This window comes from Mustela putorius, unplaced genomic scaffold (assembly GCF_011764305.1).
Source record: "Mustela putorius furo isolate JIRA1106 unplaced genomic scaffold, ASM1176430v1.1 tig00003983_pilon_pilon_pilon, whole genome shotgun sequence".
In the NCBI taxonomy this organism is placed as follows: Eukaryota; Metazoa; Chordata; class Mammalia; order Carnivora; family Mustelidae; genus Mustela; species Mustela putorius.
Window position 1 is genome coordinate 10743152 of NW_025422123.1, and position 138247 is coordinate 10881398.

General features: G+C 51.5%; 5 protein-coding genes and 2 long non-coding RNA genes across 24 annotated transcripts; 5 read left to right on the forward strand and 2 right to left on the reverse strand.

The window, feature by feature from the left end:
- Positions 1 to 23323: 23323 nt before the first annotated feature.
- Positions 23324 to 37665, reverse strand: MRPL14 (mitochondrial ribosomal protein L14). Of its 3 annotated transcripts, none has more exons than XM_004739807.3 (3): positions 37509 to 37665; positions 26589 to 26667; positions 23324 to 23804 (listed from the first exon to the last, which is right to left on the reverse strand). In XM_004739807.3, the coding sequence occupies exons 2-3, from the start codon at positions 26657 to 26659 to the stop codon at positions 23438 to 23440; spliced, it is 438 nt and encodes a 145-aa protein (XP_004739864.1). In that variant the 5' UTR covers positions 26660 to 26667; positions 37509 to 37665; the 3' UTR covers positions 23324 to 23437. The 3 variants fall into 3 exon arrangements, with proteins under 3 accessions (XP_004739864.1, XP_044926949.1, XP_044926948.1); XM_045071014.1 differs by lacking the exon at positions 37509 to 37665 and adding an exon at positions 30596 to 30619; XM_045071013.1 differs by lacking the exon at positions 37509 to 37665 and adding an exon at positions 29038 to 29119.
- A 62-nt stretch (positions 37666 to 37727) lies between these two features.
- TMEM63B (transmembrane protein 63B) lies at positions 37728 to 59971 on the forward strand. 2 transcript variants are annotated; one of them, XM_004739808.3, is made up of 24 exons: positions 37728 to 37850; positions 43961 to 44143; positions 44426 to 44505; positions 44742 to 44783; positions 45740 to 45830; positions 47292 to 47329; positions 48258 to 48400; positions 48506 to 48557; positions 49049 to 49157; positions 49761 to 49831; positions 51692 to 51772; positions 52146 to 52269; positions 52874 to 53007; positions 53121 to 53258; positions 53376 to 53529; positions 54534 to 54640; positions 54884 to 54970; positions 55179 to 55244; positions 56458 to 56620; positions 57222 to 57327; positions 58315 to 58482; positions 58761 to 58876; positions 59056 to 59136; positions 59424 to 59971. In XM_004739808.3, exons 2-24 carry the CDS (start codon positions 43985 to 43987, stop codon positions 59607 to 59609), a joined length of 2496 nt encoding a protein of 831 aa, XP_004739865.1. In that variant the 5' UTR covers positions 37728 to 37850; positions 43961 to 43984; the 3' UTR covers positions 59610 to 59971. The 2 variants fall into 2 exon arrangements, with proteins under 2 accessions (XP_004739865.1, XP_012917343.1); XM_013061889.2 differs by lacking the exon at positions 44742 to 44783.
- Positions 59972 to 65052: 5081 nt separating this feature from the next.
- On the forward strand, positions 65053 to 83378 carry CAPN11 (calpain 11). Of its 4 annotated transcripts, XM_004739806.3 has the most exons (22): positions 65053 to 65126; positions 71356 to 71606; positions 71963 to 72032; positions 73789 to 73907; positions 74824 to 74957; positions 75143 to 75311; positions 77624 to 77707; positions 77805 to 77890; positions 78097 to 78171; positions 78331 to 78491; positions 78616 to 78791; positions 79747 to 79758; positions 80064 to 80275; positions 80574 to 80613; positions 80712 to 80780; positions 80863 to 80920; positions 81057 to 81121; positions 81386 to 81454; positions 82058 to 82136; positions 82231 to 82347; positions 82794 to 82852; positions 82954 to 83100. In XM_004739806.3, exons 1-22 carry the CDS (start codon positions 65111 to 65113, stop codon positions 82978 to 82980), a joined length of 2148 nt encoding a protein of 715 aa, XP_004739863.1. In that variant the 5' UTR covers positions 65053 to 65110; the 3' UTR covers positions 82981 to 83100. The 4 variants fall into 4 exon arrangements, with proteins under 4 accessions (XP_004739863.1, XP_004739860.1, XP_004739862.1 ...); XM_004739803.3 differs by having other exon boundaries at positions 82794 to 83378; XM_004739805.3 differs by having other exon boundaries at positions 80574 to 80601; positions 82794 to 83378.
- A 1484-nt stretch (positions 83379 to 84862) lies between these two features.
- On the reverse strand, positions 84863 to 103285 carry LOC101687923. 5 transcript variants are annotated; one of them, XR_006604102.1, is made up of 5 exons: positions 102871 to 103285; positions 96123 to 96224; positions 87290 to 87365; positions 85882 to 87006; positions 84863 to 85126 (listed from the first exon to the last, which is right to left on the reverse strand). It is a non-coding gene; the product is annotated as an uncharacterized LOC101687923 (long non-coding RNA). The 5 variants fall into 5 exon arrangements; XR_001181241.2 differs by lacking the exon at positions 84863 to 85126 and having other exon boundaries at positions 85801 to 86011; positions 86838 to 87006; positions 102871 to 103275; XR_001181243.2 differs by lacking the exon at positions 84863 to 85126 and having other exon boundaries at positions 85801 to 86011; positions 86881 to 87006; positions 102871 to 103274.
- LOC123389512 lies at positions 90416 to 96208 on the forward strand. Its single transcript, XR_006604103.1, has 2 exons — positions 90416 to 90457; positions 95375 to 96208. It is a non-coding gene; the product is annotated as an uncharacterized LOC123389512 (long non-coding RNA).
- An 8671-nt stretch (positions 103286 to 111956) lies between the features above and the next one.
- On the forward strand, positions 111957 to 114941 carry MYMX (myomixer, myoblast fusion factor). Its single transcript, XM_045071038.1, has 2 exons — positions 111957 to 113642; positions 114166 to 114941. Exon 2 carries the CDS (start codon positions 114180 to 114182, stop codon positions 114432 to 114434), a length of 255 nt encoding a protein of 84 aa, XP_044926973.1. The 5' UTR covers positions 111957 to 113642; positions 114166 to 114179; the 3' UTR covers positions 114435 to 114941.
- A 212-nt stretch (positions 114942 to 115153) lies between these two features.
- Positions 115154 to 129289, forward strand: SLC29A1 (solute carrier family 29 member 1 (Augustine blood group)). 8 transcript variants are annotated; one of them, XM_013061841.2, is made up of 14 exons: positions 115154 to 115220; positions 121579 to 121688; positions 122817 to 122962; positions 124897 to 124978; positions 125087 to 125289; positions 125380 to 125519; positions 125820 to 125954; positions 126060 to 126157; positions 126309 to 126387; positions 126866 to 126963; positions 127184 to 127292; positions 127524 to 127609; positions 127996 to 128195; positions 128561 to 129289. In XM_013061841.2, the coding sequence occupies exons 1-14, from the start codon at positions 115160 to 115162 to the stop codon at positions 128670 to 128672; spliced, it is 1659 nt and encodes a 552-aa protein (XP_012917295.1). In that variant the 5' UTR covers positions 115154 to 115159; the 3' UTR covers positions 128673 to 129289. The 8 variants fall into 8 exon arrangements, with proteins under 8 accessions (XP_012917295.1, XP_012917291.1, XP_012917300.1 ...); XM_013061837.2 differs by lacking the exon at positions 115154 to 115220 and adding an exon at positions 116047 to 116069; XM_013061846.2 differs by lacking the exon at positions 115154 to 115220 and adding an exon at positions 119025 to 119128.
- The last annotated feature ends 8958 nt before the right edge of the window (positions 129290 to 138247 follow it).

The window sequence follows — 138247 nt, forward strand, 5'->3', positions numbered from 1 at the left end:
AGCCTGCTTCTCTTCCTCTCTCCCTGCTTGCCTCTCTGCCTTCTTGTGATCTCTGTCAAATAAATAAATAAAAATCTTAAAAAAAAAAAAAAAAGAGTCAGATGCTTAACCAGCCAAGCCACCCAGGCACCCCAACAGGGTTTGCATGAAGGAAGGTATGTGCAGCAGTCAGCCTGGGGTCTGGCACACAGTAGGTGCACCATGTGGGCCGTTAGCATTATGACTCCTCAGGGGAAGGAACCACATCTCATTTATCACTGTCTATCTGAGCATTTTGATGAATGCTGTCTACCTCAGCATTCCAGGGCTTGGAACACAGTAGGTGCTCCAGGTTTTAGGTCAAGGTCCCCAGAAGCAGCTCCTGAGATGGGGATTCCCAGCTCAGTGTTTTCCTAAGGCTGTGCTCCCAGGGGACACTGAAGAGGGACTGGGGGGAAGCAGGGTGGGCCAGCCAGGGTGCAGAGGTTGGCTTCAGCCTGTCTCGCAGGAGACTCTGGGGTACACATTACACCTCAAGGTTCTCCCCATGCCAGGCAAGGGAGCTGAGCCCTCTGTTGCCTGCATCTCCATTGTTGGTTAAGGGCCACTTTGTGGGGGAGCGTGCAAACTTCCAGACACTTCCAGTATGGTCTAGCAGCTGAGTGCAGTCTGGAGAGAGAGCCCACAGAAGGGAAAATACAGGCCAGGGACAGGGCACAGAAATGGAAAAAGGGCCTCAGGGGATCTGCTACACTCCAGAAATATCTGCTTGGTTCACTGGAAACCAGTCCTAGCCCAGTCTCTGAAGGATCACGGACCCCTGAGGAGAGCAGAATGGTGGAGGCAGAGAGGGGCAGATGGCCAGGCAGAGGGCAACAGCTCAAAGCACCCTGCAGAGTCCCAGCCAGGAGGGTTCCCCGGGGCAGCAGCCCCTCCATCACCTGAGCCAGGGTGGGACTGGGGCGGCCTGACAGCTCTCTGGAGAGTCCTTGCCGCATGTCTGGCACAGGTACTAAGTTCTTCACATGAGTCACTCATTTCACCCTTACAGCAAACCTAGGTGGTATCCTGCTTTAGACACAAAGAAACTGAGGCACGCAGAGGGGCAAGGGGCCTGCTGGAGGCCTCCCAAAGAGTTAAAGGCAAAGATGATTCATGTCATTAGTCGTTAAGAAAACGCGATCAAAAACCACAATGAGATACCATTTCACACCCACTAAGATGACTATAAAAAGGAAAATAACCAGAGTTGGCAAGGAGGTGGGGAAATTGGAACCCTCACCCGCTGCTGCTGAGAGCAGAGAACGATGCAGCTGCTGTGGAAACCGTCTGGCGGTCCCTCAGTAAGCTAAACATAGCCTCGCCATACGATCCCCACGGTTCCACTCCTCGTGCATACCAAAAGCTGTGAGAACAGGTGTTCAGACGACACTTGCACAAGAACGGCATAGCGGCACAATTCACAATGGCTAAAAGGTGCAAACCACCTCAACGTCCATCCACCGACAGAGGAACAGAATGTGGTATATCCACGCGGCAGAATACTATTCAGCCATAAACAGGAGCAACGTGCTGATGCGTGCAGACAAACCTAGCAAACACCACTCTGAGCCAAAGCAGCCAGGCACGGAAGGCCACATGCTGTAGATGCCATTTTGCATGAAATGTGCACAACAGGCAAATTCGTAGAGACAGAGTAAAGGGGCACTCGTTGGCAGTTGGGGCAGGAGGAACAGGTTGGTTTAAGGGCAGGGCCTGGCCAGACCAGTAATTGACCCTTCCCTCCAAAGTCCGTTGGCGGGGGGGGGGGGGGGGGTGTCCCGAGTTAGCCGCAGTGTCTCAGGACAGAAAGAACAAATAAAACACACACCTGTCAGACGCTATGTTGACAAATTTGGGACTCGAGTTGATTTTAAACATTTCTTCCCTCAACCCTCTGGAGAAATAAAGGCTCTGGTCTTGATTTCAAGCAACCTTGGATATAAATACTGACTCCACCATGGCCTGTGATCTTGGATGTCCACGATGCCTTCCCAGGCCTCAGTTTCCTCATCTGGAAAATGGAAATATGAACAAGCAGTTCTCAGGGCACCCAGGTGGCTCAGGAGGTGGAGTGGCCAGCTTCTGGTTTGAGCTCAGGTCACTATCTCAGGGTCATGGGATCGAGCCCCACATCAGGCTCCACGCTGAGCATGGAGTCTGCCTGGGATTCTCTCTCCCTCTGCTCCCTACCCCTGCCCTCTCTCTTTCTCTAAAATAAATACATAAATCTTTTAAAAAAAAAAAAAACCTTAAAAAATAATGACAATAGGGACGCCTGGGTGGCTCAGCTGGTTAAGCGGCTGCCTCCAGCTCAGGTCATGATCCCAGCATCCTGGGATCGAGTCCCGCATCGGGCTCCTTGGTCAGCAGGGAGCCTGCTTCTCCCTCTGCCTCTGCCTGCCACTCTGTCTGCTTGTGCTCACTCTCGCTCCTCTCTCTCTCTGACAAATAAATAAATAAAATCTTTAAAAATGATAATAATAATGACAATAAATTTTTTTTTTAAAGCAGCAGCAGCTCTGCATGTTGCTGGGTAGAATTCAGTGAGTTCGCACAGGGGGAAAAGCCCCAAATATCGTACGTGACACACAGCGAGAGCTCAGGAAAGGTGGCTCCCTCTCCTCCCTCTCCTTTTTCACCCACACAGCCCTCGACGTGGATCCCGGCCAGATTTCTTTTTTTTTTTTTTTAAGATTTTATTTATTTTATTTGACAGAGAGAGAGATCACAAGTAGGCAGAGAGGCAGGCAGAGACAGAGGGGGAAGCAGGCTCCCCGCTGAGCAGAGGGCCCGATGCGGGGCTCAATCCCAGGACACTGAGATCATGACCTGAGCCGAAGGCAGCGGCTCAATCCACTGAGCCACCCAGGCGCCCCGACCCGGCCAGATTTCATCTGGACAAGCACCTTCCCAGAGGTTGCACACACACACACTCATGGCCACACTTGTCCAGGGTTTCTTTGTTCCCTGCCAAATCCTGCCCCAGGGATATTTACAAATACCCAATAGAAAACTAGTGAATCTACAGAAAGTGGATATGGGGAAGTAAAGAATTTCTGGATTCATCCAAGAAACATTTGGGATGCGGGAGGACTCCCTTTTCCCTCCAAACACACCACTTGGGCAGTCACCTGTTTCCAGAACATTTTCCTACACACACACACACACACACAAATACCTAAGACAACAATTCCCAAGAGCTGGTCCCTAACCATGGTTTCAGCTGTTCACAGCCCAAAATGTCAGTGTAAGAATGCCTATAAACCTTTCCACAGAAAGATAATTATTTCTTTGTATTAAAATTTTCATTTTTTTTAAAGACTTGTATTTATTCATTTGAAAGAGTGAAAGAAAGAAGGAGGAGCAGAGGGAGAGGGACAAGCAGACTCCAATACTGAGCCATCCAAGTGCCTCAGTGCTCATTTTTTAGGATGTAGTCATAAGAAATTAAATTTTTAAATTATCCCATGTCCTTATTTGACAAGATAAGATGCTAACAACCCTTACATCAGTTCCCAAAATGACTTTTTTGAAATTCTATTGGTAAATCCTCAAATCTGAGGAGATGGCCCTGCCTCACCTGTCCCTCAGGTCTCCCTCTTTTGGCAGAGAGGGAATCCTGCCTCACTTGCTCTGTGGGTGGGAGGACAGTGGGGCTCTTGGGGTCCATCCCTGCCCAGGGGGGACTCTCTCCAGCCCCTGGTCCCCACAGCGGCAGACTGATCCCAGGCTGATTGCCACATCCTCACGGACCAGCCTCTGCTTACCAAGACACCGCTCCCTGCATCCCGGCACCAGAGTCCTATCCTCCAATGGTGAAGAGGGAGCCATGACACCTCCCATTCACCAGACCTTTAGTTTGGCTTAAGGGACAAGCCCGTGGGGGCGCCTGGGTGGCTCAGTGGGTTAAAGCCTCTGCCTTCCTCAGGTCATGATCTCAGGGTCCTGGGATCGGGCCCGCATGGGGCTCTCTGCTCAGTGGGGAGCCTGCTTCCCTCCTCTCTCTGCCTACTTGTGATTTCTCTCTGTCAAATAAATAAATAAATAAATTCTTTAAAAAAAAAAAAAAAAAGCCTCTGCCTTCGGCTCAGGTCATGATCCCAGAGTCCTGGGATCGAGCCCCGCATCGGGCTCTCTGCTCCGCAGGGAGCCTGTTTCCTCCTCTCTCTCTGCCTGCTTCTCTGCCTGCTTGTGATCTCCATCTGTCAAATAAATAAATAAAATCTTAAAAAAAAAAAAAAAACTTTGAATAAAAAAAAAAAAGGAAGGGACAAGCCATATTCAGGAACCAAGTTTCCTGTGAACCAAGTGAAGCTTCATTAGATTATACGGAACCCACTCATCCTGAGCAATTCACAGCCTAAATTCTCCCACCTGGAAGGGTCCCAGAGTCATCACTGGGACCTCTTAGCCCACTTCAAGCCTCTCAGGTTAGACCAGACGATTCTAGGTCACTGTCCTACCACCTGGAGTGATCCCAAGGGCATAGCCAAGGCCTCCAATGCTACAGGCAGAGTGTACTCCGAACTCTTCACTGCATATCTTGATTTGGGCTTAGAAGCAACATAAGAAGGCCACCTGGGAGACATTCCTGCTCTGGAAGCCTCCAAGCTCCAGGAAGCTCAGCCCAGCATGCACTAGAAGCCATCAGGAGACCATGAGGAGTTGTGAAGAGAAAAGAAGGGAGAACAAGGATGGGCAGACAGACAGCAAATGTGGACTAAGGGCTGACTCTGGGCCATCCCTGGTGCTCTGTGCTAAGAAGACAATCATGACAGAAACACACACCCTGCCCTGAGGAGCTCCCCCGGGAGCCAGTGGAACAGGTGCAGCCAGAGCTAATGGCTCAAGTCTGGTCATTGTCCATAATCCCAGAGACAAAATCTTCATCCTCAAGAGCTCAAGAACTGACAATCAAGTCAACAAGTAGGAAAATTCTTTAAACAATTTCTTTTTTGTTTATTTGTTTAAAAGATTTTATTTATCTATTTGTCAGAGAGAGTGAGCACAGGCAGACAGAGTGGCAGGCAGAGGCAGAGGGAGAAGCAGGCTCCCCACCGAGCAAGGAGCCCGATGTGGGACTCGATCCCAGGAAGCTGGGATCAATACCTGAGCCTAAGGCAGCTGCTCAACCAACTGAGCCACCCAGGCATCCCTCTTTAAACAATTTCTTAATGATTTTATTTATTTGAGAGAGACAGACAGACAGAAATAGCAAGAGAGAATAAGAGCAGCACAGGGGAGTAGGGGGTGGGGAGGAAGAAGCAGGAGCCCGGCATGACTCTGGGATCATGACCTGAGCAGAAGGCAAATGCTTAAGGGACTAAGACACCCAGGTGCCCCCAAAAGGTAGGAAAGTTCTAAATTGGGGGAAATACACAGAAAGTGGGATGGCATAGAGCCGGTGGTTTAAGGGGTGATTGCTGAGGTGAAACTGGAAATGAGGTAGTGGAGAAGGAAAAGCATCCCAGGTAGGGAACAGCAAGTATGGAGGCTAGGAGGCAAGAAAGGACTTAGTACATTTGAGAATGAAGAGTGGGGCAGTGGGGGAGAGACTGTGTGCCTGGAGCATGGTGAGCCACCAGACAGGGGTCGGAGACAGGTCGGGCAAGGCCTTGCAGACTGAGGTGAGGAATCTGGGCTGTGTAATGAGAGCTTCACCTGCCTTTAGCCAATAAGAATACTAAGGCTCAGGGACACCTGGATGGCTCAGTCGGTTAAGCCACCGCCTTCGGCTCAGGTCATGATCCCAGCGTCCTGGGATGGAGTCCCACATTGGGCTCCCTATCCAGCAGGGAGCCTGCTTCTCTCTCTCTTTGCCTGCCACTCTGCCTGCTTGTGCTTTCTCTCTCTCTCTGACAAATTTTTAAAAATCTTAAAAAAATATATATATATACTAAGGTTCAGAGAGGTGAATTAACTTGCCCATGGTCACACAGCTAGTGAGTGGGGGCCAAGCGAGATTCCTCCATGCAGTCTGTGGTCAGAATGCACACTTCTTTCCCCTCCCTGCCGGACAGGAACAGAGCTGACTATTTCAAAATGCAGTCACTGGAAAGGAATTAATGACAGCTGATTTAATGACAGGGGCTGGAGGGTGGCCAATTCACCAGGAAGGTCTCTGCGGAGGCGCCAACAGATGGACTGGGTCTCTAAGGATGAGGAGGACTTCACAAGGCAGAGAAGTGGGAGGCTGGAGGCTGGGAGCACAGGTCTATTTGGGGGTTGAGAAGTAATGCAGCTGCAGAGCATGGAAGACAAGTGTGAGGAGGCAGGTTGGGCCAGATTATGAGGGACTGGAGTGCCTAGCAAGGATGTCCAAATTGACTCCCAAGCCATGAGAAGCCAAGCTTCTCTCTTCTTAGGAAGAGAGCTCTGGTGCAGAGGCAGGAGAGCCTGGGGATGGGGGGAATGGGTGGCTAACATAGAGGAGGGGACAGAGTCTGATGGAAGAAGGAGGGGTGGTAAGTAGTGAATTGCAGAGGGAGGTAGAGCAGGGTAGGGCCCCTCAAACCCTAGAGACCCCTGGCACTGCTGGTAGCCACCCCTCTCCCTACTTCCCTGGCTGGGGCAGACTTAACCTGATCACACATGACCTCTGCAACCTATCTGCTGGGTATTTGGGAGAACAGAGGAGCCCAAGCAGTAGGTAAAGAAGGATTTTTGTAGGGCCTCACCCAATACCCCACTTCATTCACCCCCTCCCCACCTCCTGCCTGGCCTGGGTCCATTGGTCCATTCCTAGCCAACAGCCCCAGACCCTGCTGCCAGTGACCCCATGCACCCAGAGCTTTCTGTCCATGTCCACAGACTGCAGGCCCATCTTCTTCCCTCTTCACCTTCTTGAAGACCCCGCCAGATGATTCCTGCCAGGACTGAGGTAGGCATTCAGGGATTTGGCTTCTGGGCCTTCCTGTGCCCCTGCCTGCCACAGTGGGTGGTGAGGAGCTCAGCCTGTCTGAAGCTTCCCTCACCCCTGCATCAGTGGAAAGCCCGCCCCCCACCCCTGGACCTGCCCATAGCAAACCTCAGCCAGCCTGTCCCTGCCCTTCTGCTGAGGGGCCCCTCCAAGCAACCTCCCCCTAGCCCCCTACACCCCCACCCCACACCCCCCTCTACCCCTATACCTCCACCCCTCCCCTCACCCCACCCCCTGCTGGGCTGTCCTGGGATATATTCACAGCGCAGGCTCTGGGATCAGAGAGCTGGGAGCCCTTGTGCCCACTAGATGTCATGATGCGCATAGAAATGGTTTGACCTGCCTCCCTCCTCGCCTACCCGTCTACCCCCGGGGGGGAACTGAATTCACCGCTCACTCTTTGTCTTCCTCTTGCTCTTATGCCCACTCATCTCCACCTGCCCCACTTGAATGTGTTCTTGCAAAACAGGTGCATATATTTTTCAAAACTGGTGCTTAGTACCTCATGTAATTCTTACTTTATTCCTTCAGCACCATGTTTTTAAAACCCATCCGTGTGGCCAGTCCCTGGTGGGTACCATTTACACATCCCCGTTCTCAGGGTGCCGGGCATCCGGGTTCCCTCCAACTCCTCCCCTTCACAATCCTGCCATGAGTGCTCGGGCACATGAGCCTTTGGCCCTGCCTGAAGATTCAGGGAATAGAACTGCCAGGTTACAGGGTGACCAAGTCTGATGCAATCGCACAGCCAGCTCTCACCCGATTCATGGATGCTTCCTGGGATAAGACCCCAGGCCTCCACCTCCGGGACTGCCAGGGGACTGGGAAGTGCCCAGCTCCCTGTGGGATACGGTCCCAGTCCTTTTTCTGGGCATTCAATACACATTTTCCACATGTGCAGAAATAAGTGATATTTTGCATGCTTTTATTTTACATAAATGATGTATGCGTATATCAACCTTCAACATGCTTTTTCCCACTCAACAATATGTCTTGGAGAGCTACACCTCTTCACACCTATGCCATCCTTCCTCGGAACCATTGTGCCTGGATGGGCTTTACTGATCAAATCCCCCCACCTCCACCCCATGGCTGTTCAAATTATTCCCAGGTTTCATTATCAAAAACGGGGCCGAAAGGAACACACCTGTGCACTGTGGCAGGAGACCTGTATGGGGCAGGGACACACCATCTTCTTGTCAGTCACCCAGCTCACGAACACACCTGAGGGGAGTTCTCAGCCTGGAGGGGGCTGGAGGCCTTGAGGGCCTCGAACCCCTGAAGTCATACCCCAACTTACCTATGCGTGCCTGTGTGTACGGACGATTCTAGGGAGAGGGGACACAACCCTCACAGGTTTTCTGGTTTTCAGAGGGCCTCAAAAAAGCTAAAAGACACCCACAGGCGTGAACTGTGCGCCTTTACAGATCATCGTGTTACGTGTTCAAGAGGGCAAGGTGGGCAACATAAAGCCTCTTCCGCCCAGAGGTTTTGCCAACAAGGGTCCCACCTACTGCTGAGACAACCTTTGCAGCCAGACCTGGCCCAGATCCTGGCGCCTCCCCTCACCATGGGCTCCTGCTTAACACGAGCCTCAGTTTCCACTTTACACAGTGAAGTCACACCTGCCTCGTAGGATTGCTGTGGAGAGAATGAAGCAGCAGTAGGTGCTGCTCCGTGTCCCTGCCTTTGGCCTCCTTACTTCTGGCCAAGATCCTTAGACAACTGGGACCCTCTCACGGGCAGGGACCAAGGCCCACCCAGAGCCTGCTACCCCCTTGGGCTGGGATCCTAAATCTGCTGAGGACAAATGAGAAACACTGTGAGCAGAGTCCCAGCCCTGCCTCTGTGAGCCACAGCAGAGCGACGCCACCGGACAGACCCTGCCCTCGGACCGAAGTAGTGTACATGTGTGTGCGTGCATGGGAGTGTGAGTGCATGTGTGTTAGTGTGTCCACGTGTGCTGGAGAGGCGGAGACCACAGTGGGGAGCCAGGGTTTCCTCAGAGGCAGGAGCCCCGGCCCCTTCCCTGGAGGATCTTCCAGGCTGAAGGAACAAAGACACCATCACCAGACACTGCTTCCCTCTTTGAGGAGCTCGCAAGGGACAAATGCAGGACAGATGGGTTCAAGCAGTGTTGAACTGTGGCAGCACTGTCCCTACCCCTGCAGTCAGACTCATAATTCCATAGGCACGGCCCCATGCATGGTACTCAGGAACAGAAGTGTGTTCAAGACCCAGAGTGGAAGTGGGGAAGTCAACTTTTTCCTGGGGCCACAAACCCAGTGGGAGAGAGGGGGCCCTGCAGACCCTGACCCAGGATGTCCACGGCCACCTTCTCCCCCTGCCCTGACCCTGACCCCGTCACATGCCTACAGAGCCATGCTGGGCAACCCCTCTAGTGCATAAGCAGGAAACCACAGGGGCCCAGCGCCCTAGTACACTGACAACCCTTTCTCCATCCTCAGGCCTCTCCCTCCTTCTGGACAGCTCATCCCCACCTTTCCCACTCCCAGGTCTCTGGGGGCAGCCTCCCCCTCCCAAGGCCTTCAAGAGTGAACCCTGCAAGGTGCTGCAGGCCCACTCCTACACGCAGACTGACCTCCCCGAACACCCAGCCTGCCACCTGTTCCCCTCTGTTGGGGCCTCCCCCCACCAGCAGCAACCACAGTGGCAGAGCACCCCAGCTCCACCAGTTCCTGGCCCTGGAACCTGAGACAGTCACTCTCCCACATCCAAGTTTCAGGCTTCACCTGTGCAGCAGGGGCCACAGCCCAGGAAGACTGACAGATCATATACCTCCCGAGGCTTTGGGAAGACAAGATAGTATCAGCATACCAAATGCTTGGAAGAGGGCTGGCAGGCAAGAAGGGTTTGTTTGCTCAATGTGACCGCAATGGCCTTAAGCCTCAGGCAACACCCACATGACCCAAGGCCACAAAGGCACCCTCCTACATTCACAATGCACTCAGGCACCAACAGCTGGTCACTTGTCCCATCACGTTAAGGTCTGGTCTAAGTTAGAGGGATGGATCCCCAAACCCACCCCTCCTGGGGCCTCAGTGCCCCTCCGCCCAGGGCCCTGGCTCTCCCTCTGGCAGCTTTGTTCAACTTTCCTCCGGGGAGGTCCACTTCCTCAGGCCTGGGTGCCATCAGAGGGCCTTCAGGGTGAAACGCATGCCGTGCTAATAATGAATGGGTCTTCCTGTGCTGATGACAGGACTCCCTAGTCCTTACCAGGTAGCAAAAGTTCCACAATCACAGAAGTAAAACCAGTGAATCACCTAAGCAGTAGTAATACAAGTTCATTGTGCACACACCAAAAAGCCAGTCTGCAAAGCCACACTCTGCACTCAAACCTAAACATGGAATGGGGCTCCAGTATATTGTTTTAAAGCAGTTTATATGGTGAGGAAGCTGACTGTCTATTCTGCGCAGTGATTGGTTATACTTAAATGACAGGGAATTAGTCAGTGTTACCTCATATCAACCTCGGGGAAAGTTTCAGTTTTGCTTGTGATTTCCAGAGGCATAGGCAAGATATGACCCAGGTCAAGTTGGTCATGCAAAAGAAGCTAAATTAAGCTTGGCTCGTGTGACTAACCTGGTTTTGTCTGCTCAGGGAATTTTTGAGGTTGGCCTCCGCTTGCTAGTGATTTTTACATATGCTAGCATCTTCTTACCAAAGAGCCACTCCCAGCAAGAAGGAGAACCCCCAGGTGTACAAACTGCTCCGATCTCTCCCAGCCTTTTAAAGCATTCCTCTTGCTGCCCTCTCTCGGTCCTCTCCCATCAGACAAGCTTCTTGAAGAAGTCCTCCGCGCTCTTCATAACTGTCTGCTTGCCCTCATCCATCCTGGCCCCACCACAGGCTGCTTCTGCCCTCACTCTCCACCAGGGACAGCCAGCCACCCACGCCACCCATCCCTCTGCAGACCTCACTTCTAGGGGCCCCTGCCCCCTGGGATGGGAGTGACAGCTTCCTCCTCACACCGCACCTTTGCACCGCCAGGACTCCACTCCCCCACCCTCCTCCCTCCCTCCCACTTCTACTTGATCTCCTGCCCAGCCCCCTCTTAAACACTAGAGCTCTCCAGGGCTGTGCCCTGGCAGCCAGCGCCTCTCTCCCCTTCCTCTCTCCCTGGGGGACCACGTGCATCCTGATGCCTCTGCAACCTTCCACTCTGTTCTCTCCCCAACCTTGTGTTTAGTGTCCCCCACACACTTGCAACTTACCAGCCAGAAAAGAGCTCCCTCCCCACCCTCCTCTCCTCTCCAAGGGTCCCATCAGTTCCTCCAAAGCTTGCAAACCTGGAAGGCACCCTCACCTCCTTCCACTTTCAAATGCTCACCAGATCCTGCCCATTCCACCCTTGTGCTAGTTCCACAGTCACGTGGCCCAGCAGGTTTAAGACACAAGGTTCAGGATCATGGATGTACTTTATTTTGGGAAAGTGACTCGGAGGGCAGCTTCTAGCCTCACATCCCCAGCCACAGGCAGTTAGACCTGGCCCTCCCACAGGCCCCCGCCGTATCAGGGATGAAGCAGGCACCTTCCCCTCCCTGCCTTGGCTCAGGCCACTGCCAGTCCCTCGGAGCTGGCTATGCTCCCCTCCATAAGCACAGCCTGAAGCCTGCCCCATGCTCAACTCCTCCCCTCCCTGCCCCCACCCTCCTTCACTCTTTCCCACCACACACTTCCTCTGGAGGCAAAGCTCAGCCCTTGATAACCTATCCCCATACAGCCCGGTTGTGCTATCTTAAGTTTCTGGACGCCGGCCCTATCTCCCAACATGACTCCCCTATGCCAAACTGTCTCAAACTGCTAACGACCGATTTCCCCCCAAGAATGTCCTGACTCCCATCCTTCATCCCTGCCTTGCCCTACCCTAGTGCTCTTACCATCTCTTGAACTTAGAGATTTCCCTGCCACCTGCCTGGTCCTCCCACCAGCCGTTAGAGGGGTCCTCGGCACGGCAGCCTTGCCCATCTTGACAAATGCGATCTGGGATGAATAGCCTTGAAGTATTTAAACTCAGGCAGTGAGAAGGTCGGGTGTAGCCCCGCCAGCCTCTAGGACCCCCAAACTGTTGGCAGGTCGAGATCCACCTGACTCAAGCGTCACATCTGTGCCTTTGGCTGGGATGAAAGGCACGCCCACTTCAGAATGTCACTTAACTGACTAATCTGGCTTCCAGGAATCTCCTCGGCAAGTGTTTTTGGGTCTCCCAGGCTGGCAGCTGCTGAGGCAGACACTTCCGGATACCTTCCCACAGAATGAACTGACCCCATCACCTCCCAGGAGCTTCACCAGGGCAGAAGATCTCATTTGCCATCTCGGTTCACACGGTCCATGTCCGTTTCCAGCAGGGTCCTAGCAGAGCGCAGGTGGACCACTCCAGCAAGTTCATCTGAAGAGGGTTTAACAAAGGTGTAGGCAGGGATGCCTGGATGGCTCAGGTGGTTAAGTGTCTGCCGTCAGCTCAGGTCATGATCTCAGGGTCATGGGATTGAGCCCTGCGTCAGTGCTCCCTGCTCAGTGGGGAGCCTTCTTCTCCCTCTCCCCTGCTTGTGCTCTCTTACTCTATCTCAAATAAATAAAATCTTTTAAAAAGTGTAGGCAACACAGTGGGCTCCACAGCACCCCAGGGGACAGCTCTAGGAAGGAGTGTGGCAGAGCTGCAGCAAGAGGGCACTGAGCGATGGGGATGGGGACAGCATAGTTTCCCGTATGCTCTCTTTCCTCCTGTCCTGTGAACTGCTGCTGGGGCTTCCCCCTGGCCAAACCCATCTGGAAGTCAGAGGACATGGGAGCCCCCAACAGAGTCCCTATACGTTAGCCTCCAGGACAGAACTAGGCAGAAAGGGACAAGAGGGACCCTGAGAGGCAAATTAAGACGTCTGGTCCAGGGCTCAATAATGTCAGTGATCAGAATTTAATGGATGAGCTGTTTGAGCAGGGCTCCGTAAGATGACTGATCGCATCTCTAGGAGAAAAGGACATTCGAAGCCGAACATGTGCAAAGGCACAACTGTGGGCCCACCCGGCTTCCCTGGGCATACAGGCAGCAGATGGGCGGGAGGGGCTGGGGAAGCAGAACCTGCTGATTGGGGCTGTTTAGCCGGCCTCTACAAGACTCCCTTGGCCTGGCTTTCCCAGGTGGGAATGGGTTAGGAGGGGCAGAAGCTGCCTTTCATGGGGGCAGGAAAAGACCTGCATTTCTAGTTTGGAAAACCATTCGGCAAACACTGAGAACCCACTTGGTACTGGGTGCTGAGAACTGCACGGTGAGCAAGACCAGACGCCATTCTCAGGGAGCCCACGCTCAGCTGGGCGCAGAGTGCAGGGGGAGGCCCACTTCCTTGGCTGGAGTTGAAGCTCAAGTTGCGAGGCACAGGAAACAGTGGCAATAAATTAGGCAGGGAGCAGGCCTCCAGCGGGAAGCGCTGCCCTTGGCTGGCTGGAAGGAACTGACCTCAGAGAAAACTGGAAGCAACCGTAGGTGTCCACAGTGGCCATCCAGCTGATGCTTCCGCAATACTTTTAACAGCTGAGGTACACGGTACCTAGAAAGATTTCCACCCTGGGTCAGTGCAGCAGGAAGAGGAGCTATGAGGTCAGGCAGACCTGACTTCCAATCCCGGCCCGCCACCAGCCTGGGTTTGCTCACTTGCATATCAGGCACAATGGCCACATGGTGTCATTGCAATGACTACTTGGGACAGAATGTGTAAAGTACCTGGCACAAAATCAGCTTTCAGACACCAGGCTGATGTCTATACTGATGTGATGTTTATACCGAGAGCTGAGTCTGGTGGGCAGCTGGACTGTCAGAAAACCTGGCAGCAGGCAGCAGCGTGGTGGCACTGTGCTGGGCCCCAGGCTGGAAGAAGGGTGCCACTCTATAGCAGGAGAATGGACAGCACTCTGTGAAAACTACGAACGGACATGGGATGCAGGGCAAACCCAAAGGGAGTCCAAGGTTGTGAGATATGTAAGCTAACAAGGCCGTGAGTACCACCACTAAGATGGTCGTGGAGAATTGGGGGGGGGGGCAGGGGCAGAAGCCAAAGCTCTGAGGAAAGTGACTGGCCTCCATGACCCAACCCAGGAGCAATGGCTGAGCCCAACCCACAGCCTTGCTCATAAACCCATCCCACAGCCCTCATGGGGTCTGTGACCCTCTGTCCACAGTCCGCAAGCCCGGTACCTAGTCCTCTAATGGCCCTGACTCTGTTGGCTATTTTTCAACCCTTTGGGAAGCTGCAGCCTTCCTAAATTCCCCATTAGCTGCTACTCTACCTTTAGGGCTCAAGCCAGGGCAAAAGGGCAAATAAACAGCGGTCAATACAGAGTTTCATGGATTTCAGTGTTAGAGTTATTATTTGTTAGAGTGTTATTTCAACACCATTATTTAGGGACCGATGATTGACTCTGACTCCCAGATGTCCTCTGTCCCCTTACACACACAGTTCATCTTCCCTCTGGGCTTCCTATCCTGGGCACTGTGGACATGAGGGGCCGGATGCTCTGTGTTGTGCGTGCTGCCCTGTACATCGTGGCAGGTCTAGCCCTGACCCTGGGCTCTACTCGCTTGATGCCACCCCCAGCTGTGACAATCACCAAAACCTCCAGATAGCAACAAATGTCCCTAAGCACCACTGCCTTATCCCTTGCACAATTTTCTTTTCTCCTAAACACGGTGAAAATTTAGAAATTCACCTTTAGTAAGAAGCGTGTTTATTCAGCATCTTTCCGGGTGGGGACAGTGGAGGAATCAGATGGAGGAAGGGGGAAGAGCTCTGTCGATAAGAAGCAAACAACAGCCCTGGCACTTAATGCTGAAGCCAACTTAGAGTGGCACACCGTCACTGTCACATGTGTCTCTTCCTCTTTCTTTTCCACTCTCTGTGCCCTGCCTGAGCCTGGTGACTGCTGACTGCTTCCAAGGACATCATTTGAACCCGATGGACTTGTGGCAAGGGTTAAGCCATTTACCTTCATCTCACTCCTTCCATCCGTCCAGTCTGAAGGGACTGCTGCCCACTGAGCCCCTGTACACCCGACTGCCTCATAAGCCACCTTGTAACTCTCTTTTATGTTGTTGCCTAAACATTTGAAGGGACTAAAATTTTTGTATGAATGAAACCAAGTTTAGGAAGAGGAAGAGTATTTTATTATTTGGAAAAGAAAGCAAGTTAGTTCCAGTAAAGGGCTCCATTTTTTCTCTCTCTCTCTCTTTAAGGACTCCTTTTTTATCCCGGTTGATCCTGGCAAAAGATATTAAAGGTATGGCCAAAAGCCACACTCATCATGGGTTCTCTCCAAGAAAGCACATACTGACACTTTGGACACGAACGTGAACTCTGGTTTCACAGGGTTATGGGTCTAGATTCAGCACGGGCAGACGTCCCATGAGCAGGAACACTGGGTATCTGACCTGTGCGGGTTAAGTCCATGGGTAAGGATCTGCACAGAGATATGCAACCCAGTCTAGCACTGGTCCTTAGAAATACTCTGTAAATGTCTTAATTTTGCCCACTCCTATGCTAAACATCTAAACACAGACTCCTAAATTAAGAATCCAAATTTGGGGCCACCTGGGTGGCTCCGTCAGCTAAGAGTCCAACTCTTGATTTCAGTTCAGGTCGTGATCTCAGGGTCTTGGGACTGAGCCCCACATCAGGCTCCCTGCTCAGTACCAAGTCTCCTTTAGATTCTCTCCCTCTGCCCCTTCTGCCCCACTCGCTCTCCCTCTTCTTAAAATTAAGAAAAAAATTCAAACTTCTATCTTGGAGCTGCCAATATTTTTTGTGTACCTACTGAGCACCAGGGAGACCACAGGGAACAGAAAGACCCTCCTGAGGGCAAGGGGCCTGCCCGCTTACAAAGTGGTGTGAGAATTGCCATGCTAAGGGCACACGAAACACAGCAGGGGCCCCATGGAGCAGAAAAAGAACACTGGGCCCAATTCCACCATGTGCTCACTCAGTTTTACTATCTATGAAATAAAGACATCAGCCTGACCTATTACCCAATGTTGTCACCAAGGCAGGAAGACACCTGAGCAGTAGGCAAGGGCTAAGGCCACAAAGGTGAGAGCACTCTGCAAAGTCAAAGTATTCCGCAGAGGCAGAGGTCTGCCAGCGGTGGTGTCCACAACTCAGGCGGGCCCCCGGGAGGAAGCGGCCTGCTGCTCAGACGAAGGAGGAGAAGGCAGCGTGGTGGGCTCTGAAGCCCTGGGGCCTGGGCGGGAGGAGGGGGACGGGATGCAGGGTCCAGAGGGGAGGTTTCAGCCCACAGCAGCACAAGCACCCAGTCCTCCCCAACCAGCCCCAGGGCACCCCAAACCCCACCGGGCCCAGCGTAGTCACATTCTGTGACTTTCTGCCCTGGCAGACGGGGTAGGTGTGGCCCCTTCCCAAAGTGGTTTTCAGAAAATTCACACTATTTCTAAGTTCAGGGGTAAAAGGAGGTGCTCAGTGATGCTGAGATACAAGGAAGAGAACTAGACTGGGAACCAACAAATCTGATTCTCATCCTGAATCTGCTTCTTTCATCTGTAAAATCTGGAGAGCTCCTCAGCCCCCATGTCCAACCATATCAGTTTTGTTTTGAAATAAACTCAGGCCATAGGTGGGTTACATATGACATGCCCTGTGAGAAAGGCACCCTATGCTCCCAGCTGTATGTCACAGAAGGGAAAACTCAAAGCACCCACCAAACAAACAGCAGTTACTTAGGAAGCACAAAGTTCTCCTTTCCTTTAAACACTCACCACGACACAGACCTGTACCCCTGCAAATAATATATTATAGCAGCAAATAATATATGTTAATAAAAAATTTAATTAAAAAAAACACTCATGGGGTGCCTGGATGGTTCAGTGGGTTAAAAGCCTCTGCCTTCGGCTCAGGTCATGATCCCAGGGTCCTGGGATCGAGCCCTGCATCGGGCTCTCTGCTCAGCAGGGAGCCTGCTTACCTTCCTCTCTCTCTCTGGCTGCCTCTCTGCCTACTTATGACCTCTGTCAAATAAATAAATAAAATCTTCAAAAAAAAAAAACAACTCACCACGAGATTAAATTAATTAATTGAATACTCACTGCATATCTACTATGTGCCAAATGATAGTATAGAGCTAGAAACACTACCACCACATTCCTGGAGAAAGGAAAGAAAACAAACCAAGCCCAGGCCATGGGGCAGGGGAAGTGCAGTGAGAAAGGCCCATCCAAAAGCCGGAGGGTGGGCAACAGCGAGTGGACCGAACAGGTCCAGCTCCTGCTGTCTGAACTGTCTGGTCCCCATCAGCCAGCACCAAGTCACAGGCGCAGGGGCCCAGGCTGGGTGCAGACCAGTGGGAGCATGGGAGCACGTTTCCAACACAGGTCTGATCATCAGAATTTAAAAAAAAAAAAAAGAAAGAAAGAAAAGAAAAAAAAGGCAATAATTCCCTTTTATTTCTTCTATCCCTATCATTATTTTGAAAACATCAACCCTAAAATAAACTAAAAGAGGGGCACATGGGTGACTCAGTTGGTTAAGCCTCTGCCTTCAGCTCAGGTCATGATCTTGGGGTCCTGGGATCAAGTCCTGTATCAGGCTCTCTGCTCAGCGGGGAGTCTGCTTCTCCCTCTCTGTCTGCTCTCTCGGTCTCTCTCAAATAAATAAGATCTTCAAAAAAAAAAAAAAAGTATGATTGCCGTATACTCATTTAGATTCATCAATTAATCTTTTGCAAATATCAAGACACTTTAGTCCTAAATACTTTGGCATCAGGCTTTTTAAAAACATAAACACACGATCTTATAAATAAAGGGAGTAGTCAGACTAAAATTAACTTTTACATGGAACAAAAGGCAGAAAAGACAGGTACATAAAGACTGTCTCTGCAAGTTACCTACCAAAACCCAACTTAATTAAGTACAAAGGGAAGCCTGTGGGACAGAACATCTGTGGCAAAGTCTGAGGACTGAGTAACTAATTCTCAATTGTTTTCATATTTGGGGGACGAGCCTGGAGACACAAAATCCCCAGACAACCCCAAAACCTCATTTCAAGCAAGGTTTTCATTCTCCTTCACCAGTAAACCTTTAAGCAGAGCTGGCAGCAAACCAGGGCATTACCGAAGCTATGAACGGGGCCAATGGGGGACAGGAAGGGCACTGCACTGGCCTGTGGATATGGGCTGGCACAGGCCTGGAGCAGTGTCCCTGGAAAAGGCCAGCATGGGGGAGAGGTCTCTGTCTCTCCTGTTCTTGTGCTAGCACTGAGGCCCTCCTGCCTTTGGGAGTGCTACAAATCTCCAGGGAGCCCAGAGCAGGAGTGGGAAGCAGGGAGGACGGCTCTGATCCCACACTGGATCATCAGTCCCAGTTGGCCTAGAGTTGCTTCTATTTGACAGGTAAACATGTGTCCTAAAACCAATTGCCAATCACGGTTTCATAATATCCAAGGGTATCCCGATTATTTAAGAGTTCTTGTGAAATTCCCAAAATGTTTAAGGTCACTTTCATTTAAAAAAAAGGGCGGGGGGACACCTAGGTGGTTCACTGGGTTAAGCCTCTGCCTTCGGCTCAGGTCACATCTCAGGGTCCTGGGATTGAGCCCCGCATCAGGTTCTCTGCTCAGCAGGGAGCCTGCTTTCCCCCTCTCTCTCTGCCTGCCTCTCTGCCTACTTGTGCTCTCTCTCTCTCTCTCTGTCAAATAAATAAATAAAATCTTAAAAAAAAAAAAAAAGCTTGTGGTCTGTCTTATGAGATAGCCTGTCGTAGTATCAAGCAAATGACAATAGGTATCACTATTCCTGAATCTGGCTGGAAACGACTGCCTTTAAAAAATCATAAAGACAAAAAAAGAAAACATCATAAAGACATTCGCTTGATGCTGAAAACTGAGAAGCAAATTCAGGACCACTGTGAACCCGGAAAGTCCAAATAATTTGGAACATGACTAACATCTGGGAAGACACTTGGGCGAGTGTCCAAAATGCTGAGGGGAACTGAACTGTGATCTATACCCATCCTCCAGGTAGGAGAGAATAAAACAGAGTCCCAAAACTTGCTGTTAAAAACTGAATTACAAAATCAGAGGAAAGAAAGACGTAACAGCTGCCAGGACAGATTGGAATTTAAGCTCATCATTTGATTCCAGTATCCTGCAATTTTCTTCAAAACCAAGAACTCTCAGCTGTGGAGAAAGAATGTGAGAGCACAAGAAGAGGCCAAGGAAGGCAATGAGGGGACGGAGCAGGGAAGCCAAGGAGCCTGTGCCCAGGCAAGGCCTGAGTCCATGGGCCCCACCAGGAGGTACACCCTCAGGCTCCTCCCTGCCCCTCAGACACAAGAGGCAGGCCTCAGATGAATTCTGCCTCCTGATGTACTGACTCTCACTGCCCGCCCTTGCTCGAGCCAGGCTGGGCTGGGGTCTCAGGAGGGACCTGCCTCTCAGCTAGGAAGAGGCCACCCTGCACAGGGGCTCAGCCTGTCTTCCAAGAATGTTGGTGGTAACAGAATGATCTCTGCACATTCTTTGGCCAAGCCCCACCTGCAGCCAAGGGCACATCCTTCAAAGCGGCTGGGGCAAGGGCTGCAGACAGAAGCATGCCTGGACTACTCCAGAGCAAACCCCCCTGCAGCACCAGCTGGGTCCCCTGAGCACCGAGCCCCCGTGCAACTCCACTGAGGCTGTGGCTTGCCCAACACAACTAGGCAGCAGCACATGCCCACCAGGCACTCAGGCCTCCCAGCTACAACCATGGACCTACTAACCCCTCCACCACATTTCTGTGGCACTGCCAAAGCAGAGAGAGCAAAGCTACAGGTAGAGCCGGACACCACAGGAGACATGGCGATGAAGTCTACAAACCAAGAGACACATGGCACTCTGACCTGTCAGGGGCAGCTTCTTAAGGGTGCGGAAGGGAAAAAACAAAAGCCAGCTTAGACTCATAAGGAAACATAATCTGTGATTATAAATATTTCATGAGCAAAGAAAGTGGTACTGGTTGTGACACTGGGGTGGGGAGGGTGGACAGCAAATTAGATCCCAGTTTGCAAAGTGATAGGGCAGCTGGAAAAGCAGCAAAGCTGAGGCTATTCTGGGCTGTGCGCTGGGAAGGCCTGCGTCATAGACGGAGAGCAGGCTCCAGCCACTCGGCTTTGTGGAAACCACAGCCTTCCAGTGGTCAGCAGAGAACACCTTGGGAGGGGTGTTTAACCCCACGGAAGCAGAGGGGGGACAGTGAGGACAGTCATTTGAAAGACGTGGGTAAGCCTCAGTGGCATGGGTGGCTCAGAAAATGCGGCAGAGAGGCATGACCCCACACGCTCCTGAAAGGATCCGCACGCTGTATGCTAACTCAAGGCACAGGAAGGAGTGAGCCTGACCCCAGAAGGCAAGTGACCCAAGATGCAAGGGGCAGGTCAGGAAAGAGCAAAGGCCCAGCCCTTGAGCAGGTGGTGCCTGGCTGAGAATCACAATTGTGCCTTCCTTTCCAGGACAAGGGTCTCTTCCCCCCTGAACCTTCGGGAAGCAGCCTGGAAAGCTGAGAAACGAGGAGCTTGCTAAGTACCAGCCACTGCAGCCGGAGAGACACTCACCACTGACAAAGGAGATCCTGGTATGGATGGGAGTCCTCCTCCTCAGCCACAGTCAGCTGCTGCAGCAGAGTGGGCCAGCCACAGACTCTAGCAGCCCTTCCAGAGGGCCAGATGGAGAAGGACTTTAGCTCCTGAAGCACCCAGGTTCTCTTGACTCAAGCTTAGGCAGATGAACCTGGAGTGGGGGGAGCAGCACCCGCCTCAACCGGGAAGAAAGAAAACTACTAGCCCTCGCTTCCTTGCAGCCAGGACTTAGCAGGCAACAGGCCCTGGGAGGGTACCCACCGACTTCAGGAAACTCAAATTCTCTTCTACAATCACAGCTAGACAATCAATTCAAGGTGGAGAGGACTCATCAACCTCGAAAGACAGACCCCATAATGTTGTGGGAAGAACCCTTGGTTTTAAGTCCCAGGATCTGACTTCAAGGCCAGCTTTACCACCTATTAGTTTTAAGACCCCATGAAATTCTATTACCTTGGAAACTCACGTCCTCATCTAAAACGCGGACCAGTGCCTACCAAATCTAAGGGCTAGGAGGGACCCAAAAAGAGACAGATACATAAATACTTTCAAAACAGATACTAAATGCTACTCCAATTATGAGATCATTTGCAGCCAGCTACCTACTTGATACCTCTTGGAAGTCTCAAAGGCACCCCCATCCAGAGGCTCTCAACTGCTCCCTGCCCCACCCAGACCTCTCCTAGGGCCCTACCCCCTCGATGCCTGGTAGGACCAACCATCCATGCACGGAAGCCAGAAACTTGGGACCCATTCCTGGCCTTCCCCACCATCTAAATGCACCACGAAGCCCAGGGAACTGCGCCTCCTAAAGGCTTCTACTCCCCTCCCTCACCACCACCCCCATCCAACTCGTCCTCATCTTCACAGGGTCTGCTGCAAAGCCTATGCTACCCATTCTGGCCTCCCTTGGCCTCTGTCCACAGAGCAAATCTAAACAGATGTCCTCTCCCACCACCTCTACCCCACATGCCAAATACCCGACAATAGCATGTCAATGCCCTCAAGACTAGGAAAGCTGCCTGGGGCTTACAAGACCCTGCACAGCCTGGCCCTGCTTCTCTCCTCCCCTCATCCCACACCATGCTCCAGCTCACTCACCCTGCTCCAGCCACACTGGCTTCTTCAAGTCCCTGGGATATATCCCATTCACTGCTGCCACAGGGTTTTTGCACATGCCCTTCCCTCTGCCTGGAATATTTTGCCCTCCTCTCTTGCCTAACTAATGCCTATCCATTTATTTTTGCTAAGGTATAAGGTACACAGAGAGCACTCAGGTGTACAGCTCAATAATTCTTTACAGATTTAATACTCCCATAACTCCCGCCTAGATCTAGATTGAGAACATTTCCAACACCCTTACATTTTCCCTCTTCTGCTTTCCGGTCTATACTCCTCCCCAGCCCCAGGTCACCAGTATGCTCTGTCACTTCTATTCATTCCTCAGAAAGCAGCCAATGCAACCCTTTCTGGAAGAAGCTGCCTCCAATCCCTCAGGAAAAAAGTCTAATCCTGCTATCACAGGCACTTTCCCACTTGAAGACATGCATCTGAGTACTTGGGCAATCTGAGTTGATTTTCCCTGGGAACACTATAAGCTCCAAGAGGACAAGGACCTTATATACTTGCATTCTCCACTATTGTTCGGGGCTGGCGCATGCAGAGTAGTAACAGAAATTAGCTAATACCTCCTGAGTGCTTATTACTGCCAGGTGCTGAGAGATACTAAGCTTCATTCCTACCAAGTAGTGTCATTATTATATCCCCATTTTACAGAGGAGGAACCAGAGGGACAGAGAAGTTAAAAAACTTGCCCAAAGTCAGTAAGTGGTAAGTGGTGGGAATCAGGATTCAAACCCAGGCAGTCTGACTACAGAGCCTATGTTCATTATGCTACTCTGCCTCTCAGAGGCCACTGGAACATACACAGGATATTCTGAATGAATAAAAGATTTTTTTTAAAAAGATTATTTATTTATTTATTTGACAAAGAGAGAGATCACAAGTAGGCAGAGAGGCAGGCAGAGAGAGGGGGGGAAGCAGGCTCCCTGCTGAGCAGAGCGCCTGATGTGGGGCTTGATCCTAGGACCCTAAGAACTGACCTGAGCCAAACACAGAGGCTTAACCCACTGAGCCACCCAGGCACCCCAATGAATAAAGGATTTATAAATGAGTTGATGTGATCTCATTAAAGGAACTACGGGAGCCCCCAGGTCTCCCCCAGATCGACAAATAAATGGACTCACCTGCACAGGCCCAAGATCAGGTCATCTGCAAAAGAGAAAGGCTAACCCATTCCCCCAGCAGTCCAGGGAAGCAGCTTTCCACTGCTGAACACACAGGAGTGTTCTGGTCCCTATGAGAGAGTACTTCACAGCAGAGAAAGGATCACTGCCTGGGCTCCAGAGGAGCCGGAAGGCAATGTTCCGCCAAATGAAATGAATCCCTCTGCCCTTGTTCATGCTAACCTGTAATCTTCATACCCATTTAATATCTCAATCCCTCTGACACAGAAAGAGGATACTCTGAATGGCAAGTAATTAAAATAAAAAATAAAAAAGCTCGCATGGTTAGAAAGTGACAGAGTCCAACATCACATTTATGAACTGGCATTTGGTTTGTACCTCCATTTTCCAGAGCTTGATAATCCTGGATGAGCTCACAGGCTACCTCATGCCATTGATATGACCAGACAAGAGTCGGCTGCCTTTTAATTGCTTCAGTGCCATCTACCTCATGATCACATCCCAAAAAGTTCAGGAGGAAACATACATGAAAGGGTTTATTTTTTCATCGGACACTATTCCCCAGCCACAGGCCCCAGGTTCCCTCCCATGATTCCTACCGCAGCCAAGGGCCTGAGCCCTGCTCACACAAAGGTCTGAGCAATGGCCAGCACCTTGGAATATTCACCTTCCCTTTGGCGTAGGCTGCTGGGGATGGGTGTCTTAATTCGGGTCCCCACAGGGTTCCCATTATCCTCGATGAGGACCACATTATTGGAGTCAAACCTAGGGGTCATCGGGGGACCGGGCATGCGATGCCCCACAATGAGGGCCTTTTTCTTCTGTCCCTTGATGGCCAGTAGTATCCGGTCGCCCACCTTGCCCACCCCATTCTTGTTATAGACATGGATGCAACGAGGAGGGCGATGGTATGGTGTATTCCCCAGGGCACTGTTGTCCACCACACGGACCCGCGTCATCTTCTGAATTGCACTGAGGCTCCCGGTGGTGCTGAGGAAAGAGAAAAAAAGTCTGAGGTCTGCATCTCTCCTGGTCAGGGTGCAGAGGCTTCTGAGGGCAAGGCCTGGGAGAGATCACACGTTAGCAACAAAGCACTGAACAGAGCAAAACCCAAGGCCCTGACAGAAAGTTGGGTGCTTGTGAAGACTTCTCTGTGCCCAAGACAGTTTCCTCCCAGTCAAAAGTTCCTGCTGCTGAGTCAACATCTCGATTTGAAGGGTTTTGTTTTATTTTTGTTTTAAAGACTTTAATTATTTATTTGACAGAGAGATCACAAGTAGGCAGAGAGGCAGGCAGAGAGAGAAGGAGAAGCAGGCTCCCCACTGAGCAGAGAGCCCTATGTGGGGCTTGATCTCAGGACCCTAAGGCACCCATGGTGGGGTTTTAAATGGAACCCAATTTTCTGTTAGAAGGAACTTCATGGCAGCCTAACTGAAAGCCTCTGGTATCCAAAAGAACTCTGAGCATTAAGGGACTATTTTATGGGCTAGGCCTCATCCATTGCCTAGCCTGTAAAACCTGCTCCCCCAGAATATACTGATTCCCAAATTTCCCATCAATGTGTTGCTGGGAACCAGACAATATGAATGAATAGGTTTGCTAAGAGAGTCTCCTGACATAAAAGAAGAAACCAGAAAAAAGTTGAGGTAACGATCATTTGTCTCAATGCATTTTTCCCCACTAGAATGGACTTTTTTTTTTTTTTTAAGTGTACCTATTAGGGAGCCTGGGTGGCTCAGTTGGTTAAGCAGCTGCCTTTGGCTCAGGTCAGGATCCTAGAGTCCCAGGACAGAGACCCACATCAGGCTCCCTGCTCAGCAGGGAGTCTGCTTCTCCCTCTGACACTCCCCCCTCTCACATTCTCTCTCAAATAAATAAAATCCTTTAAAAAACAAATTAAAAAATAAAGTGTACCTATTAAAGGCAGATAAGCTATTATTAAGCATCTGATAACAGGGATTTCTGTTTTCCTGATGTGAGCACCTTAAGTGCTAGCATTCTGCAGGGTAACCCTGGGCTCTCCGCTCCCATTCCACAGACCTACTCTGGGGCAGTTTTATTGATTCCCTTTGCTTCCAACTAGTAAATTCCATCTCCGGCCTCATTTCTCTCCTTTATTCTAGCCCTGCCTTTCCACTCTAAGCTTCCCACAACATGTCCCACTGATACTGCACACTCACTAGATCCCACACTGACCTCATCATCTCCCCTTGCAAACCACCCCGTGCTGCTGCATTTCTTACTTAGCTAACGGCTTCTCCAGCTCCTAAGCCATAACCCTCTCTCTCCATCAACATCCTGGCTGCCAAATCCTATTGATACTACCTGTGAGGCCCCTCAGTCCTCTCCCTGCCGCCACCAACACTTCCGCAGTTTGGCAGCTTTCTCTCTTACACCAAGACTGTTAGTGTCCAAACTGGTTCCGTGTGCCTCATGTTGCCAGCCAAGAGCTCTCTTTTAGAACATAAAACTGAGGGGCACCTGGGTGGCTTAGTCGTTAAGCATCTGTCTTCAGCTCAGGTCATGATCCCAGAATCCTGGGATTGAGCCCTGCATCAGGCTCTCTGCTCAGCAGAAGCCTGCTTCTCCCTCTCCCACTCCCTGTGCTAGTGTTCTCTCTCCCTGTCTCTGTCAAAAAAAAGAACATAAAACTGAGACCACTCCCCTTAGAACTGTTCAGTGGTCTCCACTGTCTACACTGTTGACAACCTCGCCTCCATTTACCTGCCATCTGAGGGTCACAATCTCTTATCACTGACCACAGAGCGGGTCAGAGTGATCTGTGCCCTTCAGGCACACCACGCCTCTCAGCCCTCCCTGGAGGCCTGGACGGGGCCTGCTCCCACTTCCCTTCTGGGAAGGCTGCCTCTGTTCTCCCTTCCTCCTCCTCCATCAGCAGCTCCTGTCTCAGGCCATCCAAAGCACCGTACAAACCTCTATTATTATACTGGTCACATTTCCTCAGATTTATTTGTTTCCAAGTTTGCTCCTGTGGCCAACTGTGAAGACTCTTTGAGGACAGGAAGCAATTCTTATTCATCTATGACCAACCCTAGGCGCAGTGCTCAGTAAACGCCAGGGAGTGCACGAATGGGGCCAGGAGGCATGTTTGCCAACAATAAGGTACCCATGCTCTGTGTCCTGGCTTAGCATCTAAAAGGAGGGGAGGCTGTCATACTTCTATCATGCCTGAGTTTTGGTAATATGCATGTAACATTTTAAAACAAGATTCCGTTTTTAAAAGAGGTTTTCATGCACTGGGGGCATGACAGCGTCGAGAGATGTTGGGAGTCACTACAAGAATCTGGCAAGAACCGAAGTTTCCTCTACTTTGAGCCATTCCCTACCCTACCTCCAACAGCAAGGTCACATCCTTACCAATCCTCTTACCCACCACAACCAAACCCCAGCTGCTCTGGCCTGTTTAGCTTTCCCAGAAGCCAAGCCCACTCCTCTGAGTTCCCACTCCTCTGAGTTCCCGCTCCCTTTCTAGTCACATAATACCCAACCCTGATGGTAGGCTTACTCAGAGACAAAGCTTTAAGAACTGAATGGGAGGGGCGCCTGGGTGGCTCAGTGGGTTAAGCCGCTGCCTTCGGCTCAGGTCATGATCTCAGAGTCCTGGGATCGAGTCCCGCATCGGGCTCTCTGCTCAGCGGAGAGCCTGCTTCTCTCTCTCTCTCTGCCTGCCTCTCCATCTACTTGTGATTTCTCTCTGTCAAATAAATAAATAAAATCTTAAAAAAAAAAAAAAAAACTGAATGGGAAAATTACCTGAAACTGCGCTGGCTGAGTGTTCTGCTTGCATGGGTGAAGAGGCCCCAGAGCCCAGCACAGAAAGGCATGGCAAATCCTGCAGGAAAAGAGGGGGAATGGGTTTATTTCTAAGTCAGCGTCCTTACTCAGAGCCAGCCTGCCGGGGACTTGTGTGGGAGATGGTACTTCTAGCAGAAGATCATTAGTCACTAAATATAAATCTTAGTGGTTAAAAGATAAGCACATGATCAGATGGAACTCCAGTTACAGTTCTGCTGATTCATATTCTACCTGGGGTCAGAGAGCTGGAACGGCCCAGAGCAGTTCTTACTACAATACAATAGCAGGGAGGATGCCTTCCTGGTTACATCACTTCCACAGGCAGGAAGAAAGCAGGAATCCTGGGATATACACAGTGACCCCTCCCCAAGTCCTCCACAGAGGAAAGCTTACAATCTAGTGCTGCTGCTAACACTCATGTGCCTCCTGAAACCCGAGCTTTTACCCCTGCCCCCCGCAGGTAGACTACTTGAGCATCGGCTGCATTGTTGTGTCACCGTGTCACCTTTCCCCAAATGTAAGAGCCAGAATGCCTGGGTACCTCAGGGCTAGCCAAGTAGAACCAAAAGATACTCCCACTAAGTCAATGACCAAAGCCTCCACTTGGGTCAGTCTCCCAAACAACAATAGAACATGGAAAAACTACGTGCCCCACACTTCAGCTGAAAGTGGAATTTAGGAGGGCAAGTTGGAACTAAAAGGGCAAACAGTGACCCAACACCAGGGCCTCCAACTTGCAGAACGCCAACCCTGTGTCTCCCAAGCACCAACACATCCAGCAAGCCCAGTGGCCTACAACTCCCAGGCATCAGTTAGGGGCATGTTGAAGAAAACCCTACAACCAGCTGGCAATTCCAGTGGCAAGACACGCCTGCTCTATCCAAATGTTTGGCTGCAGAGGGCCTCATAGAGAAATCTGCTGAGAAAGGCCTCTACCACGGCAGTATTCACACACAGTCTTCCTTCACCTAAGTTCAAAGCACCTTAGATAAGATTTTACTTAATAAGAGTGGGAGGGGGAGCCATTATTTACTTCCAAAGAAATATGCAGACACTCCAGAAATGCTTATTAACTACAATTTAGAGTCAAACCACAAGCTTAGTCTCCAGTCTTTTTCTTTTCTTTTTTTTTTTCTTAAGATTCTATTTATTTATTTGACAGATCACAAGTAGGCAGAGAGGCAGGCAGAGAGAGAGGGGAGGAAGCAAGCTCCCTGCTGAGCAGAGAGCCCGATGTGGGGCTTGATCCCAGGACCCTAAGATCATGACCTGAGTTGAAGGCAGAGGCTTTAACCCACTGAGCCACCCAGGCGCCCCTCTCCAGTCTTTTTCTTAAGACAACCCAGAAAGCACTGGCCAAAATTAATCAGAAAGTTAAATGCAAAAGAAGGCAGTGAACTTCTAGAACTATTAACACCTGACACATTGAATCAAAGACTATCAGATGAGGCCAGCTTTACCTTTATAGCTAGCTAGGTGACCCTGGACAAAGAACTCTGAGCTTCGGTTTCCCCATCTGCAACACCTACTCACAGCTGGTCACAGGATAAACTGAGCAAAGCACGGAACACAGTGCCTGGCACACAGTACCTACTGGCTATCTCCGTTGCCATCATTGTCACCCATCCCATCCCATCTTGTCTCACAGATGAAGAAACAGAGATATAGAGAGATGACGTGACTTGTGTGAACCATGGCTAGCCACAAAACCAAAACTGGGGCAGACCCAGAACCAAAACTGGGCCCAGCTTCAGCCCAAAGGTCTCCCCCCGCACCTTACAGGTTCACTCTGCCATTCAAAGCTCATGTCACACAGGGGGCTGAGGGTGAGAAGCAGCTTCATGGGTCACCTAGTCTGCTTCTGTTTTCTTTATGAAAATTTAGCTCAAGAGTTGTAACACATCTGGCACTAGACTAAGTACCTTACGTTACCATCTCATTTAAGCCTCACAAAAACCTCTAGGAACCAGGCATTAGTATTAGCCTCATTTTACACACGAGGAGTAACTTTCTAATCAGTGAGGTTAGAGAATTCACCCACGGTCACACAGCCAAGAGTGACAAAGTTGAAATTTGTACCCCAGTACTCAGCTTCCTGAACCCATGTGCTTACTCAACAGCTAACACAGTTTAACTTTAAATATTAATATTTTTCCAACTGTGAAATCATCCTTGTTCCATCACTGATAATCACAGGCACATTTTTCTCATGCCTAACTCAACACTTGCTGAGTCAACCAAAATGTATAAACACCAGGTGAAAATTACTCACTTTAATCCGATTTAAGTTTTGAGCACAATGTGTAGTGTAGGTGGCAAGAAGAGCTCCATGCTCGGAGCAATAACTAAAGATCGCCCTTAGAAAGAAAAAAAGGGGGGGGGGCGTGTGAAAATCAGTCTGTCTCACCCAGGCTACAGTGACCTCCAATCTCAGCCAAGCTTTCCCATCTGACGCTGGTGGGCCCTTGTTCTCATTCCCAGGGAGAAAAGAGGCTCCTCAGCTCCTCCACAGAACCCTCAAGATTAGCCCAGCACCACCCACCCACATTCTCTCTCCCAGAACGGCAACACCCTGCCTCTCCACGCTGCACCTCTTCCTCAATAACACTTCCGTTAGCCAAGGACTGCTGAAGTGCTGGGTGCTTCCCAGAACTTTCCCGACTTGGGTACAACAAACCCACAATTCAAGGCACCTCTCTAAAATCTGCTGGGCAGCCTGGGCACAAACCCAAACCCAGACCTCTTCTCCGTGCCTTGTTCACAATCCACCCCCACAACCTATGCCCGTCTCCACCCAGCTAAATCTAAACGACGCCAAACGCCATCTCCCCCAGGAAGCCTTGTGTAAAACTACAGTTATACCACCTGCACACTGAAGACATCTGGGGATCCGGGCCAGAGGAACTCTCACAGCTCCAATGTTCACTATCCAAACCCAGTCAACTGCATACATTTGGATACTTTTTTTCATATAAGGCTGATAACCCTTAACATCCTAATTCTTGCTACTCATTTGCCAAAACTCAGGAGCCAGAGGTCTTGGTAACCTGGCACCTGATCTCACACTGGGATTCAGGGATCATAGAGACTCAGATCATGAGGATTCTGTGTACTACCTTCAGATACAGGAGCAATACACTCACTTCTCCAGGGCTACTACCATTTTCACAAGACAAGGTCCAATCCAGACTTTTCACTAGCTCCTTAGTGGATCTGATAGTGACCTCCACACCCAAAGGACTTAAGACATCAAATGGACAGCAATAAGCATTCCCATGAACATGAAAGCACAGAAAAACCAAATATATTCACTTACTGTATAAATGTGCCTTTTTTTTTTTTTAAGATTTTATTTATTTGTTTGACAGAGAGAGTGAACAAGCACAAGCAGGGGGAGCAGCAGGCAGAGGGAGAAGCGGGCTTCCCACACAGCAAGGAGCTCAATGTGGGGGGCAGGGGGAGGGGTTGATCCCAAGATGCTGGGATCATGACCTGAGCCGAAGACAGATGCTTAACCAACTGAGCCACCGAGGTGCCCCATGTCCTTCTTTCGTAAAACAACAACAACAAAAAATCTGTGGTCCCCTCCATTCCCATCCCAGCAGTTCCTGACAGAGTAGGAATGCAAAGAAAATTTGTTGAATAAAATAAATGCGACAGTCAACAGAAAAAGATTCCCCTCACTCATGGCTCTACACAGAAGGAAAGCCGGAACCTGCTGAGCTCTTATCTCTGTTATCAGGAACCAGGACATCACATGCAAACATACTTTAGGAGAATCGTGGTAACAGTATTGCGAGGAGGATTAGCCCCTGCCATGTTTACAAGCCCCTAGAATGATCTCCTGCGCCTGGTGCCTACAATGCCCACTGTGGAAAAGCACCTTATCCCACCACGAAATAACTGGTTTGGATTGGGCCAGAGGAATGGAGGCAGCAATTTACTTCAAAGCAACTCCGACTGACCTTGATGTTATTTCCCAGCATAAATCCATCAGCAGACACAGGCCCTGATTCACTTCAGAGCATCTATATATAATGCTTGGTTTCACAAGCAATGTCATTCTGAGTCTTGTGTTTGCACAGGAAACTAACCCCCATGATATTTCCTCCTCCACAACACTCTCACTCAGAGGCCAGGTATTCTGGAGACTACAGTGCCAGAGATGGCTTTTCATGCCACTTCCCGGTAGGCACCAAGTACTGCCCTTCAGGTTTAGAGTATGAATCACAACCTCTCCGGAGAGGGGGAAGGGGAAGCAAGAGAAGCAGGAGGGAGGGAGGGAATGAAAGAGATTACTTAACACAATCCAAGAATTGTGCTCACTTTCCAACCTGGTTTAGATTTAAGATATCCCTTCCGTTTTGGCCAGGGAGGGCTTTAAGTTACAGGGACACACAGATGAATGTTTTACTTGACACTTAACAGGTCCCACTGGAAGGTCCCACCTTACAGGTCCCACGGGAAATACACTAGGTGACAGCAGGGACCAGGCCTGCTCGGCTCAGTGCTGCACACTCAGAGGACTCAGCACAATGCACACGAATGGAGTTTACTAAGTATCTGTTAAATGAATACAATTCGACCTGCAATTACAATTCATGCCCCAGCTCCAGAGAGGCTCCATGCTGGGGGCTGGTGGTCTTTCAGGCTCTTAGTAACTTAAGGAAGCCTCCTAGATACAGGGAACTCATGTTTAATGAATTTTAATACACAGAGACGGAGCTGGAAAAGCAGACAGTCTATATCTCTACTGCTCTGTACAAAGCAGAAATGTACTACTTGAGCAAGGATCAGCAAAATGGCATACTTCCTGCGTGTATTCATTGTTTCCACCTTATGTGGATTCATTGTTTGTGGATTCATTGTCTCCATCTTTAAGTGCCTGACATGTCATGTACATTTTTAAAGATTTTATTTATTTATCCGACAGAGAGAGATCACAAGTAGGCAGAGAGAGAGAGAGAGAGAGAGAGGAGGAAGCAGGCCCCCTGCTGAGCAGAGAGCCCAAGGCGGGGCTCGATCCCAGGACCCCGAGATCATGACCCGAGCCGAAGGCAGCGGCTTAACCCACTGAGCCACCAAGGCGCCCCCTTTTTTCTTTTTTCTTTTTTTTTAAAGATTTTATTTATTTATCTGTCATGTACATTTTTAAAGGCCTCTCAAGGGGCGCCTGGGTGGCTCAGTGGGTTAAAGCCTCTGCCTTCGGCTCAGGTCATGATCCCAGCGTCCTGGGATCGAGCCCCACATCGGGCTCTCTGCTCAGCAGGGAGCCTGCTTCCTCCTCTCTCTCTGCTTACTTGTAATCTCTGTCTGTCAAATAAATAAATAAAATCTTTAAGAAAAAAAAAAAAGCCTCTCAAGAGGATGGGCTCCAAAGAAACAAACAAACAAAAAAAAAAAAAAAAAATCAAAAGTTCAGTACAATCACAGAGGCATGTTCAAAGGACATTGTCAATAACTGAAAAGAAATGCCATACAAATGCAGGGCCGAATCACAAAAAGGAAAAACACCTAAGGTAAGGATACAAGTGTCCTTAATCAAAGGAGGGAAAAACAAGCCTACCAACTTCCAGGAATCAAAAAAGGCACTCCCTGACCCTCTGCCCTATCATGCAGACACAGCCCTTTCCATCCCCTGCAGGTGTTGCCCCAATCTTTCTGTACCAATAAGTACTCTTATTTGCTGCTTAAAAACTCATTACTGAGGGCACCTGGGTGGCTCAGTCCTTGGGCACTGGCCCTCAGCTCGGGTCATGATCTCAGGGTCCTTGGATTGAGCTCTGCATTGGGCTCCCTGCTCGGTGGGAAGCCTGCTTCTCCCTCTCCTGCTCCCCCTGGTTGATTCCCTCTCACAGTCTCTCAGTCAAAAAAATAAATAACATAAAAAAAAAAAAAAACCTCATTATTGTTTTGTTGTACAATTAGTCTCTTTTAGGAAGTTTTAGGATTTTTTTTTAACCTCACACAAATAGAACATGTTACAATTCTTGAAGTACTTTCATAGATCATTTTGTTGGATGACTCCCTTCCTTTTTTTTCTTTAAGATTTTATTCATTTATTTTTTAAGACTTTATTTATTTGACAAAGAGACACAGCGAGAGAGGAAATACAAGAGGGGGAGTGGGAGAGGGAGAAGCAGGCTTCCTGCTGAGCAGAGAGCCCAAGGTAGGGCTCCATCCCACAGCCCTGGGATCATGACCTGAGCTGAAGGCAGACCCTTAGCCAACTAAGCCACCCAGGCGCCCCAAGATTTTATTTTTAAGTAATGTCTACACCCAAAGTGGGGCTCAAACTCACAACCGCAAGATTAAGAGTTGCATGCTCTACTGACTGAGCCCGCCAGGCACCCCTGGACGACTCTTTTCATGAGCACCCAACAGAAACCTCCAGAAAAATAACAAACAGCAACAAGTCTACAAGGGGCTGAATCTGCTAAGGGTTTTGAATAGTTCTGGGGGCTCAAGAAAACACCATTTTGCAGATTAAGAAGTGAAGTCCAAAACGTTAACCAACCTGTTGTTGGTCTGTTTCTATTGCACCCTACACAGCTAAGAGGGCACCTTTAACCACAATAAACTTCACAGAAACAAATATGCCACACGGAGGGTAAGCTCTCTTTCTCCTCTGTCGAACCTTAAAACTCAGGAATTAAAAAGCTTTTTTTTTTACCTTCCAAATTAAATTTTACTTAGTTAACATACAGGGCAATATAGGTTTCTGGAGTAGAATTCAGTGATTCATCACCTACATACAACCCCCAGTGCTGATCACAAGTGCCTTCTTTATTTTTTTTTTTTAAAGATTTTATTTATTTATTTGCCAGAGAGAGAGAGAGGGAGAACACAAGCAGGCAGAGTGGCAGGCAGAGGCAGAGAGAGAAGCAGGCTCCCCACTGAGTAAGGAGCCCGATGTGGGACTCGATCCCAGGACCCTGGGATCATGACCTGAGCTGAAGGCAGCAGCTTAACCAACTGAGCCACCCAGGCGTCCCACAAGTGCCTTCTTTAATACCCACCTAACCAATCCCCCACCCACATAGAAAGGTTTTTTTTTTTTTTTTTTTTTTTTGGATGTTGAGAGTGTGCATGTGCAAGGGAGGAGAAGGGGCAGAGGGAGAGAATCTCAAGCCAGGACCCCCTCCCCCGTTGAGCTGGGAGCCCCATATGGGGCTCAAACCCAGGATCCTGAGACCATGACCGAGAGCCAAAACCAAGAGTCCGACGGTTAAATGACTGAGCCACCCAGGTGCCTGTGTATTTCCAATAAATATCTGCACTATACCCAGGCCAGCCTAGGACCAAAGCTGAAACTGATCTGATTCATCTGCCAAAGTGTCAGTTTTCACAGCATCACTATCAATAAGCAAAGCATCCCAGCACAACACAGTGGGCTCTTTCTACCAAGGTTACCAGTGAGGACTCTATTTCTCAATTTGATTCACAAAAATAAAATGTTTCCAGGGTTCTTGTCCCATGCTTGTTTATTTACCTTATGCTCCACCTTGTTACAAAATATTTTAAATAGTAATTCTTTAATATACAATGCCAATTTTCAATTACTCAAATAGGTTTTTCAATGTGTGGATTGTATCTATTCTAGCTTTGCTTCCCCTCCATCCCTACCTCACAGGTGTGCCAACAACCCCAGTGCGGGAAATAAGTCTGTAGCAATCTTTGCATGGTCAAACTCAGAAAAACTATATAAGGCAAAGTTAACTTCTACTTAATCACATACACAATTCCTTCCCATTAGTACCTCTACTGGGCCACTGGCAAGAAGCCAGGTTTATGGAGATGGCAGTTGGGCAGGTGGGCAGTAGAGAAAAGGAAAATCCTAGGAGAGCCCCTGGATTCTGCTGATGAAAAGCATATCTCTTCCACCCCCATTCTTTAGGACCTCAGCAACTCTCTGTCAAGCAGGGGTCCAAGGGAAGAGCAAAGAGACATGCAAATGAAAGTGCTCTGGCTTCCCTCATAAAAGGGGTTGTCTTCAAGTGGGGAATCCCTCCCTGAACTAACCAGTAGGGACTAGGTCTGCAGCATAAACAGTTTGTTTCCCAGATATTGACCAGGAAGAAGAGCCTCACTCCCTGATTCTCAGGGTAGCCCCATGGGTATATCTTTAAAGATATACCCTCACTCTTTAAAGATCCCTCACTCCAGGGAAACCTGGTAGCTTGGTCATTTAAGCTCTGCCTTCAGCTCAGGTCAAGATCAGGAGGATCCAGGTTCCCTCCCAACTCCCCCCACATCCACTTGGGCTCCCTGCTCGGCAGGGTGTCTGCTTCTCCCTCCCTCTCTGCCCCTTCCCTTGCTCGTGCTCTCTCTCACTCACTCTCTCCCACCTTAAAAATAAATACATAAAAATAAAGATCCCTCACTCCTAAAAGTGTTTTTCACATGTTAAAGTAGATGTGGCCAAGTGCTCCTTCCCTCTTCTAAAGACACAAATGATTTTTAGAAAGTTCTGACAAGGGGACTTTCCCACTCTGAGTTGTATTTCACTAATAAATAAGCTGCCTGGTGCCTTTCTTAACAAAAAAGCATATTATCTGACCCACAGCAACACTGTTGGACTCTGTATCAGTCCTCTCTTACAAACCTGCTGTCACTGCTAATACACATGTACAATCGCATCAGGGTGAGCTACAACCCAAAACCAACCAACAGCCTCTAAAATAAAGGCTAACTTGGAACCTAATTTTTGAGACCCTCAAAAAGAGACTTTTGGGGGCTCCAAGTCCCCCCCACAGACATTTTATGTTGGGTCCCCCAACCCAAAAATGGGACAAGACAGGCTTAAAAGGACTATTACATCATCTAAGACTCTAACTGTTCAGGTGAGTCTAATCCCATTCAGTGCCCAGCAGAGTACCACCTGAAAAATGACCTCCATGCCAAGGTTTTTATCCCTGATATTCAGAAGCAATAACAAAATATTTTGCCCACTGTTTCTTCATGGATTTCACAGTGTGTTTGATTCAATTATTATTTCAGGCTTTTTGAAAAGTTCTCTCTTCTTTCTGTCTGTTAATATGTGGTAATCTTAATCCGGCACAGGCAGAAATATACAAGGAATCCCCCACATGTTCAGATTAAAAATAGTATTACATAAGAAATACCTTGTAGTGATCCTTAGTGTCCCACTTCCATCATAAATGCTATTGGCATTGGATTACACCAGCTTTACAACCATAAAATCAAAACAATATATAAAAAAGTTCCACAGGAAATATACATCGAAGAAACTCTAAGGGTTGAATGGCCAATTCCATCTAAGAAAAGTAAAAACAAAACAAACATACAAAAAAAAAACAGGACAGATCCCTGTTCACCTCAACTGCTTGTTCCAACCCAAAACAACTCCCAGAATCCAAATCTACTGCGACTTTTCCCACCACGGAGTCTACCAACAATAATTTCACCCCATCCTCCTTTCTAAGTAAGCCAACCCACTTCCCACTCCAAAAAAACACTTGTTCTTCAATTCCATGTACTTCCATGAGTGAAGAGTAAACTATCTTTCTTCTTGGGCACTACCTCCCTAAAAAAAGAGACACCCCCTGTTCTTTACTGTATGTTCCTAGTGTGCTGAGTCCTTCTATACAATTTTAAATGACTGAACATTTAGACTGAGGAAAGCAAGAAGGCAAACAGGAGGATATGGAAGACCCAATGCATTTCTAAGTTTTCTGTGATACACCAAAAACTCACATGGTATAACACCTAACACATTCACATACATATGTATACCTGAAGCAAGCATCAAGAAACAATACTTGGTCTTATTAAGTACAACACACTCTGTTGTCTTTTTTTTTTTTTTTTTAATGATGGCCGTGATCCACTGAACTGGATTCCAGCTATCCAATGGGACTCAGTTTGAATGGGAGTTCAGTTTGCACTGCAATAAATCAAACCTCACAGTTGCATTCCACAAGCTACTAATAAACCCTTTAAAAAGCCAGCAGACAGCAGAGACAATGACCAATCACAAGAACCAAACACAACCAGGTAGGCAGTACCCTTTCTCTGTCCAGCAGCCAGGGTTTAAGTAGCTCCCAATATCCCAGCTTTTCCTAAGTAACCCAAAGGTTCTCCATCCACATGCTCTTTTGTTAACCTATTTATAAATTCAGTCCATCCAATCTCTTAGGATGGCAAAGTTCATTAGGGCCCACTACTTCCTTTTTGTCCCCAGACCAACCCCCTTCAAACCTGAAGAAGAGAGCCTTCCAGGAACCCTAAATTCAATGAACAAGTTGGTACTCTGCGTGCCTTTGTGATCTCTGTGGGTGCTACACAGAAGTATGCATACACGTCTGTCCCTCTCTTTCCCTCTCTCTTCATCTTTCCAGTCTTAGTCCATGGCTGATGCAGCCTCTGGTGAAATGAGAAACCTGGGAACCCCCTGGAGCCAAGGGAGCCACTATTGGCATGACAGTGAAAGCAGTGGACTCATTCTCCACACCACAGAAGCTCCTGGCAAACAAGTCACAAAGTCATCTGAAGACCCAGGCTAGGAAACAGAAAAGACGACAGAAGTTGACAAACTCGAGGAGCCACGGCAGGGCGACCGGCTGAGGCCACCTCGCAAAGGCTGGACCGCAGTCCACCCCCACCCCCAGGCCGGCCCCAGTACCCTGGGAAGGCAGGTGAGTGCAGGCGGGGGTCTCGGGGTTCCCCGCCGCCCCTGGGGGCTGGGAGGGGAGGGTCGGGATCAGGGGCCGCCCCTCTGCCCCCAAGGGGCCCACTAACCTCCCACTCCAGCTTCTCCCCACCCACCCCGGGGACTGCGCCTTCCCTACTGCCGGGAAGAAAGAGAGCGGAGAAAAAGGAGCGTGACGCCCATTCCCCCCGGCCACCCAGCCATACCGCGCTCGCCGCCGGGAATATCCCGCCGCGGGCCTCCTTGGCCCAGCGCCGCCTGCTCCCCCCACGCGGCCTCCTCACTGCGCCTGCGCGCCCGACCCAGCCGGGCGAGTAGCGATCTGAGAGTGCGCGCGCACCTTGCGTGCGCTGGCGTGGGGGTGGGACCTGCGCGGCCCCGCCCCTCCTCATTCCCCCTCCCTCCTCCCGTTCCCCCTCCCCCAGACACTGCCGCGGCCGCCGCAGGAGCCCGGAGCTCGAGCCGCCCAGCGACTCCCCCTCCCCCTCCCCCAGCCCCGCCCCGCCCCAACCCGGGGCTCCAAGCCGGAGCCGAGTCTACGCCTGGGGGTGAGTACGCGACCCTTCCCCAGCCCCTTCTCTTTTCTTTGAGGATCCTACCACCACCCAAAGAAAACCCCGGACTCAGCTGCGTGTCCCCTCCCTTCAGCCTCCTGCGGGACCCAGAGGTGCCCGGGCCCGCGGGACCCAGCGGTGCCGCGCGCTGCCCCCATCCCCGCACCATCCTGAGCCAAATGCGAGTCCTCCGAACCCTGCCCGAAGGTCCAGATGTTCACCGCCGTTTGTCCCCACCCCTGGGGAGATCCCGAGGGGCGGGACCCCCGCCCCCGGCCCCCTAGCGCCACTCTTCTCCCACCTGCCCGATCCAGGTGCGCGTCCCCCGCGCGCCCCTCCAGGGTTCCAGCTGCGCCCCCATCAGCCTGCCGCCGCTGTGGGGAACCTGCCACTCCCGCCCCCGAGTTTTGGATTCCAGGGTCGCCAAGTCCATTGCCCTCGGTCTCTTTTATCTTTTCTCCTGTTTCCGGGGCTGAGTACCCCAGAAGCCGACCCGGGGCAGGGGTTTGGGCTCGGACAGGGGCAGGGTTCGCGAGAGCTGGTGTGAGGCCGGCAGCTGCCCCCGGCCCGTCTGGGGACTGGTCGCGGGCTGGGGAGGCGACTGGCCCCGGGAGCGTGTCCTCTCCTTGCGCCCCACACAGTGCAGTTCATTCATGAGCCGCCCAGGCCTGCGTTGGAGGGTGCGGTGGGGAGAGGTTTCAGACGGAACCAGGAGTGGGGCAAAGGCCCCGTTGGGGGGAGGGGGCGCGCTTTGTCCCTCCTGGCCTTCTTGACCGTCTAGAGAGGACAGTCCCAAAGATTTGGCGCCTTATTCCTCTGAAGAGAAGGTCGCTTGGGAAGTGGAGAGGAGAGGTCAGAGGGGCCGGCTGCCCTTGGGGCTCTGTGCTGCCACCTGCCTGGGTCCCCTGGGGGGAGGTCTGGCCCCTCAGCCCTCCACTTCCCTGGGGGGGGGGGGGGCAGGAGAGTCCCAGCTTCTCTACCCAGTACTACTCTAGCCTTTCCCTGGGTCAGTCCAGGAAAAATGTGGCTGTGCCCAATCCCTCTTGAGGATGGACCCTCAGTCTTGCCTCCCAGGTGCATGTGAGGAGAGGAGTGGGAGTGTCTACCAGGCTTCCAGCCTAGTGTGCTAGCAACATGACTGTCCTCCAGGGCACCAGAGGGTCCAGGCCCTGGCTTGCTCCAGGTGGCACATGCTGGGACCTGCTGTTGGCTCATCCAACTCAGTCTTGGCCTATGGGTGGGTAGGTGGGGATGTGGCAAGGCAGAAGGCAGGTGGTGGGTAGCTAAAGGTAGCTAGGCTGGCTAATCCCCTTTCTCGGACATCCTGCGAGTTCTCTCCAATGATAATGGCTTCTTAGAGACCTCAGTTCAAATTCCAGCTCTGCCATTTAGCTGTGTGACCTTGACAAGTTACTTAACCTGTCTGAACCTTAATTTTAATTTAAAAGTGTGTTTACTACCAGCTCCCTACATGATTTATCATAGGGATCAACTAGATAACAGGTAAAGAAGCTGGCGCCCTGCCTGGCTGCTGATCAATAACAGGTTCTCTTCTCTGAACTCCTGACCCATCCTGGCATAACATTACTCTCCCGTAGCCCCCACCTTTCTGGCCTGCTGCAAATGGATTCGGTATGTTTGAAGAGTTTAGGGCCACTCCCTGCCACTTAGTGGCAGAGTCCTGAATGGCCATATAAGCCCTTGGGTCTAAAAAAGAAGCCCCATCCTGACTGAGGGGCTCTATCATTAAAGTCTCTTTTCCTTTGTTTTTATTTTTACCAGTTTCCTCCACTAAACCAACCCTTTTATGCCTCTCTTTATCAATAACATTAGCTGATTTTTTTAGAATCTATCACATGTCTTGAACTGTATTAAGAGCTTTACGTAAGTCATCTTGTTTAGTTCTCAAAACAAACCACACAACTGAATTATTATTCCCATTTTCAGATGAAGAAACTGAGGCCGAGGGTGGTGAAATGTATTTTCCCAGGTCAGCAGCCAAATCTGTCTCACCCTAGAGCCTGAACTCTTAGCTCCCAGGCTCTGCCACCTGTCTTCTGCACTTCTCTCAGAACCTGGAATCACAAACGCAAGGTCTTAGTGGAGGGTCTCACAGCAGGCAAGAAGGAGGACAAACAGAAATAGGATGTGGCATTTCTCCAGAGCTGTAGCAGGCACTCTGTGGCCCCCAACTCCCAGGCCCCTGGTAGAAGCTGCTCTGTTGACCAGGGCAGCAAAATGCAGTGGCCAGGAGCATATACTTAAGCCAGGCTACCTGGGTCCATATCTGGATCTGTGACAGACTGGCTGTGTGACATTGGGCAAGTTGTGTATCTTCTCTGTACCTCAGTGTCTTCTCTGGGTCCTGATGGCCAGGAAATGAGATAACACGTGTAAAGCACTTAGAACAGTACCTGGCACAAAATCAGAGTAAAATAAACATTTGAGAATACATCCTTTTCCTACTGCTTTTATCCTCACTCAGTGATACTTTTTGCCCTTCCCTGTGAAGTTGGGGGTGGGGGATGAGGCAAGGATATTAACACATCTTTGCTACAGTTTGGAAGACTGATGCCCAGGTTACTTAGTAGCAGAGTGGGCCTCCATTGTCCTTTCCTCCCTTCAGACCACACCGCCTTCCTAGGAGCACAGGCCCTAAATGAAATCTTCCCGAATAAATCTGGAAGGAAAAAGCTTTTAAATTACAACTCCCCCACCCTCACAGCGCAAAGGTTGTAAAATAACAACCTTTCAATAGCTGGAAATAAAATCTTCTACCACCCTCTACACACTGTCAGCTAAAGCCTCAGTGTCAGACTAGAGAAATTCCAGAATACAGCTGGCTGAGTGGATGAACTGCCCCCAACTCACCCCCACACACACACCCCACCCCGATATTGGGCCTTAATCTCTTCCCTCCAACCAGCTACTCTCACTAAAAGTTTTGAGCAGCTGCTCTAGGTGAACTTCAGCCCAGCAACCCCACCCCACAGCCCCCACAGTTTGGAACTCAGAGGAGGACCCAGTCCACCTGAAGAACCACCAGCTCTGGCTCCACCCTTTACCTGCCCTGTGACCTCTTGTGAGTTGCTTCTGCTCTGTGAGTCCCTGCTTCCTCCCCTGTAAAGTGGGTGATAGTGATCTGATCCAGCAAGTGTGCCCTGCCTTCCTTAGGTTTGGGGGGCAGTGTAAGATCAATGCGTTTGTGGAGGGGAGAGGGTTTTGTGACATAAAGAAGGAGGCAGCAGATGGATATGGTCATTTCAGTTACTAAGCATCTGCCTGGACCTTCACCCACCCTATGGGGTCCCCTTAAAAGCTCCCAGAGTGTTCTCCCTTCCTTTGGTGTGGAGAGGACTAATGTTGGTGGCGGGGGGGTGGGGGGGAATGCCAGGGGTCTGTACCCATTACATTCTGGCCTGGTGGAGCCTTGGAGTTAGCGAAACAGTAGAATCTGTCTTGATTGCCAGAGTGCATTGGAGCTGGGAGTTAGGGAGGGGAGCCGCTTCTGCAGAGGGCCCCCAACTACCACAGACCCAAGCTACCTCTACCTACCTTTAACCTCACCTTTAACCATGGTGTCCCAGCGTTCTATGCATCTTATGTTTACATACCCAGGCTCCCAGACACACCCCCACCCACATCCCAACTTAGAGATCAGTCACCTACCTCTCCCCTACACACACACACACACACACACACACACACACATTGCACATGTGTACACACCTGAACGTACACATTGCCTCAGTGCTCTGGTGTTTTCTAGCTGGAGACTATTTAATGGGCATGTACAAAGCTTCCATGTTATGCAGAGCCCTGTTCTAGGCACATCAGAAGAGCATGGTGCCCTGAACACTGTTCTAGCTTTAAAAAGAGGTTGATGTTGGGACGCCTGGGTGGCTCAGTTGGTTAAACAGCTGCCTTCGGCTCAGGTCATGATCTGCAGCGTCCTGGAATCGAGTCCCACATCGGGCTCCTTGCTCAGCAGGGAGCCTGCTTCTCCCTCTGACTCTGCCTGCCATTCTGTTTGCCTGTGCTTGCTCTCTCTCCCTCTTTCTCTCTGACAAATAAATAAAATCTTAAAAAAATAAAATAAAAAGAGGTTGATGTAGGTTTGAACCCCATCTTTTTCTGTTTAAAGAATTTATTTATTTATCTGACACAGAGAGAGCAAGCGAGAGAGACCCAGAGCAAGCGCAAGCAGGAGGAATGGCAGGCAGGAGAGAAGCAGCCTCCCTGGTCAATAAGGAATCCCATGTGGGGCTAGGTCCCAGGACCCCGGGATCATGACCTGAGCCAAAAGCAGCCTATTAACCAACTGAGCCACCCAGGCACCCCAACCCCGTTGTTTTATTAGCAGTGTGACTTAGGGGAAGTTACTTAATCTCTCTAAGCCCCTGTGCCCATATCTTAAAATGTTAATAATATCCAACTCAGGATTGTCGAGGATTAAATAAAACACGTATGTATTATTCTTGAAACAGTGGGCACTTGGTGCCTGTTGCAATCAATGGAGTTTTGGGGTTTTTTAAGGCAACTTGAGCTGGCAGGGAAGAGGGAGGCATAACACATCAGGCAGGTACTTCCTTAGCCTTCCTAACATAGGCTTTCCAGAGACTCCTTGGGACCAAGTGAAACATAAACAACCACAGCTTCCCCCTCCATGCAAGAGCTGGTGACTCTTGCCCTGTAATTGAAGTGTCAGGAAGAGGCTGGGGAAAACCAGGGATCAGTGGGCAGGAGAAACCCTCTGAGTCCCCCTCCCCCCTCGCCCCCGGGGGCTGGAGGATGCTTGCTCCCAGAGTTATTGTCTCTGATTCTAGGTTTGTTGTTCTCTCTCTTTGTCTGGTTTTCTCTCTTCCCTGGGGAGCCCCCCTCAAGGCAGAGTTTCAGTGTTGTCAGCAGAAGGGGTCCCCAGGGGCCCCCCAATAGGACGCGGGTGGGGCAGCAGTGCCTCGGCCACACTTCTCCTCCACTCTAGGAGCCTCCCCAGAGCCCTGCTAGGCTTCGTCCCCAGGCACTCCTAGAACCCAGGTATCCGGGCTGGCTGGCCCTTCCCTTCTTCTCCCCTGCCCCATCCACCCAGACCACAGAAGGCTGGACAGCCGCGCAGCGGTGTGGGGATCGTGGATGGAGGGTAGTACCCTGGTTGCAGGGCGCTTGGGCGGGGGAAGAGGCCCCGCCCACTCTCTCTCTCCCTTTGCCAATGGAAAAGCTCGCTGGAGGGCAGGCGTTCCCAGCCTGCTCTACTCCAGAGGCAGGAGCAGGGCACTCTGGGAGTTGTAGTCCTCACACCACTCAGGTGACCCCTGTGCTGAGATAATTGAAGAGGTGAGGAAGCTGGCGGGAAGGTGGGTGTAGCTGCTTCCAAGGCAGGGGGAAAGCAACGAGAGTCAGCAGGAGTGACTGGGACCAGGCAGATCACACAAACCCAGGAACCCTACTCTTTCACTGACTTCCCACTCTGACCCCATCTTTAGGTCCCTACTCTGAGCACAGTGGACCAGCTTGGAAGCTAAACATCTTTTTCTTTTTCTTTCTCTCTCTTTTTTTAAGACAATTGTATTGAGAAAGTGATTAACAGAGTTGAAAACTCTAAGCAGATTAAACCATGCCATTTTTTAAGAGGTTGGAAGAAAAGATCAGGAGAAGCTAGCTTGCTCCTGACCCATCCTCCTAGGCTTGAATCCTCAGGCCTAAGACTTCCCCCATCTTCCCTCATACTCAGTTTCCAGGGACAGAGGAAAAGAGAAAGCAAACATGTGAGTGTGAGCGAGCGTGTGTGTGTGTGTGTGTGTGTGGAGGTGGTGGGAGGCAGACATTAGAGACTCACAACTTCCAGCTTAGAAAAACCAGTCTCCCCAGTCCAAATCTGGGCCAAGTTCCCCAGACCCAGGGTGGGGTCACAGCCTTACAGCCAATGAAGGTAAATCCATGTGACTCAACTCTCCCCTCCCCAGGCCCTTATCTCTGGAAGCCAGTGCTTCCACCCACCCAGGCTGCCAGGCGGATCTGCCCTCACTCCCTGTCCCCATGCTCCAGCGGGGAGCCATGATGGGGATCAGGGACAAGCCCAGCTGACCCCTGTTCTCTCCCCCCAGGAGGACCATGCGGCAGTAGCAGCCATGCTGCCCTTCCTTCTGGCCACTCTGGGCACCACGGCCCTCAACAACAGCAACCCCAAGGACTACTGCTACAGTGCCCGAATCCGCAGCACCGTCCTGCAGGGCCTGCCCTTTGGGGGTGTCCCCACCGTGCTGGCTCTTGACTTCATGTGCTTCCTTGTGAGTGCCCACACACTATCCCCTCGCCAACCGTACACTTGGCATCCACACCCTGTACATAGCTCACTAAGACCTGCTACCCTAACCACTCCACCTGACTCTGACTCCCCAGGCTTAACTGCAGGAGGGGTCCACATCACCCAGCCCAAGCCTAGCCCCTGACCGTCCACCCAAGCCAGGGTCATCCCTTTCTAAGACAAAATCCCAGCCTCTCTGCCCTTGCTTTCCTGGCTAGTCCAGTGGGTAGACTGTCTGCCTGCCAACCATTCCTTCTGCCCTCAGGCACTGCTGTTCTTGTTCTCCATCCTCCGGAAGGTGGCTTGGGACTACGGGCGGCTGGCCTTGGTGACAGATGCAGACAGGTAAGGCTTTGGTACTCTCCCTTACCTGTATACACACACACACACATGCACACACACACACACACTTCTCAGGGATAAGAGCCAGCCCTCTCTCATCCCCCTTTGTTGGGGGGATGAAGAGGGTCCAGTCCCAGAATGGACATGGGGGACATGAGGGCATGGGCCTCTGTCCTTTGCTAGTCCCTGGGGACCCTCCCCCACCACTCCTGTTAACCTTGTCTGTTCTCTGTCCCCAGGCGTCAGCGGTGGCAGGAGAGGGAGCGAGTGGAACAGGAATAGTATGTGGGGCACCTGCCCCCTCATCCCCACTAAACCAGCTTTCTCTTTTTTTCTCTCATGCTTCTCTTCTCTTCCTGCCAAGTTACTGGTTTCTCTTTGCAGTTTACTCCTCTGCAGGCTCGTGTTTCAGGTTAACGCAGGCGGTGTGCTTTGCAGAGCAGGGGGCTCCCCAACTTGTCTCTGCCTCACTCCCCCATCTTCCCGTCTGGCTTTCAGCCTGAGAGAAGCCCCTTCCTGTGTGCCCTGCTCTCCTGGTGACTGGGCTGGAAGGGCGGTCTTCCAGGGAACTTACAGTACACTCACCTGTTGGTCACAGAGACAAGAGGGGGTGTCACCAGTGGCTTGCCATCCTCTAATAACTAGTTCTTCGTATTTCAGGGTTCTCTGCTCACCCCTTCTGGAGGCCTGGGAGGGGGGCTTTCCATGGAGCCCCAAGTCTGGCCTTTCAGGTCACATCATGGTCTCTGCCTATAGGACTGGCGTTGGAGTTTCGGCAGCTGCTGGGGTCAGGAAAAGGGGAGGGTAGGGGCCCACCTGGGGAACATCCCCTAGCCCCCAATACCCCTAGCCCTTCTGGGGCTCTCCTAGTCCATCCTTTCCTTCAGCTCCCCATTGCTCGGTGCATAATAGTGGCTCTCTTGCCCCCCCATCCCATCCCCTGCTGGTCAGCTCCAGAACTGCAGGGCCTGCTCACATTGTTACTTCAGGGGTAACAATGAAGACAATGTCTCCCTGCCCACTGCCCTTCACTGGTACCCCCCAGGCCTCCTGAAGCAAAGAGGCGGATTTCAGGGAGGCAGGGAGAAGGCAGTCATTCCTCCCCGCTTCAGCCTCTGCGCTTTCTGTGCCTTGTCTAGCTCCTGGAGACCTGGAGTGGGAGCCCCCCACTTCAGCCCTGCTCCCCAGGAGCTCAGACTCACTAGGCTCTCTGATCTCTCACCTCCCCAACCCCCAGTGTGGCCTCAGCTATGCACGGGGACAGTCATGACCGGTATGAGCGTCTCACGTCTGTCTCCAGCTCCGTCGACTTTGACCAAAGAGACAATGTGAGTGCCCTTCCCCAGACCTGTTCACCTCCTGCTCCTCCTCCAGGGTGCAAGGCTCAGAAGCCTTGGCCTCCAGTGGTACAGGGTCAAGGACCTATGGAATGTGACCTTCTCCTCATAAGGGTAACGCTTGTCTAAGAGCCGCAGGAAACCCACCCAGACTTGGAACTCCTGGCTCTGTGCTCCATGGTGACCCCCAAGCTAGCACCAGCCTAGCATCACACATCCTGAACTTCGTCCCACATAGAACTCTGTGCCTGTCCCCCCACCCCCCAATTAATCCTAAGGACCCCTTTTCCCTTAGAGTTTTGGAAGTAACAATAGCCTTTCTGGTCCATCAAGCAAACATAGACTTCATGTTGCTCAGAGATGGCAGGCTAGTGGCATGGTGGCCCTCAGTGGGGTGGGGCCAGTTGTGGGTCATAGCTGAGTGACAGAGGCCCCTGTGGACAAGGCTTGTACCTGGGGATTCTCAGCAGTCCCCAGACCTTCATTCACATCAGGCCCAGCGCTTAGGCATTACCTGCCTGGCCCCTGTCACTCAGCCAGCATGGGGGTCCTAGACAGAACTCTAATCTTTAGGCCCCAGGATGGCCCTGGTCAGTCCAGCTTGGGCTGGGGGCCCTGGGGACAGCAGCTCTTATAGCAGCCACAGTAGAAGAAGCCAGTCAGCCTCCTGAGTTGGACTCCTGCTGGTGAGTGGCAAAGCAAAGGTATCACCTCTGCCCACCGAGAGGTGTCTGGATGGTCCCCAGACTCAAGTGATGTCCGCTACAGGGAGCAGTCCTGCCTCTTAGCTGGAAGGCACCTCTCTCCCCAATCCTGGGTTAAGTCCGGCCTTTCTACTAGGAGGAAGGTGGGGGAGGAGTCTTTCCATCTGGCCTTCCCCCATATGTCCCCAGCCTGCTGTCAGGGGGGTGAATTTCTGGCTGAAGGCAGGTCTGGGAGCTTGAGGGTAGGAACTGCAGCTCACGGGGATGCGGGGTCCAGTCCCTCTGGGGTGTGCTGGAAGAAAGACGGCAAGAACTCAGGCAGTTTGGCCCGCCCCTCTGCTGTTGGCAGCCATGTTGAAAACGCTTGTTAGCTACAGGTCTGGAGGTCCCCACTGCCCTCGCTAGAACCCTGAGTCCCACCCATCCCTCCCCTGACCCACACAGCTTCAGGCCTTCCTCTGTTGGCGCTGCCCCGTTGGCTTTTTGCAGGGATGTACAGCTCTGGGCACGAGATCCACAGATAGCCCAGTTTGCCCTTAGTCCTTTTCTCTTTTGAGGGCTGGCACCTTCCCTCTTGCCCTCTTGGATGTGATGCTTTTGGGGGGAGGGGAGGGAGGTTGTGGAAGTTGTGCCAAGGTGGGCCACAGCCCAGAGGTGGTCACGAACATAGGGTGGCTGGGATTTGAGGTGGAAGGGGGGTTCGGGTTGGAGGGGTAGGGACTCCAGCTGATAGCCCTCTGTCCCCTAGGGTTTCTGTTCCTGGCTGACAGCCATCTTCAGGATAAAGTAAGTGAACAGTCTTCAGACTCTAAGGAGAGAGAGAAACAGAAACTTGAGAACCTGTCACTTCCCCACAAAGTCCAGCGGCCAGCAGCTTTGAGGGCCTTTAGTGCTCCCAGCCAGCCCAGCCGCCTGCTCCCTACTCCAGGAGGCCAGGCCCTGGGGTCCCGGCCTCCGTTGTCCCCTCAGCTTGCCTCACCTTACCCCCACCCCGTCTCCTGTGTGCCCCCTGCCTGGTGGGCCCACTCTGCCCGCAGCTGTCCCAGCCCCTGCCACCCCCCGCCCCGAGGGCAGAGGCTGGAGCCCCTGCACCTCAAAGCTTCGTGCAGCCAGCGGGTGGGGGCAGCAGGCAGGCTGGGAGCAGCCAGCAACAGGCAGGAGCCAGTATCCAGCAGGCAGAAGTCAGGAGATGGAGCCCGAGTGCAGCAGGCAGGCAGTGAGCGCTGAGAGAGGCAGGAGGCCCAGACAGGTCAGCACCACCACCGCCCCGGCCCAGGCCCCAGGGCCCCTGCCCCAGTGCCCCCATGCCTGTGCTTCTCCAGCACCCATAAGGCACCACTGTGGCCCCAACCCAGGTCCTCCCTCCCGTTTCTCCCTTTCCCACCAACCTGCCTCTCTCCCTCCTCACCTGCCCTTTCCATACCCTTCTGCTTCACATCTCTCACCCTGTCTTCCTCTCTCGGCGGCCTTCCCCGTCGCCCCTCTATTCCTCTCTTCTCTCTGTCTTCTTCTCCCTTCCTTCCCCTTCCCTCTCCCTTTCTCCCCACTCCCTTCCCAAAAGATAGGGGGCCCAGAGACCCCACCCCACCCCCACAGTGGTGCCAGACCAGCAGGGGCTGGGGGGACATGGGGTGGGGGTGGGCAAGGCAGGCAAGCTGTGACCTCTTGGCTGTTCCGGGCCTCACCTAGGTCCTCTGCCGCCCCTCACCTGCAGGGATGATGAGATCCGGGACAAATGTGGGGGCGATGCGGTGCACTACCTGTCCTTCCAGCGGCACATCATCGGGCTGCTGGTCGTCGTGGGTGTCCTCTCTGTGGGCATCGTGCTGCCTGTCAACTTCTCAGGGGACCTGCTGGGTCAGTGAGGGCCAGGATGGGGTGGTGGGAGCAGAGGATCGGGGGCAAGAGGACCTGTGTTCTGACCCCAGCATCATCCTCTCCCTTTTCTTACCCCCTCCCCAGAGAACAATGCCTACAGCTTTGGGAGAACCACCATTGCCAACCTGAAATCAGGGTAAGGTGGGGAAGCCAGTCAGGGAGGTCAGGGTCTGCACCGAAGTCTAGCCATGACAGGGAGGGGTGCAAGGGGCCACACGGTAGGGAGAGGTGGCTCAGGCTGCCGACGAGGCTGTGGGACCCCGAGGATTTGGACTGGAGACAGAGGAGGTGGAGGTCTGTCGGGGAGCCCCAGGAAAGACCAGACCCTGAAGTAGCTGTGTGACTGCAGGCCAAGGAAAGATGGCAGCAGGCAATTGGGGTGGGAGGCACTGTAGCCAGTGGGCAGGGCAGCAAGAGATGACCTCTTGGGGCCATTTCAGCTGTAGTGGAATAATCTTGGGGCCTGGACAACGTAGAGTGTGGGGCCTGTCCTGGGAGGGGGTCCGTGCCCAAAGACCGGGGCAGGTGGGGGACCCCGTACCAGGGCTGAATTCACAGCGGGAGCTTGGGGGCTGTCTGAGTGTGTTGCCATCCCCAGTGGCTCCGTGTCCCCCTCTGCCTTCCCAGGAACAACCTGCTATGGCTACACACCTCCTTCGCCTTCCTGTACCTGCTGCTCACTGTCTACAGCATGCGGAGACACACCTCCAAGATGCGCTACAAGGAGGACGACCTGGTGAGTGCAGCAGAGCCCCAGCCTGCCCCGCCCCAGCCTCCTCCCTTCCGTCCTCCTTGCTCGCCTCAGCCCTAAGGGGTGTCTGTGCTGGGAGGAGGCCACCTGGGTTCCTGTCCTGGCCCTGCAGCTCGAGAGCCCCTATCCACATTAAGTGACCTCCCTAAGCCTCAGCTTCCCTGTCTGTAAAATGGGACAACAGAACCTTCCTGAGGTCGGTGGGAAGGGGAAGTGGATGGACCCATGGAAAGCACCTGTGTTGTGCCTGGCCCCCAGGAAACAGCTGTGGGGATGCTGTGGTAGTGACAAACACTGTCTGCATTCATCACCAGGCCAGCCATGGCACTGGGCCCTTACTGCCTGAGGGTCAAGAGAGCCGGCCTCCCTTTCCTCTCCCCCAATGACCGCTTGGGAGCAAGAGGCCAGATGGCTCTTTCATTAAGCTTGCTGCGTGATTTCAATGAGATACACTCTCCTGGCTTACCCTGGGACCTGGCTTATCCCGAAGGCCTCCTCCCACCCTTCAGCTCCTTGTTCCCCACACCCTCCTGGCACATTCTCGAACCTCCTCCTCCGGAAGGCAGACCCACTCCCCTCTCACCCCAGGTGAAGCGGACTCTTTTCATCAACGGAATCTCCAAATATGCAGAGTCAGAAAAGATCAAGAAGCATTTTGAGTGAGTGGCCACTCCTACCCCCAATCCCAGGTCCTGAGGGCCCTTCTTCACCGTTCAGCCCCTTAGACTCCTCCTGCCCTCGCACTGAGGTCTGGGGCTGATGCAGGGATAGAGGTGAGACCACGGGAAAATGACATGAGTCCAGGGTATTCCAGCACTTGGGCTGGGTGAGAGGCACCTGCCAGAACAGGGGAAATACAAAAAATACTTGAAAAGGGAGAAAAGTGGGGTCCTATCCCCTCCCCTACCACCCCCACCCAGCTTGAACTGGGTCATGGGTTGTTGACTCAGGGTCCATGGGCCCTTTAAGGTGTGTTGCTTCAGACTTCGATGTGATATTCTGAGGTTTGTGTGCAGACCAGGAGGAAGGAGCTCCTGGGCCTTCATGGATACTGAGGGAGCCCAGGTGTGCATATTCGCCGAGGCTCTTTCTAGCTCTGGGGCTCTACCTTATGGGGAGGGGAATACCCTCCTCACTGATCGGGACAGTGTGTGGACAGGGTTAGGGATCCTGTCATACATTCACCTGTACACTCAGCAGACTTTCTCAGATGATGCCAAAGCACTGTGGTGGGCCTTGGGGCCATAAAAATCAATGAAAGGTCATTAAGCTCTCGGGGGTTTCCCTGGGGAAAGTGGGCCTTAGGAGCCGGTGCAGGGTCTGATGAGAGTTTGGTCTGAGGTCAGTCTGTGGCCAGAATTAGGAGTTGGCCAGTGGCCTTGATAAGGGACCTTGGTGATCAGGATCAGGACTTCAAGAGGTCTAGATCCACCATTAAGTGGCCTGGATCGGAAGTCAGTTGTTCCGGATCAGAACCGGACTGGGAGGTAGTGTCTAGCCAGGGTCAGATTGCAAACCCCTTTTTTGGCGGCCCACCGATGAGTAGTTTGTGATCAGCAATAGTGGACTCATTCATTCAACACACCTGTCTTGTCACCTTCTATACCCCACACGTAAACAAATTAGAAACAGGCCCTGCCCTCCCAAAAGTTACAGAATATTGGTTAAAATTAGATCCTCCTCAGTCAGTACAAGAGCGACTTGGGATCTTATCTGGAGTCCGAGCCGTGATCAGCATTAGGGGGCAGTCTGGGTGAGGATTAAGGACAGCATGTGCTCCGAATTAGGTGACATCTGAATATTACTGTCCTGTTGGAATCAGCTGTCGGCTTGGACTGGTAAGCCTTTAACAACCCATACTTACTGAGTACCTGCGGTGTGCCTGCGCTGGAGCCAGGCTGGGGTTTCAGCAGTATACAAAAAAAAGAACAGCCTCTTCCCTCACCTCCTATCCCAGTGGACGAGGCACATAATAAACAAACGAATTAGTGACAGACATGGCGTCAAGCAGGGGTAGGCGCCGAGAAGAAAACCAAAGCAGGGAGAGGGACAGAGTGAAGGAGTCAGGAAGGGGTGCTGTTTCCAGCGGGGTGGGCTGGGGGGACTCTGACAGGGTCCTGCCTGCCGTGAGGAAGTAAACCCCAAGAACCAGGCATCCATTCAGTACATGGGTGCTGTACGCGTACTGTGTGTTTCATCCCAGACCTGATGGATGTCCGTGGAGAGCTCAGAGTTCAGCTTGTCTGTTTCAGGGGTCAGCTTGTGGTTTTGTTTAAGAAACAGACTCTGATTAAATTTAGTGGCCAGCCTTTAAGCAGGAGTGGGGGAGATGGTGATCCTGATTGGGGCTTGGGGGATTAAGGGGGTGAGCATGAGGGAATGACCGTCTCATAGATCCATTCATTCAGCACGTGTTTACAGAGCAGCTACTAGGTCTAAGCCGTTGGCCCAGGCCTGATGTATGGCAGCAGGCAGGTGGGCGGAGTTCCTACAGACAATAATGGTGGACTGTGTTTCAGGGAGGCCTATCCCAACTGCACGGTTCTTGAAGCTCGCCCATGTTACAACGTGGCTCGTCTTATGTTCCTCGATGCCGAGAGGTAATGGGGGGGATGACGCAGGAGGGGCCCCTGCCTTTTGCAGGGGGCATCCTGGCTGCAGCATGGGAACCCAGCTTCCCTTCCAGGTGTTTTCCAGGGCATGTGATTTTAATCTGAGGACGTACCCTTCTTCAGCTGCAGTATAAGAAACTCAGACCAAATCATAGAATTTCTGGCCCTTAAGGGATGGATAGGAAGACCCTTGAATAGAGGCGCATCTGAACCATGTGTTCTAAGCTGATCCAATTGTAGGCTCACCCCTGTCCTTAGGGAGTGGACATAGACGACCCCTGAGCTGAGCTTCCTACCCACCCTCCCTGCCATTCATAGCCCCAGTTGGGCCAGTGGGTGACTGGGCACCTGGGTCTCACAGGAAGAAGGCTGAGCGGGGGAAACTCTACTTCACAAACCTCCAGAGCAAGGAGAATGTCCCCACCATGATCAACCCCAAACCCTGCGGCCACCTCTGCTGCTGCGTGGTACGAGGCTGTGAGCAGGTACAATGTGACCCTGGGCTCCCAGAGTTCCAGCTGGGTATGGGGAAGAGGTGGACAGATCCCAATTCCAGACTTGGGTCCCCTGACCCCAGGAACACGCACACAAACGGGCCTTGCACATAACCATCCAAAGGTAAACAGACTCTCAGAGCAGGCTAGGCCCCGAGGTGGGGTAGGGCTGGGGGGCCCGGGACTGGGAGCAGAGTGCAGCCCTGCCCTCAGGGCCCCACCTGTCCCTACAGTCCTTGAAGCCCCGGTTCCCCTATTGGGTTCGTCCCCATCCATACAGTGACCCAGGTTTACAAACCCCAAATCAGAAGGGCTCAGCCAAGAGAACAGCCTTGTGCGTATTTACTGACTCTGTGGCTTTCGTAAAGTTTCTCGACTGCTCTGTGCCTCTCAGTCTCCTCCTCTGTAAGATGGAGCTACCCACCTCCAGATTGCTCTGAAGGTTACATGAGTTAACATGTAGAAAGGCTAGAGCAGCGCCTGGCCTGGAGTAAGGCCCGGGTCAGTGCCACCAAACGTGCCAGGGAGCGACCTGGCTCTCTGACCAGAGCCCTCCCCGCCCCCCGCCCCCCCGCGCCTCACTTGCCCTTGGCAGGTGGAGGCCATCGAGTACTACACGAAGCTGGAGCAGAAGCTGAAGGAGGATTACAAGCGGGAGAAGGAGAAGGTGAACGAGAAGCCTCTTGGCATGGCCTTCGTCACCTTCCACAATGAGACCATCACCGCCATGTGAGCCCCTGTCCTGCGGCCCATCCCCATCCTGGTGCCCTGGGGAGTAGCAGGGCTCCTGGGTCCCTGAGCTCATGGCCAGCCCTTGGCAGTAACCAGCCCCCCTCCCCCAGCATCCTCAAGGACTTCAACGTGTGTAAGTGCCAGGGCTGCACCTGCCGTGGGGAGCCGCGGGCCTCGTCCTGCAGTGAGTCCCTGCACATCTCCAACTGGACTGTGTCCTACGCCCCTGACCCCCAGAACATCTACTGGTGAGCACTGCGGGGTGGCCGGGACAGGCTTCATGTGGCCTGGTGGTTGCAGCAGGGAATGGGGAAGGGAGGCAGGGCTGGGGTATCCCTAGAATGACCCTCACCTCTGCCTTCCAGGGAGCACCTCTCCATCCGAGGCTTCATCTGGTGGCTGCGCTGCCTGGTCATCAATGTCGTCCTCTTCATCCTCCTCTTCTTCCTCACCACCCCTGCCATCATTATTACCACGATGGACAAGTTCAATGTCACCAAGCCTGTGGAGTACCTCAATGTGAGACCCAGGCCCCATACCACCCCCTCTGTGCTATGTCCCGAGACACAGATACCAGGCCTCGGAGCCCTCTTTGCGGGGGGTGGAGGGGGAAGCCAGAATGTCCTCTGGCCCGGGCTAGCTCCGGTTCTGCTTGGCCAGCCCAGCCCCATCAAGAGCTCCCTGTGACCACAGGCTGCAGAGCCCTCTGAGAATGCCCTTGCCCCCTCCCCCGAGAGACACCACCCTTGGGTTTGCACAGCCCTAGAAAGATACCAGAGAAGAGAGTGAGCCCGGGCCAGTTTTAACAGACAGTGTGACCTCAGAAAAGTCTCCTCCTCCTCATCGCCCCCAACCCCTGCCGCCAACCCCGTCTCTCCAACGGAAGAACAGAGGTTCAGACTTCCACTGGCTTCCGAGCTTAGATTCTGATGCCTTAATCAAAAGGTCTCTTGGGTGAACCCCAGTGTGGAAAGCAAGGCTGCTCAGATGGCCATAGAGTGAGGGGTTATTTCCACCAGCTCCTCCCTTGTTCCTCCTGCCACACACACAGCATACCTTCTTGGAGCCTCAAAGTCCAAAGTCAGACAGTTTGAAAATTCCTGAGTGATAAGAGCAAAATACACCAGACCCAGTTGGCCTGGGTTCCCATCCCCACGCCACTGCTCACCTAGCTGGGTAACCTACTGAATCTCTTTTTGCCTTAGTTTGCTCATCTGTAAAATGGGCCTATAGCATTGTTGGGAAGATCCATGCACATAAAGCCCGTGATCAGTGCCCAGCCCTTAGGAAGTACTCAGCCAATGCTAACCATGACAGTAACTCCCCCTGAAGTGGTATTCATGAGCCCGGCCCCAACCCTTGCTCTGGCCCTGCAATGTTCTGGATTTCTGCCACAGGGCCCCAAGAGCCATGGGGCCTGGGGCTTAGAGGGGGAGGGGGCAGGGGGCAGGTAAGCCAAGCACGCTAGACAGGGGCCTGCTAGACAGCCCCCACCTGAAACGCCCCTCTGTGCTCCACTGCAGAACCCCATCATCACTCAGTTCTTCCCCACCCTGCTGCTGTGGTGCTTCTCGGCCCTGCTCCCCACCATCGTCTACTACTCAGCCTTCTTCGAAGCTCACTGGACACGGTGAGACACTGCACATGCCCTGCGCTCTGGGCCTCCTAGGTGTCTGGCTGTCCCTGCTGGGAAGCCCTCTCCCCTGTGGCCTCCCTGCCCCAGGCAGTCCCAGAGCTGCCAGGGAAGAGAGGCTGGCTAGCATCTCACACTGGGAGGCCCCCATCCCAGCAGATACCATACTGGCTGGGGGAGCAGGCCTGGGGCAGGGGGTGCTGGTTCACTTGATCTCTGCCCTTGTACCCCCTGCCCCAGCTCTGGGGAGAACAGGACCACCATGCACAAGTGCTACACCTTTCTCATCTTCATGGTGCTGCTCCTGCCCTCGCTGGGACTGAGCAGGTGGGTTGCAGAGGATAGAATGGGAACTGGGGATGATGGGGAGGGGCAGGATGAACAAGGGGAGCAGTTCAGGCTCCCACTTCCCTCACAGAGCTGGGGCACCCATGTCTAGGGGGCATCCCCAGAGGCTCATGGACTAGAATCCATCTCCCCTGGTGTTCTGGGCTGTTCCAGCCCCCTACCACACCTCTCTACTCTTCCTCTCCAGCCTGGACCTCTTCTTCCGCTGGCTCTTTGACAAGAAATTCTTGGCTGAGGCAGCTATTCGGTTTGAGTGAGTGACCTGGGCCCCCAGGGAAAAAGACCGGGGGTGGGGTATATGCCTAAGACACACCGGAGGTGGGGGTAGGGAGCTCAAATGGCAGAGCAGAGTCATCCCAAGATGACACCACAGCGCTCAGGTATAAGACATGGGAGATGTCCCTGGGGTCTGTGTTGGGGCTCATTCTCTGGGAACCCATGTAGAGGGTACCTTCAAGGTATATTTGGGGCTCTGGAACCCACAATGGGGGATTTCGGTGACAGCCTAAAGATCTTGTATTCTCGGATTAACTCTAGCAGTCAAATTTCACACAGGAGACATCTGTAGTGGGATCTTGGTCATAATTGGGGAGTGACTTGGAGGTACCCCTGAAGGTCCTTGGAGTCCACAGCTTTAAATATCTGTGGAAATCTTGGGCTCACAACTCCAGAGTATTTATGGGGAACTATGGGGCTCATACTTCCAGGGTTTATGGGACACAAGTCATGGGAAGACCTCTGTAGTTTCAGGCTCTTATCCAGAACTGTGGAGTTCCTTATGGGGTACCTTTTCTGGGAAGCCCTAGGAGGCTGTTTGGGGGTGAGGGGATGGAGGGCCACGTACCGTGACTGTATATATGAGCACAAGGTCTAGGGGTCTTGCTATAGCCATCTGTAAAAATCTTGGGCTCACACTTGGGGTGTCACAGGCTTTGACAAAGGTGCTGGGGCTCCCCACCCTGGAGATCTCTGAGGAAGGGTCTGTGGAGCTTGCATTCTGGAGGTATCTGAGGCTCACACTCTGGGGGTAACTGTGGCTTAATTTAAGGTCTGAGGGGGTACATCCTGGGTATTCTTAGGGCTCACACTCTTGGTGTCTTTTAGGGTCTCATGACCTTTGTGGGGATCTCAGGCAGTCATACCCTGATCATTGATGGTCTTAGGGTTCCGGAGCACTCTTCATGATCTTTATAGGGCACAAGTTTTGGGGCACCTCCAGGCTCACACCCTTGGGTTGGATCCACTCACACTGAGGGTGTTGGACCTGTCTGTGGACAGTCTGTCGTCTGCCCTGGGGCTCATGCTCTAGGGAGCACCAGGGCATGGGTGCTTGCGGGCTCAGCTGGGGTGTCCCCACGAAGGAAGGCGCATCGGGGGCGGAGGTGTGGCGTACTGGCATGCTGGCCGTGGGCAGGCAGCCGCTGGGTCGCCTGAGAGGGCAGCGCTGGAGCACTTGGTGCCCGCAGGTGTGTGTTCCTGCCCGACAACGGCGCTTTCTTCGTGAACTACGTCATTGCCTCCGCCTTTATCGGCAACGCCATGGACCTGCTGCGCATCCCAGGCCTGCTCATGTACATGATCCGGCTCTGCCTGGCGCGCTCTGCTGCGGAGAGGCGCAACGTGAAGCGGGTACGGCCGCCTGGGGCCGAAGCGGCCCACGCAGCGCCCCCTGGTGGGCCCAGTCTGAAACAGTGGCGGCCATGCTAGGGTGTGGGGGCACATGGGTGCTGAAACTTGGGGGACCCAGTTCCGTGGCCCTGGGATATCCCCTTCCTATCTGGAGCCTCAGTTTTCCCATATGTGCAGCGATGGATCAACATAGATAACCCAGCCAGTCCTGACAGTCTAGTGTTCTGATGGGAGTTGGGGGAGGTCCGGGTCCCTAGACCTAGGGTCTTTGCACCCTAACCCCACACAAGGGCCCTGGGCATCCCATCCCCCAGGCCTAGCTACCTGCCAGCCCCTGATCTCTCAAAGGTCCCACGCCCCTCAACCCATGGCCCATCACTGTCCCTGCCCTGAACTCCCCCTCAGCCTCAGCCTCTCTTTCCATCCGCTTCACCCTGCTGCACCTTGGATATTGGGTTCTTTTTCCCCATGGCTTCATTCCTAGTCTCCTGTCCCCTTCTACCTGCCCTGCGCCCTTCTAGCCTGTCCCTCCCTCCCTCCCTGCACCCTTCTAGCCTGTCCCTCCCTCCCTGAGCCACCCTCCTGCCCCTCTCCCCCCCAGCATCAGGCCTACGAGTTCCAGTTTGGCGCAGCCTACGCCTGGATGATGTGCGTCTTCACGGTGGTCATGACCTACAGTATCACCTGCCCCATCATCGTGCCCTTCGGTAGGCACCGCCGCGCCGGGACCTGGGCCCTGCTCGGGGGGACCCAGGACCTTACCTGCTTCACTCTAGTAAGGCAGGCCACCCCGAATAGACAGGGCCCCGGCTGGGAGACCGGCCCCTCGGGCCTCCCGCCTGGTCCCTGCCTCAGTCTGGGGCCCGGCCTGGGGGGGTGGAGGGGGAAAGCCATCTCAGCTCAGGCTGGCCCCAGCTGGTGTGCCAGGCCCCTGGGCAGAGTCACCCTGACATGGCCACACTCATCCACACCAAGTGCCTTCACTCAGCTGACATACTCAGACATATATCACATGTCCCCAGTGGTGTTCCCACACATGCACACACTCACACGGGGTCCGCTGCTACACTTGGAAACAGTCCCATAAGCTCAGGAATGACCTTTGGAGTCCAGGGCGGGGCTGGGCTCTTGCTGCTCACAGAGGTACCCCGTGGTAGCTGAGCTGTGCACCTCAGACTAAGCAGCTCTTCCTTCTGAAATCTAGCAGTTTCTCTGCAGCTGTCACCCTACTAGTTCCCTCCGCTGTCCGCCTCATCATACCTACCCCTTAACCACTCTCCCTGGTTATCAAAGGCTCCAAACTCCCAAACTAACCTCCTCATCCTTTCAAAAGCTCCCATTCCCTCAGGCCCCAGGAAAACAGAACTTAGCACCTAATTTATACTCCTCTGTGTAGGGACAGGGTAAGAAAAAAAAAAAAATTAAGGGTTTCAAGAAGAAGCTCATTGACCAAAAGAACAGACTTCTAACAGTAGGATTTTCAGTGAGGGGCTATGGAAGGAGGCGGGGAGCCTGAGGAAGGGGACACTGTGTGCTCCTGCGATGGGCTTGGGGCTCTTCCCGGACTGGGGCTGGGACAGGAGGAGGAAGGCCAGCCTGTCAGCCGTCTGGGAAGGACTAGGACGAGCTGGGACGAACACACAGAGGCCCCGCAGCACTGGTTCCGAGGTCAGAGCCCGTGTGGCTTCCCCCAGGGCTCATGTACATGCTGCTGAAACACCTGGTAGACAGGTACAATCTCTACTACGCCTACCTGCCGGCCAAGCTGGACAAGAAGATCCACTCAGGGGCTGTGAACCAGGTGGTGGCCGCACCCATCCTCTGCCTCTTCTGGCTGCTCTTCTTCTCCACCATGCGCACCGGTGAGGGCCGCCCCCCACACACACACGGCCCCGGGGGGGGGCGGCAGGGCACGGTGGGGGAGGATGCCATCCAGAGTGAGGCAGAGCAAGCCATGGGAGAGCCAGTGGTGGCCAAGGGCTGCAGACAAGGAGCCCAGGAGAAGCCAGGTCAGGCCATGGCACGGCATGTAGGAATGCAGGACTGCGTTCAGAAGGTAGCCGAAGTGGGGTGGTGGGCCCCTGGGAGGGGTTGCCCAGAGGAGAGGTAGCAGCCCCATCCTTTGCGTACCCCCCACCAGGGTTCCTAGCCCCCACGTCCATGTTCACATTCGTGGTCCTGGTCATCACCATCGTCATCTGTCTCTGCCACGTCTGCTTCGGACACTTCAAATACCTCAGTGCCCACAACTACAAGGTGTGGGGCGAGGGGGGCAGGGGATGGCTGAGGGCAGAAGCTCAAGGGGGTACAGGGGAGCAGGGGGCTGGGTGGGAGCTGAGGGCGGGGCAGCAAGGGTTCAGGAAGGCATGAGGTCATGATGGCGACTGAGGGCAAGGACAGCTCCCCACTCCCTGACTCATTCTGGACCCCTCAAGATTGAGCACACGGAGACAGATGCTGTGGACCCCAGAAGCAATGGACGGCCCCCCACTGCTGCTGCTGTCCCCAAATCTGCAGTGAGTACTGGGATTCATCGTGGCAGAGGGGGGTCAGGGGGGTGGGGGGAGGAGTTGCTGACTGAGGCTCTGCCCAAAACCAGGGGGGATCCCACTAGTCCTCCAGGAAGTGAAGCCTGTTCCAGCCCCCGGGGTCGGGAGAGATCTGGCTTCACTGAGGGGGCTGCCCACCTCTCCCTCTGGGAGGCTCACTGTCCTGCTCTCCAGAGACCCTGAGATCCCCCAGTGGGTCCCTCGCCACAGGGAGCAGCTGTCCACCCTCACCCTCTACTCCTTTCCCCCTTCAGAAATACATCGCTCAGGTGCTGCAGGACTCGGAGGTGGACGGGGATGGGGGTCCTGGGAGCTCAGGGGATGAGCCCCCATTGTCCTCATCCCAAGATGAGGAGCTGCTGATGCCGCCTGATGGCCTCACGGACACAGACTTCCAGTCTTATGAGGACAGCCTCATAGAGAATGAGATTCACCAGTAAGGGGAGGGAGGGGCCCTGGAGGCCACGCCCTGCCCCCACCCCACCCGCCCCCCACGGACACTAAAAAAAAAACAAAAACCGCTAATAATTTATTAGATCTAAAGCTCCTTCATCCCCCATCCCCTGCTTTCATTAAGGTATTTAAAATGGGGATCTCACCACTCTCCCCCACCATGGAGGGAGGGAGGGAACCCCCAACCTCAGTGAGAATAGCCCCGAGCCGGACCCGGGGCAAAGAGGGGTGCAGACAGGGTTCCCCCAGATCGGTGCCCCCCACGCTAGTAGTGTGGTCAGGAAAGGGTTATTGAGAGCCAAGACGGGTACCTGGTGCCGTGGCTGGAGACCTGGGGGGGTGGCCCAGGCATATCAGGGGCTGCCCCCTCCCAGTTCTTTCCTCCCTCCTGAGCCCCCCCTGGGATCTGGCACTCCAGGGAAGTGGAGCCTCCAGCCCCGTGTGGGTTGCATGAGGGGGAGGGGCTGCAGAGTGGGAGGAAGAGTCAGGACCCCAGTCAGGGAGGCGACCTAGGGGTGGGGGGTGGGCATGGCTGACACTGGAAAATGGGTTTTTGCACTGTTTTTTTTTTTTTTCCTTTAAAATAAAAATGAAAAGAAAAGCTCTGAGGCAGGTGTCTGATTTTGCTGCTGCCTTGGGCACATGGGCTGGGGACTGAGCACCCCGCTCCATATCTGGAGGACTTGTCCAGTGCCTGGGCAGAGACTTCTGGTGTGGGACCTCGGTTTCTCCAAGGAGAGGAGAGAACAGGCCCAGGAGACTTAAGGGGAGCCTTGGGCAGGAGGGGCCTGCTGCGGTCACACTGGCACCCCCATCCGGTATCAGCCCTCAGCTCCATCGCTACTCCCTTCCCTGAGGAAATGGTGGGACTGCTCACAGGGACATAAACCCACTTTCTGAATCCCCAAAAGCCACACAAATGGGATGGACATTCAGGGAGAAAGGCCTGGCAAAACCACAGGTTCTCCACTGGTCCAGGAAGATGGCTTCCTGGAGCAGAAAGATCCCAGGAGGGCTACTTCTAGAAGACTCGGCAGGTGGTTCCCAAGGGGAGAGGCAAGAAAATGGGGCAACAGTAATCCACCAAACAATATTATTCGTTGTCATTGTTGCTACGACTTCTTGAGCAGGCGTTATGTTTCTGGAATTATGCTAAGTGGCTGTATTATGTGTTCTAAGGCATTTACTCCTCAGGGAGTTGGCTCTAGGGTCAGGCGTGGGTTTGCTGTGAGGATTACTTGAGATAAGATATGCAAGTGCCCACTTGGCCCAGTGCCTGGCCCATGGAAAACACCCAATAAATGTCAACTATAATTAATGCTATGATCATTAATAGTACCTACAAAGTGAGTGTGGTTTCCCTCTTCTTATGGAGGCTCAGGCAGGCAGCTATGGGGTTTGCCCAAGATTACCGGCCTGGAAGGAGTCTTGGGAAAAGCCCTTCTGGGCACCCAGTGAGCCAGGCCCTGCCACCCTTCTGTCCCTTCCCCCTCAGGAGTGCCTGAGGCCTCGAGAAGCTTCCTGCTGGACAAGTCTCCTACCCAGCCAAATCTTGCCCGGTCCCAGACCCAAATGTAATCCACCCTCTGTAAGAAATTTTCTATGGCCATTCTAGCCCATCCCCCAAAGGCCCTCCCAGCCACGTGGCCACACACAGTGTCTCCTGCATATCTAGTGGGTCTCCCGAGAGCCAGGAACTCCAGTCCCAGCTCTGCCACTACAGCACTGTGCAACCCGGGGAAGGCCACCCCTCCTGTCCACACCCATCTGCTCATCAGTAAAACCAAGGAGTAAGAAGACCAAGTGGCACGAAAGTCCCTGAAGCACCCTGCCCACCCATCAGCAGGACCCAGAGAAGAAAGGGAGTCAAGGAACTCCTAGAGGAGGAAAAACGAGAGACCCCAGGAGCAGGAATAGGAGGGGGAAGAGAAAAAAACAGATATTACAAAGGTTTGCAGACAGGCAACCAGAAATGACCAACAGCAGGGACAGCAAACACGGGCACAGGGGGGGCCTGAGTGGCTCAGTGAGTTAAAGCTTCTGCCTTCAGCTCAGATCATGATCTCAGGGTCCTGGGATCAAGCCCCAAATTGGACACTCCGCTCGGCGGGGAGCCTGCTTCTCTCTCTCTTTGCCTGCCTCTCTGCCTACTTGTGATCTCTGTCTGTCAAATAAATAAATAAATAATCTTTAAAAAAAAAAAAAACATGGCACAGAGCCTGTCAAAGATCGCCCATGCACCGACAAGGGGCAGGAGGTGCGTGGTGTGCAGGGTTCGCCCACCCCAGCTTGCAGAGAGATGCCCTCTGCCTGTCACACGTGGCTTGGAAGGCCCGTGTTCCCTGGTGGATAGCTGTGGGCAGCTTGGCCTAGGCCTCAGCTTTCACACGTACGACAGAGCCACAGCCTTTTATTTATTCATTTATTTATTTATTTAAGATTTTATTTATTCATCTGAGACAGAGTGAGAGCAAGAGCAGGGGTTAGGGGCAGAGGGAGAGAGAAGACCTCTCTGGCTGAGAGCAGACCCCCGGCTGAGCCAGGAACCCTGAGGCCACACGGGGCTCAATCCCAGGACCCTAAGAACAAGACCTGAGCCAGAGGCAGATACCTAACCATCTGAGCCGCCCATGCCCCCCAGGACAGACCCACAGTCTTGTGAGATATGGACCTGCAGGCAGAGTCCCCAGAGTGCCAGCAGGTGGGTGGGCAGAAACTGGCTGTGAATTTGGAGCAGGAAGCACACACAACAAATAGGTCCCAGAGGGTGCAAACAGCAATCTGGCCCTTGATCCCTCCATGAAACCCACTCAAACTTCTAACTGTTCAGCCACGAAAGTTGACATTCAAAGAGGGAGGAATGACAAGACCCCACAATTATTAAGGCCAAAATGACCAGCGTGGTACCAAAGGCCTTCCCCAAGGTCATTGAATTAAACCGTAAACATTCCATCACCAGCTCTGAGGCAGGGAATAAGGTGTGCGCAGTGAGGGGACCCTTCCCCAGGTCAGATAGAAAAGTTCGGAAGGGCAAATAAGCCTGGGGAACTGGGTTAAGGGGCAGCGAACAGACAGGGAAGGGTGGGAGCCCAGGTAAGGGCTAACTGGCACTGGCGGAACCCAGGTCAGAAAGGGGAAATTAGGGGTACCTGGGTGGCTCAGTCATTAAGCATCTGCCTTCGGCTCAGGTCATGATGCCGGGGTTCTGGGATGGAGCCCATCATCGGGCTCCCTGCTCAGTGGGGAGCCTGCTACTCCCTCTCCCACTCCCCCTGCTGGTGTTCCCTCTCTCACTGTGTCTTTCTCTCTGTGTCAAATAAATAAACAAAATCTTAAAAAAAAAAAAAAAAAAGAATGGGAAGGGGGAATTTCAGCAGGCTCATTTGATGCACATTTCCTGAACCAGGATTGAATGTCCAGTTCCACGCTGAGTGCTGAAAAGGATCTCAATGGGTGTGGGTGGAATTGGGGAAGGAGGAGGGAGGCCACATGGAACCCCAAAGTCCATCTCTCTTCTTCCCTTTACAGCTGAGGCCAACAGAAGGTAATGGACAAGAGCTGAGGATTTAGGCTCAAATCCCAGCTCCGCCACTTACCAGCTGGGTGACTTTGGCCAAATTATACCATACCTTCTGAACAGGAAAACTACTGTCCTCACACAGAAAATAGTCCAACACCAAATGAGGGAAAGGGGGCTTTTCCCACACCAACCAGTTCTCCAGCTCTCCAGGCACCAGCTGGGTGTTTGATGATTCCAGTCAGTTCTGACACTGTCCAGCTGGAGTCAGCATCAGATCCCACAAGAGCTCCATCCCACAAGACTGCCCCCACTGCAGATGCCCATCATGAGTCCCAGGCTGTCACCTGGATCGAAATTAGGGCTCTCATGACCCCCTGTCAGGTTTTGCAACGGGTTATGACAACACACAGAACTCTGGGAAACACATCTCTGAGTTTCTTGGAAAAGGATGTGTTAAAGGATACCGATGAATAGCCAGAGGAGGAAAGTCATAGAGTAAGATCAGAAAGGTCCCAAGCACAGTCACTTTCGTCCCTGTGGTGTGGGGGTACACCACCCTCCCAGTGCATAAATGTGTTCATCAACCCAGAAGCTCTCTAGACCCCATATTTAGGGATGCTTCTGGAGGCTTCCTTATATGGGCATGATTGCTTATTAACTTCATCTCCAGCCCCTCTCCCCTCCCTGGAGAAAGAGGAATGAGGCTGAAAGTTCTAGACTTTTAATCATGGCTTGGTCTCCCTGGCCACCAGCCCCATCCCGAGGCTAGCCCGAAATCCTCCAGGAATAACCTCATTAGAACAAAAGATGCAGTTATCTCTCACGAAATTCCAAGGGTTTAGGAGCTCTGTGTCAGGGACCAGGAGCAGAGACCAAGGACATATTTCTTATTATGTCACCCCTGGCCCTCATCTTTCTCCTCTGTAATGTGAGGATAAATGATACCATGTCCTGGAGCTGTTTTAAGGATTAAATAAGCAGAAAGTTCTTAGCCCAGTGTTCAGCACATAATAAGAACTTAATTAACTGTAATTAATGTTCTTAGAGATGAGGAAGTTGAGACCCAGAAAGGGGGGTGGAAAGACTTGTCCAAAGTTGGCTTGAGACAAGACTCGGTGGCTCCATTCAGTGGCCTGAGCATCTGCTCTGTGGCCAATCGCTTCACCAAGGCAGAAGGTCACCCGGATGACCTTGACAGTCCCCTATACTATAGGGCGGGTTTCTCAGGTCAGACAGTTCACGCTTTCCCCTGGACAGATGTGACAGCCAGCCAGTGGCCTGGCCATACCAAGAAGAGTGTTACAGGTTGAATTGTGCCCCTCACACACACAAAGATACGTTGAAATCCTAATTCCCAGTACCTCAGCTTGGGACCTTATTTGGAAATGCGGTCTCTGCAGAAGTAAATAGTTGAGATGAAGTCCTGCTGGAATAGGGTGGGTCCCTGACCAAATACAGCTAGTGTCAGTATGAGAAGTGGGAAGACACAGAGGAGGTGGTGTGAAGATATAGAGCCACACAGGGAGAGCGCCGTGTCAGTGGGAAGGTACCTTTTGGAAATGAAGAAGCCCTTAGGATAAAAGGGTCAATTTAGGGTGTCAGGGACAATCCCTTCCTAGAAGCCTTGGGCTGAAAGAGGGGGCCTAAGACTCGTCCTGAATGGAGTTCAGTGAGGACAGCCAGCCTGGTAGAGGTGTCCCCGGTTAGGGGTGCTGGGACTCCTGTCCCCTCAGGAAGAGGGCCCTTGGATTGGTGGGGTGGGACCAGGCAGATCAAAAGAGGCTAGGTTGCTGACCTCGCCAGCCTGTGGGGGACAGGGAGAAGGAAGACAGAAGGGGCAGGCAGCTATTAAAATGTGCCACTGCCCTAGGACTCCCACTGCAATTGGAGAGTTCTGGGTGGGGGTAGGGGTTCTCCTCCCCCTCCCTCTAGAACCTTCAACTGTCAAGCCCCACGCTAGCCACCATCATGCTGTACTCCCCAGGTAGGCGCTGATGGGCCTTGTACTCCTCCTGTACTTCTGTAGACAAGGGCCTCCCCCTGGGGAAGGGGCTGTGTTCCCTGGAGGGTGACTCCTCCATCGGACTGGATGCTCCCTAGGACCAGATGGGTCTCTTCCTCAGACACCCTGCTGGTGGCCAGACACACAGGAGCCCTTCCTCCTATCTCCACTGAGAGGCTGGAGTCGGAGAGGAGAGGGAGCAGTCACCCTACTCTCATAGCGGCCTGGGAGAAAGGCTTGTGTGAGGGAAACCCCAGCAGCCATGAAAAAACTAAAACTCAGAGAACAGAAAGAACCTCTCCCCGGCCCAGAAAAGTGGGCCTCTTAGTCCAAAAAAGACCAGACCCTAAGAAGGCCACAGGACCAGGACTCTGGAGGCAGGTCTGGGGACCTGACCTCAGGGCCTGAGGGAGACAGTACTGGGGAATGTGGTGCTCAGCAGAGTTGGACTGTTCTGTGGGGTGGGGGCTAAGTGGTGGGGGGGCAGCCAATCCCAGCCACAGAAGGGCTCAGCCCTGCACCTCACCCAGCCTGTGGTGGGGCCAGCTGGCCTCTGCTAGGGGGCACTCAGGTCCTGGCTTCTTGGGCCATGACCATCTTTCCCAGGCCCTGGAAGTGTGGGCCTGGCCCAAAGAGAAGACCAAAGGCAGTCCTCGCTCTCCCGAAGTCCCCTGAGAAGTCTAGACAATATCTTATCTTTCTTTCCAGCCAGCTTTAGAAACTCAGCTGTCCCCAAAACTGCAGGCCTCCAGTGGTAGGGAAGCTGCAGAGCCCCTGCCCTCAGGGACGACTCCCCACCTGCAGGGGAAACATGATACACAACTGGGACAAAGAGCTTCCTTGTCACACATGGCCATCTGTCTGTCCTTCCCACAGCCAGCCTTGTCTGTCTGTCTCAGCTTGCCCACGTCCCTAGACCACCTGACAGTGCTCAGGTCTGTTACCCTCACTGGAGACATTGTTGGTGATGACTGTGGTGGAGTGTGTGTGTGTGTGTGTGCGTGTGTGTGTGTATGGTACACGTGCCTCCCCTCCCCCTATCAGCCAGATGAGCAGTGCATTCAGGCCCAGCCAGCAGAGGCAGAGTTTGGAGGCAGGACAGTGAGAAATGACTCCTCGGGGTCAGTGGTGACCAGGAGACGGAGGACTCCAGAGGGATGAGGAAGCTGAGATTTAACCTTCACAGCCTTGGTCTGCCCTCTGAGGTTCTCTAGTTTTCTTGGACACCAGCCCCTCTGGGATCCTTCCAGACCCTGAGCAGAGGCCAGCACAGCCACTCCGAGAGGCAGCCAAGTCAGAGGCCTCCCTGAGGCGGCCCTGGTGGTGGAAGGGCACAGAGTGGTTCATCTCACTACGTGGGTGCCCTTGGGCCCCTCACTTAACCCAGGTCTCTCAACCTGGGCACCTGGCATTTGGGGCGGTATAACTCTGTCATGGGGCTGTCCTGAGCAGGGTAGCGGCCTCGCCAGCCTCTATACCCCCCCCCCCCCGATGCCAGGAGTACCTCCTGTTCCCCGGTTATGACAACCAAATGCGTCTCTAGACCCTGCCTAATGTTCTTTCGATGGAGGTGTGATCTCCCAGGTTGGGGATCTCTAGCCCTAACGCCTGTGGGTAGGTCCTAGGGTAGGCCTAGGTCACGTGGGACAGTCATCCCTGCCCTGCTGGCGACACGGGGTAAGGACCAGGTGATGAAACAAGACCAGTTCTGATCCTCATCCCCCTTCTGAGATGTTCTGCAGCGAGCCTCTCTAGACCTACTTCACCTGAAGGGGGCTCCAAGTTTTGTCCCCCACAGGCCTCCTTCCAAGTCTTCCCCGGTTCTTTTTTTTTTTTTTTTTAATTTGACAGAGAGAGACACAGCAAGAGAGGTAACACAAGCAGGGGGAATGGGAGAGGGAGAAGCAGGCTTCCCGCTGAGCAGGGAGCCCGATATGGAGCTCAATCCCGGGACCCTGGGATCATGACCTGAGCCCAAGGCAGCTGCTTAATGCCTGAGCCACCCAGGTACCCCCTGTTCTTTGAGCAAAGAAATAAGTCGTTTATTCCCCTGTTGCCCCAACACACCCTTTTATTCATCCCCCCCCCCGCCCCCGCCCCGGGCCTGAGGGAGTGGGGAAGTAGCTCCTCTACTATTTTTAAAAGAAATAGGGCGCCTGGGTAGCTCAGTGAGTTAAGCCGCTGCCTTCGGCTCAGGTCATGATCTCAGGGTCCTGGGATCGAGTCCCGCATCGGGCTCTCTGCTCAGCAGGGAGCCTGCTTCCTCCTCTCTCTCTCTGCCTGCCTCTCTGCCTACTTGTGATCTCTCTCTCTGTCAAATAAATAAATAAAATCTTAAAAAAAAAAAAGAAAGAAAGAAAGAAAGAAAGCCAGAGGGCCTGGGTGGGGAGAGAGAGAGTGGGACAACGGGAGAGGAAAGGGGAAGAATGCCCAGATTCCAGCTGTATGCAACCACTTCCTTGCCCCCAACCCTGACTCTTCCAGAACCAGGAATTTCTGGTGCACCCCACCCTCAGGGGCCCTTCAGGAAAAAGGGGGCCATCACTAACCACCAAGAAGCTCCCAGTTATCCTACCCATCTGAGTGGCCTCTCTCCCCGGCCCCTCCTCCCTGCCTCTACAGCCTGCTGTGAAGATAACCATGAAGGGGGAGAGTCTGGAAGGGTCCTCTCAGAACTCCCCGTGAGTGAGTGTTCACTTCTGACTCCTCAGGGCCCAGCACAGAATAAATGCTCCTCAAAGGTGGCTGCAATGAGTTACGGTTTGCTCTAAGGAGCTCACACCGAGACAGACACACACTGATGATCCCAACACGTTCCTGCCTCCTTACGATCACTGAGGCCTAGGAGGGAGGGGGGCTGCTGTATGATCGCAGTAGGAACTCAAGAAATAACTAGTTCCCCAGCCAGGTCCCTGGGGGAAAGGCAACCAACATTTTCTGAGCACCTGCTGAAGGCCAGTTCACGTAGCTTGCATCATTTCATCCGGAAACACCCTTCGTGGTAGAACACAGCAGCCTCTGTATGCAGATGAGGAAATCAAGGCTCCGAGACATAAAGCAACTTGCCCGTGGTCACACAGCTACTCACCCCAGTTCAGGGCAGCCCAGGGCACCAGCTCTGCGAAAGAGGAATCAGTGCCTTCCAGACCCCTTTTCCAAGACCTTATCCAGTCTGAGGGAGGGGAAGGGACTGAACAAAGACCTAGGAGGAAGGGAGGGACCCCCCATCCCTTCCAGTCCAGCCTTGGCCCCTGCACCGTGGCTCCTTCCTGGCAAGGCCACGAGTGACGGGTAGGAGCTCGGAGCAGCCTGCCTAGGTCTGCCCCTGCCTGACTGCTGCACGCCAGGCGTGCAGCCTTGAACAAGTTCAACTTCTCAGGGCCTTGGTTCTTCCCCCCCCTAGCAGGGAGACAAACCCAGCCCTTGGGGTTGTTGTCATGGGGCTTCCCAGAGTTAATGCATGGAAATAATTTAGAACCAGGTTTTGCAGGCAGTCCTAGTATTTTTATAACAGCTCTGTAAGTGCTAGTCCCTTCTACAACTGGGGGAGACTCCTGTTATAGTCTTGTCACAAACCATAGGCTCCGTAGAAGAAGCAAAGGGCAGGATCCCGAGTCCGTCCAGCAAACTCACCCTAATCCTGAAGGCCAGTGAACTTTTCTCAGTGGGGACCAGGAGTCTACAGGCCCCAGGGACCCCAAGTGGACCCCCAAGGAGCCTTTATGTGGGGACCAGGGCCTTTGCTCATGGCCTGCACCAATGCTCCGGCTTCCCTGGGCTGAGGTGAGCTCTTTTTGGTCCCCAGCCCAGTCATGGCCTCTGGGCAGTGCTGAGTTGAGGTCTATAGAGCACACCATTTACCAGGAATCTGGGGGGATAGGGGACTCTCCCTAATGGAACGGAGAGTCCCAGGGAGGAACCCATCTATCCCTTCACAGGGAGAAACTGACATGCATGACCCTCCTCCCTTCAAGGAGTGCTGGGGCACGTCATTCAAAACATCTACTAAGCACCTCCTATGTGCTCAGTGCAGCAGCAAACAGACAGAAATCCCTGTCCTCACAAGCTTTCATTCCAGAGAGGGAGACAAATAAATAAATAATAATAAATATATGTCTGCCAACATCTACTCCATCGTGGACCAGAGCGGAACAGGGAGTAGGGGGCAGGGCAGGAGAGAGAAAACAGACTTGCAAACACAGATGAAAAATCACTAGAGTGCAATGCAAGGCATCCACCCATTGATTCACTCATTCATTCATCCATCCACTGAAAGTATGTCTGCGCCCCTGCTGGGTCCAGCTACTATATGAGACAGAGGGAACCCACTGGTGGACAGAGGAGCCCTCTCCTCCACCTTGGGGAGTCACAGACAAGCCAACTCAGAGCCGGTAGCAATGGGTGTCCCAAGAAAGGAAAGTGCTAGATGCGAGGGCAGCCCCAAACTCTGTGTGGGCAGATTAGGGGAGGGATTCCCTGAGGAGGTGGCATTGATCCGGGCCTGCAAGGCGCAGCAGGACTTTCCCAGTGGACAAGGTGTGTGCGTGGAAGCAGAAATGATTCCAGGCAGAGGCACTGAGGCGGAAGTGGTTCAGGGCAGTGGAGAAACGGCTGCCTGAGCTCGAAGTTGCTGGGCCTCTTGGTGGTAGGCTGGTTTGGGTTTGTCAGGCTCACAATGGGAGACCACAGGGGCAAATCCCCAGGAGACACCGCTGTGGGACTGGAGAAAGGGTGTGCTTGTTTGGGGTCGTGGGAAGAGTCAAGGGGCATCAGAGAAGTTTTGCCACCGGCTCATAATCCCCTTAGTTGATAAAGACGGGAAGATGGTGGTAGTCCACGGGACTTCCCGCTGAGGAGAGGCTCCTCCCTTCAGAGGGATTGTCAGGGAAAGGTCACAGGGGTCTGGGGTCTGCACTCAGACGGCATCCCATGTGCAACCCTCACCCGTGACCTTGGGCATGCTCCTTGACTTCCGGGCCCCTGCTTCCTCTTCCGGTCACTGAGAATATTCCATGGCTCTTTCTGGAGGCAGGTGTGCCTTGCACAGAGCAGGCGCCCAGTGCTGTTAGCTTTGCTAGTGTAACTCTTCTCCTCGTCTGCCACCTCGAGGGATGGCGAATCACAGAGACCCCCTGCTCTTGCCTCTGTGGAACTCAGCCCTCTGTGGGCTCAATCTGGGTCTCCCCCCTAGACAGTCTAGAACCCTCCCGCCCCTCCCTGGAGCTGCCCCTTCTTTTCCCCACTCTGGATGCCTCCCACACTGAGGCACCAACTGGGTTCTGTTTAACTCAGACCCCATCCTTCCACTACTCTCTGCCTCTATATAGACTGGCCTATTTGGAGCAGTTTACATAAATGGAATCATGTAGTATGTGGTTCTTTGTCACTGCCTTCTGTCACTTAGCACCATGTTTCTGAGATTCATGTATGTTGTAGCGCGGATCAGTACTTCAGATCTTTTCTTTTTGAGAGAGAGAATGCGCATGCGCACACACGCACACACATGCACACACACACTCAGGCGCAAGTGGGGTAAGGGCCTGAGCGAGAAGGAGAGAGAGAAGCTCAAGCAGGCTCCATGCTCAGTGCAGAGCCCTCATGACCTGAGACCATGACCTGAGCCAAAATCAAGAGTCGGACCCTAACTGACTGAGCCCCCCAGGTACCCCAGCAATTCATTTCTTTTTGAATTGTATCCTTGTATGAATGATATTCCTTTGTATGTGTGTTTCTTGTCTTACTGGGGCATTTATCAACTGATGGACGCTTGGAGTCTCCTTCCCGCTTTTTAAGACTTGCGAATAATGCCACGACCATCTGTGTACAAGCGTTTTATAGGGACATACATTCTCCTTTCTCTTGGGTATATACCTAGAGGAGGAATCGCTGGGTCCTGGGGTCAGGATCCTATGTTTAACTATTTGAGGGATGGCCAGGCTATTTTTCAAAATGGCTTCACCCTTTTATATTCCCACCAGCAATGGATGAAGGCTCCAGTTTCTCCACACCCTCGCCGACCCTCATTATTATCAGTCCTTTTTATTACAGGCATCCTAGAGGGTGCAAAGTGGAGGAACATTGTGATACGTTTGTATTTCACCTGGCGACTAATGGTGTCGAGCATTATTTTATATCTTCTTCAGAGAAACTATCTATCCAGACCCCTTGTCCATTTTTGAACTGAGCTAACTGTCTTTTCATTGTGAACCAGAGTCCATTTTCACGGATCAAGGAATGGCGGCCCACATAAGCCAGAACCGGCTCAGGGCCAAGGGCGTAGGCCAACACCACAATGCCGAGAACTTCAACAACCAGAATTATGAGGACCTGCAAGCAGCCTGTCTGAGGAGGGGAGAACTGTTCGAGGACTCCTTTTTCCCCGCCGAACCCAGTTCCCTGGGCTTCAACGATCTGGGCCCCAGCTCCAAAAGTGTGCAGAACATTTCCTGGCAGCGGCCTTGTGTGGGTACTGGGAGGGGAGGCAGGGAATGCTCGGCAGAGTGGGAAGACTGTTTGTCACGACCCCCCCATCACTTTGATATTTCCGGTCCCCCGACCTTCTATCCCGACCCTGGATCAGGCCTAGGGACGTTCTGGCTATACTTAAGCCAAACCTCTTAGAGAACCCCTGGGAAAGTCAGTCACTAACCTTTGCTATCACGTCCTACAACTCTGCCAAGCTGGTCCTGTGGCCTTCCCCCTCAGGTGCCATGTTTTCCCCTAGAACTTGGAGGTGAATGTCGTTCCCCAGGAATGGTGAGAGGGAGGTTGGGAGGGGTTGTCTTGGACCCCCTAAAATCTTTATTCCTTCACCACAGCAAATCACAAGCACCCCTCACTTCATCGTGAATGGGCTGAGTCCAACAGATATATGCCAAGGCGTACTTGGTGAGTGGGGAGCAAGAAAACCAGTGTGGAAGGAGGGGGTGAAATGAGGAAGATGGCTGAGGTAGGAGGTGTGCCAGGGTGTCTTTTGAAGAGCTGGGACCCCTAGATTCAGATGATCTCTCTTCCCCTTCCACTCTGGAGAGGATAGCAAGACTGTCAGGAATATTTTTCCTATTCCGCCTGGTGCGATTCCAGTCCCTCCTGTTGCTGTCTAGGTCTGGGAGTAAGCTGGGTGGTCTGTTAGTTACCCATTGCTAAACAATCAGTTGCCCCCAGACTTAGTGATTTAAAGCAATGACAAACATCTATCACCTCATAATTTGTGAGGAACATACCAGGTAGGGTCTGGCTCAGAGTTTCTCATGAGGCTACAGTCAAGATATCAGGCTTCCCCTAGGACCATCTGAGTGTCTGCACAACTTGTTAGCTGTTGCCCCAGACAGAGTGATCTGAGAGAGAACAGAGAGGAAACCATCATGCCTTTTGCAGCCTCCTTTCAGGAGAACACTCAGGTCACCTCCGCTATATCCCATTTGTTCGAAGCAAGCTGGAAATCTGACCCTCACTCCTCACCTGAGGGGAAGGAATTAGGCTCCACTTCCTGAGGGGAGGATTGACAAAGAGCTTGTGGACATACCTCTAAGCCACTGCAGGTGCCAGGAGTTCCTCAGTCTGATGTATCGAATAAAGGAGCACTGGCTTCCTCAGCCCACTCTCCCACGGGTTCCTATGACAGCCCCAAGGGATAGCTTCCTCCCTCAGGAAGGGTTCCTCCAAATCCTGCTTGTTTCTCCAGGGATAAGACTAGAGCCTGAGTTCTGTGGAATCTGTGGCAGAGAAAAGGGCAGGTTGTGGGCAGGGAGGAAGCCAAGGAAACCCTGGGCCCCATGTCTGCCTCTGTGGCTCACTGGGCTGTGGGAGGAGAACCGGCTTCTTCCTGGTTATGTGTCCTTTTGGCAATGGAGGATTGGAATATCCATAACCTTCCCTCCCCACCTTCTGCCTCCCCTCAGCAAGGGTACCCCAAGGCATCCAGGAGGGCATTGGTAATCACAGATGCTTTCCCAGTACCCGCGGCATCAGCCTGGCCTGGAATACTCACTCAGGGTACCACCGCACCCGCAGCCCCACCCAGCAAAGTCTGAGGTACCCAGGAGAGAGAGTTCAATAGATGACCTTGGCCTAGGGATACTGCCGTTAGCCCCCATCAACACCTAGGCCCAGGGACCCAGCTGGGGTACAGACTAAGCTGCTTGGGTCTCCAGTATTAAGTGGGTGACATCAGGGAGTGCTTTCTTGATTATTACACCAATGTAATCATAGAGTAGAAGTAGAAGGAAGGCAGTATGGGGAAGATGACTGGATTTGTTCAAGGGATGGGAGAATACTGGCTGTCTCCACAAAGCAGATACCCACAGCAGTTCTCAGGGTAAGGAGCAAGATGAAGGCCAAATATCTCCTCCTCAAATCCAAAAACCAAAGTATGTGGCTCTAATTTGTGAATCTGTTACCTAATAGGAAAGGTAAAGAGGCTCACAGCCAACACCCCCCACCCTGCCTCCAGAGCCTTTCGCTTCAGCCCAGTTTCTCCCTACAGATTCCTTCCTGAACATTCCTCAGGGGGAGGGTCAAAGGAGGCGCATCTCTGTGGGGGAGGGGCCACAGAGGCTGTTCCTGCTCCTTTAGGGCTTGGATTCTGGGACCCACACTCACCTATGGGAGGGCTTGAGAGGTAACCCCCTTCCTGTCTTTCCAGGGGACTGCTGGCTGCTGGCTGCCATTGGCTCCCTTACCACATGCCCCAAACTGCTGTATCGTGTGGTACCCAGGGGGCAGAGCTTCAGGAAAAACTATGCTGGCATTTTCCATTTTCAGGTGAAGGATGATTTGAAAGCCAGAGTTGTTTTATGCTGTGTGTATGAGAGAGACAGACAGATAAAAAAAAAGGGGAGGGAGGAAGAAGAATGACATGTGCTTGGAATTTACCTTTCTTTTCTTTTTGAAAAATAACATTTATTAGGGTGGGCTTTTATCTAATTATCAGAGAAATGTCTGCTCACTAAAGAAATTAGGTAAGCTGATTTTTTAAAGCCCAGAGAGAAAATAATTGTTATCAGTTTGTGGCTCTCCTTCTGCTTCTCTCTCTCTCTCTCTCTTTCTCTCCCTCTCTGTCTCTCTGTCTCTTCCTCTTGGTAGAAGTGTGTGTGCATGTGCGTGTGTGTGTTTATGTGTTTTGTGTATATGACACTGGGAGTCAACAGTCAGTCAGGGTCACATAATTTTTGTAATCTGCTCCTTCAGTTTAGTGACATGTGGACAAATTCCTCACATCACAAAAATGTTTCTGAGAATCACAAGAGTTTTTTTAAAACCTCAGAAATCCTGAAGCCCAAGGTCAAAATGCGGCTGGTGTCTCTCTGGAGGCCCGGCAGAAACTGGAGATGAGAGCTGGAGGCAAGCTTCAAGCTTTTCATTGCCTTTCCCACACCCCTCAGCCATTCAGGGGAGGGGCCTGTCCGCCTCAGGCGTGTCCCTGATCCTGGCCACCAGGAGGTGCTCGAGTAACACAGTTTTTATACAAGGCGTGTGCGTGTGTGTGTGTGTGTGTGTGTGTGTGTGCGCGCGCGCGCGCCCAGGGGAAAAGTGGGGGATGTGGGGGTGGGGGCGTGCGTGGGGGGAGTGGGAGTAGGGGTGTGGAGGTGTGTGGGAGGGGGTGCACGCCTGTGCTTGGAGGAAGGCCTGGGCAGACAGATACCCTAAGCCCCACTGAGGTCCACCTTGCTGCCCACAGATTTGGCAGTTTGGGCAGTGGGTGGATGTGGTGGTGGACGACCGGCTGCCCACAAAGAATGGCAAGTTGGTGTTCGTGCATTCCGCCGAGCGCACTGAGTTCTGGAGCGCCCTGCTGGAGAAGGCATATGCCAAGTGAGTGTCCCAAGCTGGGCATGCCTCCAAGCCTTCCCTGAGAGCTGGCAGCTAGGGGGGCAACTGGAATCAGGGGAAAAAACAAACGGAGGTCAGGGCATCCCTTCCTTCCCTCCCCTCACCCTCCCATGCCCAAGCTGACCTCTCTATCCTGGAGCACAAAAGTGCCCTCTCTTTGCCCACAGGCTGAACGGGTCTTATGAAGCGCTGTCAGGGGGCAACACCGTGGAGGGCTTTGAGGACTTCACGGGGGGTGTGACCTATAGCCTCCAACTCCAGAAGCCCCCTCGGAACCTGCTGAGGATGCTTAGGAAGGCCATCGAGCGATCCTCCCTCATGGGCTGCTCCATCGAAGTAAGCCATTCCTGGTCCTGCCTCAGGGCCTTTGCACCTGCTGTGGCTTTCACCTAGAAGGGTCTTTCCCCCAGAGAGCTGCATGACTAGCTCCTTCTCATTTACATTTCAGTTCAAATGCCCCTACTTTGGCTTCTCTTCTCCACCTCCAAATTTAAATCAGTTGCTCCTAACCTCATATGCTCTCTACTTTGTTTTTATTTTCATCTTAACATTTATGGTGCTCTGTCATGGTCTTACTTATCAATGTCATTATTCACAGTCTATCTTCTCCTGGCTGTTTCAGTCAGTGAGGGCAGTGACTTGTCTCATTCACGGCTGTATGCCGGGACTCAGGGTGCTGCTTGGCATACTATACACGCCCAGCAAATATTTATTCAAATAAATAAATGAGCCTAGACTGCAGCCGTATGACTCCACAGTTGGCATTTTTGGGCTTTTATCCCAGAGAAGTGAAGACTTATGTCCACACAAAATCCCGCACACAAATGCTCACAGTGACTTTATTCATCGTGGTCAGAAACTGGGAACAGTCTAGATGTCCTTCGATGAGTGAATCATTAAACTGTGGTGCACATATGCCATAGGCCATGACTCAGCAATAAAAGGAAATGAAATATTGATACACGCAACTACGTGGATGAATCCCAAGGGAAATATGCTGAATGAAAAAAGCCAAGAGAGTTCCATGCTGTATGATTCCATTTCCCTAATGGTCTTGAAATGACAAAATTTTTTAAAGATTTTATTTTATTTATTATTATTATTATTATTATTAATTATTTAGAGACACAGAGAGAGAGAGAGAGAGAATCCCAAGTGGGCTCCACACTCATCACAGAGCCCGACTTGGGCTCGATCTCACCACCCTGAGATCATGATCTGAACCTGAAGTCAAGAGTTAAACATTTAACCTTTTAACCAACTGAACCACCCAGGCACCCCTTTTAAGATTTTTTTTTAGGGTGCCTGGGTGGCTCAGTCATTAAGCCTTCAGCTTGGGTCATGATCCCAATGTCCTGGGATCGAGCCCGATGTCAGGCTCCCTGCTCAGGGGGAAGCCTGCTTCTCCCTCTCTCACTCTCCCTGCCTGTGTTCCCTTTCTCACTGTGTCTCACTCTGTCAAATAAATAAATAAAATTTTTTTAAAAAGATATTATTTTTAAGTAATCTCTGCACCCAACATGGAGTTCAATCTCACAACCCAGAGGCCAAGAGTGGCATACTCCACCAACTGAGCCCGCCAGGTGCCCCAAAATGACAAAATGTTTTTAAAATGGAGAACAGAGGCGCCTGCGTGGCTCCATCATTTAAGTGTCTGACTCTGGATTTTGGCTCAGGTCAAGATCTCAGATCCTAGGATCTGCCGGGCTCAGGTTCATGCTCAGCAGGGGTCGGGGATCTACTTGAAGATTCTCTCCCTCTGCTCCTCTCCCCCCTGCCCCCGCACTTACATGCTCTCTATCTCCGAACTGAATAAATAAATAAATATAAAATAAAATAAAAATAAATTGGAAGTGGAGAACAGATGAGCCATTGTGAGAGGGCAGGGAGGAGCATAGCCAGAAGAGGCTGGCATGGTCATAAGAGGGCAGCACAGAGGATATGTCCGGTGCTGGGATGGTCCTGCTGTGGGACCCTGCTTGTAGGGCAGGGTACTACCCACGTGGTACAATGACACAGAACATACACAAAGGACTACTGGTGAGAGTGGGGACATTTGTAGAAGACCGACACATTACATCAACCTCAGCGTCCCGGTATTGATATTGTACTATAGGTTTGCCAGATGTTACCATGGGGGTTTGGAGGGGGGACTGGATACAGGATGCGCAGGCTCTCTCTGGATTGTTTCTTTTTTAAGGTAGGCTTCCTGCCCAGTGCGGGGCTTGAACTCATGACCCCAAGACCAAGAGTCGCCTGCTGTACTGGCTGAGCCAGCCAGGTCCCCTCCCTGGATTATTTCTTACAACTGCCTGGGAATCTACAATTCTTTGCAAATACCAGGTTTAATTAAAAACAACAACAACAACAACAACTGAATCCCAGGGCACCTGGATGGCTCAGTCAGTTAAGCATCTGCCTTCGGCTCAGGTCATCATCCTGGGGTCCTAGGATCAAGTTCTGCATCAGGCTCCTTGCTCAGTGGTGAGTCTGCTTCTCCCTCTCCCTCTGCTCCTCCCTCTGCTCGTGCTCTCTCTCTCTCAAATAAATAAAATCTTTTAAAAAACTGAACCCCAAGAATGCTCACATCTCTTTGCGGGCCCCAGTGCCTCTGACTGGATCCTGACTTCCTCTCCTCTGTTCCGCAGGTTACCAGCAATAGTGAGTTGGAGACCTTGACCCAGAAGATGCTGGTGAGAGGGCATGCTTATTCCGTGACCGGCATCCAGGATGTGAGTCTGCCAACCACACCCTCCCCGGAGACCCAGGAGAAGGCAGAGAATCTCTCCTGCCTGAGGTCCTTGACCTTGGGCCACATCCTCCCACCAGGTCTGGTACCAAGGTCGGGCAGAAACCCTGATTCGGGTCCGGAATCCCTGGGGCCGGATCGAGTGGAATGGAGCCTGGAGTGACAAGTAAGTGTCCCTGACCAGCACTGTCAGGGGTGAGGGGCAGAGCGAGACAGTGCCACTGACAAACTGGCCAAGCCCTCCCCAGGAGATTCTCCATTCAACTCAGGAGCCCCACAAGGCAGGCATTCAGGGGTGGGGGAATCCCTTGGGGAGGACCAAATGCCTCCTTAGCCCTGCCCCTGTCCCTCCATTGCCTGTCTCTGCTCCAGCGCCAGGGAGTGGGAAAGTGTGTCTCCGGACCTCCAGAACCAGCTCCTGCTCCGGAAGGAGGACGGGGAGTTCTGGTCAGTACAGCTTGGGGTGGGCTTCCTTCCTTTCCTCTGCCACCCTCCCACCTGTGCCTTTGATGGAGAGGCTCCTTAGGCGGGGGGCAGGGGGGAAGCGCTATGGGTATGGGGATGCCGCAGGCTCCAGCCGTTGCCCTCTGTCCCCCCACCCCACAGGATGTCCTACAAAGACTTCCTGGACAACTTCACGCTGCTGGAGATCTGTCACCTGACGCCCGATGCCCTCTCCGGGGACTACAAGACCTGTTGGCACACCACCTTCTATGAGGGCAGCTGGCGGCGCGGCAGCAACGCGGGAGGCTGTAGGAACCACCCAGGTGTGTGAGGGGACACAGGGGCCCCACGGATCCCACCCAGCCCTGTCGAGGAGGCAGGCCCGGGATTGGGCAGCCCGTCCACCCCAGGGAAGGGCAGAGCCATGCTGACCTGCTTCATTCACAGACACATTCTGGAGCAACCCCCAGTTTAGGATCTCTCTCCCTGAGGAGGATGATGAGGACAACCCAGAGGACAACCAAGCCGTGTGCACCTGCCTGGTGGCCCTTATGCAGAAGAACTGGCGACAGGCGCGGCCCCGGGGAGCCCAGCTGCAGACCATTGGCTTTGTCATCTACGAGGTGGGCACTCCGGCGGTTCTCCCAGCCAGTCTTGCTCCTTCTCCTGGCCTCACCCCTGCAACACCCTTCCAAAGCCCTTACGAATAGGAAAGAGGAAGGAGATGGAACGTCAGGGATGAGGCTACTTGCCCAAGTTTGCACCCCCAAGGCTGTGTTCTGACACCCCAGAACCTGTGTCCTAATCCCCAGACCCTCTGAGCCTTTTCTGCACCATCTTCGAGTCTCCCCACAGATACCCCACACCGAGCACTGACTCCAGCAGCCAAGATAAATCCCTCACAATGTTTCCAAAATCATACTTTGCAAAATCCTATAAATGACCATTTGTTCAAAAAGTTATGGAGCTCCCACTATGTACCAGGCCCCAGTCCAGTCTCCACTGGGGCAGTAGTGAACAAACGTAGACACAAGTCTTGCCCTCCTTCTAGTCTGTGAACCCACCAGGTTAACAGACATCAGACATTCCTCCAGATATTTCCAAGGTTAGATGTGGTCCTTCGGGAAAAGCTATATTCTCTGCTTTCCACCCAGAGATCTATAGAGCATCAGCGTGTTAAAGGCTCTGGTCATCCCTATAGGAGAACAACCCATTTATCTTCGTCTAAGCCACCTTTACAGAAGTATGTTCAATGCTCAATTTCAGTAATCACCTATGAACTTCCTGCAGGGTAGGAGTGTTCCGTGGAAAATGCTTGCGTTCAGGAAAATGCTCTCCTTTTTCCTTTGTATAAACTGTACCTTGCTCTTCCAAACTTAGGGACTATCAGTATTAACACTAGGACTCTGAGCTATTCAAGCCCATACCCCACCCCACCACCAGTGTCCCAGTGCCCTTAACTTCCCCTAACACACACACGCACACACACACACACACCTCCTGGCTTCTAACGGCCTGAGCCCCTTCACCTTCACCATCCTGGGGTTCTCACCTCTCTCTCTTTCTGACCTCTCCTAGGTCCCAAAGGAGGTACAGAAGATGTGGGGCTTGATTCTGGGCAGGCGCTGCCCCACCTCTGGCAAAGGGTGGATCTCAGCAAAGGGTTCTCAGGGCCGCTGGAGGCCTCTGGGTTAGGATTCCAGTGCCCTGGGGCCCCAGGTGGGAGTTGGGGCAGGAGATCTTCCTGGGATTGCTTGCCAGTTGGGTGGTGTCCAGGACTGGTCAGTTTGTGGTGACGCCTTCCACAAACTGTGCCCAGTGTAGCTTCACTTTTGGGGTCCGCCTCTCCTTACCCTCCCATGCCAGCCCTGTACCCACCTCCAAGGCTCATATAGTTTCAGAACATCCAGGATTTTCGCTTGAAGAAGGACTTCTTCATCAAGTATCAGGACCACGGCTTCTCAGAGATCTTCACTAACTCACGGGAGGTGACCAGCCATCTCCGGCTGCCTCCAGGGGAATATGTCATCATTCCCTCCACCTTTGAGCCTCACAAGGATGCTGACTTCCTGCTTCGGGTCTTCACAGAGAAGCACAGCGAGTCCTGGTGAGGAGCCCTACCTTGGTGCTCCAAGACCACCTGCCCAAGAGCTCCAGGATGTCACCCTTAGCGAGCAACCATCAGGTCCTCCCCAACTCCACCCCCATTTTAAGTCAGGGAAACTGAGGCACAACGATGGGGGAGTCCCAGCTGGGAGCAAACTAGAATCAGGACCTGGATCCCATGCAGCCTGTTCCACATTGCTTCAGATACATGACATGACCTCTCCTCATGACCACCCCCACTAAAATCCCTGTCTCCCTGATCCCGGATAATTTCCAAGGCTTCCTTCACTTTTGCTCAGGGAACTGGATGAAACCAACTATGCTGAGGTACTCCAGGAGGTGAGGGGATGCTGTGGGGTGGAGGGAGGAGAGGAAGCACCTGGGGAGTGTGAAGGAACTTTCTGGAACGGGTTCCTTTCCCACTCCTTTCCCTGCAGGAGAAATTCTCTGAGAAGGACATAGATCCGGACTTCATACGTTTGTTTGAGATAGTGGCAGGAGGAGAGGTGAGAGGCTGAGCGCTGGGTGCCCAAAGGAGGTGGCCAGGGTGAAGGTGTCAGAGTAGAGGTTTACTGTCCCCCTCCCTAGGACAAGGAGATAGGCATGTATGAGCTACAGAAGCTCCTCAACAAGGTGGTCACCAAACGTGAGTCTTCCAACCGCCAGACCCCACTCACAACTTTTCCCTGCAGCTTCCTCCTCACCTCGACCCTCCCTCCCTGCATCCCCCTGCAATGCCCCGCTCACTCCTTCTGTCTTCCTGCCCCTTTCCTCCCTCACAGTCAAAAACTTCAGGACCCAGGGCTTTGGCCTAGACGTGTGCCGCTGTATGGTCAACCTCATGGATGTATCTTCTTATCCAGGGGTCTCCCACCGCTGACCCCCTGACCCCCCCCAAGCTTGACCCCCCCAGAGGTGGCCCCTCTCTGGCCATCCATGCCCTCCTTCCTGCTGGGGATTCGGCTCTGAGGTAGCAAAAGAAGCCCATTCTGGCTAGTGCTTGCACAGGAACCCCTGGCCTCACGGCCCCCCACTCAGAGAGCCCCTCTGCTTCCCCAGCCCCAAGTTTCCCTCTTTTCTCCCTCCGCTGGCATCCTTGACCACCCCTCAGAAAGATGGCTCTGGCAAGCTGGGGCTTCCCGAATTCCAGATCCTGTGGAAAAAAATCAAGAAATGGACGGTAAAAAAAAAAAAAAAAAAAATTACAAGGGCAGTTTATGGTGGGCAGAAAGGGAGGTCCTCCAGAGCGATGGGATTAGTAAGGATGATGCTAGAACAGGAGCCCCCAACTAGACACACGCATACACAGGACAGGACAGGATCTGTTTTCTTTTTTAAGATTTTATTTATTTATGTGAACAGTGAGGGAGAGAGCACAAGCAGGGGGAGTGGCAGGCAGGCAGGCAGAGGGAGAGGGAAAAGGAGGCTCCCCATCGAGCAAGCAGCTGATGTGGGGCAACAGGACAAGGTCTGTTGAAGTGTTGGTGTCCTGGCCAGTCAGAATATTTAACAACCAGTATAACCCAGGAATCAGCTAGCTCAAAGGTACATGCACAGGGCCCAGTTGGGAATGGGTCTTTCAGAACACTGACTTGGTTTCCAAGCCCCTCTCCTTGCCAGACGTCCCCTACAGTCACGAGAGTGGGCACTCAGGGAGTGGGCCCAGGCATGCAGCCTTGGGTCTTGGGCAATCCTTGTAGGTTACCTGTTCTAAAGCAATTCATTACTTCCACCGCCCCTCCATGCACACGGCCCGACCGACCTCACCTGTCCGTCCCTTCAGGACATCTTCCGGGAGTGTGACGAGGACAACTCGGGCACCTTGAACTCCTATGAGATGCGCTTGGCACTCGAGAGGGCAGGTTAGCAGGGGGTCAGGAGAGGGTTTGGGGGCAAGGAGGGAGGAAGCAGTGTCCAGAGGGCTGGACTCCCCCTCCGCACTCCCCTCCCTCCCAGGCATCAAGCTGAATAACAAGGTGACGCAGGTGCTGGTGGCCAGGTACGCAAACGACGACATGATCGTGGATTTTGACAGCTTCATCAGCTGTTTCCTGAGGCTGAAGGCCATGTTCAGTGAGTCAGTCCTCTGCCCGCTCCCCACCCTGGGCTAAGGACCAGGGGCCGCCTCCTACACACCCACACGAGTAGCAGGGCTCCCAGACCACGCCATCTTAAGAGCATGGGTGATACGGGTTCAAATCCCAGCTCTGCCTCTTGGTGGCTCTGTGCCTTGAGCAAATCATTTATGTCTCTGTGCTTCTGTCCTCTGTTCTCATCTATAAAATGTGGGCAACAATAGTATTGCCCTCCTAGGGTGGAGGTCCTGAATATAAGGGTTTGCATATGGCTCATGGCAAGGCCATGAGATGTTCTCCTTAATCCCTTTCCTGGCAAAGGGTTTCCTGGGAAGCAGCAAGGAACAACTTCTTCCTCCCTTTCATCCTGCCTCTTGGGAAATGGGTCTTACCAACCACAGACTCAGCTCCCAAACCCCTCCCCTTGCCTCCTTTCCAAAACAGCATACTTTCTATCCATGGACCCCGAGAATACTGGCTATATTCGCTTGAATCTGAACCAGGTACGTGGAAGGGATCTTCTGGCACCCACCCCCACTCACGGCTCCCCCAGCCATCCTGCCCATGCCCCCTCCCATCCTTGGATCTGTTTTTCTCCCCACAGTGGCTGCAGACCACCATGTGGGGATAGAGGATCCCCGAGGAGCCTGGCTCCCACCACCCCCAGGACCCCACCACTGTGGGGCTTCTGGCCCCAGAGCAGGGGCCTCCTTGTTGCTCTGGGCTCTGCGGTCTCTGCTGATGGAATGGGCTCCAGCTAGTGGCCCCGGATGCCGAGCTTTTCTCCAGCTCCAAGCCCTCCAGCATCCACCTTCCCAGCCCATTGTGTTTCCTTTCCTCCCCAGCCTGCTTCTGGTGGCTGGATTCCCCCAGTATATTTTACCAAGATTGTCACTTCTCTAGTGGCTGTGGAGGCTCTCCACACTTTCCTGCTCACACCTACCCGCTGACTACCCCTCCTGGCACAGCTCCCCTCTTCTCTGCTTCACGTGGAAGGCGTTATTATAATAAACAGTCCATGCCACTGGCTTCCATGTCTCCGTGTATCTATGCCAAGAGAATTCCTGGCGGGGGTGGAAAACACTTACCTAGCCCCAAAGAGGGGCCCCAGGAGCTCTCAGGGTGTCACCCTACTTCCAGGGAAGAAGGCAGGACTGTCACAAAACTAGAGGGCGCTGTTGACGGCTTTATGTGCGGTCCCAGGGTTGCTAAAAGCACAGCAGGCCCTCCCAGCTGACTCTATGGAGCAAGGTACCAAGGGGCAGCATCAGGGGAGATAGCACTGGGCAAAGTTAGGGACCCACAGGGCCCTAACCTCTTCTCTTCTCTTGGGGCCTGCAAAGATGTTAGTGTGGGCATCTCAAAGGTCAAAAATCCAACACCCACACCAGCTAGCTGATGGTAGAAATGAACCAACCCTCCTGGGTGTGAGGCCTATAGCTTCGAGAACTATGGCAACATGTGAGTTCGATCCTGCCTGAAAGGTGTTCTGTTTCAAATAATTTTTATGCTTAGAGACTTGCTGCCTGCCAAACTACTGCCCTCGCAGGAAGGATCAAGGACCTTGGAGTCTCTACCCCAGATCCCCCCTTCCCCAGCCTCCAGCCACTCCCTGCAGTGAGAAGCCCAGACCACCTACAACACCCCCTCAACTACACATCACCCACCTATCCTTCCAGATCTTTCCATGGTTTCCCCTCTGGTATCTCTGGCCTGGGCACCCGGTCCTGTGTTTGCAAGCTTTTTAGTCTCTTGGACAGAGACTGCCCCCAGATCCCTTAGCTTGGGGACCTGTTGACCTTAAATGCATCTAGATCCTTCCTGTGTCTGTGTGCACTTTTGTCCTGGACAGGGGGAGGGTGCGGGGCTGGCTTCGAATCCCTCCTGCAGCCCTGCACTGAAGCTTCTTACCATTTGCATGGACATCCACCCCTCTTATGCTTAGCTGGGGGCTGGGATTCCAACACCCACCCCTAACCCTTGGCCCCAGCCATCCAGTGATTGATTTCTCTGCACCAGCCCTGCCCACTGCCTCCTTTGTGGCCTCAAAGATGAAACCGAGCCAGCCACCCTCTCCCTCCCCTGCTGCTCCCACCACTTCCCAAAAATCATCTCCACAGGCCACCCCCGTCTTCCTTCCTCTGCTCCCTACAAATATTGTCTGAGAGGTCATGCTCTCTTAAGGAGCCTCTTAAAGTTGGGTTTCTGCGCCCCACCTTCTGCCACCCTTTCTCCCCAGAGTTGCTCTCTAAGGAGCCAAGAAAGGGGGCAGGGCAGGGATCATTTGGGGTGGCCTGGAAACTAGCAGGTCCTTTGAGGTTTGGAGAGGTTCTGGAGAGTCCCAGCGGGTTCTGGGAAGCCTGGCAAGATGCTGACCCCACCTCTTGTTCCTTGCCCTAGCACGAGATGCTGCCAACTTTGGGCTGGGTGATTTTCGGCAACTTATTTTATTTCTCTGACAGTTTCCTTTTCCTCAACTGTGGACTGGCGAAGTTAATAAAAATTTCACTGAGTAATTTTAAAAATCAAATTGGCTTTATGAACAGTTCATGAATCCAACAGCATCCCACCTAGCAAACAGAAAAAAGCTCTGTGCAGCTGTAGAGAAGAAAGGTTTGTTAAGGCAGAGAGGAGGGGAAGAGGAGGGGATTATACCAGCAAAGAGTTTTAGGTAAGGTCTCCCTTCTAAGGGGCACAGGAGGCGCCTATCTGTAAATTTCCTAGTGCTCCCCCGGGACTTCCAGGGGACTTCCAGGTTGGCTGGTTAGACGTCACTCCTGGGGGGATTGAAATGACAAAGAGTTTAGGTATTAAGTCTTGGTTTGCTGATGTGGGGACTTAACATAAGTGACTCCATGCAGGGCCTGTGATTTTCTTTTTAGCAACATCTCCTTTTGATTAGATTCTAAGCTTAACTGAGACAGGTGATCAAAATGTAAGGCATTCTATGACTACGGTTAGTCATTGGTTACAACTTCAGGTTCACAGTTGTTGTTTGTTTGTTTGTTTGTTTGTTTTTTTAAAGATTTTATTTATTTATTTGACAGAGAGAGATCACAAGTAGGCAGAGAGGCAGGCAGAGAGAGAGAGAGGAGGAAGCAGGTTCCCTGCTGAGCAGAGAGCCCAATGCGGGACTCCATCCCAGGACCCTGAGATCATGACCTGAGCCAAAGGCAGAGGCTTTAGCCCACTGAGCCACCCAAGCTCTCTTCACAGTTGTTTTTAAGTAATCTCTACACCCAACATGGGGCTTGAACTCAGAACCCAAACATCAAGAATCTCATGCTTTTTTTTCTTTTTTTTTTTTGAAAGATTTTGTTTATTTACTTGACAGACAGAGATCAAGTAGGCAGAGAGGCAGGCAAAGAGAGAGGATGAAGAAGGCTCCCCACGGAGCAGAGAGCCCAATGTGGGGCTCGATCCCAAGACCCTGGGATCATGACCTGAGCTGAAGGCAGAGGCTTTAACCCACTGAGCCACCCAGGCGCCCCAAGAATCTCATGCTTTAAAAAAAAAAAAAAAAGTTGCATACTCCACCGAGTCAACAGGTGTCCCAAAGTTCATAATTTTTAAGCTCATTGTCCTCTTCATTGTTTTTCTGACAGTCCAGTCTTCAGGAGATCACATGCTGGGTGGTCAGCAGCTGGGAACACCATTTAAAGCTTTAGAGAGAGCACAATGCACCGGGGAGGTTATTGTGATTATTATAAACAGGATAATCCCTAACGTCTGGAGTGCACTTCAGACCCAAACCAATGAAAATCAAATAAGTCAAAGGGACACCCTGCGATCTTGTGCCATTGAGTTTCAACTTCCCCAGAAGAGTTAATCCCGGTGCATCAAATGGGGTTGGCCACAGCTCAGACACCTCTTTGCTCAGAGGCTATCCTATTGTAAAGAATAGTTTCATCTGGAGAGCTGGAAGGATTTGTCAGTGTCAGGCCGCTATTGTCTTAGTGAGTAAGAGTTGAGGAGTTAAGAGTTAACTCTTTTAAGAGTTAAGGAGAGGTTTCTGATCATATTCTTTTTTCTTTCTTTCTTTTTTTTTTTTTCAGATTTTATTGATTTATTTGAAAGGGAGAGAGAGCACAATCAAGGGGAGCAGCAGAGGGAGCTGGAGAAACAGGCTCTCCACTGAGCCAGGAGCCCAATGGGGAGCTCAATCCCAAGACCCCGAGATCATGACCAAGGCGAAGACAGACGCCTGACCAACTGAGCCCCCCAGACACCCTGATCATATTCTTATTTATGTTTCCTCCTAACCAGGAAAGTATGGCTCTGTCAAAGCGAGCAAGTCCTGAGTTGTGAATGCCTCCTAGTAGGTCTTTTCTAACTGGAAGATGTAAATCCAGAGGAGTCAACCAATGAGATGTCTAATTCCACTTGTAAAAAGCTGGGGGCCCAGTGAGTTGAGAAACCCTGAGAGGCATTGCCTGGCTATGTCCCAGCCATCTAAACATTCATAGGCCCACGGACAGTGATAACTACCAAAGACAAAGGACAATCCCGACAGGGCCCAAACCACTTTTACCAAAGTGGCGGGGTGAATGGACAGATAGGAGTTTTGGATGTCAAATCCAGCAGTCTGAAAGGCCAAGGTTACCTCCCTCAGCAATGGTCGGAGAGACACTGATGATGTCATCTTTCCAGGCCAGTGCTGGAATGAAAAAAAAAGAAAGGTTTCCTATTCAGTTAAAGCATGAGGTCTCGATCAGGCCACTTGGAGGAAGCAGTCTACCGTGATGTGGCTACTTCTCTTCCTTGTCGCGTGGATGGGCGGTCTCCTGGGCAGTGTAGGACCCAGGTCAGGTGGAGCCTTCTCCAGCTCCAAGATGCACATCCAAGATTTAAGCCCTTGAAGTTTGGCTGTCATCTGGCTAGTGAGGAGGACCTGCCCTTAGTCCCTTCCAAAGACATCCAAGGGCAGTCTTTGTTCTTACCAGTTCAGTTGTATGATTGGAACATTTTCAGAAATCTGTATTTGAGAGAGCTTGTCAGATTCCCTTCCACGAATTCCTATGAAGATAAAGCACAGTTGCAGGAAATTTTGTAGAAGTCTCTGAATACAGCAATAACTGCTGATAAATGATAAAAGACTTAAAAATGACCTGGGTAAAGAACTGATGAGAGTTCATTATAATGCAATTGACAAAGACATGTGGTTATTTTTGGAACATACATTTTAAGATAGTAATTAGAATTACAAACTCTGACATTATACTGGGTCACATCAGATTTCCAGGAATATTACATAATTTCTGGAATATGTATACAGACATAATATAAAGAAGGCTTAGTATTACTTATTTGACAATGCTCCCCATGTAATTTAATATATCAAATAAACCTAATTAGTTTGCTATCTCCCTTTTTAAAAGGAGAGGGAACAAATTCTTTGAGGTGTTCTGGAAAATTTCTGCAATAACCCGAAGCTAGGTCAAGGCCAAAAGAACTATTTAGGATTTGATTTGGGGAAGGTTCATCGAAAAATATCAAAAGGTTTAAAGCACTTGATCAAACAGAATCATAGGTCACTTTCATAATACTTAGTTATCTAGTTATCAAAGTGACAAGACTCTGCAGGCAAATACAGAAAGTTAAAGAGTTATTAAAAAAAAAAAAACTTTGGCTCTTTAACATTAAAAAGATTCAGGTTTTTTTCTCTTTTTGTAATCAAAGATCCAATAAAGGCAAACAGAACCTTTGTGCTTCTAGGCAGATTACATTAAAGGTAAAGAAAAAAACTCTATTTACAATGTCTTATCAAGAGCAGATCAGTAATCTAAAAAGAAAGTGTGAGCAGATCAATAATCTAAAAAACTATCCTTTTTTTTTTAAAGATTTTATTTATTTACTTGACAGACAGAGATCACAAGTAGGCAGAGAGGCAGGCAGAGAGAGGAAGGGAAGCAGGCTCCCTGCTGAGCAGAGAGCCCGCTGCGGGGCTCAAACCCAGGACCCTGAGCCCCTATCCTTTTTTTTTTTTTTTTTTTTTTAAGATTTTGTTTATGGGGGCACCTAGGAGCCCCTATCCTTTTTTTTTTTTTTTTTAGATTTTGTTTATGCGGGCACCTGGGTGGCTCAGTGGGTTAAAGCCTCTGCCTTCAGCTCAGGTCATTGTCCCAGGGTCCTGGGATTGAGCCCCTGCATGGGGCTCTCTGCTCAGCAGGGAGCCTGCTTCCTCCTCTCTCTCTGCCTGCCTCTCTGACTACTTGTGCTCTCTATCAAATAAATAAATAATCTAAAAAAAAAAAAGATTTTGTTTATGTCTTTGACAGAGAGAGACACAGCAAGAGAGGGAACACAAGCAGAGGGAGTGGGAGAGGGAGAGGGAGAAGCAGGCTTCCCGCTGAGCAGAGAGCCTGATGTGGGGTCTGCATCCCAGGACCCAGGGATCATGACCTGAGCTGAAGGCAGATGCTTAATGACTGAGCCAGCCAGGGGCCATGCACCCTGAAAACTATCCTTTATTTTTTTTTTTTTAAGATTTTTTTTTTTAATATTTTATTTATTTATTTGACAGAGAGAGAGAGAGAGAGATCACAAGTAGGCAGAGGTAGGCAGAGAGGTGGAAGCAGGCTCCCTGCCAAGCAGAGAGTCCTACGTGGGGCTCGATCCCAGGACTCTGGGATCATGACCTGAGCCGGAGGCAGAGGCTTTAACCCACTGAGCCACCCAGGCGCCCTGAAAACTATCCTTTTCTTTTACTTTTTGTTTTGTTTTGTTTGTTTGTTTGTTTTAGTAATCTCTAAACCCAATGTGGGGCTCAAGCCCATGACCCTGTGATCTTGAACTCACAACCCTGAGATCAAGGATCACATGCTCTTTCCACTGAACCTGCCCCGTGCCCTGAGAAAACTTTCAACTGAGAGAAAAGCTAACTGCTAATTTTGCAGCAGTGTACTTTTGATATTAAAACTCATTTTAATTTTTTTACATGTGCACAGAGTATCCAAATAGAAATTCGTATAATTTTTTTAAGATTTTATTTATTTATTTGACAGAGATCACAAGTAGGCAGAGAGGCAGGAAGAGAAAGAGAGGAAGGGAAGCAGGCTCCCTGCTGAGCAGAGAGCCCGATGTGGGGCTCGATCCCATAACCCTGGGATCATGACCTGAGCCAAAGCCAGAGGCTTTAACCCACTGAGCCACCCAGGTGCCCCTATTTTTTTTTTTAAGAGAAAGAGAGAGAGCGTGTGCAGGGGTGGGGTGGGGGACAGAGGGAGAGGGAGAGAGAATCTTAAGAAGGCTCCATGCTCAATGTGGAGCTAGAGGTGGGTTTTGATCTCACAACCCTGAGATCATGACCTGAGCCAAAATCAAGATTCAGACGCTCAACTGACTGAGCCACCCAGTCCTAAACTTATCTTTAAATAAGTTCATTTTCATCTTAGCCAGCTTGATCACACATTAAAATTCCTTTTCAAAAATTCCTTTTCCACAGATCTACAACTTTCTTTTTCTTTCTGTTTTACATTCAGATTTTGTCCTATATTTTCCCTCTTTAAATACCCTCATTTTGGGACAAAATTACTATAATTTCCATCTACAAAAATGCATTTCCATTCCTCATAACTTCTTTTATTGAAAGCACACATCCTGTTTCTTGCTTTTCTTGCATACAGAGATGCTCCTTATTATTTCTTGTAGCTATAATCACATGTATTGGTTAGAATTCTTAACCCTTAGGAAGCTTAACTAAGAAGTAAATGATTGTGAACTGTTGTTTACATTAACATATACTCTGAAATGTCTGGAGCTTTGGTGGCTCCATCGGTTAAGCATCTGCCTTTGGCTCAGGTCATGGTCCAGGCGATCGAGCCCCATTTTGGGCTCCTTGCCCAGCAGGAAGTCTGCTTCTCCTTCTGCCTGCTGCTCCTCCTGCTTGTGCACTCTCTCTGACAAATAAATAAATAAAATCTTTTTAAAAATGCTGTGAGTGCGCCTGGGAGGCTCAGTGGGTTAAGGCCTCTGCCTTCGGCTCAGGTCATGATCCCAGAGTCCTGGGATGGAGCCCCATATCGGGCTCTCTGCTCAGCAGGGAGGCTGCTTCATCCTCTCTCTCAGCCTGCTTCTCTGCCTACCTGTGATCTCCATCTGTCAAATAGGTAAATAAAATCTTTTTTTAAAATGCTGTGAATGGGACGCCTGGGTGGCTCAGTTGGTTAAGCAGCTGCCTTCGGCTCAGGTCATGATCCCAGCATCCTGGGATCCAGTCCCATATCGGGCTCCTTGCTAGGCAGGGAGCCTGCTTCTCCCTCTGTCTCTGCCTGCCATTCTGTCTGCCTGTGCTTGCTCGCTCTCCCTCTCTCTCTCTGACAAATAAAAATAAAATCTTTAAAAAAAAATGCTGTGAATTTTCAGATTTATAAATACTTATTATGACTTCTAGAAACATGCTTTAAAAAAATTTTTTTTAAGATGTATTCATTTGGGGCGCCTGGGTGGCTCAGTGGGTTGGGCCGCTGCCTTCGGCTCATGTCATGATCTCAGAGTCCTGGGATCGAGTCCCGCATCGGGCTCTCTGCTCAGCAGGGAGCCTGCTTCCTCCTCTCTCTCTCTCTGCCTGCCTCTCTGCCTGCTTGTGATTTCTCTCTGTCAAATAAATAAATAAAATCTTAAAAAAAAAAAAAAAGATGTATTCATTTATTTTAGAGAGAGAGAGAGAGCAGGGGGAAGGGCAGAGAAAGTCCCAAGCGGACTCTGGGCTGAGCGTGGAGCCCATGGTGGGGCTTGATCCCACAGCCCCAAGATCATGACCTGAGCCAAAACCAAGGGTCAGATGCCTGACCAACTGGGCCACCTAGGCACCCCTAGAAACATGGTTTTTTAAAATAGAAAATTTCTCAACATGGCATAAAAAATGTTTACTAATAGATGCAGTTATCTTTTTTTTAAATTAACATATAATGTATTATTTGGGGTAATGTATTATCAGGGGTACAGGTACAGGTCTATACAGGTCTGTACAGGTACAGGTACAGGTCTGTGATGCATCAGTCTTACCCAATTCGCAGTGCTCACCATAGCACATACCCTCCCCAATGTCCATCACCCAGCCGCCCCATCCCTCTTAGCCTCTCCCCTCCAGCAACCCTCAGTTTGTTTCCTGAGATTAAGAGTTTTTTATGGTTTGCTTCCCTCTCTGATTTCATCTTGTTTCATTTTTCCCTCGCTTTCCCTAAGATGCTCTGTTTTGTTTCTCAAATTCCTCAAATCTAGATGCAATTATCTTTAGTTCCTCTGTAAAAGGAGCATTTTGCTCCTTTTACAGAAGATAAGCCTGCATTCAATAATTAACGTTTCAGTGTTTTGTCTTGTTTGGAAATGATCTAGATATTCTGTGAATTTAACTTAACTCATCACTTCACTGAGCAAAACTTGAAGATAGCAGGTTACCAAGAAGACCTGAGGAAGGGGCACCTGGCTGGCTCAGTCAGTGGAGCATGTGGCTCTTGTTCTCAGGGTCGTGAGTTCCAGGCCCATGTTGGGTGTGAGTCTACTTAAAAACTAGACAAAGAAGATGTTTAAAAGATTTGAGGAAACTGTTTTTTAAATTCAGTAATCTCTCCTCCCAGTGTGAGGCTCGAACTCACAACCCTGAGATCAAGGGTCACATGCTCTTCCGACCAAGCCAGCCTGGCGCCCCATGAGGAAACTATTTTAAAAGTTTATCTAAAAAATTTTTATCTTATTTACATCTATCCAATTTATTTTTTCTTAACAATTATGTTTAGATTATCCGCAGAAACTTCAGGAAACATCAGATAAAATCAACCATTGTCCCAAGCTATTCTTCTTGTTGACAAATTTTGGAACAGAGATAGCATGATCTTACTTGATTAGTAAACCCGGGTAGGATAAAAGTATTATATTTAATGCTAATAACTTTAAAGATATGTCTATTTTAATTAAGCCAACTTAACTTTAATACCAAATATCTTCCAAGATTGCATGAACCTGAAAAACATTTGGATTAATTTCTATTATATTTCTGAGATTTAGAAATACTTAATTTATAAGTGTTTATTTTTAAGCCAGTTAAATAGAAGTCTTTACAAATCAATTCCAGTAATACCATCCAGAGGCAGAAAATGTCACCCATCTACAATAGACGTATAAACAGACGTTATCGTTGTTGTTTTAAATTGTTTAGCCATGATACGGGTATAAAAATGCAAAGCCTTCCTTTATGAAAGAACAGTTGGATCCAAACTGTTTTTCTGGCAGATGGACTGTTAAGGTCATCTGCTCAGATGGCTAAAGATGCTTCTACTAACATTTGTGGAGAAAACACATGACTCTTCATTCATCAAAATTTCAAAGGGCCTTTCTCCCTTTTGTTCTACTTCTGATGAGAACTTCTGATAAGGGGAGTTAAGACTACAGACTTCCAGCTATAAATTTAAAAAGGGGGGGGGGCGGAGAAAAAGAATGACATCCCTGAGGTTTCTATGCTTTATATTTTTATCCCCGAGTCCCAGGGAGAGAGTTCAAATCCCTCCAAGAAGGACTTTTGGTTTTTTTCTAAATCAATAATTTACAAGACTCCAGGGCGCCTGGGTGGCTCAGTGGGTTCGGCCGCTGCCTTCGGCTCGGGTCGTGATCTCAGGGTCCTGGGATGGAGTCCCGCATCGGGCTCTCTGCTCGGCGGGGAGCCTGCTTCCTCCTCTCTCTCTCTGCCTACTTGTGATCTCTCTCTGTCAGGTAAATAAATAAAATCTTAAAAAAAAAATAATAGTAATTTACAAGACTCTTGAGATAAATAGGGGAGGTTTGGGGATCAGTAAAGAAATAGATGAACTTTGGGGCGCCTGGGTGGCGCAGTTAAAGCCTCTGACTTCGGCTCAGGTCATGATCTCAGGGTACTGGAATCAAGCCCCACATCGGGCTCTCTGCTCAGAGGAGAGCCTGCTTCCCCCCCCACCTCTGCCTGACTCTCTGCCTACTTGTGATCTCTCTCTGTCAAATAAATAATAAAGTAAAATCTTAAAAAAAAAAAAAAAGAAATAGATGAACTTTGAATTGTCCATAGAACTCCATGTTCAGTTTAGTAAAGATTTGTAAGATTAGGGACAGTCGCCTTTACTCCCTCTTCTAAAGAATTGGGTTGTAGGGACGCCTGGGTGGCTCAGTTGTTTAAGCAGCTGCCTTCGGTTCAGGTCATGATCCCAGCATCCTGGGATTGAGTCCCACATCGGGCTCCTTGCTCCGTAGAGAGCCTGCTTCTCCCTCTGACTCTGCCTGCCACTCTGCCTGTGCTCGCTCTTGCTCGCTCTCTCTCTCTCTCTCTGACAAATAAATAAATAAAATCTTTAAAAAAAAAAAAAAAAGAATTGGGTTGTAGCTGGGTGCGAAGGACTGATACAGCCATTCACGTACACTGGAAGGTTTGTTTGTTTCTGGGTACATTTAGCTGAGAGAAAAGTCTTTAGCCACCTTCCATCAGTTCTTCCAGGATCCCACCTGAAGGTTCTAAGCAGGTTTTTTGGTTTTATTTTGTTTGTTTGTAAACAAATAGATGTTTACATTTATTTACTTATTTACTTGACAGAGATCACAAGTAGGCAGAGAGGCAGGCTGAGAGAGGGGGAAGCAGGCTCCCTGCGGAGCAGAGAACCTGATGCAGGGCTCAATCCCAGGACACTGAGATCATAACCTGAGCTGAAGGCAGAGGCCCAACCCACTGAGCCACTCAGGTGCCCCAAGTTTTATTTTGCTTTTTTAATTCAATTAATTCACATATAGTGTATTATTAGTTTCAGAGGAAGAGTTTAAGGATTCATCAGTTGCATGAGTTGGGGTTTAAAGAGGAAGGAGTGTAATTTTAATATTTACTAGAATTTGGCAAGGTTTGGTCTTGTTTTGCTTTTTGGATTTCCTTTTACTGCCTAAGAGAATAATGTAGCAGTTTACCAGGGAATCCCTGAGTCCCATCAGTTCTGGAAGGGACTCATGGGGCAGGGTAGGGGGTTGGGAGCTCCTTGAAGGTAGATATGGGGCTCTCTGTAAGGTCATTAACTTGGTGGACTTCTGTCTACAGTCATGTAAAGACAGTTCAGACAGAGGATAACTAGAATGAGTATTCGAGTAAAGGACAGAAGAAATAAGAATTATGATAGTCTGGGGCTCCTGGGTGGCTCAGTTGGTTAAAGCCTCTGCCTTCAGCTCAGGTCATGATCTCAGGGTCCCTGCTTCCTCTTCTCTCTCTGCCTGCCTCTCTGCCTACTTGTGATCTCTGTCAAATAAATAAATAAAATCCTTAAAAAAAAAAAAATAGAATTAGGACAGTCTTCCAGTTGCTTGTATGACTTCTGAGTCTTTTTAATTTTTTATCAGCTTTTTTGCAACGAAACTTTCAATTAATCTATTTTTGCAATTTTGAAGCCTTTATTTTTATGCGCGGTGCTCATAGGATCTTATCTGTTTGGAACTTTCTTCATAATGGCCACTGTAATTCTCGGCCGTAATTCCCCTGAGGGCTGCTAGCAGTTTGCTAAGGTCCTAGCCACAAATGGAGGTTAGCCCACGTTTCTGTCCAGCCCTGTCCAAGCGGTAAATGAAGTGCAACTCGCATTTCCATCCAGCCTTATTTTGGGGGCCCCCTACCCGGCAGTTACAAAGCCAAGTTCTTCAGGACACAAATCATGCTTAGAAGGATTGCCATTTTTGTAGATATTTATAGCTTCCGGAATGGTAGTTCTTAGACAAAAAGTAAGCAGATTCCCTGGAAGGTGGTACACTGGACTCTCTAGAAATGAAGGATCCGGGGCGCCCAGATGGTGCAGTCGTTAAGTGTCTGCTTTGGCTCAGGTCAGGATCCCAGGGTCCTGGGATCCAGCCCTGCATTAGGCCGCCTGCTTCTCCCTCTCCCACTCCCCCTGCTTGTGTTCTCTCTGTCACTGTGTTTCTCTCTTTCAAATAAATAAATAAAATCTTTTTTAAAAAGAAAGAAAGAAGTAAAGGAGTCCACTCTCATTATTTATTTACTTCTTTCTATTATGATGTTTTGTTTTGTTTTTCAGTTTAGCCTTTGGATTTCTCGAAGCCAGATTAGTCCCTGAGAAAGATGTCCCGTGGAGTTGGGGTTCTGTCGTGGTTCACACTGTATCACCTCATTGCACAGGAAGTCTCTTGAGGTTGGCAGTTAGTGCCGATCTAACCCATTCTGTGACCAACTTGTCCTGACAAAGGGATCTTTGGGTCAGGTGGCATGTGCTCTAACAACTCTGAAGCATTCACCCCATGCCCACCAATTTCTGTGGCTTATTGGCCTCCAAGACCCCCCAAAGCATGAGCCTTGACCCCAGGAGCCCATTAACAGAAACCAAGAGAAACTGAAGAAACAGATGTGGACACCAGCAATACCCAGAGAACTAGGGACTGGGCAGAGGAGTGGACCTGCAGACCTTAAACAATGGGAATGCAGATGGTTTCCAAACAAATGGACAATGGCGGTCACCAGCAGCTCCCAGCATGGCATCTGAGGACAGAAGCAAGGGCTGGGGTTTAGACAACACTGCATACAGGCCCGTAGCAAGGCCCTGTGCACCACTAGCAACTCCACAGGCAGACTTGGGGATGTCAGATTGGACCTGGGGCAAGAAGTTCCAAACAACCAGGGACCTGCAAACCGAACCAAGGGCTAGGGCCTCCGGTTTCAGTTGGAACCACCTGTCAGCTCAAGCTGACCCACTAAACCCTGGACTGGAAACCAATTAGATCCAGAGCTCATCGCCAAGAGAGCCCAGCTCCCAACTGAGAGAGACTTACCCATGGCCTTCAGAAATGGTGAGAAAGACAGTGAACTCAAAAAAGGGTTCGCAGGTACCACGCCTATCAGCAGTCTGCTTCAATCTGCAATGGCCACCAAATCTGTTAAACAGCAATTGAAGTGATCACATTGGCTTTACTGAACAACTCGTGAATCGGGCAGCTTCCCACCTAACAAACAAAAAAAGGCTCCATCCAGCTATAGAAAATGAAAGGTTTGAAAAGGCAGAGAGGAAGCCGGAAAAGGAAGTAATTAGCAGAGTGTATTGTTTTAGGCAAGGGAAATGGAATGGGTCTATCTGTAAATTTCCTAGTACTGCCCAGGAAATTCTAGGTTGACTAGTTAGAGGTCACATTCCTGGGAGGGGTCAAAACTGCAGTAAGGATAGGTGTCAGGTCTGGATTTGCTGATGTGGGGCCTTAACCTAAGTGACTCCATTTTGGGCCTGTGGTTTTTCTTTTCATTTTTTTTTTTTAAGATTTTATTTATTTATTTGACAGACAGAGATCACAAGTAGGCAGAGAGGCAAGCAGAGAGAGTGGGGGGAAGCAGGCTCCCCACTGAGCAGAGAGCCTGATGCACGACTCGATCCCAGGATCCCGAGATCATGACCTGAGCCGAAGGCAGAGGCTTAACCACTGAGCCATCCAGGTGCCCTGTGGTCTTTCTTTTTAACAGTGGCGACAGTGGCTCTCTCAGGGGATGTCATGCAGACAACTGAGATGAAAGAGTGCTCAGTGCTTGGCATGCAGTCAGCACTCCCCAGGCCTAAACTCACCATCACCACACGTAGATTCCAAGGAGCCCCATTGTAATTTGTGTGCTGAACAACGAAAGGGAGTGTCACTCACCTGGATTGTCATGTGAGCCCTCCCCAAACCCAGAGTTCTGCCATATGACAGCTGCCCAGTATGCAAGGAGTGAGATGGATTACAAAACATTTAATAAATATATCTAAGGAACATACACATCCAACACGTATGCAAGCCTGCATTCGTCACCATCCTCCACATCCACAATCTAAACAGAAGTGCCCCCCGCAGCCACACCTGGGGCCAGCTGCTCCCTCCTCCTGCCTGCCAAATCAGCATCAGCTCTCACCTTTTCTCCAGCCCCTTCAGACTCCATCTTCATCTGCCTTCTCCCTCCACCTAACACCCCAGAACACCGTTCCCACTCTGTCCTCGCTGTCTTTTGAGGATATGTCACCACACTTCCTGCTCTTCTCTTCTGGCCTTCAGTGTGGGTAGCTTCCTCTCTTCAGAGCACGGGGTACTAGTGTCCTGCTGGTGAAGCCCAGGCCCCTGCTGCCTGCAACCCGCACAGCTCATGCTGGGTGGTCTCAACCGAGGCTGTGCGACAATCGAGACCTCACACCTTGATGACTAACCGCCATTCTCCACAGCTGCTGCCCCCATTTCCTTCAGAACCCCCTCCCTGGCCTCCCATTTTTCTGGAAAGATTAGGCCACATCTGAGGCAAACCCTTAGCCCAACTTCTCAGGTCCCTCAGAATAGCACAATAGCTTCGTCCTCCAGTTTCTGAGAAAGTGGGGTCTCAAGTGTGCCATGTGCAACCACGTGGATGGATTCTGAGGGCATGATGCGAAGTGAGACAAATCAGACTACAACAGACAAATACTATGGGATCTCACTAATATGTAGAATCTAAAAACAAAACAAAAAGGCAAAAAAAAAAAAAAAAAAAAAGAACCTCACCTCAAAGATACAAAGAACCAATTGGTGGTTATAAGAGGTAGGGATGGGGGTTGGGCAGAATTGGTGACAGGGGTCTAAAAGGTACAAATGCCCAGTTATAAAATGAATACATCATGGGGTTGTTATGTACGACATCATGACCATAGTTAATAATAGAGTATCATAGGTTTGAAAGTTGCTAGGAGAATAGCTCTTTTTTTAAAAGATTTTATTTATTTATTTATTTATTTATTTTTTAAGATTTTATTTATTTACTTGACAGAGAGAGATCACAAGTAAGCAGAGAGGCAGGCAGAGAGAGAGAGGGGAGGAAGCAGGCTCCCTGCTGAGCAGAGTGCCCGATGTGGGACTCGATCCCAGGACCCTGAGATCATGACCTGAGCCGGAGGCAGCGGCTTAACCCACTGAGCCACCCAGGCGCCCAAAGATTTTATTTATTTATTTTTTAAGATTTTTAAAATTTACTTATTTGAGAGAGAGAGAGAGCATTAGAAGAGAGAGGTCAGCGGGAGAAGCAGACTCCCTGCCAAGCAGGGAGCCCAACTCGGGACTCGATCCCGGGACTCTAGGATCATGACCCGAGCTGAAGGCAGTTGCCCAACCAACTGAGCCACCCAGGCACCCCTAAAAGATTTTAAGTAATCTCTACACCCAACGTGGGGCTCGAGCTCACAACCCCAAGATCAAGAGTCGCATGCTCCACATTCTGAGCCAGCCAGGCACCCTGCAAGGAGAACAGTTCCTAAAAGTTCTCAGCACAAGAAGGAAACTGTGTGACTATGTATGGTGATGGATGTTAAGTAGATTTACTGTGGTGATCATTTCATTATATATATATATATATATACACATACACACACAAACATGAAATCACTGTGTTGCACACCTAAAACTAATATAATGTATATCAAGGATTTCTCAATTAAAAAAATAAAATGTGTGGAGCACTGGGTGGCTCAGTTGGTTAAGCCTCTGCCTTCTGCTCAGGTCATGATCTCAGGATCCGTGGACATAAGCCCTGCATCAGACTCCCTGTTTGTCAGAGAGTCTGCTTCTCTCTCTACCCCTCTCCCTGCTTGTGCTCGCTCTCTCTCTCTCTCTGTCAAATAAATAAATAAATAAAATCTTTTAACATTTTTTTTTAAAGATTTTATTTATTTACCTGACAGAGATCACAAGTAGGCAGAGAGGCAGGCAGAAGAGAGAGGGAGAAGTAGGCTCCCCCCCCCGCTGAGCACGGGGCTCAATCCCAGGACCCCGAGACCATGACCTGAGCCGAAGGCAGAGGCTTAAACCACTGAGCCACCCAGGCTCCCTCTTTTAACATTTTTTTAAAAATTAAAAGGAAATAAAATAAAATGTGCTAGAAAAACCATGGATTATATGCAGCAGTTAGAAGCAGTGGATGGGAGGCCACACAGAAACAGCTAGAAGATCTGAAAACATTCTGAGGGGAAAATAGTAAAGCAAAATGAACATGATAGCTTTTTTGTACATTTTTAAATGATGGTTTTAATAGAATGTAAAATTTCCCATCTTAGCTATCTTTTTAAAGATTTTATTTGTTTATTATTTGAGAGGCAGGTAGGGGGCAGAGGGAAAGGAAGAGAATCCCAAGCAGGCTCCTTGCCTGGTGTGGAGCCTGATGAGGGGTTTAATCCCACAATCCTAAGGTCATGACCTCAGCTGGATGTTTAAAGGACTGCACCAGCCAGGGAAAACCATCCCCCCCCCGAAAATCTTAACCATTTTTAAGTTCAGTCCAGTGACATTACATACATTCACATTGTTGTGAAACCATCAAACCCACTAGTATGAACGATGCAGCTATGAACACTTGGGTGCAAGCTCCCGTGTGAATGTACATTTTCTGTTCTCTCAGTAGATTTCTATACAACCTTTTGGAGTTTCTCTATGCAAATACATTCTTATTTCTCCACCCTCTGCACAAAGGTAGCTAATTATACTCATGAGTCTGCACTGTCGTTTTTTCACTTAAAAAATCTATATGTTTGGGGTGCCTGGGTGGCTCAGTGGGTTAAAGCCTCTGCCTTCAGCTCAGGCCCTGATCCCAGGGTCCTGGGATCGAACCCTGCATCGGGCTCTCTGCTCAGCGGGGAGCCTGCTTCCTCCTCTCTCTCTCTGCCTACCTCTCTGTGATCTCTGTCTGTCAAATAAATTAAATATATTTTTTTTAAATCGGTATCTTTGGGATATTACAGATAACCCAGGAGAAAAAGCTAAATATTCCTATATGGCCATAAACTAGACTTGGAGTTGGCAATATGAATTCATGTTCAGCTTAATATAGGTACAGATGATTACATACAATGTATTTATAGATATATGTACATATGAGGGTCAGTATACATAAATGCATTTCCTCACTCTGGAAACCCAAAGCAATGACTCTCCAGCAGCTCTGAACACACCAAGTACCCAACACATGGTCTGTAATGCCAAGCTCCAATAAACAGAACTGGGGCTTGTTGGAGAAATGTCTGATTCTAGGGCTGCTGCAGGAGAGGTGTAAGAGGATCCCTGAGCATCTTTTGCCAGAAAGTAAGGAAATGCTCAAAGCAAGAGCAAAAAACCCACAATGATGAAAATATGTCAAAGGTGAAAAATAATTCCCCACACCTCAAGTGGGTCACACCTGGTGACTTCCTTCCAAAGAGGACAGTATGGGGGTGCCTGGCTGGCTCAGTCTGTAGAGCATACATGCTCAGTCTTGGGGTTGTGAGTTTGAGCCCTACATTGGATGTAGAGATTACTTAAAAATACAATTTTTAGGGACGCCTGAGTGGCTCAGTCAGTTAAGCATTTGACTCTTGATTTCGGCTCAGGTCATGATCTCAAGATCATGAGATCGAACCCCACACCAGGCTCCACGGTGGGTTGAAGCCTGCTTGGGATCCCCTCTCTAGACCCTCTCCCTCTGCCCCTCCCCCACAGCCATGCTCTGTGTCTTGCTCTCAAATAAATAAATACAATATTTACTTTAAAAAGACAGTATGGGGGGCGTCTGGGTGGCTCAGTGGGTTAAGCCGCTGCCTTTGCTCGGGTCGTGATCTCAGGGTCCTGGGATCGAGCCCCGCGTCGGGCTCTCTGCTCAGCGGGGAGCCTGCTTTCCTTCCTCTCTCTCTGCCTGCCTCTCTGCCTACTTGTGATCTCTGTCTGTCAAAAAAAAAAAAAAAAAGAAGACAGTATGGGGGCGCCTGGGTGGCTCAGTGGTTTAAAGCCTCTGCTTTCAGCTCAGGTCATGATCCCAGAGTCCTGGGATCGAGTCCCACATCGGGCTCTTTCCTTGGTGGGGAGCCTGCTTCACTTCCTCTCTCTCTGCCTGCCTCTGCCTACTCGTGATCTCTCTCTGTCAAATAAATAAAATCTTAAAAAAAAAAAAAAAAAGACAGTATGGGGGTGCCTGGGTGGCTCAGAGGGTTAAGCCTCTGCCTTCAGCTTAGGTCATGATCTCAGGGTCCTGGGATCAAGTCCCACATGGGGCTCTCTGCTCAGCAGGGAGCCTCCTCCCTCCTCTCTTCTGCCTTTCTGCCTAGTTGTGATTTCTCTCTCTGTGTGTCAAATACATAAATAAAATCTTTAAAAAAAAAGGACAGTATGAAAAGTGAGAGAAAAGAAACATGACAAACACTGCTTCAGACAGCTGATCAAGGTCAACATCAACGATAATAAGTCATGTTGATAGCATGTACCCTTGATGTGATGTGATGAGAATGGCATTTTAACTGCGTGCTTTCTTTCCCCCAAACCCAATAACTCCAGTCTTAGTTATGAGAAAAACATCAGACAAATCCCACTTGAGGGACTTTTTACAAAACACCCGCCCAGTATTCCTCAGAACAATCAAGGTCATCAAAAACAAGGAAAGTCTGAGAAACAGTCACAGCCAAGGGGAGTCTAAGGAAAAAAGACAGCTAAGCGTAATGTGGTAACGTGGACGGGATCCTGGCACAGAAAAGGAACATTTGGTAAAAACTAAGGAAATCTGAACAAAGTATGGGTTTTAGTCAATACTAATGTATCAATATTGGCCCTTAGTTATAATAAACATTTGTAAGTAAAGATGTAATAAACATCTTACTCAGGTAAGATGTTACTTATAGGGGAAGCTGGATGTGGGGGATACAGAAATTCTCTGTACTATCTCCATAATTTATCTGTAAATCTAAAATTATTCTAAAATAGTTAATTTGGGGGGTGCCTGGGTGGCTCTGCTGTTAAGCGACTTCCTTCAGCTCAGGTCATGATCCCAGAGTCCTGGGATCAAGCCCCACATCGGGCTCTCTGCTCAGCAGGGAGCCTGCTTCCCCTCTCTCTCTCTGCCTGCCTCTCTGCCTACTAGTGATCTCTGTCAAATAAATAAGTAAAATCTTTTTAAAAAAATGTTTAGGAGCTATATCTATTTTAGGGAGATTTGCCTTTGCCTGCCATAGGGGTTGCAAATATTCCCCTTTGCCTATCATTTGTCTTTCCCTGGGATTTCTTCATGCCTGCCACGTGGACCCCACCTCCCCCTTCCCTCCAGTGGAACTGCTTTCCTCAGGCCACCTGCTCCCTCTCAGAGCCACATCCCAAAGCCTGTCTAGTTCCTCATTCTTTCTGGTGACATCTGACCTCTTGGTGATGTGTGGCTCTGTACAGAGGACTCCTCTTGGGTGTTAATAACTTTTATATAGTCTCACTAGAACACAGAAAATAGAGAAAAGCATACAGAAGAAAACCAACATTCACCTGTGAGTCTACCTCCCAGGATAACCACTTCCTGCTTCTCAAGGCCTCTGTATATGTATTTATTCATGATAGAAACTTCTAGAATCTACCCAGTCCTTCTGGGAACTGATTATCCCTGCACTTTCACACCTCTCGGGTTTCTTCTGCGTTTTCCATGTCCATAGGGTAAGGGCTGCCCCTCCTGCCCATGCTCACTGCAGCAAACCTCTCTCTCTTGGACCTCCCTCCCCAACATTGCCCTGCCCTGCCCAAGCTTGGCTGCTGCCGGCACACCTACCAGAGAAGTCAGACTCTCCATCTCATGGGTCTTCAGAAGCACATTCACCTTATTGGAAACTTGGGCTCATCAGCCTATCCTCCAGAAAGATCCCACTTTCCAGTAAGGAGGGCCAAGACTCGCCCAAGCACTGTTTCCAGCCCACACCTTGCAAACAGCAAACTGAAGTCACCTCATTCTTTGGCGTCTCTCTCTGCTCAAGCTCTTCCTCACTTGGACTTTGTTCCCGCTATCTCCTGCAGGCCTCCCATGACTGTGTGTCACACTCTGCCCATCCTCTGCCCAGTTTTTACCAAATGTTCCCCCCTCCTCTTCCTCTTAGCCCCTCTCTGAAGCCCCACCCCCACCTCCAATCCACACTCTACCCCAAACCTGCCACTCCTCCAGGCCTCAACTTGAAGTTCTGTGGAATGTGAAGGAGGCCGCCTCTGAGCAGTTCCACACACACCCCACCCCCAGGCCCCATGTTGGCTGGGTGCCCTGGCCTCCTAAGGTGCCAGGCACTTTCCCTCGCACACAATTGTCTATCCCTATTGTGATTTCCTGTTTATCCTTTGTCTCCCCTACTGAAACCCTGGAGGTGGGGTGGGCAGGGCTATTTTTCATTGACGTATTTCAAGTGCAGGAACACTAACTATGTTTGTTGACTAAGGAAAGAATGGGTTTCCCAGCCAACATGATCACTCCCCATTTTGAGCATTCGAAGTTTTCCACCGAAGGAGCCTCCTGTAGGACCAGTGTGGCCTGGTTGGAATTGGTAACCCTCCTGCGTCTGATGTGCAAATTCCTCTCCCTCTGCTGTCTTCCTGCCACCCTTTTTGGACTCTTACAGAGGTCCTCTCTGAACCTTAGCTCTTTCATCTGTCTAGAGAAGAGAACATTAAGGAGAAGATTATAAGGACCACATACATGTTGTAAATGGCAACATGATTAATGAAAATAAGATGTGGGTATGTCATAAAAAACAGTACTACCGTTCACTGAGCAGGCACCGTTCTAATATCTAATACCTAATACCTAATATCTAATATTTAATACCATTCACCGGGCAGGCACTGTTCTAATATCTCACTGGTATTAATGCCTTTTATTTTTTTTAAAGATTTTATTTATTTATTTGACAGAGAGAGAGATCACAAGTAAGCAGAGAGGCAGGCAGAGGGACAGGGGGAAGCAGGCTCCCTGCTGAGCAGAGAGCCCGATGCGGGGCTCCATCCCTGCACCCCAAGACCATGACCTGAGCTGAAGGCAGAGGCTTAACCCACTGAGCCACTCAGGCACCCCTAGTAACGCCTTTTCACCCCAAATAAGCTCCAATTCAAAGAAAGGTAAACTGGGCACAGAGCAATAAATGATTCATTTGCCTAAGATTCCACATTGGAAGTAGAACAGAGCTGGGATTTGAACCTGGGGCAGAGCCTATTTGCTTAACCATCACCACTGCGTCTCTGTTGAATAATATATAATACAGCTGCATTATTTGGTCAGAGTGCTGCCCTCTTTGAATAAAACCACTCTCTCTCCTGGAACGACTCTAACTCTAATGGTAATTCTGTACGTAGATTTTTGTGTTGATATCTATTTATCTATCCCAAGAATAACAACATGTTTAAAACATAGAAAAGAACCAGGCCCATATTTTCTGTCAATCAGCTTCAAATGGAATAAATACCCCTGAGTTAACTATACAGAGTTTAACGGCACCTGTTTCGCTATAACGTGGAGTTACCTTCAGTGCTACTGAAGATGTTTGGTCCCGAAAGCCACCATGGCAGGTCTTCCAAGCCCCTTTTGGCTGAGTTTCCAGTCCCTTCCCCCATATTTTCAGAATTTACTCACCAAGAGAGAGATGGGGGCAAGAGAGGGGAGGGAAGAGGCCAGCCTGGGTGGGGGTTTTCCACTTGGATTCACAAGGGTCAGAAGAAGAGAGATAGAGGTTTGGTGGCCACTGATATTCCTTCTGGGTCTGTGACACCGGGCACAGGCCATGCTCCCCTGGATGGACTTGGGGGTGGCATGGCAAGGTCCCCTCACACAGGTAGGGATCTGGTTTCCCTCCTTGACCTGTCCTCTGACCACTCCTCTGAGGCCAGCCTTATCCCTGGCCCAAAACACCAATTCCGGCCTATGGGGGCCACAGAAAGGAGGGAGGGCTAAAAGGGACCATTTCTGGACAGCCAAGGACAAACTGAGTGTAGAAAAGAGGATGCGCCCCTCCCCCACCCTCTCCCCGGAAAAACAGCCGGAAGCCAGAGGCCTTCCTCCTACCATCATGTTCCCTATCTGCCAGCTTACACCGCATTTACTTCTGGGGATCCAGAAATTTGTCGGAGGCAGGGAGGGAAGAGAGAGAAAAAGATGAAGAGAGTTAGGGAGACCCAGAGGAAAAGGGTAAGAGGTTGGAGAGACCAACACAGGCGTACCTTAGAGATATTGCGGGTTTAATTCAGGGTCACTGTAACAAAACACGCATCGCGGTAAAGTGAGTCCGATGAATTTTTGGCTTCCCGGTGTGTCTAAAAGTTATGTTTGCACTATACTGTAGTCTTGTGAGTGTGCAAGAGCATTTGTCTAAAAAAAAAAACCCAATGTGCATATCTTCATTAAAAACTACTTTTTTAAAAGATTTTATTTATTTATTTGAGAGAGAGAGTAAGCACGAGCACGGGCAGCAGCAGCAGAAGAGGCAGAAGGAAAAGCAGACTCCTCACTGAGCACAGAGCCCTACTCAGGGCTCCATCCGAGGACCAGGGATCAGACACTTAACCCACTGAGCCACCCAGGCGCGCTTGAGGCAGTTTCTTAAAAGAAGACAATGGTCAAGTTTGCCACATCAAGTGACTCTTACTTTTGCAAATGATTTCTCTGCAGCACATGATGCTGTAATAGCATTTTACCCACTGCAGGACTTCTTCCAAAATTGGAGTCAGTCCTCTCACATCCTGTTGCAGCTTTCTCAACTAGGTTTACGAAATATTCTAAATCCTTTGTTGTCATTTCCACATCTTCATAGCATCTTCACCAAGATGCTATCTCAAGAAACCACTTTCTGGGGCACCTGTGTGGCTCAGTCAGTTAAGCCTCTACCTTCAGCTCAGGTCATGATCCCAGGGTCCTGGGATCCCAGGGTCCTGGGAGAGCATCAGTCTCTTCACTCAGCAGGGAGCCTGCTTCCCCCTCTCTCTGCCTGCCTCTCTGCCTACTTGTGATCTCTCTCTCTGTCAAATGAATAAATAAAATCTTTTAAAAGGGAAGAAACAAACAAACCACTTTCTGTGTTCGCCCATAAAAAGCAACTCCTCATTGATTCAAGTTTTGTCATGAGATAGCAGCAAGTCCCATCTTCAGGCTCCACTTCTGATTCTAATTCTCTTGCTATTTCCACCCCATGTGCAGTTATTTCCTCCATTGAAATCTTGAAACTTTCAAAGTCATCCATGAAGGTTGGAATCAAATTCTTCCAAACTCCTATTAACGTTGATTTGTTAAAAGATTTTATTTATTTAGGGGTTCCTGGGTGGCTCAGTGGGTTAAAGCCTCTGCCTTCAGCTCAGGTCATAGTCTCAGGATCCTGGATCAAGCCCTGCATCGGGTTCTCTGCTCAGTGGGGAGTCTGCTTCCTCCTCTCTCTCTGGCTGCCTCTCTGCCTACTTGTGATCTTTTAAAAAAATGATTTTATTTATTTAGACAGAACGCGAGAGAGAGAGAGAGAGAAAGAGAGAGACAGATGTGGGACAATGTGGGACTCAATTCCAGGACCCTGGGATCATTACCTGAGGCAAAGGCAGCCGCCTAACAACTGAGCCTCCCAGATGCGCACCCCCCCCCACCCCATGGGGTCTTAAATACTAAGTCTTTTTTTTTTTTTTTTAAGGATTTCATTTATTTGACAGACAGAGGTTACTAGCAGGCAGAGAGAGAGAGGAAGGGAAACAGGCTTCCTGCCGAGCAGAGAGCCTGATGCGGGGCTTGATCCCAGGACCTTGAGATCATGACCTGAGCTTAAGGCAGAGGCTTAACCACTGAGATACCCAGGCGCCCCTTAAATACTAAGTCTTAAATACTAAGACTTGAAAGTGACTCTTCGATCCCGGGGCTGCAAAGTAGATGTTGTGTCAGCAATCATGAACACATTAACCTTGTCCGCTTCTATCAGAGCTCCTGGATGACCAGGTGCCTTGGCAATGAGCAGCACTATTTTGAAAGGAATCTTTTTTCCTGAGCAGTAGATCTCAACAATGGGCTTAAAATATTCACAGTATTAAACTGTTTTAAACAGATGTGTTATCATCCAGGCTTTGTTCCACTTATAAAGTGGAGCCAGCAGAATTCTGAAGGGTCCTAGAATTTTCATAATAGTAAATAAGCATTGGCTTCACCCTGAAGTCACCAGCTACATTAGCCCCTAACAAGTGAATCAGTCTGTCCTTTGGACCTTTGAAGCCAGAAACAGACTTTGCTTCTCTAGTTACGAAAGTCCTAGATGGCATCTTCCAATAAAAAGCTCTTTCTTTCACAGTGAAAATCTGTTGGGGCACCTGGGTGGCTCAGTTAGCAGGGCACCCAGCTCTTGGTTTCAACTCAGGTCTGATCTCAGGTTTGCGGGATTGAGCCCCATGCCGGGGCTCAGAGTCTGCTTAGGAGTCACTCGCTCCCTCTCCTTCTGCCCCTTCTGCTCCTGCTCTCTCAAATAAATAAATAAATAAAACCTTAAAAATTAAAAAAAAAGGTACTTTATGACTGATACCAAATCTTTTTCAGTTATGTGGGTTGCAAAAGTCTTCCCCAGTCTGTGAGGGACTGCCTTCTCACTTTCTTTATAATCTTCTAGTATCCCAAATTCCTAAAGATCAGCTCCTATATTACAGAGTGTTACTTTCAGATCTCTAATGCCACTGGAATATGTTTGTTTGTTTTCAAAGATTTTATTTTTGAGTAGTCTCCACACCCAGTGTGGGGCTTGAACTCACCACCCTGAAATCAAGAGTTGCAGGCCCAGGGCACTTGGGTAGCTCAGATGGTTGGGTGACTGCCTTTGGCTAGGGTGGTGATCTCCAGGTCCTGGGATAGAGCCCATGTCAGGCTCCCAGTTCAGTGGGGAGTGTACTTCTCCCTCTCCCTCTGCCTCTCCCCCTGCTTGTGCTCTCTCTCTCTCTCTCAGATGAATAAATACAATCTTAAAAAAAAAAAAAATAGAGTTGCATTCTCTACCACCTCAGCTAGCCAAGCACCCCAGACATTTATAGTTGGTTCATCCAGAAGATCAAAATTTACCTTCCCCCTCATGGATGGACAACTGTCCCAGACCCATTTCCAACCCTGTATTCTCTCACCCTGCCTCTCCTCTTCTGACCAGAAACTCCACCCTGAGAATTTAATTATAAAAAATAAATTCTCTATTCTGTTCCTTTGTCACGGTGTCGATTTTTGTGTTTTGTCACTCTGTTGTAATTCTCGTGTTATCAGATTGGTCACACTTGGTATTATCTCTTCTTTTTCTTCTCAGATTAACTTAACTATTCTAGGTCCTTTTTTCTTCCATATAAATTTTTTGATCAGCTTGCTCAATTCCAGAAAGGGAAAAGATCAACACTTTTGGGATCTTAATTGGAATCACATTGAGTTTCTGATTAATTTGGAAGAGAACTAACATTTGTCTAACATGATACTTTCCTGACCGTTATTACCTTGGCACATTAATCCATATATTTCAGTCTTCTTTTTTGGCCCCTCTGTAAAAATTGTGCTACATTCACCTCTAGGGTCTTGCTCTATCCTTGTTAGATTTACTCCTGGGGTTTGTGGGTTTTGCCACTCTCCCTTCCCACATCAAATATGCCAGGCACGTCCTTCCTCACCTCCTACTCCTGCCTCGGGGTCCACACTCCTCCTTCCCACCGTCCAGGGAGCAGCTGTCCTGCCCCAACAACTGACTTCCCCGTGAGGCCTTGTCAGCGGGGGCAGAGCTCACATTTCCCACCTCAGTTCCTATCAGTGGAGTCTGAGGAGAATGACAGTTGTTTCGGTGGGGACAATGGGCTGCATTCTGTACAGGCTCTTCTCAGGGCCCCCTTCTCCCAGGCCACAGCAACTGTTCTTGCAGATAGGGTAAGGCCCCACCTGTCAGCTCTAATTACTCTTCAGGCGACACCCAACTCCCTGCCCACTTCTTCATGCTTGGTAAGCAAGTTTAGTATGTGTCCTCCTACCCAGTTGCCTGTTCAGGGGTCTATCATTGCCTGGAATTGGTGGGCAGAGGAATCATGGTCTTTGGTATGGGGCTGTCCCTCCCAAGGGCCTGACCTCTCACCTCAGAGGAACTGCAAGTTCCCAGAATGTTCTCTGAGCTGTCACCATATCCAGACCTCAGACCCTCACCACAGCTCCACTCAGATAGTTGAGGGTCTATTGTCACCAGCCAAGAGGAGCTGTGTCAGGGAGTACGGCTGAACTCCCAATTCTACAACTTTGGCCTCCACAACTGTGCCCTCAGCAGCCCCACCCTTGAGGAGGCCTCCCTGGCTTCTTTTCAGAGCTCCTTGTGGGGGGGGGGGGTGGCAACACTGCCCTCAACTTCCCACAAATGGGAAGGGCTCCAAGCCAAGGCTGATCCCCGAAAGGGAACAGTAGGACACTGAAACCTGACAGAGCCAGGGGCCTCAAGGGGACCCAGGCCTCCATTAATTTTTCAAGCTTTCATTGAGCCACATCCACTCTCAGGGGCTGGTCATGGGCATCAGGGCGTGTCACAGCAGGCCTTCAAGGAGCAGCCCACTGGCTGGCCTCAGACACAGGGTGTACTCAGAGGTAAAACCAAACGATGAAAGGAAGGATACTCTGTCTACTGGATCCCTTCTAGGATCCAGCCCTGGACCTAGTATTTTCCCATGTCTTGATCCTGTCAGGGGCAGGAGTTATGGTAAGTCCCACATTAGAGAAAAGGACCACCATACAGCACAGCTCCTAGAGGGTGTTATTGCTATACCCACTCATTCAGTGAACAGTCTTTTCCTGGGGCACCTGGGTGGCTCAGTGGGTGGAGCTTGTGACTCTCATTCTTGGGTTTTGAGTTCAAGCCCCACATTGGGTGTAGAGATTACTTTTTAAGGGGGGTGGGGCACCTGGATGGCTCAATCGTTAAGCATCTGCCTTTGGCTCAGGTCATGATTCCAGGGTCCTGGGTTTGAGCCCTACATTGGGCTCCCTGCTCAGCAGGAAGCCTGCTTTCCCTCTCCCACTCCCCCTGCTCCTGTTCCTGCTCTCGCTCTCTCCTGCTGTCAAACAAAAATAAAATCTTTACACACACACACCAAAGCCCTTAGCTATATGGCAGCTCTCACCCCTGGCCCTGCTGCCTGTCTGGCACCCTAACTGCTGACTCTCAGTGTATATGTTCCATGTCCTTCATGCCTTGCACAGGCCTGGTACACACTTGCTTGCACTCCAGTGCTTGCTGTTGACATGGATGGCCCAGTAATGGACACTTAATTGCAGAGGGCAGGGGTCTCTCCAGAATGCTCCTAGATGGCCCTGAGGGTCTTGGGAAGAGGACCAGGGAAGAGGACTGCAGAGGTCACATACTGTCCAGTCCACAAGCTTCAGGTTCACAAGTTGGCACTCAGATCCTTTTTTTTTTTTTTTAATTGACTTTAAGGAACAGAAGGTTTGGCCAATTTCCTCAAAGTTGCTGGCTTCTCCCCAGCAGCAGAGGGTGGGGGGTAGAGGTCAGGGTGGTGCAGGCAGGATCCATTACATAGGCTAAATCAGGAACTAGAAGGAATTGCTCTGTGCCAGGTCTGTTGCCAGAGAGGATGGTTATCTTTCCAGGAAAGACTGAGGAAATCCTTAGCAGAGCCGTTGGTTTTCTACCTTGGGGAAAAGGTCTGGGGCAGGCTGACGGGCGTGGGGAAGGATTAATCCAGGGGAGAGTGGGAAGAAGTTGGACAGGAGAGTTAATCCCAGGGGGGTAAGGGAGTTGACAGTAAACTGTGAATAGACCCACCCAGGTGGAGGCAGCTGCTTCCCCTCCCCCACCTCCCTTCCCACCCCCCTCTGGGGTTCCCCATTGTTACCAGAGACAACATCCTGTTTCCCTTACTTGCCTCACTAGCCCAGGCCCTGGATCCCCTCACTCTGCTGGTGTGGGGGAGGGGAGTTGGGGATGGAAGATGGGGGATGGGGCAAGCCTCAGGCCCCAGGTCCAGAGCTCAGGGATCTCAGTTTCCAGGGTGGAAACTGAGGTTGGAGGGATCACAGCAGTGGCTTATGTGAGCCAGTGCTTGGTTGGAACTCCATGGTGCCCTCAAAATTACACACTTCAGGGGATCGCAGAGGGAACCACTGAGGTCTGACTTCCTCTTCCTTGGGTTCCTATGTCCGGTTCCCCCTCTCCCAAAGGCTCTCTAGCTGTTATAGCAAGTACGGTTCTCACATCTTAGAAGTGTATTCAGATCAATGGAGCTCTGGGGATCTGCCACACAGGCTCTGGACAAGCAGGCCTGAGTCTGGGTCACATCACAGAACCTCTTCAGATCTATTCTTACATTGCTTATTGCTAAGCAGTGAGGACACAGCAGCAGTTAAAACAGAGATAAGTCCCTACAGTCTTGTGGGGGAGGCAGTTAAGCAACAAGACAAGGAAGTAAAATAAAATATATAGCATGTCAGATAATGACTTGCTGTGGAGATAAGTAAAACAGGTTTAGATGGGGAGGAGACAGAGGAGATAGGGTGGAGGAGTATAATTTTAAACAGGATGGATAGGTAACATATAGGCAAAGACGTAAGGAGATAAGAGGCAGAGCCAGGTGAATACCTGGAGAAAGAGCCTTGTGCAAAGGAGCAACAGTAGGTGCAAAGGCCCTGAGGCAGAAAATATATCTGACAAAGGGGCGCCTCAGTAGCTCAGTGGGTTCTGTCCTCTGCTCAGGTCATGATCTCAGGGTCCTGGGATTGAGTCCAGCATCGGGTTCTCTGCCCAGCAGAGAGCTTGCTTCCCCCAACTCTCTGCCTGCCTCTCTGCCTACTTGTGATCTCTGTCTGTCAAATAAATAAATAAATAAAATCCTTGAAAAAGAAAAAGAAAATATATCTGACACAGTTAAGGAAAAGCAAAGAATCCAGTGTAGCTGGAGCAGAATGACAGAGACAGGATAGAAGTTGAGTCAGAATGCTAAGGGAGGTCAGACCACCAAGGCCTTGTAGGTCATAATGAAAGGCTTTGGTTTTAACTCTGAGTGAGATGGGAGCCCCCTGGATAGTTTATGCAGAAGGAAGACAGGATGTGATTCATGTTTCATAAAGACCATTCTGGTCTCTATACGGAAAAGAGAAACAGGTGTGGAAAAGAGAAAGGGGAACACCAGTTAACAGGCTACTACAATAATTCAGGTGAGGAATGATGAATGCTCAGACAAGGGCAGTCATGGCGACATCAGTGAGGTAGTGAGATTCTGAATATTTTGAAAGTAGTTACCAGGATTTACTAATATGGGTAGTGAACCATGATGGGAAGAGAGAAGTCAAGAGAACATCTAAGATTTTGGCCAGAGGAACTAGAAAGTGGCAGTTGCCACTTACAGAGATCTGAAGGCCTGAAGGAGGGGCAGGTCTGGGTGGAGATCATGCCGTTCATTTATCTGCTGTGTGACTCTGGGTAACTTGGTTTACCACTCTGGACCTCAGTATCCTCATCTTTACAATGGTTATAATAATGGCAATGAATTCACAGGATCGGCACATGTGCAGACTCAGTGTATGTCCCGCCCATGCTCCAGGGATGGCCCATGGCCAACACATCTGCTAGGGAAGCACCCGGAAGGAGAGGAACACTATGTCAATAAATCTGTGCTCTAGCTCCTCTCCCCTGCTTCCTCCAGGCAGAAGTGGGATGGGCATGTTTGATATTTATGGTTTTTTTCTTCAAGGTCTTTGACAGTTTTAGACATAGTCATGGTACTAATGGAGACTGGCCGTGGGATGTGGATAAATGGAATTCTCGAGGCTATGAAGCTTCCAAAACACTTTGATGGCCATTATCTCTTCTGAGTCCAGAAAGGCCAAAAGTAGACCCATTTTAGGAAGTAGGAGGACGAGGTATTTAAAAACAAAACCAACCCAGGCTGTCTGTGTATCAAGATATCTCTGGGAACTTCACTTAATCTTGGAGCAAAAGTGGGTAAAGAGGGTCCTAAAATGAGTCTCCCTCTTCCTGTCCTAAGTGGGAGTGTCACCCTGCTGTGTCCAACTGAGCCCAGCTACCCAATGGAGGGTGACTCCACTCCTCCACCCGCAGGAGACAGCCCACAGGTCCTGTTCTCCCTGTGCAGGCCCCTCTCAGCCAGAGTGTCTAGCCTGCAGCCTTCCTGCTTCTGCGGTTTGGGCAAGTAGATCTCTCACATTGCTCCATTCCAGTTCCCCCACCCGTTAACTCCCACTTACCGAGTTAGTAGACTGAGTTAACAGATGGGACTAGAGACCAGAAGAATCGATGTGCCTAAGGTCATACCCTTAGAAAGTGCAGTCTGGGTTCTGTACCCAGCAGGAAGAATTCCTGCATCTGTTCCTTCCTCTTCTTCCAGCCCAGCTGCCTCTGCCCCTCAATATACCAGGTGCCAGAACACAGCTGTCTCTTCTTGGCTCCCCCCACCCAGGCAAGCTATCCTAGGGTGGGACTGAGCTCAGTGGGGACAGTCTTGTAGTGTCCGGTGACACAGCAGTGTCCCTGCAGGCAAATTCGGCCAGAGATTCATTCTGAACCACGGTTCTGACTGGTGAGATATACTGCTGATCGGTGGGTGGGCGGGATTATGGGGGTTGGAAGTGTCAGGTCAGGGTGGATCAGGGGGCCTCAGAAGAAAACTTAAAATTGCCTGGGGATGGAAGAAATTCTGCAGGATTGAGAAGAGTTGGGGAATACCAGGGAGCCTGAGGGTGTGAATGGGGTGGGGGATGGAGGGAGACTGGCTAAAGGAGTTGGGGGGGGGTGGAAATCTAGTGAACAGTAGGAGCCCCTGGAGGCTGGGAAGGGCAAACTCTTAAGTCCTAGTCTCAACTTTACTCTCCCCTTGGCTTGGTGTCTTCATCAGCGCTGTGGTAAGAATCCTTCTGCCCCAGCTACCTTGCCAAGAGAAAGGGCCTCTGGAAAGCCAAAATGACCCATAAATCGAGGTGGGGGGGGGAGCATAAGGGTAGAAACTGAAGTAGCATAGCGGGGAGCCTGCAAACCCCAAGTTTTATGCCAGGTGAGGATGGAGCAGGAAAGGGGCAAGCCTAGAGTCTGGATTGCCTTCACAGTCACTGACCCAGCCATGCCCGCTCCACTGCTCCCACTGCTGCTGCGAACGCTGCTGTCCCGCCTGCTGCTGCCTGCTGCCCGCCTGGCCCGCCGGCACTTCCTGCCCCTGCTGCGCCGACTGGCCCGCCGCCTAGGCTCGCAGGATGTTCGAGAGGCTTTGCTGGGCTGTGTGTTGCTCATCCTCAGCCAGAGACACCCACCTGACGCCGAGGAGGCATCCAGAGTAGCTGGCCAGGAGAGGCGGGAGAGGCTAGCTCCCCTCAAATGAGGCCACGATCCCTGACATTGGCTGTATCATCGAAAGCCCTTCTTTTGGAGCATGACAGTCCCAGCGCTGTCACACAGCGCAGCCTACCCAGTGTGAGGAAGACACGGTGGGGGACTGAGCATAAGAAGGGTCCGACTGGGAATGCCTCCCCACTGCCAGCAGGAATGACTGCAAAGATACCCAGCATCTAGTGGTCATAAAACTGATCATTACCCCCTCCCTGAATTCCTCCTCCAAGGACACCTTTCCTACTCACATCTGATTCTAGGGAATGGAGGAAGAGACTCTCCTCCCCTAGCCCCAAATGGTGACATGAGGTCCAGGGAGGGACAGTGCTTACACAGGCAAAAATGACAATGTATTTGAGAGGCAAGATTTTAACCCAGACCGTTTGTCTTCCAGACTCAGGATTTACCTTAAAGTAACAGGACCTTGGTTGCCTAGTGAGGCAGTCTTGCCTCAAGGCCCAGCATGCAGCAGGTGCTCAATAAACATTTGTTGATTGGAGTTCTTGGGATGCCATTGAAAGTCCTGTCACCCACGCAGTACCTAGGCTCCTACCTAGGGAGAGAGTCTAAGGTGGCCAGAGGGTGGGGGAAGAGGTGGAGAGGGGGGGGGGGGGGGTGGGGGGGGGGGAAACCACAAGAGTTCCTTTTGCTTCCTATCCCATTGTCCCGCAGTCCTCATCTCCTGGAGGTTGTTTCTCTTGTGTAACTTCAGTCAGTATGTCACACTGTGACCCAGCAGTCTTGGGTCCGATTTGGAGGTCTGGCTGGCCAGCTCAAGGTAAGGAGAAGAACGCCAAGTCCCTGAGTCAGTTTGGAGATTCTTCTCACCCAGTGGTGTGGGAAGAGGGAGATTTGTTTGCTAAGAGACCCCGGCAGCCACCCAGGGGAGCAGTGTAGAAATGCTTCCCCCGAGGGGCACTGTGTCCCTGAAGAGATGGGAGTGGGATGGAAGTATCCAGAGGCATTCCCCTCATTATTTCAGCCTCCCCAAAGAGCAGCTCCTAAGGGGTCAAACGAGAGTTGTCAGATTCATTTGCATCAGCCTCGGGATAATTTGCTTATTGTTCCCAAACAATAGTCCTCCCTCCCTCCAGGAGTCTTGGGCTGTAGGTTCAGAGTGGGGAAATGAGGAATGCAGGCCTCTTTCAGGACCCCCATCCGGAGCCCGCACCGTTTAGAAGCTCGGCCCCGGGGGCCAGAACCGCGCCCCCGCCCCTGTTCTCCCCCAGCCCCGAGGGGCTTTCAGCCAAACCCCGGCCCGGCCACCCTTCGGCACCATCTGCTTCCTCCAGGCGTCCACTAAAGCCAGTGCACGTGCTCACCCCTTTCGGGAAGGCCACCTGGGGGAAGGGGTGGAATGAAGGGGATTCCAGCTCGTGGTCCCCAAACGCAGTTCCCTTCCGGGGCCACGAGCACCTACTCTGCAGTCTGATCCCGGCCTTCCATGCCGCCGGCCTTCCTAAGCGCTCCTCGCTCCCGAGCGGCGCGGGGCGGGACAGAGCGGGTCACCGAGCTCGGGGCGGGTGCCAGCGTAACCGGTTGCGGCCCCTCTCCCTCCGGCAGCGACATTGGAGACCGGTTAGACCCAGTGCGGGCTGCGAGCTCCCGCCTTGGCCCCAGCCCCGAGGTGAGAAGGCCAGGACGGGGACCAGAGGGGGCGGTTTCCGTCCTCCTCCTGCATATCCGGCAGGTGCGCGGGGAGCAGAGGCGGGCCGCTGGGCGGTGGGGCGGGGGCTGCGCGGTTCCCACGCGCCCCGCGGGGACGGGCGGAGAGAGGTGGGGTTAGGTCCCTAATTGGGTTGGCGTAGGGATATACGCGGGGTCGGACTCTGCGGTTTCCCGCGGAGTGGATGCTTTTATCGGATTTTGAAGGTCACCCCCCAACTCCTCCACCCCCGCTGCGCCACCCCAACCATATACAGATGCCCCCAAGGTCAGAGACATGCCCGGAGCAAAGGGTAGAGGCAGAGTTCTGGGAAATTACGCTGGGAAGGCCAAGCCCGGACAGAGTGAACCTCAAGTCTTGGACCCTGACCCTCATTCTCACCCTCAAGTACACACTCACCAGGAAAGTGAGGGAAGTTAGAGGAGTCCGGTCCTGAGACGGCTGGATCCTGTCTTTATTTTAAATGTGGGTGTTTTGTTCATCATATCACTTTTTTGCATTTACTTTGATTTAAAAAAAAAATCTCAGTAAAATATTATTTATCTTGATCTCTAAATTTTTTCTGGTCCCCTTAAAATTTGCAATGCAGGCAAGCGCCTCATTGGCCTCTCCCTAGTCCCAGCCCTGCCACAAGGCCATGGACACAGAGTCAGGAACAAAATGAGAATGCACAGTCATAAGGCAGGTGCTGGTGACAAACAGCCAAGCCAAGCCAAACACAGATGGACACAGGCTGGGGAGAGTCGACCGAATGTGAGGTGGTGGGGCGCCTTGTGGCCTAGAATAAGGAGGAGGGAGTCTGGGGCAAGGGACAGTCTCAAATAGAGTGGGGAATGGGGAGAGGGTAGAGGTGCAGCTGGATCAGCCCTTTTCACCCTACCTTTGTGCCAGGGACCTGAGGGAGAAAGACATAAGCCAGGGCTGAGGGTTACAGGACTGGCTGGGCCGGGCCAGAAAAACTCGGGGTGCAGGCTGGTGTGAGTCAAGGCACCGTGGCTGTCCAGCAGAGGGCCCTGGCACCCAGCAACCATCTCTGGTCAGGGAAGGGCTCCGAAGGGGCGTGGATGCTGGCAGAGGGCCCAGGCAGGGTGAATGCCAGATGGGCTTCTCTCCAGCCATAACAGTCCTGCCTATTGCCATCTAGTGAGCACACCAGGCCTCCACAGAGGTGGGGAGAGGAAACAACCTTCCCCTGTCTGGCCTGAGACCCTCACCACTTCCCTCCAGTTTCTTTCCCCCTCCAGCCCCCTCCGCACACAACTCCAGCCACTGGCCACTGGCCTGGCCATGCCAGGCAGATCTGTCTGACCACGAAGGCCTGCCACCCCCACGGGCCCAAAGAGGGAAATGAAGGTGGGGAGAGAGACCGGGGCCAAGGAAGAGGGAGAGACTGGACAAACACAGGATGGGAATGGGGGTGGGGAGACCCAGACATGAAGCTGCCCTCGAGTCCTGGGGCAGTGCCTAAAAAAATACCACCCGTACCCCTCTTCCTGCCCTCTGTTTGGTTAAGGCTGGAGGGTGATAGTGTGTCATGTCTCTGTGGGAAGAGCCGGAAGGCTGAGAACACCCCTTGTGGAGTAGCTTGGGGACAGTCCACAGATCCTAAGTAGAAAAACTGCCCCTCCCTTCAGGGCCCAGTCTGTTTCCTGACTGGAGAGTAAGACCCTGCCTTATCCTTGATGGTAGTAAGGCTAATTGGTTGGGTGGGGTTTTTTTTGGGGGGGAGGTATTTATTTACTTATTTATTTGAGAGGGAGGGAGTAGGAGAGGCAGACTCCCTGCTGAGCAGCAGAGAGCCCAAGACCCTAAGATCATCCCACAACCTTAAGATCATGACCTGACAGGAAGACAGGCACTTACAGACTGAGCCACCTCACTGCCCCCTGCTAACTGCTAATTAGTGACCATGGCTTCTCCAGGGGACAGGTCTCTTGGGTAGTTGGGGCAAGGTGGGGTGTGGGCCTTGGGTTGGACTTTCTGTCTTCACACCCCACCAGCCATTGTGTTATCTCCACCTACTGAGAGCTGCTATGGGGGCCCTGCTATGGGGCACCCCCAACTTACCGGCCAACCAAAAGGAGGGGAATCATTCCCCCTCACTTGGAGGTGCAAGAAGAGCTGACCAGTCCTCAGCATGCCCACCCCCTCCCTCCTTAGCCCCGGGAGGATGTGGGACTCAGCAAGGCTTGGTCTCTTCCTCTGAGGACATAGGATTCACTCAGGATGGAAGGCGGTTGGGGCTTTTTCTCTTACCATCTCCAGATGTTTCTCAGCTCTTTCAAAGTTCTGGGTTTAGAAAGAGTGAATCTGGAGGGGCCTACAGACCTGTGCCTCTATCCCATCCACCACCCACCTCCAGACACGCACTCCCCCTCCAAGTCCCAGTTGAGGTGTGGTGCTTGTGTGTGTGTGTTAGAGGTAGGAAAATTCATGACTCAGGTCACTGACTGTACTGATTGCGCAGAGAGGTCCCTTGGCGTGGGGGTTGGGAGAGCAGAGGGTAGGTGCCAACGGCAGAAGGTGGCTCTAAAGGGCGTGGGCGCAGGAAAGGGAAAAGGCACCATGGAGAAAGTAGCGGGGTACCTGGGAGGGGAGTCCGCCCCGCTCTGGGCAGAGGGTTGGGTGCAGGGACAGTAGGAGTTTCTGGACCCCCAGCGCGGAGCACACTAGGGATGATACCCCTCCAGCCCCGGGTTCCCCATAACGGGGCAAGGTTTGGTGTGGTACGGCCCTGAGGTCCTGCCTTCAAAAGTAAGACGAGGTGTGGGCGCGACGGCCCCGGGAAGGGGTTGGGGGGGCTCGCATCCGGAGCCGCTGGGGGGGCGTAGCTGGGGCGGGGCCGCGGCGGGGCGGGCGGGGCCGTGGCGGCGCGGGCGGGGCATAGGGGAAGCGGCAGCGTCTGGTGGTGGGGGGAGCGGGCAGCGGCGGCGGGCCGGGGCGGGCTCAGCGGAGGGCGGGTTTGAATGTGCTCCGGCGGGCGCGGGAAGCTGCAGAGAGGGCGCGCGGATCTCGGCGCGGTAGGACTCTTTGCTAGCAGGTGCTGCCCGGGTCGGGGGTCGGGATTCGGGGGTCGAGGGTCGGGGGTAGGGGACCGGTGAGGGTCCGGGAACCGCCGGCGTAGAAGGCGCGTCTTCCCGCCGCCACGAGGGCAGGGAGGCCGGGCCTGTCTGCGCGCAGAGGGAACGCCGCATGGGGGCCCCGCTTCCCCCGCGCAGAGCGTGCGGAGCCGCGCTGCACGTGGCGCGCCAGGGCCAGGGCGCGTGGGGACTCTGCGGAGATCGGGACCCGAGCGGGGCGTGGGCCACCTGGCTCCTGGGCCTGAAACCGGCTGTCGCCGAGCTGACCTCTGCAAGGGGCGGGCGAGTGAATGGGTAATCTCGATGGATCTTGCCGGTACAGGAGAGGGGCCGCGCCGGTAACGGCACTGGGTAGGGGGGAGTGGAGATGCGAGCCGGCGTCTTGGAGGTGAAGGAGCTGTCTGTTCCTGGCCTCCCCTTCCTGGGCCTGTCCTCATTTACTCCCAGAGAGGACTCTTCCTTAACTCAGAACCCCTGCTTTCCTTCTTAGGGAGAGAGTAGTGGTGGGTGAAGGCCGGCCTCAGCCCTGCCGGTCACGCTTCCCGGGGCGATCCCTTTGCCCATTCCTCTTGGTGACCTCCCACTTGCCCTGCCTGTTGAGCTCTCCCTGCTGAGATGTGTGCTTTATGGGGAGTGGGGAATGCCTTACACCCGAAGCTCTTGTCAGACTGGAGATGACCTCAGTCTCCCCACCCTGTTTCTTCGCTCATCTCCCAATATACAGGGCTAGCCGAGAAGCAGCCTTTATACCTACCTCTCCAACCCAGAAGGAGGCTAAAATAAACTGCCCATTGAGTTGGAATTCCAGCGCACCCATTCACTAGCTCTGCGACCTTACACAAGTGACTCAACCTCTCTGAACCTCAGCCTCCCCCATCTGTTCAATGGAGACAGTTTAGTACTAGCTTATGTGTGGTTGTTAGGGCAAGAGGGGAGCAGGTGGTGGCTGGCCCCAGAGGCAACCCCAGGGAGTAGAGAATTTGATGCTACCGCAGAAGTGTGTCTAGAGCTGGGGTGCGTGAGAGGTGCTGGGGGCCTCAGGGTGGGGAGGTGCTCAGTTCAGTGGTTACTTTCAGGGCCCCATCCTGGCAGGCACGTTGGGGCATGGCTGGAGGGCCACCAGATGCTCTGAGCTGGTATCAAATCCCTGGTTGCTGCTGGGCAAAGGCAGGCAAGAACAAAATACCTGGGCTGGCCTGCTGAATGTCAGGATGTGGGCAGGGGGGAGAGGCTCCCCTGGAGTTGCACTGTGCCCAGGACAGAGGTGGGGATGGCTGCGAACAGAACATGGTAGGGTAGCAGGGGTAGAGGGCTGAAATGAATACTTCGTTGAGCCTAGGGCAGATTTTGCTAAGGAAGGGGAGATACTCTATTCTCTCCACCCCAGCTCCCATCTGGGTTGAAGCTATACCAGTTCTTTTACTTACTGCCGCGAATCTTGCATGTGTGTGTGGTGTGTGTGTGTGTGTGGTGTGTGTGTGTATGTGTGTGTGTAGAGCATGGGATGTGCTGAGGTGTAAAGCTGGGAGTTCCCTTCCCTGCTACCTAATAGAAAATCTGAGTCCTGAGCCTTCTCTGGCAGCCCTCGAGGGTAGAGCCGTCTTGCCTACATCCTTCTTAAAAACATAAAAACTGTTGTTGCCATTCTGTCTGCCCCTCCCCTCAGTGACTAGAACAGTGCCTGGCTAGCTTGCAGAGGTGCTCAGTCAATATTTGTTGAAAAGATGAATGGGGGGCACGTGGGTGGCTTAGTCATTAAGGGTCATGATCCCTGGGTCCTGGGATGGAGCCCTGCATCCGGCTCCCTGCTGAGCGGGGAGCTTGCTTCTCCCTCTCTGACTCCCCCTGCTTGTGTTCCTTCTCTCACTGTGTCTCTCTCTGTCAAATAAATAAAATCTTTAAAAAAAAGAAAAAAGATGAATGAAGAAGCCCTCTGCCAATTCGGGAGGTGTGTAGGTGTGCTTCTCCTGTCCCCACCCTGCAACACCCTACAACCCACACATGGGCTGGGGGGCTGAGGAAGGCCTTTGGAGAGTCTGGAGTTCATTCAGGGAGGGTTTGAGAGGAATTATGGGGAGGGGAAGAAAAAAGCCCCCTGAGGATGTTGGGGAGGTCCCTGGTGGTACGTGTCCACGTCTTCCTATCTTCAGGTCTTCAGGCTGAGACCTGGAGCACGGGCTGTACCTGCGATTGCCCCACCCCTTCAGCTCCCCTGCTGAGGCTGCTGGGTCTCTTATCTCCCAGGCTCGCTACAGGAGCAGTTTTTATCTCCTGGTTGTGTGTGTGTAAGAGATTTCTCAGAATGAGGCCGATCCCTCCCACAGCAAGGCCTGTGGGGTTCTCTCCGCATCCGCCCTCTGCCACTTTATTCATTCTGGACCCTTACCCAGGGGGAGCCCATGGACAAGGCCTGCCGCCAGAGCCTGAGCTAGGACTACCTCCCAAGGACTGCCCAGGCCCCCTCTGCTCTGAGCCTTCTGCTGGCAAGTCTGGGCATCTGGTGAGTGCTGGCCCAGACCCAGGCCCAGGCCCAGGTGGTTGGGGAAGCAGGCCTCACCCTGAACAGCAGACCTGGCTCCAGAGCTAGGCCCGCACGTGGGGGATGCGCCAGCACACGCCTGCCTGGCTTGCTGTGCTACCCAAAGGGAAAGCTGTCTCATCTGGTGCCAGGGTGCCTCCCCTACACGAGTGGAAAGCAGGAGGGGGGATACTGAGGGAGGAGGCTAGGAGCTTTAGGTCAAGCCTGTGCCCCTGCTCCTCCAATCTTCCCTTCAAGTTTGCTCTCAAAAAGGGGAAGAGGACAGGGGCCTGGGAGTGAGTCAGAGAGGAACCAAGGGGGGATGGGGGATGGGATGACCCTGGGGCCAGAACTGGGGACCGGGGGAGGGGCAGACTTAGTTGTGGGAAGGGCTGTGTCCCCATATGGTAGTGAAGTGTTTTCCTAGAAACCTGGCCAGGAACTAGGAAACCCTTGGGCAGTGACAAGAAAGGAAGGTTAAAGTGCCCTCTGCAGAGAGGCTGGAGTCTGGGGTCCCTCCAGGAGGGCACAGGAACCCCAGAGCCCAGTCTTGCCATGACTGCAGCCCCCACCCCCCCCAGAAGGTGTGAAGGTCAGACTTGCAGAGAAGGGCTGGGGAGAGGCATCTCTGGCTTCAGTCCTCTTTCCCTACAGGCTCAAGGTTCTGCTGCTGCTGCCACTGCTGCTGCTGCTGCAGCAGCGGTGAATGTTTGTTTTGTGCCCTCCCTCCTCCCCTCGCCCTCTTTGCTCTGACTCCCGTTTCCCTCCTCCTGTCCCTCCTTCTCTTCCATTATCATTGCAGTCCCTGACCCCTCTCCTCTTCTTCCCTTCCTTCTTTGCCAGGCCTTCCCTCCCTCTCGCTCATACTTCCTCCTCCTCCTCCTCCTGCTCGCCACGCTCCTGTTTCCCAGCTTACAAACTGCTTCGGCTGCTGGATAAAAATAGCGGTGGCCAGGCTGGGAGCCAGGTAGAGCCTGAGCAGGCAGGGGGCCCCACAGCGCTGGCCACAGGGGTCAGATTGAACAGTCCTGAGGGGCCGGGCAGGGAGGGGGCCCTTCTGGACTCTTCAGCTCACCTGCTCTGCGCCCTGCCCGCTGCCTACTCCACGAGAGTCTAAAGAGGTCTATGGGGAAGCAGGGCCAAGACGTGGCCTCACACTGCTTCTGCCCCCAGCAAGCACCAGAAGGAGGGAGCTCTCAGCCAGGCAAAACCGAGAACACTGTCACCATGACAACTAGTCACGAGCCTCAGGACAGGTAAGGGGACCTGGGCTGGGCATCCAGGGGAGCGGAAATGGGTCTCCAAGGGGGGCTGGGTGCTGTGTCCTTTGGAATTTGGGATTTCCACTGTTGACTGGCCTTCCGGCAAAGCAATGTGAGTCAGGTCTGCCTGAGGGGCGGGGGCCATGTGTGCCTTCACTGGGGTGGCTTTGGGGAGGGCTGGGATGGGTGGGCGGCACAGCCCCTCCCTGGCCTCTCAGTGTTTCCACTGTTGCTCTCCAGCTTGCTAGCAGCTTCCAGCTCCTCCTCCCATCACTCTGGGGAAATATTTGGCGGCTCCCCTCGTTCCAGAGCACATCTGGCAGAACTGCCCTCTTCCTCCGGCCTGGCGTTGAGCCTCTGCCTCGGATGACCCTGGCCTACCCTGGTCCTTGAGCTGACCTTGCCCTCACTCCCCACCTCTGGAACCAAAAGCTCCTTTAAATTAAACCCACCACCATGATCATGCATATGGTTGTGGCGGGAGGAGGCTGTAGCTTGGTTGAAGCTCTCCAAGGAATCTGGGAACCAAGATAGTTGATGAAGTTCTGCCTGCCTGCGGTCCCAAACTCCTTCAGCCCAGGCCCCCCAACCACATCCTCTCACCCCTGCCCGTCCCGTCTTCCTCCTGTGCCAAAAAGGCTGCCAAACAAGGCCACCTCTGGCTGCGGGACCTCAGGCACGTAGCTTAATCTCCTCTCGACTCTTTCCCACCTGTAAAATCGAGGTGGGGTCTATTTGGATGGGAGGGAATTTAAGGAGACCTAGTAAGGACAGGCCCCAGTTGGGAGCCTCACTATCGGTAGCAGTTCTGGAACCCCTCTCGCATCTCTGTGCACCTTGGTGCCCTCCTCCAGCCCTGCTCTAACCATCTGTTCTGGGCAGCCTTGGCCAGGAGCTTCTCCCTTCATTCAAGCCCTCAGCTGTGTTCTTCAGGGTCGCGGGTAGATGAGTTATGGGGGCCGTCGGGGGCACTGTATTGGAATGGCTCAGAAGGCCACACTCGGGCACTCAGCTGGGCCTTTCCTGTGTGAGGCCAGTCCCTGCACTCTGGCCAGATCTGTTTCTTCCCTGCCCTGGGCTTTGTCCCTGCCACTGGGGGAAGAAAGCAGGCATTCGCTGTGGGGAGGATATGGCAGACACATCTGGAGACTACGTTGGGAAGGCCTGGGGCTGCCTGGGGGAGGCTGGCCCATCCCACACAGGCCCTGAGGTGTAAGGCTTGGGGGCAACGCCCCGGCCAGAGCGGGGAGGGGGGGCACTCATTTACTCCTGGCGGCCCACATAAAGTCCAGTGGCCTCATATTGCCTGGCCTCCCCTGTGTGGTGTGACCTACAAAGCTAGTTCTGTCTGGACTGGAGAAAAACAGCTCCCTCACTTCCCAGCCACCCCAAGTTACCCCGCCCTCCTGTCCTACTAGGTCCGGAGTGGTCTGGGAGTTTCTTGACCTCAAACTCCTCTTTGGGGAGCCACACAGTCCCTGCCCAGACGGCATAATCACTTCCAGCCTGCCTCGTGGGGGTGGAAGACACTTGGCTGTTTCCTCGCTCACCCGCCCACCCCCAGCCTTCAGCAGGATTTCCAAAACCACCTCCGGATGTGTGGGTCACACTGGTTCCCAAGCCTGCAGGGTCCCCCGAGTCTTCGGGGCTGAGAACCAAGGTCCTGTTGCCCATGCCTTTCAGCCTTGTGTCCCTCCCTGGTCCTCCTCCGCCTGTGGACTTGTCTGCTCTTTTCCCTATCCCAGGACGCTTTTCCTTCCACAGAAACCCATAGGAAGGCTCGGGCACATGGACATAAACACAGTGGCCTATATCCTGGGACAGCGGAAGACCCCAAAGGTTGGGGAGGGAAGGAGTTTTTAGGTTTGACCTGGGAAGGAGGGTGGGATGGTGTGTCACTTGGCCCCCTTTTCCTCTCCCATCCTCAGGTACAAAGCTGTCTGGCTTATCTTCTTCATGCTGGGTCTGGGGACGCTGCTCCCATGGAATTTTTTCATGACAGCCACTAGGGTGAGACTGGGGGGATGGGGTTCCAGAGGCCACAGTAGGGCCTGGTTGCTGTGTACTTGGGAGTGCCAGGAGAGAAGCCACAAGGTTTCTGTCTTGCAACCCCCACAGTATTTCACAAACCGCCTGGACGAGTCCCAGAATATGTCCTCAGTCACTGCCGAGCTGAGCAAGGACACCCAGCCCTCAGCCACCCCCACAGCGCTCTCCCCAGAGCGGACCTCGCTCAGTGCCATCTTCAACAATGTCATGACGTTATGCGCCATGTTGCCCCTGCTGTTCTTCACCTGCCTTAACTCTTTCCTGCATCAGAGGTGAGCTCCTGGGCCCCAGGCCTGACCCCTCGCTACCTCTCGCTCTCCCTGGGCCGAGGCCCCAGCCTCACTGCCCTGGCCTCTGGGCAGGATCCCCCAGTCTGTTCGGATCCTGGGCAGCCTTATAGCCATCCTGTTGGTGTTCCTGATCACTGCCATCCTGGTGAAGGTGCAGCTGGATGCCGTGCCCTTCTTCATCATCACCATGGTCAAGATCGTTCTCATCAACTGTAAGCAGGGCTGGGAGGGAGCAGAGATCTTCCCACATCCCCCCACCCATCCTTCAGACCCACTACTACAGTCAGCTAGGAACAGAGCCCCTTCCTCCCCCTAGAGGGGAGGATGCCATTGGGCGATCAGAGCTCCAGAGACCCGAGCGAGTGCGGACCAGGGCTGCAGGGTGGGACAGAGAGGGCCATTTGGTGTCACAACTCCTCTGGAACCTGTGTTCCCACGGGCCCCTGCCCCCCCACAGCAGCAAATCCCAGTCTGCTCCCTCTCCCCTGCTGATGCCTGCCTTATGCCTCCAGCGTTCGGTGCCATCCTGCAAGGCAGCCTGTTTGGTCTGGCTGGCCTCCTGCCCGCCAGCTACACTGCCCCCATCATGAGTGGTCAGGGCCTGGCAGGCTTCTTCGCCTCGGTGGCCATGATCTGTGCAATCGCCAGTAAGTGTTGCCGCCTGTCTGTCTGCCTGCCTGCCTGTGGGTCTGGTCATGGGGGTGGGGGGGGGGACCGGGGACAATCTCCGCTCTCTCACATGCTCCCCACAGGTGGCTCAGAGCTGTCAGAAAGTGCCTTTGGCTACTTCATCACTGCCTGCGTGGTTATTGTTCTGGCAATCATCTGTTACCTGGCCCTTCCCCGACTGGTAAGCAGGTGAAGAAAGTCTGGGGGTGGAGGTGGGGTGGGGTCCAGGGCTCCCAGCCAGTGCTGTTCTGGAACCCAAACCTGGCATAGGGAGGCGGGATTCTGGATCTTCCATCTCTGAGTCTACTTTCCCTATGCCCCTCACTTGGCAGGAATTCTATCGGTACTACCAGCAGTTCAAGCTCGAAGGGCCTGGGGAGCAGGAGACCAAGTTGGACCTCATTAGTAAAGGTCAGAATAGCCTGCAGAAGCTGGGGTGGAGGGCAGCCTGCCCAGCACGGGGCAGCCTGGGCGCAGAGGGCAAGAAGAAGTGTGTCATATTGGTTAGCGGTGATAAGCCAGAAGCCAAAGCAAACTGGAGTAGGCATGACGGGAGCAATAGGAAGTAAAGGCTAGGAAAGATGAAATGGGCGAAGAGGCTAGATACCCTTGAACTGTCTGAGGATAATGGGAAAGCAATTTCAGATTCTTGGAATAGGACCTGAGGCTCCTGGGAGAGGTCAGGACCCCTGGGATTTGTGCTGTGGGATTTGCAGGTCTGGGAGGTCTGGGCTAGGTATTAGGGTGTGACTCTCCCCCGGGGAAGGGGTGTCCACCCTGAGCTAACCCCAGCCCTTTGGGGGAATGTTTGTGTCTTCTCTTGTTATTTGTCCTCCCTGCAACTTGATGTTCCCACAACCTGGGACTCCCCCCCCACCCCCACCCCCAGGAGAGGAACCAGTAGCAAACAAAGAAGAGTCCAGAGTTCCAGCCCCCGGCTCTCAGCCCACCAACCAAGGCCACTCTATCCGAGCCATCCTCAGAAATGTATGTGGGGCATGGGTGTTCTGCCCTCTGCCCCTTACCCTCTTTTTCTCCTACTTTTGCCTCTCCTGACTGTCCATCCTCTCCCTTTCCTCCCTGGGACTGGCCACTCCCCTGGATTCTCGTCTGTGTGTATGTATGTGTGTGTGTTGGGGGCTGGGGACTCTGGGTTCTTTGTTGCACAGCTGCTATGAAGACACGGACCTGGGTTCCTTCCCTCCAGATCTTAGTCCTGGCTCTCTCCGTCTGCTTCAACTTCATGGTGACCATTGGGGTATTTCCCGCCGTGACCGCTGAGGTCAAGTCCAGCATCGCAGGCACCAGTGCCTGGGGTGAGGACACCATGAGCTTCCAGGATGGGGGCAGACTGGGGCTAGAGCAGGTTTGGGAATGGGCTTCTGTCTCCCTGGCTAAACTCTCCTGGTCCATTTGCCCTTCCCTGGGCTGGAAACATGTCCTCCATTTTTATATCTGGGAAAACTGAGTCCCAGTGAGGGTCAGGGTTGCTGAATCCGTTTCTCTGGACCTCATAACCACCCCTGACTCTACTCTTCTTTTTCCAGGAGACTACTTCATTCCTGTGTCTTGTTTCTTGACTTTCAATGTCTTTGACTGGTTGGGCCGGAGCCTCACAGCTGTATTTACGTGGGTAAGTGGGAGAAAGAGATGCCCAGCCCCTGTGCAAGGCTAGAGTTCAGCCAGAGACCCAGAAAGGGAACCAAGAAAGTATGGTGGTAATGGAACCATACTTTTTTTTTAAAAAGAAAGAAAGAAAGAAACCAAACCAAGACGTAATCTATGTATAGCAAGTTCTGCTAGTCTTCAGTGTATCAGTTACTGACCACCCCCTCCAACACCCGTATGTAATCACCAGGGAGGTCCAGATACAGAACATTTCCAGCCCTCGAGACGGCTCTGCCATGCCCCCTCACAATCAGTACGCCCTCAGGGTGACCAGATCCACTCAGATCCCGGGGGGCCCTGTGTGGAGCACTGGGGGCCAGCCCAGGCTCAGGCGCCCCCTGCTCCCCCTAGCCTGGGAAGGACAGCCACTGGCTGCCAAGCCTGGTGCTGGCCCGGATGTTGTTTGTGCCCCTGCTGCTGCTGTGCAATGTCAAACCCCGCCACCACCTGGCTGTGGTCTTCGAGCACGACGCCTGGTTCATCATCTTCATGGCCGCCTTCGCCTTCTCCAACGGCTACCTCGCCAGTCTCTGCATGTGCTTTGGGCCCAAGTGAGTGGGGACCCTGGTGGCATCAGGCAGGACCTAGAGCTCCAGGGTGGCCACTCCAAGGAAGGAGAGGGGGCACCCGGAGACTCCTGGATCCTGGATGGGCATGTAGGTGAAGGGGTCGTGGTGGAGGGCGGGGCACCCCAGGGTACCCGGGGGAGATGTGGGAAGGTGGATGACAGCCCCCATTACACATTCCCCCAAGAGAGAGAAGCCAGATTGGAGGTGGGAAAGTAGGATAGTTGTCAGCAGAATTCTGTGCTCAGGCAAGTCTCCGCACATCACAGATGCTCTGGGGGGCAGGCGAGGCCGGGGAGCTGGGGGGTTCCTGGGGCCGTTCTAAGGAAGCCTTGCCCTCCTGCCTTCAGGAAAGTGAAGCCGGCTGAGGCAGAGACAGCTGGAGCCATCATGGCCTTCTTTCTGTCTCTGGGCCTTGCACTGGGGGCTGTCTCCTCCTTCCTGTGGCGGTCTATTGTGTGACCATGGATGGACAGAAGGACTGCACTGACCACCTGCTCCTTTGGCCTTTCTTCCCCTTGAGGGATGGGCAGGAGGTCTGGAGGTTTTCTCTTTATACCAGTTTCTGCTTTCTCACGGCCTGTTCTGGGCCTGGGTGTCCAGGCCCCGAGGAGGGAGCCTCTACGGATGGACAGTGGGGACATTGTGAGCCCGAGGGTCAGAATCAAGGGAGGGCACGCAGGCTCTGCATCTGCTCAAGTTGCCTTCAGCCACCCTCCCCCCCCCTCCATCACCACGCTTGGCTCTGACTGATCCCTGCTTGAGCAGGGCAGCAGAGACTGCTCGGCTCAGAGAGAGAGAGTATATGTGTGTGTCTGTCTGTTCATCTGCCTATATACCAGCAGTGGTTAGGGACCAGGACTGTCTGTCCAAGGTCCCATTGGATAATCTTTCCATATTCTCCCCATGTGCCTCCTCCCCTGCCATTTCCATGGCCCTCCCCTACTCCCCCTGCCTTGTTCCTACCAGTCATGCACCCTGTACAGTTGCCATTTTACTGCCTTTTTTATATTCAACAGAAACCAGGTGCCTTCAGAGGCTCTCTGATAAAATAAACCTTTTTCTTTTTTTCCTCCTTCCTCCACGGCTCCCTGTGTCCTCCAGCCGCAGCTCCATGCCCTAGAGAGGGCAGCGGGATGGCAGTGTGAATCTGGGGGACGAGCAAGACCCAGCTGAGCCCTGGCCAGCACTGGGCCTGTGTCCAATGGTGGGGGTGGGTGGCAGTTAGTCCTCTTAGCCTCAGAGGGGCTGCAGTGCCCCCTGCTGGGGCCACAGAGGAGGGACAGGCCTGGAGCCAGGACACCCAGACTGCTGACAGAGACTGAAAAAGGCCATTTTTTCTTTGCTGCTCAATTCCTTCTTTCACAGGACTGGGCTTAGAGACAGCGCCCCATCTTTCTTTGGTCTTCACTGCCACCCTCACCTGTCCTCACCCCTCCATCACAGGAATAAACGTGCACACCTGGTCCACTCCCCACCCCCCATAAACGTCCCCTCCCCTGGCTGCACTCCCACACCTCCAGGCAAGAAGAGGCTGCAGCTGCCCGCCCCCTACCACCCATCTCCAATCTGGCAGTCTGCCCTGACACCTGGGGGACACGGGCCTGTGTGTCCTTGCCTGGAAGCGGCCCCCACTGTTCTTCTCTGACTTGGTGGGATGGTGTGGGACTGTAAGTGGCTTCATGGAGGGAGCCATACCGCTGGATCTCCCTTTGTGGAAATGACTGTTCTTGACCGGAAGTGGGAACAGAGTTCTGGCCAATGTGGGGAGACACACAGACACACACTCTGACCCTGGCTACAGCCCAGGAGGCTCACTAGTCCCTGACCCGCAGATAGCTACAAATTGGCATCTCTGTCAGGTCTTTTGTTTCTCAGTTTAATTTAGTTGTAGGCTTCAGGCCTCATCAAGGGCTCTCAGAACATTTTTAGGGCTGTTTGATGAGCTCAGAAGTTCTCAGGGGGTAGGGAAGCATATCATTATAAACGGAGGACTGGAGTCCGTGAACTCCAAGGATACATGTCAAACCAAGCTATATATATCCAAGGTTGGCAGAAAATAAGGTACTCCTTTCCTAGCAGATTCACAGGGGCACCCTGAGCGTGCCCCAGTCTTTGCTATGCCCTTTGGCACTGGGGCTAAAATAAATATGTGCTTTTTGTCTTCTCTCCCTCAGCCCCTCTTGACCTGCCCATGGTACCCCAACCTGAGAGTCCTATTGGACTCCTTCCTTGGCACCAGCAGCTCCCAGGGGCACTGTGTTTCTTCCCTGGGTTGCCTCCCCCACCTTCCGCCTGCTCTTCCAGAAGGACTCCAGCCCAGGTGTCCTTCAGTCCATCCCACCCATGGCTACAGAATAATCCAGAGCCGAACTAAGTGTTCCACTGGTCTCTCTCCAGAGTATGCTGAGCATTTCCTGACATCCCAACACTGCCAGCAGGGACAGCCAGTTTACGCAATTCCTTTCCCTTCTGCGCCCCAGAGCTCTTGTAACTTGGGGACCTAACTTTTATCCTGCCCTTGACCATACTCGGGCTACCAGAAAGAGCTTCTGTTTTTTGAGATAGGGTCTACATTCTATTTGTGTTTTCACCCTTTGGGCTACAAGTGCTTTAACTGGCTCCCAGATGTACTCACAAAATTGTCCCTCCCTGCAATCTTCACAGGCCTAAAGCCAGCTGGGCGGTGGCGCTCATTTTCACTGCCTGTGCTCAAGGGATAGAGATGGGTGTTAAGTAGGTTTTTCTCGACCCCAGCAATGATTTGAAGGAGGGAAAAACAGATGATGTCACTTTCCTCCTTTCTGTACTCAAATGGATGTGGAGGAAAATTACTAGAGTATTTTTTCCAAAAATGTTTTCTAATGCAAATGCCCCAAATACGCAGTCTCACACTCAGTTTCTGTTCTGACCTCAAGTCTTCATCTGAAGCCAGGAGAGGTGGGGGTGAGGAACTCGAGCTCCTAGGTCTCCTGCCTGCCCAAGCACAGTGATGGCTCCTGACCACAGTAGGTGCTCTGAAGGTAATCCTGCACTGTAGGAGGCAGGCCTCCCCCTGCCCCTAGCACTGGCTCCAGTAAGGTGGGGAAGTACTGAGCGTGAGACAGTGGGTGTCACTGGCTCTACCAGACCGTGCTGGTCATCACCTTCCTTCCATGTGACCTTTCTTTCTTTCTTTCTTTTTTAAGATTTTACTTTATTTTTTAAAGATTTTATTTATTTGACAGAGATCATAAGTAGGCAGAGAGGCGGGCAGAGAGAGAGAGAAGCAGGCTCCCTGCAGAGCAGAGTGCCCAATGCGGGGCTCTATCCCAGGACCCTGAGATCATGACCTGACCCAAAGGCAGAGGCTTAATCCACTGAGCCACCCAGGTGCCCCCCCATGTGACATTTCTGCCTGAAGCATCAGGCTGTGTATTTAGCAGCTGGCCTACCTGGGGGGGTAGCCACATCAGTGTGGACACTTTCTTGTGTTTGATATTACATGGTGACGTGTTGGGGCTCTAAGCTTTTGAAAAGCCAAGAGCCCCAGGAAAATCACCAGTTGTCCTTAAAAAATAGAAGTCAAGCCTCTGGGATAGCCAAGGAGCTAGATCGGTTCTGAATCTAATCTTTGAGGTGAATATAAAAGGAGCACAGTGAGGGCAGTATAACGGGGGAGAGGGGGCCTGAGGGGAAAATTCCAGTTATGGGGAAAACAAGTACTCAAGAGTGTCGAATCATGATAGTGATTCAAAATGGATATCAGCAAGAAATGCAGAATCACTTTAAAGAGCTAGCCATGCTTTCTGGCCTGCGGGCTCTGCCTGAAACCCGAGTCTTGACACGCAGGAAGAGTGGCAGACCGAGAGACGCCAGCCAGCCAGTAGATCTAGCAGTGAGGCCCATCTGGTTTCTAGAACAAGCTGGCAGTGAGTGTGGAGATGGGCACCTCCCAGGAACAGAGCCTGCGTTCCCCCTCCTGAAGCCATCAATGGCAGTGCCCTAGCGGGGCTCATAGCTCTGGCACAGTTCCCCTCCAAGAGAGGAGGTGCTCACTGAGAGCCATCTATCACCTTGGCAGGCCTGGTGCTCCCTGTCAATGAGCCAGTTGGCATTCTGGCCCCAGGCTACAGGGCAACTGCTAAATGAGTCAGCAGGACCCCACACAGTGGGGGTCTTCTCCCCGGCCTGTCTTAGGGGTTGGTTCCGATTCAGAGCCTAGGATCTCATCTTGGGCCTGCCAAATACCACGCATCCTCTGGGCCCAGATCCTTGTTCTTCAAACGGGTGACCTATATGTACAGACTTGCTAAGGTGATTTAAGGAGTCTGCAGGTGAACCTGGATGCAAGAAATTACCTTAGAGACACGTGGCACCAAGAATCAATCAGGATGAGCTGTGGCCTGGTACGCTCCCCGTCCCACACCTAAGCAGCTCGCTGCTCCTCTCCCCAGCTTCAATCCCGGAGCCTTCAAGAACCAGACCTTACCTCCCCCCACACTGGCCAATCGCCCCACCGGCCCCAGACTGGCGATTGACAGCAGAGAACCCGAGGACCCGACCGGGGCGGGGCGGGGTGGGGCGACGCGGGGCGGGAGATGAAGGGAGCAGGAGTCCGCTCAGCCCCGCCCCTCGGCGGCGGGTGTGGTGACGTCACCCGTCCCTAGTGCTGCGCCGCCGCGCGGCCATTCGCAACTGAGCGCTGGCGAGTGGGAGACCGGTTTGGGTGTCTTGAGGCCGGCTCCGCTGCCTCTTAAGTAGGGGTCACCTTGAACAAGGCATTTTCTATCTCGGAGCCGCTCATCTGGAAAGCGAGGGTGGGCACAGCCGCGCCGCCTCTCTCGGGGTTGTGAAATTCCGGACCCGGGCAGTGGCTAGCAACTCTTCCTTGCACCCACCACCCTGCTTCCGTCTTACGTGTCTCGTGGCCTCCCGTCTCCCGGGAACCCTGTGCGGTGCTGACCGTTGCTATGCCCATTGTACTCCAGAAAACTGAAGCTGGAATGCTTAAAGGGTGGAAAAATATTTTGTAAACCGGAAAGCATTGGGTAAATACAAGTCTCTGCCTGTCTTTACCTATTAGATAAGCAGAGAGACAGATGGACTCGGAGAGATGGGGAGAACTCCCAGACAGTGGAGGGGATGGATATACAATGCCTCTCGTGATAGTACGGCCCCCTAACTCAAGCCCGGTATACCTTCCTCCCTAGCCTTCAGAACATTCCAGAACATACCGAAGGATCCCAAACCTCCCAGGATCTGGAGCTCCCGTGTAATCCACCCCGGGTGAAAGCAGCAAGGTCCTTCCTGATGTCTAACCCTAGTCCCTCTTGTTTTTGAGTTCCTAAGCACTCAGTAGCACTGCCACAGCCCTGCCAGTGCCTTATCTGGGCACAGGTGGGCCAAGCAGGCACCGGGCCCAGAAATCCAGTCAGGTGAGAACTGTACATTGGCCAGTGACTTGTGCCTGGGGCGGGTTAGGTGGCAGGCAGAGTAGTTAAATAGGTCAGGGTTGTTTGTGGTAGAACCCCTCCTCCCCCCACACCTTCCCCTGCCTGTAATTTACTCTGCGCTGAACTGATTTCGGGTTAAGTTTTACCTTAGTCAAAGGGACCTTGAAACACTGAACAACACCCAAGACAAAAAGGCACACCTGGTGTACACCATGGGAGAAGGACAACAGACAATTTAGACCTGACCTGACAGTGGCAGGCAGGACTCATTTACACCCCTCTTTAGGTCACTGATACTATACCCTCAGAGGGTCAAGACACACTCATATGTGTATTAATAGAGTAGGTACCAAAGATACCCTAGTTACAATTTCAAAATGGCTTAGGTCATAACTGGTCTTTTCACTGCACTTGCCTGGGAAAGGCTGTTCTTGCCCATGACTTCAGCCATCAGTCTCTGTCTCCAGGACATTCTTTATCTGGTATCCCATAACATGCTTAAAATGGACTGTTGGCCCCCTCTGACACAGAGTGGTCCTCCTCCCCTGCCTTGAGCCCTCATATTCCATCATTCTACCACAGAAAAGATGAACACCATGCCTTTTCCCCACCCCTGGGTGATCTCCCCACTTTCAGCTTCTGCCTTCTCCAAGCTACATCCCCTGGAGTTTCCAAGTGTTTTTTGTTTTGAGCAACACAATTAACTGGCTTGACTTAATAGATTTAACATATTTAGACTTTTATCCAATAACTAAATAATATTTTTCTCAACCATGCATGGAAACCTTACTTACCATGCTCTAGTTCACAAAAAATCTCAAGTACAAAAGAGCCAGTATTATACACATATGTTATGTTATACACATATATGCTATATGTATAACATAATTAAAAGATAATATAAAAATAATTGGAAATGGGGACGCCTGTGTGGCTCATTTGGTTAGGCAAATGTCTTCTGCTTGGGTCATGATCCTGGAGTCTAGGGATCGAGTCCCACATCAGGCTTTCTGATCAATGAGGAGTCTGTTTCTCCCTCTGACCTACCCCGCTGTAATGCTCGCTCTCTCATTCTCTCTCTCTCTCAAAATCTTTAAAAAAAATTGGAACTGTTGAACTTTTTAAAGATTTTATTTATTTGAGAGAGAGAGTGAGTGCACACTCGAAAGCACAAATGGGACTAAGGGCAGAGTGAGAAGCATACTCCCCACTGAACAGAGAGCCCCATATGGGGCTCAATCCCTGGACTCCAGAGATCATGCCCTGAGCCAAAGACAGATACTTAAACCAACCAAGCCACTCAGGCACCCCTGTCGAACACCTCTAAACTGATGAACAAAGACGCCATAAGACAAATCAGAAAACCCTTAAAACTAAATTATAATAAAAATACTATAGGGACATCTCGGTGGCTCAGTTGGTTAAGAAGCATCTGCCTTTGGCTCAGGTCATGATCCAGGGACCCTGGGATCGAGCCCTGCATTGAGCTCCCTGCTCAGTGGGGAGACTGCTCCCTTCCCCCTCTCCCTCAGCATATTGCTCCTCCTGCTTGTGCTCTTTCTCAAATAAATAAATAAATAAATAAAATCTTTCCAAAAAATACTGTATATTGAAACATGGGATATACTAAAATCGTACTTGAAGAGAAGTCTGTAGCCTTAAATCCTTATGTCAGAAAATGGGGGGGGGGGTGCCTGGATGGCTCAGTGGGTTAAAGCCTCTGCTTTCAGCTCAGGTCATGATCCCAGGGTCCTGGGATCGAGCCCCACATCAGGCTTTCTGCTCAGTGGGAGGCCTGCTTCCTCCTCTCTCTGCCTGCCTCTCTGCCTACTTGTGATCTATGTCTGTCAAATAAATTTAAAAAAAAAATGGGAAAGGTTGAAATTTAATGTGCTAGGTATTAAAGCTAAGAAAATGGAAAAAGAACAACAGAACTGACCCAAAGAAAGTAGAAATAATAAAAATTTGAGCAGAAATTTAAATACACACACACACAAGAAATTTAAATACATGAACATGAATATAAATAAAATAGACAAATCTCTAGTGAAACTGATCACAAAAAAGAGGAATAAGACACGAAAAACAATTTTAGGGATGAAATGAGATACTTTAAATGGAATAGAGTTTGAAAAGATAGTCAAAGAGAAGAATATGTCATAATAAAGCTTTCAAGAAACAGCTGGATATAATTAGTAAACAAAATTGACAAGGAGAGGTAGAAAACCTGAATATTCCTATATTATTTTAAAAAATGAGGGGCATCTGGCTGGCTCAGTCAGAGCATGCAACTCTTGATCTTGGGGTTGTGAGTTCAAGCCCCATAACGGTGTAGAGATTACTTTAAAATAAAATCTTAAGGGGCGCCTGGATGTCTCAGTGGGTTAAAGCCTCTGCGTTTGGCTCAGGTCATGATCCCAGGGTCTCGGGATTGAGCCCCACGTCAGGCTCTCTGCTCAGCGGGGAGCCTGCTCCCCCCCCCCCCGCCTGCCTCTCTGCCTGCTTGTGATCTCTATCTGTCAAATAAATAAATTTTTTTAAAAAATCTTAAAAGTAATAATAATTAAAAAAAATCTTTTTAAAAAGAATTGAGTCCTTAGTTAAAATATTTCCATACAGAAAACATTAGACTCAGGCAATTATATAGGTTAGTTCAAAAATTTTTAAATAAATAAATCAAGAGGTGCCTGGGTTGCTCAGTTGGTTTAGCATCTGCCTTCTACTCAGGATCGGGATCCCAGGGTTCTGGGATCTAGACCTGCATCTGTCTGTCGTCTCTCAGGCTCCCTGATCAGTGGGGAGTCTGTTTCTCCCCCTCCCACTCCTCCTGCACACACACTCCCTCTCTCAAATAAATAAATAAAATCTTTTACAAAGGGGCACCTGGGTGGCTCAGTGGATTAAGCCGCTGCCTTCGGCTCGGGTCAGGATCTCAGGGTCCTGGGATCGAGTCCCGCATCGGGCTCTCTGCTCTGCAGGGAGCCTGCTTCCTCCTTTCCCTCTCTCTGCCTGCCTCTCTGCCTGCTTGTGATCTCTGTCAAATAAATAAAATCTTAAAAAAAATCTTTTACAAATAAATAAATACATAAATAGGTGGAATCTGTATAATATTACTAAGTCTGTTAATTAATTAAACGTATAAATAAAGGGAATTTTTTAAAACAATAGTCTCAGTAGATGCAGAAAAGTAATTTTGATATTCAGATTAAAATTTATAACAAGGTAGGGATAAAGGAAATATTGTGCTTAATGATGAACTATTTTTAAAAGATTTTATTTGTTTATTTGACAGAGGGAGAGAGATATCACAAGTAGGCAGAGAGAGAGAAGGAAGCAGGCTCCCTGCTGAGCAGAAAGCCCAAATCGGGACTTAATCCCAAGACCCTGGGATCATGACCTGAGCTGAAGGCAGAGGCTTAACCCACTGAGCCACCCAGGCGCCCCCAATGATGAACTATTAAAACCATTCCTTTTCTGATCAGAAATGAGATAGGGATCCCCAAAATCACTGTTTCCACTCACCATTGTCTTGCAGGTCCTAAATAGTGCAGTATTACAAGAAATAAGATATACAAGGATTAGAAAGTGAGAAACCAAACTGTCATTGTCTTCAGATGATAGATAGGGTTATACCTAAAAAAAAAAAACAAAAAAACAAACTAAGAACTAGTAAGGTAGTTTACCAAGCTATGGAACTAATAAATAAAATTGATTGCTTTCCAAATTCTTCAGGAAATGTAAAATGAAGGAAAATGGCTATTGCCATTGCATCAAAAACAAAAACAAGAAGCACGGTACGGTACTAACAATGAAGTGAATGAGAGTTGTGAAAGAAACTTTTCATGTTCCAACCGAATATGGAAACTGAGGCAGAGCTGGAGCCTAGGCTGGCCAACCAGACTGGCTCAGCTGCGCAGCATCTCTGAACATCAAGTCCATTGGCGTGTGAGGATGTCAGTGCAGCATATTCCCCATGAAGTTCAGAGATAATAAATAGGCCTCGTAGAACCCGAACAGACAGGACCCATCTGGCAGCTGCTGAGCCTGGGAAGGGTGCCTGTTCCTGGAGTTAAGGATCTGGAGCTACTCCTTGAGCTTAAATAATCCCTGAGGTCCTGATGCTTAAAGGTTGCTTTCTTCCTCCATTGCCTCTTTTCTTGGCAGCCTCCATGATCCCTTCCAAAGGCCAGTGGTGCAGCCTCAAGAGAATTCCCAGTTGGAGCAGTAACTGAGTCTGCTCCAAGACCTCACTCTGCTTTAGATCAGAGGTCTGTAAGTCTTCTCTGTAAAAGGTTAAGAGAGAACGTATTTTAGATTTTGCAAGCCACCTGGTCTCTGCCACACTATCAACTCTGCCATTGCAGCATAAAATTAGCCAAAGACAACATGTAAACAAATTAGAAGAGTTATGTTTCAGTAAAGCTTTACAAACACAAATTCAAATTTCTACTTTTCACATGCCAAAATATTATCTTTCTCTTGATTTTTTCAACAATGTAAAAACATTCTTCCCCATAAGCCATATAAAAACAAGTGACAGGCCCACCAGCTGCAGGCGGAGGTTTGTCAGTTCTTGCCTCATCTGGCTACCCTCCAGCGACA

Bases quoted from the DNA above. Each gene is read 5' to 3' on its own strand.
- MRPL14 (XM_004739807.3), bottom strand. From the start codon at position 26,659: ATGCCTTTCTGTGCTGGGCTCTGGGGCCTCTTCACCCATGCAAGCAGA. The intron at 23,805-26,588 runs GTAATTTTCCCA...CTCTTTCCTCAG, and splicing joins CTCAGCCAGCGCAGTTTCAG to CACCACCGGGAGCCTCAGTG.
- TMEM63B (XM_004739808.3), top strand. From the start codon at position 43,985: ATGCTGCCCTTCCTTCTGGCCACTCTGGGCACCACGGCCCTCAACAAC. The intron at 53,259-53,375 runs GTGAGCACTGCG...TCTGCCTTCCAG, and splicing joins GACCCCCAGAACATCTACTG to GGAGCACCTCTCCATCCGAG. The intron at 54,641-54,883 runs GTGAGACACTGC...CCCCTGCCCCAG, and splicing joins TTCGAAGCTCACTGGACACG to CTCTGGGGAGAACAGGACCA.
- CAPN11 (XM_004739803.3), top strand. The intron at 73,908-74,823 runs GTGAAGGATGAT...TGCTGCCCACAG, and splicing joins CTGGCATTTTCCATTTTCAG to ATTTGGCAGTTTGGGCAGTG. The intron at 74,958-75,142 runs GTGAGTGTCCCA...CTTTGCCCACAG, and splicing joins CTGGAGAAGGCATATGCCAA to GCTGAACGGGTCTTATGAAG.
- MYMX (XM_045071038.1), top strand. From the start codon at position 114,180: ATGCCCGCTCCACTGCTCCCACTGCTGCTGCGAACGCTGCTGTCCCGC.
- SLC29A1 (XM_013061841.2), top strand. From the start codon at position 115,160: ATGTCACACTGTGACCCAGCAGTCTTGGGTCCGATTTGGAGGTCTGGC. The intron at 124,979-125,086 runs GTGAGACTGGGG...CAACCCCCACAG, and splicing joins TTTTCATGACAGCCACTAGG to TATTTCACAAACCGCCTGGA. The intron at 125,520-125,819 runs GTAAGCAGGGCT...TTATGCCTCCAG, and splicing joins CAAGATCGTTCTCATCAACT to CGTTCGGTGCCATCCTGCAA.